We start from the raw sequence: 121,896 nt of genomic DNA on the forward strand, positions 1-121,896 counted from the left end.
AGTAGCATTTTCCAAATCACTAGTTGAATAAGAATCCCCCAGCTGACTCTGCAGTGGGAATATTTTGTCATTTCCTGCCACAGTTAGAGGTTCTGTGTGTACATTTGTGGTTTGTACTGCATTGTTTTCAGTCTCTTTTCCACACTTTGGTTTCGAAATAACACCATTCAGCCTGAGAGACTCTCTCCTGTGGAATGAATACCAAAGCACAACATCTATTCATAGCTCATTAAAGCCAATGTAATAGTATCGTAACCAGCTCAGCCAGACACAGATTTCAATGTGCATTAGAAGAATGTAATCAAAACAGTCAGTTAATTGGCTTGACTACTGTATTAGCATCAGTTTCATATTGCGAATCAGCTATTGCGTGACACTAAAAATACAATAAACAGAATGTGTGTGGCTGTTTGCTGTAATGTGTATGTGTGAGTGTGTGTGCACTGATCCCAAAAAATACAGTATACACAATAGTGTGTGTGTGTGTGTGTGTGTGTGTGTGTGTGTGTGTGTGTGTGTGTGTGTGTGTGTGTGTGTGTGTGCTTGAATGGGCTTGCTTTCTGCCAGCTCATTTAAATATCTGAGTTGAGTACTTGGATCCAGACACAGAACTGAAAGGTAAAATCCTGAGCCAGCCCGCTTTGAAGTCTGATTTCCTGCTGTACTGATGTTTAAGCCTCGTTTTTAGGCACCTGTTCAATACATGTAGCACAAATAGAAACATCTAAAAAACTAAAATTACATGATAAATCAGAGCACCAATAAATGCAAAGTAAATCCTCTGTTCATCTGTATACCAAAGTTAATAGGATAGTGGAATTATTGTTGATTAGTAGGTGGTCACAAGCCAAGGAATTTGCATTCAAATTGTTTTTACTTACCGGTTTAGTCTTGGAAGACGCACATGATGCTTTATTAATTTTGTTTTGCTCTTCAGTTGGTAAACAGCTCCAGGCCATTAAACAAGACAGTAATGGCAGTTTGTTTATTGTTGCCCTCAACTGTTGCTTTTTCTAAAGACTTTTGATATAAGTTCTGTCTATTATTAAAGGAAAAACCCTGTTATATTCTCTGTGTTTTCCAAAGATAAGTGCCTTGAGCGTTACATATTTGTTTGGAAATAATGTTCATAAAAATATGTTGTCCTGTAGGATTTTTGTGAGTGTGAATAGAAATGTAATTGATTTATCCAGGTGTTAAAAACACATTCAAAAGTTTTTATCAAAAGATTCATGGACTCATTTTCTTGTTCCTTATACTATGCCCGTCTTAACGCTGGGCTTTGAAGCCAATTTGACATAGTGGTGAAACCGTGGAATTACAACTTGCGGGTCCATCATGTGATGCCATTGGATGACAAAATTACTTTTTACTTACATTGTGAAAGAGAAGTTAGCAAATCCTTATATATTTTTCTTTTTGGGGTTGAATCAACTTCCCTGTATGAACTCTTAAATATGTTTGCTATTGCGCCAACATGCCGTAGACAATTTGTGAAAAGCTATTAGTGTTGGGATTGACATGACATTTTGTGTGGCTATCCATGGAGGATGAATTTAAATTACTTTGGTGATCCCCTGACTTTTCATAAAGCACCAAAATGGGGTCAAAACATTTTCCTTTAGTTTATGATACCAGCAAATGATTAGTTTGGTTTGTATAACCTACAAAACCAATGGCATTCCCATAAGCCACTACACTTTTTTCGATCGCGCCATCAGTTCTGTCTCATGGATGTTGTACTACGTTGTTTATTCTGTACACACATCATGTATTGCACATCGGTCCGTCCTGGGAGAGGGATCCCTCCTCAGTTGCTCTCCCGGAGGTTTCTTTCATGTTACCCCTTTAATTGTGGGGTTTCTTTTAGGAAGTTTTTCCTTAGGGTTAGGGTTAGGGTCTAAGGACAGAGGGTGTCGTATCCTGTACAGTCTGTAAAGCCCACTGAGACCAATGTATAATTTGTGATATTGGGCTATATAAATAAATTTGATTTGATTTGATACCCTTAATGCTAATAAGCAAATGTTAGCATGCTAAGATGGTTTACATGGTAAACATATACCTACTAAACACAAGGATGATAGCATTGTACGCATGTTAGTAAGCTTATGTTAGCGTCTAGCTCAAAACACTTGTGCAGTACAGCCTCAAAAAGCAGCTAACATGTCTGTAGAATCTCCGACTTTGTTCTTCTCCAGCTTGTGTTGGTTAAATTATTTTAGGTGTTGCATTAAGGCCGCTGCTGTTCATACTTATTCTTGAGCAATTCACCAGGCGTAATTGGTTGTTGAGAAACAGTCACTTCCTAGAGTAAACTATGAATCATCTGTAGGACAATCAGAGTGGAGAGCATTGAGTGAAAAGAGAAAAGCACCAACAGGCTAACTCCAACCTGACAATGGAACTTAATAAAATCCTGGTTGTCATTGTGTTCCTCATACATTTCACTTGTAAGGCAGCATAAAGTTAATTTGCGCGGCTGACGCTGTCACAGTTTAGACACAACACAATCATTCCATCAGTCTCAGTTTGATGTATGAGAAGCAGAAAGTGAAGCTGGCAGCGAGAGAAAGGCAGACTCATGAGATTAGATGTTTTTGTAGCTCTTCTCCGCACACACTTGGATGGAGCAGGACTTTTTTTTTATTTAATCTGTTCTTATCAGACTAGACTCGCTGCAGACCCACAAGGTGACTCTTCCACCGCGAAAACTGCAGTCGGTCCAGATGGTTGGTCTACCACACAGTGTGAAAAATGGAGTAGTGTAAGATTGTGAAGTGAATGTTTATGGGAGAGTGACTGGAAGGTATGAGCAAATTTGCATGGAAATGTGTTGAATATTTGAAGACACAGAAATTATGATTATGTCTTCAGGTGAAATGTGTTTTGAAAACCTTTGAATCTTTCTTATTTGGTGAGCAAAATCTGAAATTCCTTACAGCACATAACATTACTTACAGTGCAAATGTTATTGTACAGTGTATAAACAGGGACACATGGATTTTGTGAATTGTGGATTCACCACTATGAAATAAAAATCCTCCCAAACCCCCAAATGAAATTCTGCTGGAAGCCCCCATTCAGCCTTGGGCTGCACTGTTGTCCTTATCATTTATCAGAGGTGACACGTGTGTGGTAAGGGTTCAATGAAGTACAACTCCTCACAGATTTTTAAGCATCAACACTGCCACCAACAGGTCTTAACACAAACATTTCCTGCCCTCTTCATCCACTAAACCTCGATCCTGCAAACGATCTGCTTTAAGCTCTCATATCATGTGCTTCTTCTCCACAATCTCTCTCTCTCTCTCTCTCTCTCTCTCTCTCTCTCTCTCTCTCTCTCTCTCTCTCAAAAAAAGGCTAAATGAAGAGAAACTGAAGATGTAATTGTTTTGATCTGCACAGCTGAGAGCAAAACGAATGCAAGATGAGCAACCAGAGATGAAAATAAGAAACGATCGGAGAAAAAAATGATAAAGGTTGCAGAAATGAGATATGACAGCGTGAAGTGAACATTATCAGTAGGCTATGATGACCCTGACACCTGAGGGGAAGAAGACTACATGGCAGGTAGAGACGTCAAGCAGTGTAAATCCCATGTGAATTATTTATATACGCTTGTTACTCCTACTGCATCAAATATTATCGCTCAGCCTTAGTATTACTGAGATCCTCTTATGGGTATTAGCATGTGTATTGCTCTGAGGGCATCTTATTTCAGAATGTATTTCTCTTAGTAAGTTGTTGCCTTTTCTAAAAAAGAAAAATAGGCAGCTGGAGTAGTCAAGAATCAAAGGTATGTAGTTATATAACACTTACACAGCATCTGCTTTTTTCAAAAAGTTTCATCTAAATATCTGCAACACGGAGAGGAAATGCCAAGGACAAGAAGAACACAGAGAAGAATCAGTTAACCGAACAGCAGTGGACAGAAATAAAAAGGGCACTGACGCCATATGCACAAGATGTTGACCCAATTAAAAAGAAAGGGAACAGAAAGGAAAGTATAAAACAGTCTGTATCAAAAATTGGACACTTTAAGGTATCCCTAATTCCTAATTAAAGGTACAGACAATATCTGCAATAATCTGCATCATGATCTCCATAATAATGGTTTCTCTTCACTATACTGATTATTGGCACAAATGAGATTTAATATCTGGACTTGTTGCCTTGAACAAGGGCAAATCCTCTGCCCACACTGTCAATTCTGTAAAGGCCTAAAACTAATAATATTTTGAATTGTAAGCAATTTCCCTACTAATGAAATACACCCACACGAGTGCTGATAGACTAAGGCCAATCAATTCTTTGTTATGTTCTTCAGGCACCGCTGTCCCTCCAGGGTTTCCATCCTGATGTGCCATTACAGTTTCCATTATCAAACCTTTTAGAGTTTACAAAGAGGGTATATTAAAAAAGTATTTTTAATGTTCAGTTTCCAGCTCCAGCCCAAAGGCCTCGCACTGTTGCTTTGTCACCATTATTTTTGAAAGGTCTGTTGGATAAATGTGCCAGTGCTTTAGAGACTATTGAACATGTTCTGCATTCAGGGCTGGTTACAGCCAGAAAAGCATGTGTGACAGATTCTCATTATGTCTGCAGGTAAAAAAATAAATAACACATTTTTTTCCCCTTTGTACCAAATGTGTTTGTGAAGCACATTGTGTCCTATGAAAGTATCCCATCCCTAAGGCTGGATTACCAACGCTTCGGGGCTTCCAGGTTCACTATGTCATTTGGTTTGTAGATATTTGTCTAATTGCACAATTGTTTGAATTAGTTTTACCATCTAAGAACAACAACAAATGAGGTAACCCTGTCTTTTTGCTAATTTTACATAGTCTGATGATCCTGTGGGTTTTCAGCCTTTTTTTATTGTGCACAAATGGAGCATTTTCCTTGAGCACTGGTTTGTTTCTAAGGAAATCTACAAAAAAATTGAATAAAGCTGCCACTTTTGATGTGCTGTGTGCACTGGATTTATTGAAAACTTAACCGGGTGCCTACACAATGCACATAGGGAAAGAGGTGGGTGGGTCAACAGCAGCCCAGAAGTACATATTTACAGTGGACTCCATGACAGATTAATCCACTCGTGGCTCATTTCTGACTGATTTATTTTCATATGAAACCTTAAACCTTATCACAACCTTTGAAGTTGTCCAGATTCCTACTTACAGTGACGAAAACAAAATATGAACTAAGTTTATTATTGAGTAAAATGAGTCTTGGGACGATCGAAAGCGGATAAGAATCTGAAGGGAAGTAAACACGGATTCAATCAACATCACCAAACAACATCAATTACAGTGATTGTTACAAAATAAATGTCAGCTTTCGCCCAAAGCTTTCAGAAAACAATACTTCTGTGTCAAACCGCCATCTAGTGTTCAAATATCTCAACTGGTAAACAGTCTTTGTTGAGAGCTTTTTCCTTTGACTTCTTCTCTGTCATGGATAACTGTAGGCTTCTATCTTCCAAGTCATCATCAATTCTGGAGAGAAGTGGCCATACCTTTTTCATGTATCCGCTCTGACATGCACTACCATATCTCCTATTCTGGTGTCAGTCTTCTTCATCCCTCTCCGGCGCTTTCACGGCTGTGATCAGTGATGCTTCCAGGAGTCGATGAGGTTCATCTGCTCCAGCTTTTCCCTGTCAGTGTCAGTTATCTGAGCCTCACTCCTGAATACCAGAGGAGCCCTGAGCTGCAGCAAGCTGCTCAATCATCTGTCTCGCCCTGCAAGCAAAACCAGCTCTAATAAAGGATCAATCCAGTCATGTGGGTAAGCCTGGATATGCAGCAAATTATTAAATTATTAAAAATTACTCCTTTTGATTGATTGGATTATCGTTGGCTCTTTTTTTGAAGTTATAAGCTGAACATGAGCTGAATATTACATAGTTGATACAGAGTTGCTTTTCTAATGAGATTTTCAGGTCAAAGCAGCCCCAGACGTGTTATTCCCCATCCTCAGTCTGTCGAGGAGAGGGCTCACATAATTCATCCATTGTCAAGTGAACAGAAAATAAAGCTTTATCCATAAATCCATTACATGAGTCTCTCATTTTGTGCACTTCAAACCTTTTTTGATGGTGTAAATGATGTACTGCTAATACAATTAGTTTCCCATAATAGAACATTAACCTTGTAAGTCTTGTCATTATACAACCAATGAATTCCTCTGGAGTTGGCAGAAAAATATCTCTTTCTTTGTATAAATATATTTGATTTCTGGCTAGGATCTTCACATGAAATAATACTTTCATAGTTTTCAGCAGCCTTGGAAGGCAAACCGGTCTGAGAGAGGTCACGTTTCTCTGTTTCACTATTTGCGATTCTCCTCTGGGTTTGTGTTGGCACTTTTTTGTCAGTTGGGACTTTTAAATTGCCACGCATGCATTTAGATGAAAATTTCCCTCAACATGATAGTTGGATTTCCATGAAAACATGATGAGATCTATTCATGGTAAGCCCGGGCAGACAAAAGAGCTGTACTTGGAGTGTGTCCCTTTCCTGTCCTTCTAAAAACCAAGTTTAAAGCGTAGAGAAACAATGTTCTTTTGTTTCGAATGAACGCGTGACTCGGCAATGCAAGATGCAATCATTACCTATTTACATGGAGAGGTAAAGGCAGCTTATTAAAAGTGGTAACAAAACAGTGGCACCTTGGTTCGATGAGAGCCCGAACACTCATTGTAACAGAGAAGCTTTTAGTTGAAATCAGTGTGAATAACTGAGGCGGGAGAGTGGTTGAGGAGGACTGCAAAAACATGCATTTATAAATCTCAAAAGTTACTTCAATTATGGCACTCTTCAGTCGCATATGGTCGACTTTTGAGACCTGAAACACACTTCAGCATGTAGCTTCTCGCATTCATCTCACACACATTCACAACAATATAAAATGAGTAGTAAAAAGCAGGGCATTTTAATTAAATGTCTGCCTAACTTGCACTGAAAGCACTAGGAGAGAAAAGGAAGCAGAAATGAAAGGAAAAGTGCTGTCACAACAGGCCATTGTTGGACACGACGGGTAAACATCAAGTATATTGATGTGTTCTCAAGCACTTTTCTGGAGGCTCAGGCCAATGCATTATTTTGCTGGTCTTTTCGTTTATACACGTTCAAAATAGGAATTTAGAGATCTTGTTAACATACCTTATCCAGCAGAAGGTAAGTTATGTAATGCTCAACACAGAAAACTAATTTACTGACTTGGTAAAGCTTTGTAAATGTATCCCATTCTATAAGACTTTTCAAGAGGAAGCCCCTATATTTGCAGGTGTTTCGGTGATGGGGAGTTTCATTTCAGAGAATTTTACACTACATTTTTTTACAGCCTCCGACTTGAAATGGATCTAAGCAGGGCTGAGGAGCCGGTCCCGGGTGCTTTGTATTCAATAATGTTATCTCCAGTTGTTCGGAAAAGAACTTGAGGTGAGGAGACAGGGAACCTGGAGAGGCTTCACACTAACATTTGAGAGGTGGAAAGTATGTTTAGGAATTTTCAGAGGGGGCACTGCCATCCGACACAGCCTGAAGGTAAGAGCTGAGAAGTCTCGAGAAAGATTAGACGCTGAGATTTTGATACTTGTGCAATCCGAGTCACAAAAGCATGCAGTTAACTGGAGTAACGGACAATTTAATAAACAGTGTTGTGTTCAGATGAAGGACTATAAACTCTGGAAAACATTAACTTGAGATAAGGCACTTTGTTTAATGTATCCCATCAAATTGTAATACTTGGTGAAATGTAGCGTGCTTAATGATATATATTTACGATATATCATTTTATATATATATATATTTATATATAATGGTATTTTTACAAGAAGTCGAAAGCCTGTCTGGAATTTGAATGAATGCACTTTATCCAAACGATTATTCTAATTATTTGAGTATGTTTTAGTTTTTTTATTTCATTATAGTGAGTTGGTGGTTTTTCCAAAACTGTCATCTACACAGTGTTCAACAGAAAATAATGGTTTTCCCAAACAATACATTTCAATGTATTTGCAGAAATTGGCTGAAAAAATGATGAATGAAACTGATACATTTTCCGTGCTGTCTGCTCAGCAATTTGGGGATCACAAAAATGTTTTACTTTTACTGTCGTACAACATTTACCCCGACGTTTATCATGTCAGTTTACGAGATATATAACATGCCGACAGATGGCTGCTGCACAATGATGTTAGCTGAGCTCCACAAGTTATATTAGTGTGTGCACATGCATAAAACCTCAGTGGGATACGTGCTGGATGCAAAAAAATAAATAATCTATGAAATTCCAATACATAGAGTACACTGGAATCACTGCTTTGGTTTTATTTTATTTCATTATTGATGTTTTAACCAACTACAGGCAAATACCCATGCAAACAAAATGAGGGATATACACAGTATTTTTATATATATATATATATATATATATATATATATATATACTGTATATAGTAGTAAAATGACCATTGACCACATAATCATCTAATCCCATTCATATTTAGCAAGATATCTTTGTTACAAGGAAAGTTCAAAACGATAATATGAATATACATACAATACAATATATCTAGTGTATTGCACACACTTCCAATCAATAGTTTTGCAAAATATACATTATCACTCATTTAATTTAATTAATCCACTGGGTTAACAAGACACTAGGGGACAAGTCTTCAAAATGCAAAATTATGAATATTTATAACTATCAAAATCTGTTATATATTAATAGACCAAGTGTATTATCACACATATTCTTTATATACAGATGATTTTTCACACCTTGAGTATATCCTAGGGGGAATCAGAATTTTTTTTTTTTTATATATATAATACACATATAATATACCTTGGCTAGGATTAGTTAGGATTATATGTGTCAGAGGCACTAGAAATGTATATGGAATAATAACAGGATATGTCAAGAAGGGCTTAATATTAAAATCCTCATTTAAACCACAAGGGGACGAGGTGCGGGAGCTTCTCATTGTAATCACGCGCTGTAGGCGGCGTATTAACCTTTTCAATACCCGGATATTTCAAAGTGCATACAATAACCTGCCAATTTCACAGCTGTAGAAATGAAAGAAAATGTTCCAATGAGATGTGATGAATGTATGATCCTCTCCTGCCCCACACACAGGAGGAGGGGGTAGTATCAGACCTTTTCTTTTCTTCACTGCTCTAAAGATGCTGATCAATCCCTGATGTTAATAATCCCTTCCACAATTCTTCAAGTTTAAGGACTAGGTATGTGTCTTATGTCTAATTAAAAGTCTTAATTGAACAGTAATGGTAAAAAAGGGAAAAACGGATCACCCTATTGTATTTTTTTTGTTGTTGGTCCTTTTCTGGAGTTTTAAGCAAAAGGCAGCTGCTCTGCAGAGATCAAAAAAGGTCACTAATGGAAGAGTGCAGGTGTGAATTGGAAAAGAGTTAGTTATGTCAGCTTAGACACTATTAGGATGAGCAAGTCCTCAATCCCTGCCCGTGCTTCAGGGCCGTATATATCCCCTAGGTAAATGAGGTATTCCATGTATGGAAACCTATATTCACTCTCCAATACACTCCTGCCAGGGATAACATCACTCCCCATTTCTTATAATGGCATTTTAATAGATAGTAATTTAAAAAAACAGGACTGCAGATTCAGTTTCAGTGCAATTCCCTTTGCCTATAGTATGCAGCGTGTTTATCTGAATCCACCTGGAAACAGGGATAATATGGAAGTATTTACGCTACAGTTGTGTGAACATTTCTCCTCCTCATCAATTCCACTCAGGGCACCAAAGAAGGCACTGTGCATAATATAAAGAATGTGTGGGGCTTACAGTCAGTATGTGTAGTCTTCATGTATAAAAAACTATTTGGTCTTATGAGTTCTAAATCAAAAATAAGCCTATTTGCTGAAGGCCTCAATTTGTTAGGATAAATCTAGTCCCCCAGTCCAGCCATTTCCTTGAAATCTGTACGTGATTACTCACCCTCTAAAGGACTACACTCAATACTAAAATGTATGTTAGCTCATATGAAATGTCTTCCACGACCTCTTAAACGAAAGATGAACATGTAATGCTTTCTCTGGAGAAATTCAATACAGAAGCAGAAAATAGCTACAGGTAAAACATAAATAAAACAAACACACACCTAAGATAAGTCAAACGAATATAAAACACACTTCTATCTGCGCTGGTTCCATTCAAAGCTGTATTGATGACTTTGCTGGCAAGGCAAACAAATTGATTGAGAATTCAGAATCACTACATAAAAAGGTTTCATTGTATATAGTCCCATATGGTGGCCCGGGTTCAACTCCTGGTATGGGAAAATATATATTAAATTTATGTAAAGAAGTCATAGTAAAATATGTTGAAAAAGGTAATGGTATAGTATGCCATAGAAAAGTGTCATAAAAAAGTCATAGTAAAGAAATTCATTTGAAAAATCATATTATGTTATGAAAAAAATCATAGACATAGTATGTCATAACACAATGGCTTAAAAGGTTGTTGTCGAAAAAAATGTATTGTGTAGTAAATCATTAAAAATAGGTAAATATATTTGGGTCGACCAAGCTGTGCACATGAAAAAAAATCATGCCTTTTATTTTAAGAAAGTGTATATGTATGTATGGAATGTCAAAAAAAGTCATAGTGTAGTATTTTGAAAAAATGTACGGTATGTGGATAAGAAGTCGTAGCATAGTATGCCATAAAAAAATGTCCTAATATATTATGTCATAAAAAAGTCATAGTGTGTCGGACAATGGTCATTCATAATAATGGAAATGAAAAAAAAGTCAAAGTATAGTTCATATTATCTCATGTAGTCCCATATGGTCTAGCGTTTAGGATTCCTGGTTTTCACCCAGGTGGGCCGGATTCCCTGTATGGGAATAGATATATTAAGATGTTGTTAAATAAATAATGTAGTATATAAAAAAAGTAATTTTCCCTGTCATAAAAATGTCATACCTATCATGTGTCATAAAAAGATTTCATAGTATAATATTCCATAAAAGATTTCATAATATATAATTTTGTAAAAAGGAAATATCAAGTATGACATATGTATTTCATAAAAAAATCATTGTATAGCATGCCATAAATCCATTTAAAAAAGTTATATTATAGTAGGCCTATGCCATAAAAGAAATCCTAGTAAACTTTACAAGTACATGCGATGAATTAGTGGCATGAAAGCTATGAATAGCCACATCTGTGCGTAGCAGTCTCACCTAATGACAGCGGTTCTGGTGCGGTTGGAGAACCTCCACGAGTCACAGTCAGTGGAATTGTTTGCTGTTCTTCTCATTAACAGGTCTATGGCACAACTATAGATATGCAGTCAGTCATTGTGTCAGTGAGCTTGTTAATGGTTTCATTTTCAGATGAGGTCAAATCTTGCAGGATTCAATAAACAAACTACACATAATCCCAGTGCTATTGCATTGATAGCAGCACACTTGATGCAGAAATATGCAGTGCACAGTAGGGCCAAACAGCATGCATAATATATATAAAATGAATAATGCATGTACAGAGGGTCATAGATGTGTCTCCAGTTTGCAGTTTCTAGTTTTATAGACCCTAAAGGCCACATAATCTGTTGAATATCACGCTGGTGTATCTAGTTATTTGTCTCGGTAATAAGGGCTGATTTTCCCTGAGCCATCAGCTGGCATAAATCCACCTACTAGTTACTAAAATAGATGCGTCCAGAGTGAGCGCTTATTAACTACTGTATAAGCAAACCTGCTAAACTATACTTGCTTTCTTTACCATGCAGACATGGCTTTACATGGCCTGAAATACATCTACAATATGTGGGATAATAGGTAGGATTCATACTATCAATTGTGTTATATGTTTATAAATGTGTAAACTCATTTTGTGTATATGAGACAAGTTACTCAAGTCTCTTTCTAAGAAGTTGTACACTCGGGTGTTTCAAACTGACCTTTAACTGTAAAAAAAAAAGTTCACTAGAGTTCAGCAAAGCAGTCTGTCTGTTTGAATGGCAGGCACGTAGGGAAGAAAGCCAATGTAGTGTTGCTGACACCCTTTGTCCATCACTCAAACTCAAAATTCCAGTTGATACCCTCTGGTTGTTTTTAACAACAATCACTTTTGTCTCTGTGCTACAGGATAACTCTTCTCAGTTCCGAGGAGTTTTGACCTCTTGGTGTCGACTTTTTCCTTCCAAGTCAGTGAATCTATTGTTAACTCTCAACTAGTGATGGCGAGATGAAGCTTCATGAAGCATTGAAGCTTTCCATCCAATTGGTTTGCACATGTGCCGAAGCTTCATGGTGCTTCATTTGCTCTACTGTACCATCAAGTAGACAATAAATGTAAACCCGCAAACCTGTTCCTGAATCAGTCACGTGGTACGGCAGGTTCGCGAGGCTTCGAACGGCTTCACAAAAATCTTCCACGATTACTCGACACACGCTTCGAAGCCTCGACACGAAAGGACACATCACTACTCTCAACTAGTGACAGATTCGCGGGTTTGGCGTGCGATTCTAAATATACGGGGGAGCGAACCGCAATTGTGCCCCCTCATAATCAACACTTTATATAACCGCGAATTTGTGGGTTGTTGTTGTCGTAGTATGCATTGTTGCTGTTGAGTTGTTGGTATTGCGTTGTATTGGATCATTATGGAGCCAGCCAACTAGAGAAACAATTGTTATGCACGCCAGCATCATCTGTTCCTTGTGAGCAAGTAAAGATACCAAATCTAAATCTGTTAAAAAGATAATGTACATCCAACGTGAACATTACACATCCCTGGTAGAGCAGGCGACCCACATTCAAATGCTTGCCGTAGCGGCTCGGGTTTCGAAACAGACCTGCTGCTATTTGCTGCATGTCATTCCCCTTCTCTCTGTCCAATCTTAAACTGTACTATCATTTAAGGCGTAAAAAGCCCACATTTTTTTCCAGGTACTCTCTTCTCAATAACACATAAGAACATCAATCTTTATTTTTAAATAGAACATTATATTCAGTCTTATATGTGTGCGTCAAAGATACTTCATCCACTGCAGCCTTGCAGTTTGCCGGTTTTACATTTATTGTCCACTTGATGGCGCAGTAGAGCAAATGAAGCACCATGAAGCTTCGGCACATCCATCCATCCATCCATCGTCTACCGCTTATCCGGGATCGGGTCGCGGGGGCAGCAGCTCCAGTAAGGAACCCTAATCTTCCCTTCTCCGGGCCACATCCTCCAGCTCCGACTGGGGGATCCTGAGGCGTTCCCAGGCCAGTGAGGAGATATAATCTCTCCACCGAGTCCTGGGTTTTCCCCAGGGTCTCCTCCCAGCTGGACGTGCCTGGAACAGCTCCCTAGGGAGACGCCCAAGTGGCATCCTTACTAGATGCCCGAACCACCTCAACTGGCTCCTTTCAACGTAAAGGAGCAGCGGCTCTACTCCGAGTCTCTCACAGATGGCTGAGCTTCTCACCCTATCTCTAAGGGAGACACCAGCCACCCGTCTGAGAAAACCCATTTCGGCCGCTTGTACCCGTGATCTCGTTCTTTCGGTCATGACCCAGCCTTCATGACCATAGGTGAAGGGTAGGAATGAAGATCGACTAGTATATTGAGAGCTTTGCCTTCTGGCTCAGCTCTCTTTTCGTCACAACGGTGCAGTAAAGTGACTGTAATACCGCCCCCGCTGCTCCGATTCTCCGGCCAATCTCTCGCTCCATTGTCCCCTCACTCGCGAACAAGACCCCGAGGTACTTGAACTCCTTCACTTAGGGTAATGGCTCATTCCCTACCCGGAGTAGGCAATCCACCGGTTTCCTGCTGAGAGCCATGGCCTCAGATTTGGAGGTGCTGATCCTCATCCCAACCGCTGCACACTCGGCTGTGAACCGATCCAGTGACTGTTGAAGGTCACAGACTGATGATGCCATAAGGACCACATCATCTGCAAAGAGCAGCGATGAGATCCTCAGGTCGCCGAACTGCAACCCCTCTCCTCCACGACTACGCCTCGATATCCTATCCATGAAAATCACGAACAGGATTGGTGATAAAGCGCAGCCCTGGCGGAGGCCAACATTCACGGGAAACGAGTCCGACTTACTGCTGAGTATCCGGACACAACTCTCGCTTTGGGCGTACAGGGATTGGATGGCCCTCAAAAGTGACCCCCTCACCCCATACTCCCGCAGCACCTCCCACAGCATCACCCAGGGGACCCGGTCATACGCCTTCTCCAGATCCACCTCCTAGGCACTGTCCCAGACTTCCACGCAATGTTGACGAGGTGTGTCAACCAAGACAGCCCCTCAACACCCAAAGCCTTCAGCATTTCTGGACGGATCTCATCAACCCCTGCGGCTTTGGCACTGTTGAGTTGTTTGACTACCTCAGTGACTTCCATCAGGGAAATTGACGATGATCCCCCATCAGCCCCCCTCTGCCTCAACCATAGAGGGCGTGTTAGTCGGATTCAGGAGTTCCTCAAAGTGCTCCTTCCAGCGGCCGATAACCTTCTCAGTTGAAGTCAGCAGGGTCCCACCCTTGCTGTACACAGCTTGGATGGTTCCTCGCTTCCCCCTCCTAAGGTGCCAGGATGGTTTTCCAGAAGCACCTTGGTGCCGACCGAAAGTCCTTCTCCATAGCTTCTCCGAACTTCTCCCACACGCGCCGCTTTGCCTCTGACACGGCAGAAGCTGCCGCCCTTCTAGTCCTTCGATACCCTGCAACTGTTTCCGGAGTCCTCCCGGATAACATAACCCGGAAGGACTCCTTCTTCAGTCGGACGGCTTCCCTGACCAGGCACCTAAGACCTTGAGACCACAGCTCATCACCACAGCTTCAGCAATAGAGGTTTTGAACATCGCCCACTCAGGTTCAATGCCCCCAACCTCCACAGGGATGGCTGAAAAGCTCCGCCGGAGGTGTGAGTTAAAGATCCCCAGGACAGGGGCTTCCTCCAGACGTTCCCAGTTCACCCGCACTACCCGTTTGGGTTTACCAGGTCTGTCCAGAGTCTTCCCCCACCCCTTGATCCAACTCACCACCAGATGGTGATCAGTCGACAGCTCCGCCCCTCTCTTCACCCGAGTGTCCAAAACATGAGGCCTCAGATCAGATGATACGATTACGAAATCGATCATTGACCTTTGGCCTAGGGTGCTCTGGTACCACGTGCACTTATGAGCACCCTTATGTTCGAACATGGTGTTTGTTATGGCCATTCCATGACTAGCACAGAAGTCCAACAACAAACGACCGTTCGGGTTTAGATCAGGGAGGCCCTTCCTCCCAATCACGCCTCTCCAGGTGTCTCCATCGTTTCCCACGTGTGCGTTGAAGTCTCCCAGCAAGACTACGGAGTCCCCTACTGGAGCCCCCTGCAGGGCTCCATTCAGGGTCTCCAAGAAGCGGTTTGGGGCATAGGCACAAACAACAGTCAGAGTTTTGCCCCCCATAACCCGAAGGCGTAGGGAGGCAACCCTCTCGTCCACCGGGATAAACTCCAACGTAGCGGCGCTCAGCCGGGGGCTAGTGAGTATCCCCACCCCGGCCCGACACCTCACACCTTGGGCAACTCCGGAGAAGAATAGAGTCCAACCCCTATCCAGGAGTACGGTTCCAGAGCCAAGACTGTGCGTGGAGGTAAGCCCCACCAGATCCAACTGGTAGCGATCCACCTCCCGCACTAGTTCCGGCTCCTTCCCCCACAGAGAGGTGACGTTCCACGTCCCCAGAGCCAGCCTCTGCTGCCCGGGTCTGGTCCGTCGAGGTCCCTGACCATCACTGCCACCCGTGTGACAGCGCACCCGACCCCAGCGGTTTTTCCCATGAGTGGTGGGCCCACAGGATGGATGGATGGGAGGCACCACGTAGCTTCTTCGGGCTGACCAATTGGATGGAAAGCTTCAATGCTTCATGAAGCTTCATCTCGCCATCACTACTCTCAACTGTTCTTAGTCAGATCCTAGCCTTTATCTGGTAATACTGCTTACAGTGTTTTAATACATTCAATGTGCAATAAACTATTTTTATATACACACTCTTTCAAGTGATATTCTTTTTTATTTTCATCATCATATTTTTTTTATATAACATTTGCTGTAAAACTATTAGCCACTCAATATAGAAGAAACTCATCGCAAAATGAACAATTTAATGGGGTGTGAATACAAGATAACTTTAGATTTAGCACTACAATAACAAGGCTTTGCGGGTTTCCAAATTTACTGACCAATTTAATGTAATAATTCTGTCACCATTATTCTTCAATATGTAGGAAGTCTTAGTCCTAATACTCAATAATATCATTATGATTTTATATTAATTCTAATTACTTTCATAGTTTCATTTGGTCAAAAAATATATTTTCTCTCTTCCTCCATCTCTCCACTGGTCATGATGTAATCTGAACTCAGGTGTGGTCCTGGCTGTCCAGGATTTGTTCAAATGTGTGCTCCACAGCTGTCAAAAGATGTACAACAAATCTCAGACATGAGACCTGTCATTAGGACTGTATCCTGAGGTTATGACTTGTTACCTAACTCAGGATGTGGAGGGAGCGAAATCCATATGTGCTGAGAAAGCTGATGGAGAGGTGTCAATCAACTGGAATACAGTTCCTCAGATAACAGCCAGAGGGCAGCATTGCACTTAATTTTAATTCAGAGTGATTAACATAAAGCTCCGAAGAGATGTTAGCTTTAATCAGTCCCTTTCTAATTTATTTGGCACATCATTATGATTGGTATAATTTGCAATTTTCGTTTGTGAGTGGAAAAAAAACGTCTTCATCATTAAACTGACTTTACAGATTATACTATAATATTACTGATTAACATACAAAATCTCATACAGCTATTACCATATTTTTCATTAAACATATTTTGGCCTGTATTTTGTCATCAGTAGTGAGGCTGTTTATACTGTATATTGTAATCTCAGGCCAGAAGAAAAGCATTCATTTTAAAGTTACTCATTGAGTCATTTTCACTATATTTCTACATTGAAATGTTCATATTTAAATACCCAGTTTTAGAGTCTAATTCAACATTAGTGACACACTGATGCATTTTTGTTGTGCTGAACTGTTTGTGGAGTTGCAATGTAACTATTTGAAGAGCCATAATTCCAATAACAATATTTAACTAGCATTAGCCATCATAAGCTACTGATCATACTAGACTATGTAAGGATGTCTCCACCCACAACTGCCACACTTTGTAGAATATGTAATATAATGCAAAGCAGTTAAATTTACTATTAACATGCATCCCAAAATATGAGTGAGTGAGTACTGTATGACTTAAAGAGACACAGGTATGGTGAGAGGAAAGTGGCTAACTCCACTCATTGTAGTCAGCATGACCTTTTAGCTCCAGCTCTCTCCTCCCAGTGACTGCGAGACCCTTAGCACACATTCCTGAAGCTGAATCTGAGAACCTCTGAGGGGGGTAACTTTTAGGTGAGTTGGATATGAACCATATCGACTCAGAACCTGTATGGGTCCAGTTGGACTGTGTTAACATTTAGGCTACGTGTGTGTTAGCCTATAACGTGTACAATGCTGGTATGACGTGAGAGTGTGTGTGTGTGCGTGTGTGTGTGTGTGTGTGTGTGCGTTTGTGTGCGCGTGTGTGTGTGTGTGTGTGTGTTCTGACTCCAAGTTCGAGCTCCCAGTGTGGGCTTCCTTCTATCAATAACACACCCCAAAAAATGTTTTCCCGTGAATGGGATCCATTGACCCTGGCTGTAACTGAGTGACACCCTGTGGTGTAGCGCCAGCTCTCAAATGGTTCATTTGTTTATAAGCTGACAATCACAGGCAGACCAACCCTGAGAGGCACTGACAGACATAAACAATGTTTTGCTCTAAAACTCCTACTGAACAGAAAATGTGATTTTAAATGTACAAGGATTACATAGCCGCTTTGATAATTCATTTGAGACTGCGTTATCTTAGATTTTGCTATGGGAAAATATGTGTTTCATAATGTAACTTGAAAAATTATTCATATTCAGATTAGCTGCGATTACAAAGCATCTAACATCTGTGGTAACATTAAGAAAGAACACAGCAGCATGACACACCAACAGCCTTTTTGAACTTCACTTCCTTACTAAACAAAAGTATTATTATTAGCTTGTCATAATGCAAGCTTGACTTTTGCATGATACAGACTTTACCACTCTCGTCCGAATAGAAAACGTACTAATAATCATAAATATTGCAGGAGTTGGTGAAAAATATTTATTTTCAAGTAACATAGCCAACTCTTTTTCCAGAAAAATATTTAGGAAAGGTTTTTCACATCCTTGTAAAAATAAACCGTTTTTAAAGTAGACTTTTTGACTTGTCATTGTAGGAAAAGCACAGGTGTTACTAATAACACTAACGATGGCTCTGTTCTATCCAGGTGTCCCAATAAGCCGTTTCTATGGGACAGTGTGCCAGCATGCATTGCACAATAGGACCCTGAAACTGAAGCAACAAAATGGAATTCAGCCATCATTCACTTTATTATTTACACCTGTGCTTTTCCTACTGCGATATGTCAAAACATCTGCTGTGAAAGAGACCTGTTAATTAGATTAGGCCTCTTTTTATATGAGTGTTTACTGTACACAAAATGACTCAGATACAAGAGACACAAATGCAGTTTAGTATAATATCATTTTCTGGGGAACTATGTGTTGTCATTATTTGTCTATTTGGTTATTTATCCATCTGCTCTTCAGAATGAGGAGTTGGTATGTAAATGAGCAATAAAGTGATTCCTAGTCCTTGGCCTTCATTGCTGCAAATATGGTAAAAACTAATAATAATTCCAAGTGTAATACTTCATGGAAAAGTACAAATCACAGCGGGAGACAAAGGAGGAGAAGCAGATGATCAGACTTCTGCAATCAACAGAATCAAGGCCCTGAATATTTCCAATATCAGCATCTTCCATTGTCCTTACAACTGCTTTGGATTCACTGAGACTAATGGGTTCCTTAAGTTTTGAGTTTTTCTGTGAGCAGTTTCACACAGAGGAGGCAAGCGTTTTGAAAACTTTTCAATCCGCCAAGCCTTTGGGAAACCCAGCAGATGTAGCATTCACATTTAAAGGTAATGGTGTCTAAAACTCCATTCCTCAGGGGCCAGTATAAGGCAGAAAAGTAATTACTTCTAGTTGGGGGCTGGAGAAAACCATCTGTGGAAATATGTACTTTTAAGTATTTCCATAAAACTGCCTCCTTATTGAAATGAAATCAGTTTAAATTCAAGTGTATAAGTATCTATATCTTACTTGGATTTGTATTTGACTTTAGCGAAATTGGTAGTATGCATATTATCAACATTTTTTTATAATCAATTAATTGTGAGGATTTGCTTATCTTCTCTGTTTCATATTATTGCAAGTATTATTGGAATTTTGTGTTGGCTGGACAAAAGCAATGTAGTTTAAAGATGTCTCTAGGAATTTTTTATTGACTCTTTCACTGTTGAGAGTGAGAAAGGCAGTTAGAAACTGTACGAAAGATAGAATAAGAGACAGAGTGGTGACAAAACATACATTATTTATAATTCTTCTTCTCCACTGTGTTAAAATAGACAATCCAAGAAAAGTGTTTTTTAATAGAGAGAAATTCAGATTTTTTTACTTACAAGCTCACATTGGTGAAAGCTTTAACATTAAATATAACCCCAAGGAGATTTACTATATAAATACACAGAGGACTCAACAGAGCACTTATTACCATGGGTCTCAGTCAACAAGCTGCTATGACTCTTAGACTGATGCAGTAATAATAGTCACAGTGAGACCTCCTCTACACACATGGGCTTATTTGTGCAAGACTTTGAGGGATCGATAAACAATAACACGCTGGGCTTGTTTTAACAATGGGAGAGTGATTTGACCTCGTGGCTAAAAATGTACAGAGGAACTGGCTGTAGATATGGCTGGACCAAAGCATGGAACAATGTTTCAATGGATTTGTAATAATGGGTGAAATTAGTATCCATATCCTCGCGATAAAAACGAGAAATGTACTGATTAATCTAGATCAATGGTCATGAAGTGAACAGATTTATAGAAAGTATTTCTATTTTCTGAAATACGTATTTTCCTACATTAATTTTTAAAATGGTAAATCATCAAAGGGAACTACATTCATTCTACAGTCCACGAGTCTTTCATTAAATGCAGTTCGGCATCGTAAGGTGTGATATTCAGATTTTCCACAAGGGACCTCACCTGATATTTTTAATGAGGTCTTTAGCTATACCAAACGCCAATAAATAGCGGACAATTCCAGTTTTTCCAGGACATAAACTAACTACGATTTTCAATGGCATGTCTTTATTTTTACCTAGTTTTGAGCTCCACAGGAAACAGACGTCTGCATGGACATCTGCTTTCAATTCCTACAGGTTTACTTTGTCCAATCTGGCAACCCCACCTCAAATCTAGTGTGGTGTGTTTTCACAAGACCCATTTTCTTATTTGATTGTATTTTAAGGAGTAGATGTCTGTCAAGAGCATAGTTATTTCATATGAATGTGATGAATGAGGGGATAATGATCCTTAAAACGGTTCTGTGTTATGTGCTGGAACAGATTTGAATGTCTAATCTAAGACAATTTATATAGATAATTACAATGTTGTGCGTAAGCATGTTTTCATGTGCATGTAATGCAAAGGGGATCCAATTGATTCTGGTGGTTGAAATACAATCCTCCAGCTAATTTATGTCAATCATGTTTGCAGGCAATGGACTCTTGGGTTAAAGTCTGGCATCAGACTCACCTGTTATCAACATACAGGCGTTACAAGCTTAAATTACACGTGGAACACAGTTAGGATAGGGGAAGGTTAAAGACCGCCACAAGAAAAGATAATATACACTCAAATTAGAGTCAAAGTAACTGATCAGAGGTTAACCTTGTGTCCTGATCTTGGTTGCATGCCTTGAAACTGTTTTGTCTTGTCTGCGGTTAGCTCTTATGGTACTAAGTTTGACTTATGGAATTCACACCATTCTTTGTGCAATTTTTCTGATGGTAAATGAGCCGAAACATCAGTCAGTAAAAGCACTCAACAGGAGGCAATTAGAAGAATGACCTGCACCTTTGTTTGTTTATTATTTTATAGAATGACTGAGTGACTTACATGGTCTGTTGTTTTGAAAGTTTTGTGTTACACGGAGCAGAGGAAAGATCTCGTTTAGAGTTACATACCGTTTTTAACATTTTTGTGCAGTTTGCATTGGCTACGTTCAGCTTATGACTTCAGTTCTGAAATCTGGTTCTTCTCTGGACAGTTTCTCTCGAGCACACCATCACACAATGACAGTTACAGATGTACCACATGTTCAGCTGTGCGTTCACACATAGGAGCGAGGGAAAAAAGTCAGAGGTATAATTTGTTGGAGAGACCGAGTACAAATGCTACCTGATTAATCAAAGTGTCAGAGGTAAAGGCCTTAATTATTCATTTAGGGAAAAACCAGATGCTGTTTGTGTTAAATATAATCAGTCTGTGATGGCCTTACCCTTGTGTCAGGTCAACTTTCACCATCAAACTCAATTAGGGATTTTACTTCAAGTCCTTTCACTAAAATAATTGCCAAGACTCTGCAATCAGGAAAAACAATAGAAAAACAAAACAAAATGAAAAACACTTAATGCATTGAGGAATTTAAGCTAGTGTTGTTCAGTTTTCAATGTTTGTAATGCAAGAAATCAATCAAAGCAGACAGAGAAAAAGCTCAGTTACATCTTAGTAAGTACTTGGTGGATTGAATAACTTACCTCTCATAGCTATGACGGCGTATTAGGGCCATTGTAGGTTAAAAAAACCCTCATCAGACCACAGAGGAGTTTTTTCTTGGAATAATATTCACCTCCCCCAGCTCCATATATATTTTTTTTTACCTACCATTACCCTAATATGCTGTCATACATACCTCCCACACCTCATTTATACCCGTAGATCTTGTGTTTCCTGTCTTAACATTGTTCATGCTATACACAGACCTCTCTGACCTCCTCTAGCACACAGCCACTCCTAAATCAAAGCACAAACTAACAAGTCAATTAGCTTACCTTTCCTGTTGATATAACAAATCAATTAACTCTCATTTCCTGTACATCTAAGGAGTCCGTTAGCTCTGGTTTCCTGTTTGTTTCCCGCAGGATCGACATGCGCTGGCAGAGCAGCTGCCTTGTTTGTGTCGGACCACATACTCACATCAAACAGCTTCTAATAGCAGCCTTATCACAGCACATTAACCTCACATAAACATGCCATGAACCCTGGGTCAGGACAGGAGGGCAGCATGTGTGTGTGTGTACGTCCGCATACCAACCCATAAATTTTTCCAGGACAGCCAGAACACACGATCAGTGTCATGCTGTTACCAGACTACTGACTTGTATCAACACTTAGTAATCTGTTCCTTGAGACATATTATATATTTATGTGATTTGTCTATTTAATCTCCAGGATTCAGAGATAAAAGGTATGCCTCAGTATACAAGCAATGAGGAAGTCCAATTCACAGTCGTTCGTCCGCCTGTTACACGGTACTCGGAGATCCACTACCCTTACATACCTAAGAGCAAAGTCCAAACACTTCGATGCATGCAGGATGATGATGGAGGATGATTTGCTGGATGGAGGATGAGGAATATCTTTTTTATGTTCTGTATTCATTTTTGTGTCCAACTGATGAATACAGAGTCAAATATTTACTCTCCTTTCAGCTCTGTTTTGTACATCGTTAAATTGTCGTTTACATTTTTTAAATGACGAAGCCGGGGGAGGAGGGTAGTATTCCAAGAAAAAACATTCAGAGATTAAAAAGGTAAATTTATGAGAAACAAAGTTTGTCTCTCGTAAACTTGTGAGTTGGTGATTTTTTTTCTTGCAAATTTGTGATTTTATCATTTCATAAACAATATTCAAGTTTTTTTCTCCTAAACGTACCCCCCTGCCCAGGTCTGTCATCTTTATTTTTTACCTACAATGGCCCTAATACGCTGACGTAGTTGTGGTCTCCACCAGTTTCTGAAAGAAATGACTGACCCTTTAGCAGCTAAATGCTCCACTATGTTCACCAGCTAGTTGCTAACTCTGTCAGTGTACTCTTTGGTGTTGGGACGGAGTGTACAGTCGGTTTAACAAAGCTTTTATGTTGAAAACAAATGTGTCTGAAAAAAACATTGACGAGGTTGGTGGGAGTGAACCAAAACAAAAAAGCTACGGGATGTAAAAACTAAACAATGAGTTAAAAGATGCTAAAATGCCTTGTAGTGCTTGAGGGAAACTGCAGAATCTGGTGCTAGTTATTTGCGGGTTGATCCTTTTCATATTGCACAGTCTTTTGATCCATTGTTAAGAAATTGATTATAGCCTCTATATGGCAACTAGATATACTTTGGCGACTCCCAGTGGCAGCATCAAAAGAGTGAATGAATTTTCTCAATGATTTGCTTGCGAATCGTGAGCAATAAAATTAGATTTTAATCTAGATAAATATTTTATTGTTGTCATGGTAATACTATTACAATCATCTCATGCCATAAGTGAAATGTGAAAGACCTAAAGCACTAAGCTGTATATGGTTTATCTGCGTAGACAGCTCCATGTATTTAAAACAGAATTATTATTATTATCATCATATGCATTTGAAATCATACTTAAAAACATTTGAAATAACACATTTGGACATTATAGTGACTGCAAAAAAATAAAAATAACATTGGGAATGTTTCATATGGCCTAAAGCAAAAACTATAGAAGTTAAATAAATTAAACAAATCATCTCTATGTGAAGAAAACACACTCGCATAACGTGAATCCTTTCAGCAGACACATAGTGGAAAGGAAGTGATAACACTGATACACAAAGTACAATACAATCATATGTCCCTTCCAAAAATGTAATTTCAGTGAGACACATGACACGGGCTATGGTGGTTAGTTCCTGATTTTCTTTTCAAAAAATATACTGCATATCTATTTATATATTTATATAAACAACGACAAAACCTTTGATAATTTCCTTTTTTTTCATAATTCTAAAATACATCTATAATATTTAGAAACAATATGTACAATTTCCCCCCCACACAAATAGTATGTAGGCTTTTATGCAACATTAAACAAATTCTTCTAAAATGGAAGAATAAATTAAGGTCTGAAGAGGAAAACCTCTGTTTGTAAGGCCAGGGGGTTTAAGAGCTGATAGACTTAGTTTGTCTGACACACGCTCTCTCATTCACACACACGCACACACACGCACACACGCACACAAAAAATTACATATGGTTCCAGTTGTACTTATTGAAGGTATTTGATATTGAGTGTCTCGTGTTCATTCACTGAACAGTTGCTTGAGTGAGATCTCATATTCCCAGAGGTTTGAGTGTTGAATAATGAGCAACACTAAAGGAACTGACATGTTGTGTAATGTCAGTGAGATGTCCGTTAACACTTCATGTTTGTGTAGCTTTCGCTTTTCTTTCCCGTGTACTCACTCCTGCTGTGTGTGTGTGTAAAAAAAACCTGAAACCTTTATGTTCCAAGAAGAAACCCTAATGTTGTATGAACGTACATGCTCATCAAGGCCTCGTGCTCTATTGACATGATTTACCATTCAACACAAACGTTATCTAACCTAACATCCATGGAGTTACTGTTTACCTGACAGCTCGAGCTGACACATTCTTTCTCCATGTATTTGTTTTTTTCTGAGGGTCACCGAGCTCTTTCGCAGCCTCCTCTAGGTCACATGACGCACCATCAGACCTGGCTGAGCCGATACGTGAAACCACCACATGTGAGAGTTTATACTCATGAAGCCTGGCTGTTTTTATAGAGTCCCCACCAGTGCTCTACTAGAGGAGCGCAGTCCACGTCTGTGGGATCACTGTGAGCAATGTGCAGAGGAAGCCGAGTAAAGATGGTGAGGACGAGGGGGCGGTCGATGCCGAAGATATGTGATGGTAGTTGTAGTGGCTGTGGACTTTGTCAGGCGGCTGCACTGTGATGTAACCATTGATGATGCGAACCAGCGGGGGAGCCGGAGACTGGACCATAGTGCTGAAGAGAGAGGACAAGACAGTAGAAAAAACAAATTAGGTTTAAAAATATATATATTTATTAATCTTTTAAAGACCCCTAGAAATTTTTTTCTAAATCAGCTTCTTACTATGAATGATGGGGTTCTATATGAACAATTGTTTTGTTCAAAGTTAAATTAGTTTTCGGTTTTTTTCACGAGAAATTTCCCAATTTGTGTTTTTGTGTTTTCATTAATGGCTTGAGGTGGGTAATAATGTGATGTCACATACTTCCATGCACCTATCAGGATTTAGCAACATTTAGCAAAAGCAACGATGCTCTATAACTAAAGATGGCGCTTTACAAGCAGCGCCGATGGTATGAAATGATATTCACTTCCTGTCTCCTAAATAGGCTAAAGTATTTATATTAAATTTTTCTAGCATAACATATTTACACAGCTAACAAACATATTTAGCATTATAAAAATCAGTTGGCTCAGGCTTTCGAGAACGTTAGTTGACGTTAGCTTAAACCTTTGACACGTTAACGTTCTGTGTTGCCAGATCTCGCAAGACTTTGATACTGAGACAGACATTTCGGCCTTGAACAATGTTCATTTTCTGAATTTTCTATGTCAGAATGTATGGAACATATAAGGCTTGTGAGAAATGGATACAATATTCACATTGGTGACTATTGGGCGAAAGAATTGGTTATAATCTGTGCTCACGTTCACTTCTCCCGTTGGAGTTAATAGACTAGTCTTCTAAAGAGGTTGGGCAGTGGCAGAAACCCATGTGACACGGATACAGGAAATTGACTCTCAGTGTGCAGTCGCCAGCAAAAGTTGTGGGGTTGTTTGTGAAGTTGTCTGGGAACTGTCAATCAAATGTGACACACACACAATAGCTCAGTTTTTGATTTTGAAACTGATATCTAAGGATGTTTTTCTTAGCTTTAAATTTGATCATTGCTTATTTACATACGCCTATTTAATATTAAAGACAAATACTTTGAATATGCAAACCAAGTTTTCAAGGGTAACTATTGTGATTTGTATTGCAAACACGGGTGTCCAGTTCGTATTAACATGTTTCATATTGAGACTTTCCAACAACAAGCTGTGTGTAATCACTTTTTTTGGCTCGACTCAAAAACCTCCTACAAATATGCTGGAGTTACAGCAGTCCTTAATATTTCCAGATTAATTTCCAAATTATAATTATTTTTTAAAACATGCAGCATTCTGTTCTATCTTTGCTCTGCTAAGCCACTGCACTGTTCTTTGGTATTGAAAGGAAAATCATGGTGTAATCTGCAAAAGAACAGGATTCTCTCTATATCCCCATATCATCCACAATTGGCAGAGAAAATATGCAGAACGCAGGAAAAAAACAAACAATGGAAATATTAATGATGGGTAAAGCTACAAAGGAACATTTCTCAACAAAGGAATCCACTGCTGCAGCACTGACCAATCAGCAGAGAATTTACTTCGAGGCGCACAACTCATTGATCTGCTCATGGCTATAAACCAACAGCCAATCAGCCGGCCTGCTCCTACTCTCTTTTTCTTCCTCTCCTAATATTATACATCCTGCCTGTCTCTCTTTATCTGCCCTTTTCTAAACAAGTCTGGCAATTAAATCATTTCACTCTCCTGTTTGATGCTGAGACTGCAGTGCATGTGGTGTGGTTTTGACTGGGATGTGGCCAGGCAAAACAAACACACAGGTTTTTGAAGTCGGCACAGCGTGATAGCATACAATATCAAAAGAAAGTGATTGCGAGATATTATTTAAATTTGACTGGATTTACTGTAGGCCTATGTCTTATTGGGAAATATATATTTTTGACAAGCATCAAAATAAAGATAAATGAGTCTATCACCATATATAAAAAAAAAATGTCCCAGCCCTAAATCTTTATCATCAGTCCTCATCCTGACTTTGTCAGCAGAAACATTAGAGTATGCTTCAAAGGGATTGCTGCGGACAAATGAGCTTCAGTTTTGGATGGCCGACTGCAATCTCTTTGGCTGAAGAAGTGACACAGTTGGAAAAGTTTGGAAAGTTAAGCGCCAGTCAAAATATGCTGTGTTAAGAGTCAGTAATAGATGAGAGAACAACCACATAAATAGGCAACAGCATATAGATCCCAGTGGCAAGTCCTCTCCAGAATCACAAAGAAGCCTGTTAGCAGATTAAACTCCTTTTTGAACTGTTAAGAAAATTCCATTACAAATGAACCTCTGCTGATAGATAGTGTTTCCAATTCTCACAGATACTTAGGAGTTAATAACATTTGCTTTGCATTGACTTGTGTTGGCTTGAGGCTGTACTACCTGCACATACAGAACATAATTTCACACCAAGCAGGGAGCACAACACTTAACTGGGGCCTTTTCAGCTACATTCATTTATTTAAAGTGTCTGTAAATTATTGAAGCAGATGTTTCAATATCCAGAGAAAATATTAGGCTTTTTTTTTCTTCTATTTTTTTTAAAGTTACAAAGTTTATTTAGGTTTTAGGGCCAGAAGAGGTGTGAAAGAAAACCAGGTGTGACACATCGCTCTGTGGCCGAGCATCAAACACAACAGAGAGCTGTAGTTGTAGCTGCTTCTGTTTTTTTGGATTCCCTTCAATCGGCCACCTTTTCAGACATTCAAATATACAAAGATGCGCACCGTGTACACTTTGTAACACGTGTACACAAACAGTCTGTTTCCTTTCCATTAAAAATATTCTCAGGAGGAGAGAAAACATTTCTGCAGACATAATGTACACAAACGTTCACAAACCCCCTCTGTTCCTGTGAAGAACAGGCGCTGCATGGTTTCTTTCCGTCACTAATTTGGAATAGAGTATACTGTACATTGGAAAAATGCTACATGCTGAAGAGCAGAATCCTGCACGGGTGTAATTTAGCTTAGGTGCTGGTTAGCTGCAATTATTGATAATCATGATTTGGAAATCACCGGCATAATTGTAGGCTAAAGACTCCAACATCAGAATGTAATTCCTTTTTTTCTCTCATTTCTCCTATTTCTTTCACGCTGTGGTCCGCCCACACCCAGTGCAGGACTCAGTACACTGCACTGTTCCTATCCACATGCTCACACCAATGGATAGTTGAGATTCACCTGACCTGCATGTCATGTCTTTGGACTGTGGGAGCAAACTTTAGCACCCAGGAGAAAATGTAATTAAAAGAAAATTTGAAACTAAATGTATTAACAGAGGAAGAGTTTGGAAAAGGTAACATCGTCATGAACAGACATCTTAGAAATCGGCATAATGTTAATACTAGCCATAGAAAACAAGCTCTATTTTTACCTAGTTGAATTAGATTTTTCCCAAGTAATTCTAAAAGAGATCAGATTTGCATGTTGACCTTTAGGCAGATGATTGTGCAGTTAATTATATTTCCCTCATGGGACAATAAGACAATGGGATATACATTTAATTGAACTTAGCATGGGACAGTATGAAAATGTCATGTCTCAATTATCCTGGCCAGAGTATTTGCGTTTCATGATATTATGGTGATAATCATCAAAGTATGCTTAAATCTCGTACAATGGCACTGAAACATACTGGATCACTTTACCGAAGAAAGAAAACATTTTTATTTGTATCACATATGGGACACATCTTTGTTTATTGAACATCCCTTTTAGAGAAAAACAAACCATCTTCAATAAGTTAAAATCATAAATCATAAGGCGCCCCTGCATATAAAAAAAGTAAACATTGTTGTGAGTATAATATGATAATTCCTGTTTTGTTTTTGTTTTTATCAGGCTGTATTTTATACTTCTCTACCATGGTTGCGAGCTCGACAGCTTTACCAAGTCACTCATGTGAGGATATTCACAATCATCCCGACAATGGAAATTCACCACGATCAACTTATTGTGTTGCTTATTGCTTGAAAATGTTCATAAAAAATCATTAGTCAGCGAGGAGTTGGTAAGATGGCTCAGTGGTTTGCTGTCTAGGACCTTTTTGTATGACGTTTGTTTGAGCGGGTTTCACTCAGGCGCTCCGGTTTCCTCCCGCAGTCCAAAGATCAGGTGAACTGGAAACTCTAAATTGCCCGTAGGTGTGAATGAATGTAGTTGTCTGCCTATATGTGTTGGCTAGATAGACTAAACCCTTTCACCAATGCATCCTGAGATAGCCTCCAACTCTGAGCAGGATAAGTGAGTGTAGAAAATGGATTGTCGGGTAACATTAACCTTTTTTGCTTCCTGCCCACACGCACAATCATGCAACAGAAAGGTTTGCCCTTACAACAAACAAAAAATAAGTTTCAACACGCTGGACCACACCTTGAGCAGAGGTCTCCTTTTTGTCTGAAAGGTGAGCTTGTTTTGGTGTCCGGTTAGTCCCTGCCTGGAGCTACTGTGAGACCAAAACCGGATACTTAGTAGAAATTCCCAGGCTGCTTTTTTCATATCCAAGACACTTATACCAGCAAGGAACTAGTCTGGACTCACAGCACACTGCAGGGTGTGTGTGTAGATGTGGTGAAGTGTGTGCAGACTGCATGAAGAGTATGGTGATGTGATATGGTGGCTGTTTGAGCCTGCGGCATCACACCAGGAAGTGTCAGGTCTATTCTATAGACATGTGGAAAGACTGCATTACACATTTCCAATTTCCCCTCTCACCTCTATCCTCTCACATGCTGTGTCTTTCTTCTCTCAGCTTTTCCAGTTATACTCTTTTCTATTCTTTTGTCCCCACCTGTGACCCTTTGTCTCGAAAGAGACAGACAAGTCATTGATGACAGATGTATATCAGAAACAAGATCCCATGCACACTCATCTTGTCACCCCTCTTACCTCTCCTCGATGCGAACCCAGAGGTCGTTAAAATGCCGGTGCCGCTGTTTCTTCTGCTTGTTCCTCCTCTTTTTCTTCAGCATTTTCCTCTCCGCTTTCTCCAGCAGCTCCAGGCTATCCGCTGGCAGAAGCATGTGGGGTAACAGATCATCCTCCAGGGGACGCCCCTGATCGTCCTCTTTGTGGGGGAGCTCATGGAAAAAAGGCTCCAGAAGAGGGGACTCATCGTGGTGGTGTCCTGACTCTGGTGAGTCAAGTCTGGATGATGATCTCCTAGAGGGGGCACATCACAGGAATATAAGATACCTTTGAAAGAAAGAGCTAGAAGGAGATTTTTGACACAGCGTGTGGCATTTTGCGTTAGGGTTATCTTTCCCACACAATATTATCTGGATGTAAATGGTATAAGGGCAAGAAAATCTTTTTTGATGTTTTTCTTCAATAGAACTTGGATCTGCAGGAGCAAAAATATTTAGGATTTGTGTTGTTTGCATGCAAATTACTCAGACAAATGTGAGTCTCCGCCATACTTGTGGGGTGCATGGTAAGTCAAAGTTTTCCAAATTCCTTCATTGGCCGAATTCATGCTAATACATAATTGAGTTTGGTTTGGAAAGACCACCTCAGGTCCACCAAAAGCCAAACATCTTTTAAATATCAACTGCCTGTGAGTGACCAGATCCTGAACAAATGGATTCATGGCGGAGAAATTGATTATGCTGGTTTCTATGGACGTTGTGATACATTTTGGCATTTTCTTTATTTTTTACTGTGACTCTCCTCTGGAATCCACTGTAACTGTTTTGAATCCAGCTCTAGAGGCCAGCTTTTTTAGAGCTACAGTATATTGAAAGTCTATAGTCAGTGAGTATTTAATATTCAAATGATAGATTTCTTGTGGAGTAGGCCCTGGTGGACGTGCCATTGAAAAGGACTAGAACATTCAGCCTAGAAAAGACAGGTGCATCACATTAAACAATGAAATAATACACACATTTAAATAAAAAAGAAAACATGAATACAATTAAATTAAAGGAAGAGAGGAGGGTAGTGGAGGAGACAGTGGACCTGCCAACAACAAATGTCTAATATAAAACATATACAAGACTTTCTGGAAAAACAAGTACTGGAATGGGAAGAATGAGAGCAAAACCATAACTCATCTTTTTGATTAAAAACAATCTTGCTTCTGATGAGCTTCTAGTCATCTCTAATAAGGTCAGTAACTATCTTCCACAAGCACCATGCATGCTGACACACACACACACACACACACACACACACACACACACACACACACACACACACACACACACACACACACACACACACACACATACACACCCACACACACACACCCTTTCAGACCATACAATGACCTGGGATAAACTCATAATTAATCATTAATGGAGCAAATGCACTTCTCCTACGCCTGAGCAACTTTGCATATATTGAGACAAAATCTGGTATAATTCTACAGTTAATCAGAGATATCCAGTGATATATGCAGACCCAGGTCTTGTGTGAATGGTGAATTGCAGAGATTAACCCATGACAGCGGTTTAGTGTGATTGGGTCAAATGCAGGTTCATCCCAGGCTTATAATCCTGCATCAAACACAGAGTTTGTGTGTGAAAGTACATTCACTCATTCATACAGTCACACACACAAGAACACAGATCTGCAGTGAGATAGCCACCCGCACAGTGCGCTATGGTAGACTGCACTACATGATTCACAGCAGGAGGTATGAGCTCTGCCTTTTCAACAACACTTCTTCACTGGTGGCCGGTCGGGATTTTTTTGTCAAATGTATCTGCGCTCAAATCTACATAGTGGGGAAAATAGAAAACCCGAGTGAATGAGGAACAGCATGTTTTCTTTTATAAAACTAAAAATTCCAAATATGAGATCCCTGCAGCTAGCCCGACATCACACCGGACTCCTTGACTCCACATACAGGACTGCAGCTCCGTCTACCAGACTTTCTTTTACAAAAAGCTTAAACTTGGCTCATGATAAATGATTGAGTTCTGCAGTTCAGTCACAAATCATATATCTGGTAACATCTAATCATTTGTTTAAATAAAAGGTTATTTGATTCAACACTTTAGACGACACAAAAGTGAGAGTTCTATTTTTTTTTACTAATTACTGCTTGCAGAAGATCTATTAAAGGTATTTTACTGTAATGCATAATTTATGTGCTTCACACCTTATTTATATTTTGAAGCAGCAGCAGTATGAAAAGTTTGAGCTGTATTCCCAATAACTCAATGCGGCTCTGATACAGCGCTCAGACAGTTAACAGTAAACTGTGAGGCTGATATTGCTGACATTAAATTACAAACAGCAATGCTAGATTACATGCATGCATTGTTTCTTGTGAATCCCATGTGCATGCAAGGGTAATTTAACTTGGACTCCACCACTAACAATAGAAATGAATATATAGAGAAGAAAATACATTCAATTGCTGAAAGAAATGCTGACTGTATAAAAAATGGTGTTTGATTTCAGAATTTCTTTTAAAGTGAACAGCTTCCCTGTTTCAGAGTAAAATGACACAATAGTTCAAACTCATTCAAATTAATAAAAAATGAGTGTTGATATCTAAAGTTCATTTTATAAAAGTTACATTGATAATTGTAGTGCCTTAAATGTAAAGTCAATGAAGTTCCTTTTTTTTTTATCTCTGGTTAATAACAACAGTGCTCTAAATTTGGTTGTTTATTTAATTTTCTGTGATCACTAGTGAGTGCAGTTTTTCATTATTTGCAGACAACAACATTTCTCACAAGGGCAAAGCAGAACTGGAACATCTGTTTCGGGTCTGCAAATGAACACAGACCAACTATGGAGTTGTGCTTACTTGGAAAATGATTTCCCATTCGAAATCCAGTCGGTGAAAAAGTTGAAAGAAATGCATATTGCTGTCAGGGCCATGAGGCAGCGGTTGCCCTGTAAAATGTGGCCGGGACATGAAACCTTACACCCGTTTAAGTGATAAAATATGGGCTTTGGAGTTTGACAGACTCGTGTTTTCAGAAGAAATCATAGTGTGCAACAACTATGGCGAAACGTAATATTTTCTGCATAGTTATCTGTCATTTCTGTCTCACTTTCCACAGTATTTTCTTTGTCAGTCTCTTCTGTCTTGTTTCTCAGGCATTTCTTTTGCTTTTATGGAAGATTATTATTAAAAAAAAACTTTCTTGAACAGAAAAGGTCCTGAGCAAATTATTCATTTATTTTTGTCTCCCTGAATTACTCCACTTATATGTCCCCAATAAATTGATTTTCATGTTTTTAATGCTTGTGTGTAAAATTCAAGTTATGTCGGATTTGCACCTAAATCAGGCTCACCAGCAATTTACCACTTCCTGTCATTAGTGAAACTAAAGCGTTTTCCTTTTTGTGGCATGTTTAGCACACACGACTCGGCAATTTGAAGTGTTTAAAGGATCTTTAGCGGTTTAACTCACAAACAGAAAAAAATGTTTAGTGTTGCATAAAAGTAAAACAAAATCATTGTTTTGATTTCAGGAGAATAAATTGCAGTATTTTTGTAGAGTTAGAAGTTCATATTATATTAGGGGGGTCGGTTCTAAATGCACATGTATTGTCATGATAAATCACTAAATGCAGTGTGTTAAGATTATGTGTGTGTGCGTGTGTGTGTGTGTGTGTGTGCGCGCGCGCGCGCGTGTGTGTGTGTGTGCGTGTGTGTAAGGGCATTTGAGCAGTAAACGTACCTGTTTACTGGCTGCCCAGCAGGGGTGTGCTCCACCTCGTATCCCTGGCGACGAAGCACATCAATGACTGTATTGTTGCCGAGAAAGTGACCTGCGACCAAAAAGAAAAAGAAAAGTGATGACCTCCACTTCTGAACGCTAACGATGAGGTACTGCGAGCAAATTGAAACAAGACATTTACTGCCCTTCTAACTGAACTGTTTCAGAAGATCATAGGAAACCATATTCAGGATTTTATTACAGAAACTAGAAAGAACGCCACGAACAATCTGCTCCAAAATGTAATGGATTCTTCCTTGACCCATGCTACTCTCTACCACCTCTACCACCAAGGTTAATGAAAAGTGGGAAAAGTAATCCTGCTATAAATAAATAAACCGAATCGAAAATGTAACTGCCTTGGAGGGGGTGATGACGGTGATGGCTCTCATGTGTTAAATGTGGAGCTGGAACTGGGAGGCAGCTAGCCTGGTTTAGCTTAAGCATTAGCTTAACTAGTTGTTTCAGTCTTTATGAAAAGCTAAGCTAATCGCCTTGTGGCTTCAGTTCTATATTTAACACACAGACATGACAGTGGTAAGTCTTGGCCATGAAAATGTAGTTATTTTCCTGAAATGTTGAACTATTTCTTTCTCCTCACGTCCTTTCATATTTCTGCTACATCCTCAACGCTTTAGTGTTCAGCTTTCCTTTGCATCCCTTTTCCTACTCCCACTTACTTACTCAACTCTTACTGTTTCACATCCTTTCCATTCCTCATCATCTCTCCTCACCTTTTTTCCTCTGCTCCCATATTTTCATGGACTATCCTTTGTTTAATTTCTCTTCACCTCTTTATCTCTCTTCCTCTTTCTTTGATCATTCTTCATCTGACCTTTTCTTCTCCCTCCATTTTCATCTCTCCATTCTCCTCCTACCTTATCTCTAACTTCCCCCCTCTTCTTCTCGTTCTCGCTCTGACCCTCTCAGCTACGTGAAGTGGGGGCATTGAGGCTTCAGGTTGCCATGTCAAGAGGTCTCCATTCTTCCCCTCACTCTGACAAGGGGGAGCAGGGGCCCATTGTTTGGACCTGCTCAGCCGTGGCACCACAGAGCTGTGTAAACAATGAGCCCCGGCACTTTAATCTGGCCCAGAGCCATCGATTGAGAAAGGTTGGCCTCGATGCACTATGGGTCCCATGATGCTGCCCCATCTCTAGAAGTAATATGTGTTGGCTAAAACTATGTCCCAGTGTGTAATAGCTATGGACGAGGACTGAGGGGGTACGACTGAAAAGTGCAATGTCAACATTTGATCTGGTGACAGAATTGAATAACCCGGTTTTTTTTTTACTTCTAGGTAAATGCGACTGCTTAGCAACTCTGAGAGGAACAATGTCCCACAAGATTAAAGCTTGATGGACCTTTTAAAGACTGACAAGCTTTGTTCATGCTTTTACTTTGTATTTGGTCTGTTTCTGAAGTTATGTTTTAACTTTTTTTTTTTTTAGGAGTGAGGGTGCCTTTGTTTAATTCGGGCACCTCTCTAAATCATCTAAGAGCTCCTGTGGGAGAAGAACCAATGGCTACCAAGCAAAAGAGACATGCATTTATGTTCTGCTTTAAGCTTAACTCATTATCAATACAGGTGGTCAGTTAAATGAATACCCAGCAGCTCTTAAACTCTCCATGGGAGTTGGAAAGCAGACAGAGAGACAGAGTTTCCCAGCCTGCCCACGTTTAGAAACAACTCAGTGTGATTTATGTGAGTTTACGTCAGAGGATTAAGGTGGGACAAATGGAGCTGTTCGGCACAATGTAAGGCTTCAGAAGGGTGGGCGGACTTCAAATCTTCAAAGGGACACACACACACACACATACACACACACACACACAAACACACACATACAAATACGTATACACACGCACATTCTTATAGGAGGTAAACCGTCAATTCTAACATGTCCCCAAAGGATTCAATGTGTTTTTTGGGGACCGAGTTTGAAGAGTTTGAGAGAAAAAAACTAGTGCTTTCATATGCTTGAGACTGGAGTAGATATGACCATAACCATGTGGCACAAGACAACAACAAAAAACATTATTTGAAGTAACAGGTCCAAACCGCAAATCAAAAAATTAGAAGAACCTTTTTTTATTAGAACAAGCTAACACACAAATTCTCCTTTATGCAGTACATTTTCTCAAAATGTGCTTTCCGTTTTGGAAGTGTCCTTAAGCACTACTAGAGGAAATCATAGATGGAACTTACTACACTAGTCTCACTGTATGGACCAATTGTACCATTACACACACTCTTTTAAGAGAACCTATTTTTGTGACAAAACGTATTGAAATTTGTCATATAAAAGGATGGCTTTGAAGCAACCACCATGTTGCAAACCTTTCACATGAAGACCATTTTGTTAAAACCAGCAGTCCACCTTAACAAGAACATGTTTCATACTTTAAAAATACCTGCAGCCTGTCGGTGTGCCGAAGTCATGGAATTATAAACAAAAACGAAATTCAGACACCTTTGATTAAAAATGATTGATGCCCCGGAAAAGGGTGGAAAGTAGGAACAGAAATTTATATTTTAGAAGGTCTGCATTTTCCTTAAATTGGGCCTCGTGTATGATGTAGCCTGAGGCAACTGACAAGAACTTTGGGGCCTAAATATGCCAGTTGATTTGTGACAACTGCCTCTCTTTGTTTCTCTCTCATACTGCTAATACATGGTACTAAGCAATACATGAGTCTGTGTTTCTGCCAAAAAGAAAGAAAGACAAACTATTTTGATTTGTACGCTACATCCCAATGTCACAAAGTCGGAATTTCATAATTAACAAGAACGTGTTTTCCCCCCTTTTTTGTTTGAATTGACCAACCTCATACATTCCTGGATGAATATCCTTTCTCGGACCATGGAGGTGAATAAATCTAACAAACTGAAAAGCAATCCTGGTCAGAAAACACTGAAAACACTTTGTGGTGAGAACACCTGTGCTTCCTTTGCCAAAGGAAGATTCCTACTGCGACACAGCGAGCATCAACGTCCAGGTCAGAGAGGACATTTTTAGAGCTTAGGGACTCACACAAAAGCAAAACTACTTCCATATTTACTTTTCTACTTCAGTGTTTAAGCCTTTCCTTCAAAACAAAGCACAGCATGATAATTGTAAAAATGCTGATGTTGTGGAGCTAACTCGTAAACATTGTAGCATTGTTCTGCGCTGTATTAAGTTTGGTTCCGCCACTCTTGTTTCACAGATGTTTTCATTGCATGGCTTTGTTAAACATGTTGACTAGCAGCATCACAATCAGCTTTTCTGGTTATTGGTTATCTCGTGACAAATCTAAATAAAAATGTTTCTTTATACTCCAGCTTCACATTTCTGACGTTTTTATAGAATAATAATTTCTCAAAATGTGTCACTTTAGTGTTGCTGTAGTTCCCTGCATAAGAAATAGTCATATCCATTCAAGCTCCTACTAGGAACAGGCCTCCAGCCCATGTTAGGAAACAACCAACAATTTAAGAAGCACACTTCTAGGGGTGACATCTGTGACATCTGACATATATTTCCACAGATTATTTATTTAGGCCAATTTCATACATTTTAAATCTATGAAATGGGCCAAAAATATGTACTTCAATGCACAATATGTAGACTGTATGTCTTTCCAGCAGCCCTGAGAGAGGGGAGATGGTAGAGATAAAGACAAGGGACAGACCTGAAAGCTCTCATTCACAGCAAACTCACTACATGCAGCGATATTCATGCATGGCACCGCTGAGTTGGAGGGGTCACAGATTAGCTCATGTCACGGTTATAGACATTTACAGAGTTTTTATTATGTTGACTGAACTTTTCTATGAAGTGACAGCTTCTATAACGTCTAAGTGTCTAACATTTGGAGGAAACACAATTGCTGCCTCGATCCAGGAAGTGAGACGTTCTCATGCTGCAGAGAAATTGGATTTGGTTAACATTTTAAAAAGTGAAAATCTTGTGCTTCAAGTCAATGCTGACTTTTTCAGTATGTAAGACCACTTTCGACCGTGAACATTTTGTAGATATATTGTCGATTTAATTTCTCTTTGTTTTGCTGTCAAAAAAACATAATCTAGCTTCGGTTTGTTTGTGTGTTTGTCAGCAGGAAACAGAAAAAACTATTGGCCCGATTTTCATGAAACTTGGTGGAAGGGTAAAACATGGGCCAAGGAAGAACCCAATCACAGGACGTCTACACAAATTATGTTTCACTTTCAATATCAACATATAACACACTTTGTAGCGTCCATGTTGTTTCCACATTACGACTTTAATCTCATGAACACACCGAAGTTGAAAGAATGACTTCCAAACTCTAGAAATAAACCCAACAAAGAAGCATGTGAATGCACCAATGGCCTTGGCGGAGGCTGGGACTCGCTTAGTGTAATTTTACCTGTATTATTGTTTCCAATTAACAACATAAGTACTAAATTGAGTTGTCAGTTAGAAAACAGATTGGTATTTAGCTTTCTGCACACCTGTACCCAGTCGGAGGAACATGAGAACCACGGCGGTATCCGTCCTTAGAAAGACATCCAGTCTCCATAATCAGCGGCTCAAATTATTAGAACATATGGTAAGCCTTAAATAGCGTTCCTTTTCCATACACATCAATATTTACATTACAACTTGTAACCAGGTCCCAAGCAGCAGTTCTCATAACATTACAGCATGTTGAATAAACAAAGGCTACAGTCAGAACTGAGGCCATTCTGCCCCGTATAGCCATTGCTAGCTGTTTATGTACACGTGTTCCCTGCTAGTCAGCCGGCGCAACAGCCCATTATCATTACTACTAAGCCCTGAATGAAGTCTTTTATTAAAGAATATGACAGTGAGGTGTCTGGTACTTTCTTTAGTCTGCACTATGTAGTGTTTTAGTTTGTAACTTCCTGGAAGTAACTTTTATTGCAAATGACATAAAGCCACAAACCTTTGGCTTGAATATACATTGCAACTGATTGAGGGAATTATTTTCTTGTGTAGATATTTGACACTACAGCGGTTTTAGACACATCAATTGTGCATAAATCGAACGGGCAGTAAGAGAGATGTTAAAAAAGAGAGCGGTAAAGCTATTCAAACTATTGTCAAACTAAATAATAGACTGACGTTTAGGATTTGACATTTCTAGGACATCTGAAGTACTAAGCAGCCAATGATTTGGGAAAAACACAGTTTTGGCTAACCGAGGTGCTGACAGGCGAGTAAAACTTCAGTGTCTTCAACAGTCAAGGAGACGCAGCCATCCATAAAAATGACATGTCAAAGACAAATAACAGAAAAATTATTGGTTATCCACTGGCATAACGATCACACAGTCATCCTGGAGTTTTGCAAACAATGCCAGCTCGATTTTAACACACATATCAAGTGTCTGGAAAAAAACATCCATGCTTACATAGCACTTCTTGTTATCCCTGGTTAAATCATACTGTTTTATGTCTTTGATGGACAGTCAATTCCTCCCTGTATTCAATTTAAACATCGTCTATTAGCAGTCAAGTGCAATTTGTTTGAAAAGAACAGGACACCGTTGGTCTTAGAAGAGAGGCAATATCCATAAATACTGTCAAGCTAGTCGAGAGTAATTACATGTGGTAGCATTGTGATGGAGCCTATCAGTCCTTACGTCATCATTCTTCAATAATTTGTGGTAAGATTTATTTAAATTCCCTTAGCATGCAGTTCAAATTGTGTATTTTTAGACATTTTAAGAGACCACATGGCAGCACAATAAGAAAGGTCAGTCCTCTCGGGACCATGAACGGACAAAAATGGCAATCCATCAAATAGTTGTTTAGATATTTCTGTCTCGACCAAAGTAGTGAACCTACCGACCAACTGACACTGGCAGCCCCCAGAACCACATTGCTAAAAAGGCGACAGGAAGACAGGAAGAATGCAGCAGAGAAGCACTTAGTGCTTTACGTAAAGAGTTCTTAACCACAATTCAATTACTGGATAACAGCAGTTAATGTTGTTTTTTTTAAGTCAAACTTTGATAATGTATGTAACGCAGCCAACTTGTGGTGTTGAGACCTAAGAGGTTCTTAATGTTAATATAATATTCATCCTAGCAGGCACCAAGATTCTTTACCACTAGATGGGCCGTGGAAAAATAGTTTCAAAAATGGATGTTTTCGACTGGAATCAATTTAGTATGATGTTACTTGCAGCTATACGTTGTCATTTTTGATCCAAACTCCCTGCAGGATAAGGATACTCTTAATATAATAGCATAGGAGAGAAAGTCTGTAGCCAAAAGATATGTTTGGTAAATGTGTCTGCATACAAACCCACAAATGTATCTTGGAAGAAAAAGAATCTTGCACCGTCATTGGTTCGAACCAGTCCAAAACCTAAATCATATTAAATGTTAGCTCTCAAGCTTCCCTACTCTGCACTTTATCTCATAAACATAAATGGTACACTTTAAAAACAAAACTACGTGATTCAGCCCACTTATGTGTATAGGGATTAAAAAGAAAACACAGATTGACGTAGGACACGAGAAGTCCAGTTCTAGGTTGAAACTGACTGAGCCAAGCTAAACCTCCACATGTTGTTTTAGTGCTTTTGCTGCTCAGTCATTAACCATCTACTGTATGGGCCTTCTTTCTGGAGATGATGTCATCATTTCCTTCAGTCAATCAAAAATTTCAAATCTACATTTTTGAGCACATGCTTAGACAATACATTTCATTTCAATACATCATTGGCAGTATCTAGCAAGCGTAGCTACTGTGCTAGCACGGCTAAATAAATCATCTATAGATTTGTTTTAACCTTCAGTTCAGGTTGATTTTGGATCATTTTTGACGACTTTCTGTGCATTAATTGTTGTCTTTGTTTAGCACCTTTTATACTGTCTTTACCCAACAGGTATGGTATCAGCACAACCTCAGCTGTAAGTCTGACTCAATTAATCAATGAATGTAATAAAAATTGTGTTCACTGTGCATTCACATACATTTTTTTATGATCTACAGACATAATTAAGATACTTTTTGAAAGCCTATCTACAACTAAACAAAATATGCTCAGTGTATTTACAGATGAGTCCTAAAGGTTAGATCATATCTTTGTGGGATTTGTTCAGGTCATATCTATCTTTATTTGAGAAACTGAAAGTGTGATGGTTTCTATGTTGTCTGTCTTCTTTTTATTGAAGACTTGAACAAAAGGAAAATGAATTAAATGTTATTTCTCAGAAATTGCCAAAAGAAACATTTGGGAGACATACTGTATGCTTTTGAGATCAAAATCACTGGTGAGGAATAATCATGTGTGAAGTGATTTCAAACAATAGAAAGCATTTCCCCATATGTTATGACGTCAATAGCCATAAACTTTAAAAATCGCCGTTATAGTTATTGGCACCTCTTTAAACACACCATCAATAGTGAAGATATGTGACAACATATCCTAAGAATCGGACAGCTCTTCAATTCAAATTCTTACAGGAGATGATTCTGAATGTAAGATACCAGTGATATGAGAAAGCTGTGATACGGTTGTGTGAATTTGAAAGACACGAAACAGCAAGCCGAATGCACAACACACCTCTCTGTTCCCTGAAAAAAGCCTTTCTTAAGTCAAGCCAAAGAATGCTAACATCCCAACCACCACCCAAACATTTCTCTTTCTATTTCTCTCAGCCGCAGTGAGACGCACAGTTCAGAAACAGGCCAAATTCAATAATTCCTTTATACTCAAACTGATACGATCACTATTTTCGTAAACAGGCTGTTGAAGGAGAGATGGCAGGAAGAAGAGAGACAAGCAGATGCAAAAACAAAACAAAAGCCGTGAAGTAGACGCGGACAAAAAACAAGACAATTCAAGACAGACAGAAGCAGAGACGACGGCGACGATGTCAATTGCTGAATTTAACATGGATAGAAACTCAGGAATAGAGACAAAGGGAAGGGGCATGCAAAACAACACAGGAATGTTAAGTTGTCAGATGCCAGACTGTGATAGCTGAGGATAAGAGAATCCTGTAAGGCCTTCAGTTTGGGGCTAAAACACTTCTCTATTGAGACTATGTAGACTGTATCTTGACATGGTGCCCATGTAAAGTCTGCTATACAAAATAGGAGCGGAGCCAGGGCTGCTTGAAGTGGTATCTCAATTTGGCATTCAGGTTTTCCAACCATTTCCAAAGCTAAACCGAGGAGACCGGGTCGAGAACATGCAAATCTTTGGAGAGAGAAAGAAAAGGCAGGAACATCTCACCTCTAAATATCCTATATCAGAAAACTTTAAACATTCAGTAGTTGTTACTGTAGAAGAGGAAATTTGAGTCTTTCTTCACTTCATCTGTCATTTTCACATATCAGGACACCCATGTTGTTCATCTGAGCTAATCATCTCAAAGTAGAATCATCTCAAGGTTTCTAGGACTAATGTCACAGCCCGAGACAAATGTCGAAGACCGGGGGAAATGTATCTCGCTTATCTCGTTCTTTGTAATGTCGCTTACAAAGAACACTTCATGAGTTGAATTTCATGCAAAATGTAAAATGATTCCGCGTCTTTATGATCGCCGATGGAAATTGTCTTTTCTTTTACATGAATTATGTTTATCGTAAGAGTAAAAAAGCAAAATTGTCTGCACAAGTTCTCTTGAGATCGTGCTGAGTAACTTGAATTTATACTGAGAATAAATGAGAAACAGAGCACATAAGAGGCCTGTGGTGTGAGGTTGTTTTTTAAATAAACCCTCTCTCAAAATGTGTGGTGGCACATAGCACTTTGGAGCCGTGTTAGGGATTACATCTGTCAGGCTGCAATAGTCTCTACACTCTCTCTAAGTTTTGCTCTTTCTGCCAAGAAATTATGGCGCTTGAGCACACACCAGCTCATTCACTGTGGTCGTATGAAACAGTGATCAAAGTTAGAATATTCTGTAAAAGTGAGCACTTTTTGACAAAGTAAACCGGAGCTCTGCCAGCTCTGAATGTCCCGCCACTGAATGTCTCATTTTTCTTAGAAATACTTTCTCAGAGAATATTATTACTATAAAAGCAAGTGAAAGGAGATATTCTAAGCAGTTAAAGAGGGGTGGGTGGATACCTGAGCTTTTCATGTTGACCGTAAAAGTCCCATACGCATCATATCATGTGTGTGTAAAATCTTCATTTGCATAGTAACTGTAGCTGTCAAACAAAAGTACAATATTACACTGAAATTATGGAGTAGAATTTTAAAGTAGTATAAAAGTAAAGCTTACGTTGAGTACTTGAATAAATGTAATGTACAATTCAGATAGAGCCACTTTACAAAGTGTTTGAATTCTCCTCACTTCTAGTCAATTTTCCAAGTCGAAGTCTATTTTTTTCTGTGTGTGCCAGTAAAGCATGGTAGATAGACTTTTATGACAAATAAAAGTTATATTAATATCCATGCACAATGACCAAACATACGCAGCACAGTTGTTAATTTGCTACTACCACATAGAAATCCACTATTGGAAGACAACAGGTAAACTACTGTAAACTCAGTACAGGAGACAAACTGTAATGCAATTTGAGATAAGGTGCTGCAAGTAGACAAGACTTTGTTTTTAAGGGGTTACAAGCCAAAAAGGTTGTGAATCTCTTTGATGAACCGTACCGACTGAATGAGGCTACACACACACTGCAGAGTTGAAAGATGCATTGTGGGTTTAAACGGACTAGATTGGCAGCAGTAAAATCATTATTCAGAATTAAACAGCACCACATAGAAGACAAATCAGTCTAAAGTGAACTTAAGTAAGAAATTGAAATTGCTTTCTCCCAAACAACGCGACGACACGTTCTACTTAAATAAACTGTACTGGAGGTTCTTTTCTCCAAACGTGCGCTTATGCCCGTCCGAACCTTCCCAAATACATTCCTGCAGTTTTGCATACAGCGGCCTTGAGACTGCTTCCTCTAAAAACACATGGCAGCCTCGCATCCTGCTGCGAGTCTCTGCTCAGCCTTTCAACTGTCTCAGTCCAGAAAAAGGATACAGAGGGGAAGTCGGAAGACCGCTCACTTTTTAAAAAGCATTCCACGTCGTAGTTTTTTCTCAGATGTTCACTCACAGAGCTTCCATCTAAAACATGTGGCTTAGAGGGAAATTTTGTGCCTATTTAGTTTGAGTAATCTGCAAGAGATCTTGTAGATATCAAACGAGGCCTGCAGATCATCTGTGATTTAAGACTTAGAATAACTGAGAGCAGATCCACAGGATGGAGGCATGAACATTCACACAGGATCTGTTTATCTAACCATACGTCAATTTTTCTCTTTTAATCTCCCTTTTCTGCGAGATTCTGTTACTATAATACTTTCTCTCTTTGTCAATTACCAAACATCTGTTCATCCCATTTCATCCCTAATCATTCCCTCACTGACTAGTTAACCAGAGTCTGTTCTGGATAGTGGGCTTAGTTTTTCCAAAGAAGTCTCCTGCCTCCCTGCAAATACTCCACAAGGAAGCATGGCCAACTTTTACATCTGCACCGACTAAAGCATCTGAAACAGCCTCAACAAAAACAGAAAATGGTGTATTTATGATGAAAATCTCTTATTTGCTCCAGACCGTAATAATGTAAAACATACTAGTTATTTCAACATGAGTTCATTAAAATTGTGCCTGTTTTTGTTGAATGCAGAAGATTATTTTCAATTCAAAAACGTTATTTTGATAAATATCTTTTGAGATTTAGGGACTCTTTAAAAACTACACTGTTTAAGATATGTGGATAAAGACATTGATTGATTGACAGATTCTTACAGTTCCATAATTAATTTAAGGATATTTCCAAGATATAAATAGCAATAACTATGAAAAAGAATGTCATCGCAAAGATAATTTGTTAGTGTATTTTATGCCTCGTATCCTTTATAACAACATTTTGGGTTGTGTTTAAGGTTTGGATATATAAATATAACAAAGCTAATTTGAGTACAACAACTCAAACTGTTGCTCTGTGGAACCCCAGAATCCTACACGTACTCACGACTTGTGTGACGATGCACATGTGCCCGTGCACGGCCAACAACACAGGCTCATTCATACAGCGAACTAGAGAATGTCCCACTCCAGCGAAACAAAAAAGTATTCAATAACTCCACAGAGAGAGAGAGGGGAGGGGGAGTGGAAGCCACAAATCAAGGAAGTCATGTTTTCCTCTGTCTCTTCATATCTTCACCCCCCCCCCCCCCCTGGGCAGTGTGTTGCCCTTTATGTTTTTGCACCGAAATGAAAAGGGACAGCTCATCCATAACAATTCAGAATCATCAATAGATGCACTGCTGCTCGCTGGCTACATATATAATTTTCTTTTCCCCTTTCCCTTTCATATAGAAGGACGGTATTTCTGGTCCAAATGAAAGTTTAGCCCCTGGGCAGGCATGTTAAGAGCCCGTTCCAGGTGCATAAGGAAATACTGCTGGGTTTGAATGGGGTCAGGGGTGAGGAGTTCAACTCTTTCAATAAATCAAAACAAGGTGTTGTGACAAGCGTTCACTGCTATGACTGGGAGAGAAGTGTGGGCTATATGAAATATGTCTTTCAAGTGCATAGACTGAGGCCTTTGACCCGATGAGTGCAACAAAATGTATATGTTTAGGTGCCTTTCACTCGGCAGCTCAACAGCCAGTTAGTTCTTCGGAGTGGCTGACAGGTTTATCCTCCCATTTAAGAAGAGACAGAGATGTACCAGATGATACATTACAGACGCTCCTGACATGTTAACATCCCTCTGGTTAAAGGCTTTTCATGGTTGTCTGGGTTGTATTTAGGATCGTAAATATGTAAGCTAACATTACACTTCTGAAGAGGAAGAAGATCAAGAGGAAGCACCTCGCAGACGGACTGGGAAACAGTGACTGGGGGTCAGTAAGTCAGTGTGTCACACCCCATAAAAGTATGACTAACGTTGTCATCACGACTTTCCATCTGTTGCAAATAGATGTATTTTAAAGCAGTCAAATCAAAAATAAAGAATTATACTGTCACTGATAAGACATCAACACAAGTGAACTAACTGGGCTATAGGGCTACATTTAATATCAGGATATTGATGAGAATATTGTTTTAAATATAAATATACATATGGGCCTGTATACAATTCCAGCAATAGCTATTCAATGTATATACCGTTCTATAAAGCTGTGTTCTGCCATATTCACGTGCAGGAGAGCACGCAGCCATATCAAGTGAAGTTACAGCTAATGCAACCTCAACATGTTCTACTAGTTTACATTAAAAGCTTTCAACTGGAAAAAGACAGGGCTTTTATTGTGAAACAGCCACAGGAAGTGTATACGTGTGTTGATTGACTTCTTTATTAAAAACAATGCAGGTTTCTTTGGCTGCACTTTAAACAGGAACACCAGTTCTTCCTCTGTTGTATTTCTGACAAAGCAGATGCTCAAGGAGTTTTTTCTGCCCCCGAAATTCTACAATCTGTAGTATTAAACTACGCGTGTTACCACCAGTAACCACGAGTGTGGCCAAATCAACCAGGAGTAAAATCTTAATGCTATATTCTGACTACGAGCAACAAAAGCAACGAAACAGCCGAGCACGGTCCGCTACATTGTTGCTAAATTGTCAAGATTTACTATAAATACCGTATGTTGTTGGGCATCGCTTCACCCATATGAACATTTTATGTGCAGAAACACCCATTGGTAGGACATTATTTGTCAGTGCATTTAAAAAAATTTGAAAATAATTCCCATGTTTTCTGATCTGTCACTTCAGTGGTTGATGTTTGGTAACAAAACCTACTTGGTTAATGTTACTGTTGTTGTCGGTGGTTAGGATGAAATATCTCAAAGTTGTGGGGAAGCTCGAGTAAGAACGGATCTGGTAATATAAAATGGCAAGACATTCTCCAATCCAGTAAAACATTATAATCCTACAAGATGGAATTTAAAAGCTTTTACAAAGAAGAAAAAAAAGTTGCCGCATTAAGGTGTCATTCAAACTTAAAAGCAGGACGTAACCCAGGTTTGGCAGACGTTTCTCCCCTGTCTGCCCGCTTCCCTACCAAGTGTGTGGTAGGTCTGGTCTGGATTTTAATGGTGCTGTATGACATGTGTGTACTCATGTCAGCGACTGCCCCAAACAGTTGTAAACTGGCTGTTTATGAGGGTGAGGTGGTTGTGAAAAAAGCACCACGTTTTTGACTTTCACACCATCTGGGGAAGAAAAAAGCTAAAGAGGGCAGCGACCGCAGTGATGTAGTGCTCAATGTGAAAACACACTGCGAGGATTTGGGCCAGGTCTGTGTAAGGTTTGGCCTGGGGATATGAATAGGAATGTCAATCGGCTATAACTCTGAGCCTAAAATATTGCTCACACAGGGCTAGTTAAAGCATGGTTTATATAGAAAATGCATTAAAAAGAAATCTATATATTTGTTTTGTTTTTAATTCCCTGAATTCTCTTAAGACTGGTTGCTAAATAAGTTTAAATTATCTTATTCCACACTGTCTGACAGTAAAATATGTTTATTCAGCATTTTCGGTTTGTTCCCATTCTTTATTGAAGATATAAGATGTTTACACTGAAGGATATACTCCAAGTGTGTTATGGCTGCACCATTCAGTCCAATGGAAATATTACGTGTACATAATTTCCCACACATTTGGTATCTTTAGAAATGTTGCGATCTACACTAGACTTCAAAATAAAGGTCTGTGGATTTGAAGTTTGAGTTTGTAACGATGACATAATGTATACTGTATTTTGTGTTATTTTACTATTAGCACAGGATACCGTGGTCACTTTAAAAATGACATTTATTGTATTTGTTTTTACTTATTTCACTGTTAATGTATCTAAGGCAGTGAAGAATATGTAAGCATAAGGCTCAAAGCTCCTGTGGTTCCTGGGATTTTGTCTCATTTATATGTTCTTGCTTGCAGATCAAATATAGGATCAAATGCTAAAGTTGACTCAGCACAAAAAGCACTAAAAAATACCACCTTTAACACTCATGTCATATTCTTTCTTTACTATAATAAATATACATTTCAGTCAATACACAGGGCTGACTCACACTGCAGTGTAGTTTGCTGTATCACGTGACTATTTCCCCACTCTAGTACCCACAGCTACCCACACACTGACAAGTCAAGGTGCTCCGTGTGAGTTATGAGTTCATGTCAACCTCTGTCATGAGCCACAGCTCACGGGCCAAGCTATCCATTTATTACAGCCTACCCACCGCACTAAACAGCTCACTAACCGAGGGGCATTCACTTTAGTGTGGCCCTACCAACCTAAATAGAAAAAGATCCAAAGGCGAACCTTAATTGTCTGTGAAAAGAGTCAAACATATCAAAGTACAGTAACCGTCAGAGCCTGTCAACCACACTGGCAATTACACCACCGCAAATATTTAAATTTGTGGTTTTGGAGCGGAGTTTGAGGGGAATCATGATGTGCTAAGCAGCTTGGGGTTGAGACTGAAACATGGCTGCATTAAAGTTCAGCCTGGAGAAGAAGAAGAAGAAGAAGAAGAAGAAGAAGAAGAAGAAGAAGAACAAGAACAAGAAGAACAAGAAGAACAAGAACAAGAACAAGAACAAGAACAAGAACAAGAACAAGAACAAGAAGCAGAAGAAGAAGGAGAAGAAGAAGAAGAAGAAGAAGGAGCAGGAGGAGGAGAAGGAGAACAAGAAGAAATAGGAGAACAAGAAAGAGCAGAAGAAGGAGGAGAAGAAGAAGGAGAAGGAGAAGGAGCAGGAGGAGGAGAAGGAGAAGAAGAAGAAGAAGAGACGAAGAGCAGATTAAGAAGACGGAGGAGGAGGAGGAGGAGGGGGGAGGAGGGCGGGGGATGAGAAGAAGGAGAAGAAGGAGAGGAGAAGAAGACATAGGAAGAAGAAAGAGGAGCAGAAGAAGGAGAAGAAGAAGAGGAGCAGAAGAAGGAGACAGAAGAAGGAGGAGAAGGAGAAGGAGAAAGCAGAAGAAGGGAAGAAGGAGAAGAAGAAGAAGAAGGAAGAAGACGAAGCAAGAAGAGAGAAGGAGGAAGAAGAAGCAGAAGCAGGAGTTTCATAGTTTTCAAGTTTTATGTGTCATATACAGATAACATAGGGTCAACAGTACAATGAAATGTGTGCAAGAGGACAGCATGTCAGCTCAGCAAAATCAGCCTACATTAAATTATATTATATATGAAATATTATAAAATAAGTACTATACACTCTATATAACTTCAAAGGAGAGAAGGAGAAGAAGAAGGAGGAGGAGAAGAAGAAGAAGAAGAAGAAGAAGAAGAAGAAGGAAGAAAGAACGAAGAAGAAGAAGAAGGAGAAGAAGAAGGCGGAAGAAGAAGAAGAAGAAGAAGAAGAAGAAGAAGAAGAAGAAGAAGAAGAAGAAGAAGAAAAAGGAATTAGTAAGAGCCCTCGGCCTTCGGTGATATGTAAACACATCATTGTATTAAAGTCAAGAGTGCCAGGGTATGGCAGAGATTATAAAGGGAACACGGGTTCAGATTGTATACATAGATTGGGTTACTGTACCTATGGAGCGCAGCAATAACAGCTTCCATATGCCTGTCTGAACATATGGCACTTTTTAAACATCATTATTCATGTTGAGTGATGGCCGTGGTATTTCAGACAAACAAATGAGGGGAAAAGACAAATTTCCAGGAGGTATTTACTTACAGTACAGTAAAGTATAGCGAGGCATGAAAATAACCTAAACTCAAAGCAGAGGCTTAGTTATACATTGGAAAACTGGAAAAACCTTCATATTTCTGCCCTTATGGATCCTACTCGAGCACTTTATGATAAGTTCCATCTAAGATACTCTTGATTACTGCCGGCCTGCTGAGACTCAAACGCTTCCTGACAGAGTGTAAGAACTGGCAAACCATATCTGTCAAAAATACTATTCCAGCCAATAAGCAAGGTTTGTTGCTTAACAAAAATAAGCGTCATTGAAAGCTCGCCAAAATTCCAAAACTGCTGTCAGAGCATTTTTATTCACAAATTGTTGGATGTGGATGTCAGTAAAGGTTGAAGCATCGGTTGTGTTACCCTACTGACCCCGTTCTTGTTTAATGAAGCACAGAGAGGCTGAAAGCTATTCAGAAAAACTTTAAAAAAACTGTAACTTTGTGTTACATGCTTTTACAAGTTGCTTTTATCATAAATCATCTCACGAAAGCCCCCATAATATTAAACAACCTTGTGTGTGGTCATCGTGGGTGTGCGCTACATAAACACAACATTGTTGTACGCGGCTCTTATCGTCTCCCGGCCTCTCTCTCTTTCTCTTTGTTCACGTCTCTCTGCTCTGTGTAATGACGATATAAAGTGGGGCGATGAAGACAGGTCTCAGACAGACACGCCAAAATGTGTATAGTGGGGGCGAAGAAAGAGAGCATGTGTGCAGAGGGAGAAGGAGCGAGGCAGAGAAAGATGTGTGTGTTCCTCTGGGCTGACCAGCGACCACTTGTGTTTGTTTGACTTTTGCCTTTCTGACCACTAACCTGACCAGACCGCTGCAAAAACAACGTTTCTCCAACGGCGAGGGCTGGGATTCAAAGATTGGTCACAAAACTCATTTTGGGGAGTGTGGACACAACCGAAGAATCAATATCTTAGAATTGGTATGAAGTAGTTTCGTATGGGGGGACTGCTATGACTAGTTATAAGATTTCGCTGAATAATTGAATACACAATTTAACAAGAACATTTCTCAAAAGCAAACTGCTTCTTGTAACATGCTTGTAAGGTGTAAACAGAACTTCACAATGGGCAGAGGGCATTCTGTCCAAGCCATTACTTTCTTGGTGACAAATATCGTAAGAAACCCTGATAATTGTATGTATGAGGGGAAAAAAAATAGATATAGAAAACAAAGATTCTTATCTTTTTCTTCCTTATCTAATGATGGCTCGAGGCTTGTGAGTGCAGACACTCATAGAAAACAAGACCGAGAGAGAATGAGTGCATGGATATGTGCATGTGTGTGTCTGTGTGCGTGTGCATGTGCGTGGGCGTGTGTGTGTGTGTGTGTGTGTGTGTGTGTGTGTGTGTGTGTGTGTGTGTGTGTGTGTGTGTTTTATGCTGTAAGCACATGAAAAATCATTTAGGGTTAGAAAACGTAAGCTCTGGTTTGGCAGTGTGTGACTGTCGACCATTAATGCTCTCTCCATAAACAATTTCCAAAACCCCCAAAAAAATCACTAAATATTTCTTCCCCATAGACACGGAGGTGAATGAAAAACGGCCCGTTTATCCAATTTTCTTCACTACCGTTTCACTTTTAATGCTACGTGATCTTATTGTTGTGGAGTTCAGCTTCTTTCAATTAAGATTTAGTAGTAGTTATTCAAACACAGATCAAGATTGATGATATACGAGCGTGTTGTTTTAATAGCAAAAGATATTTCATTAAAGAAATCATGAATGATGCAAGATCATCATTGTGCTAATATGATGGTCTTTGGGCTTTACAGCGTTTTCCTTATCAGATTTAAAGTTGTCGTATGTGTACTTTTTCAGATGCTCACTGTCATCAATCCTGACAAACACACTTACGCTCAACTCTTATGATATCTTAAGTTTCCTCTGGCAGAGCACAATCTGCATCCAACCAGGCAATTTGACAGGAAATATATAAACTGTTCTGTTAACTTGTTGTGGCAATAAAGTTTCTTATGGGGGGAAATTAAAACCCTCAACAATTTTCCACAAAAAGGTTTGTCAGGAATCTGCAGGCCAATCCCTGCAGGGTAATGGGATCATTGCTGGGGGAAGAGAAGTATGCTAGATATGTGGCTAATTCCTCTCGATCCGATTTAGTTTGAAGTCTGGATGAATTTCAAGTAATCATAATTTACCTAAAGCTTGCAGCAACACAATTTAAGTTCTTTCCAAGTCTCTGGTCACTGCAACACATCACACTGACAGAGAGATAACTGGTTGGACATAACTGGATAAACAGGAAGGCGGGCACTCCTAAAAACACGAAACAACGAGGACGGAAATAATAAAAAGTCGTTATTATAGTGGGTAAATCAACAGCCAACATATTCCAACCTGTGTAGGTCCTCGCATCACACTGACAGTTCAGGAAATGATTAGCTAAAAAAACTACAAAATGCAGAGTACAACTACAATAATCATATCCTGAATCTGTCGAGACGTCGTTTTGCGCAGATACAGAGAGACATGAGATGGTCACTGATAAGACTCCCACAGCTGATGGTAACAGGGAAGTTGAGTACGCCGACATAATGGGCTCCATTGTAGTGTGTGAATGTGTATGTGTATGTGTATGTGTATGTGTATGTGTATGTGTGTGTGCGTGTGCGTGTGTGTGTGTGTGTGTGTCCTCTGACCCCTCACGGGATAATTAAGGACACATTTTACCCAGGTCTGTCCTGGGGCTTTGGAGTCTGTGTGCGTACATTTGTGTGTGTGTGTGCGTGCGTGTGTGTGTGTGTGTGTGTGTGTGTGTGTGTGTGTGTGTCTGTGTGTCCGTCCGTGCACATGCACATGTGCGTGCACCCTAATGTGCCCCATCCCGTTCCTTGTACAGGCCGACCCAACCTGCCCTCCGTATGTCGAAGACTAGTGCTTCTGGGCTGATTGCCCGTATCACTTTCACTCACCGGCTCATACACACACACACACACGAATACACACAGAGTCACACACCTTTTTAGACCAAGCCGTTGTAAAAGCACCTCCTCTGGGACGGGCCGTGAAATGTACTCCTTGTTAGGGCTTGAGTGTGTGTGTGTGTGCATGTGTGTGTCTGCTTTTCCTCAGCTGTTTCCTGCCAGCTTGGAGACCAACAGACTGTGAAGGCCTCTCTCTCTCTCTCTGCTCAAACTTTGCTGCTTCTCTGCTTTAAAACAACCAAAGAAACGTTGGATGAGGACGTTTCTGACGATGTCATCGCAAGGAAAATCTGACTGTGAAATTGATGGCACTAAAATTTGATCCTCTCTCCTTCATACACGTCCCATAATGAACTAAATCAAATTTTAGGAGAACAGATTCTTTCCAAAGTATATGTGCCCTTTGCTGTAAAAATATTTTCTTAAGGCTTTTATGGTTTCAATGATGGTAATTCGACTAAAAGTCCATATTGTGCCATTTATGTGTGAGCGTGATGAACTACAAATTTATGACACGCAAAATGTACCTTCTAATTCAAGCATTAAGCTGCAGCATGCTTTCATAAAATTATAATGTTGACACCATTCTGGATCTGTTTCATTTTCCATTTCTTTAGTATGCTGTATAATGTGAAGAAATGTGTTCATTAGCTAATTATTTCAATGTTGCATTGACAGTGTTATAAATAAAGTTTGAATTATGATCGTTACCTTGCGTGGAAATCATTTTAAGAAATGATTTACAAAACAGGCATAAATACAAATCAATAAAGGAAAAACAATTAGAGCTGCAAATATTAATTGACTGGTGGGTCGACACCAGCAACTATTTTGATAATGAATCGTTAAAAGTTATTAGTTTAATTGCTTGTATTCCGTGTTTGATGCTTTTCTGTGTCATATTTGATAGTTTTGGAGTTTTTGTCAAATTAAATATGCAATTTGAATACATCCCTTTGGGCTGTGGGACATTTTTAACACTTTTCTAATATTTAATAGAAAAAAGTATTCATTGATTAATTGAGAAAATAATGCTAAAATGATCTGATAATGAAACTAAATGTAAATTGCAGCTCTATCTTGCTGAATGCCTTCGTGGTGAAGGTACCCTGCTAGAAAGAAAGAAAGAAAAAGTTTGGAGAAATTTGGCAACCATAACTACAAATTTGTATTATTTAATTTAATTTGCAGTTACGTATGTATATCTTTAGGCTGTTAGCATTTGTATTATTTATTTTGCTATTCAGTGCATTTATTTATGTATTTTAATATATTTGAACTTTTGCACTTAAAGACATGTTATGTGAAAGTTTATACAGTAAATATAGTGTTACGGTTGATGTTTTATTTTGGTTTTGTATGTGTGTTTGAAGGATATTATACTGTATGATTGATGTTACATACAGTACAGCACTGACTTGTGTGGGAAGGGTTCAAAAGGTTTAGCACGACATACAAACTTGCTAAATAACTAATCTATACTGAAAACCCGCCTGAGCAAATGAATGCCGACTAGCTTTGTCTTCTCTTTCTTGTCTGTTATGTGGGAGAAATGCTTTGATTAAGCAACCACAGGCCAAACAAACCAATAAGACTCAGGACATGGAGTATCTGCCTTAGATACACATTCTCCAACCAAGAAACATGAATACACACACACACACACACACACACACACACACACACACACACACACACACACACACACACACACACACACACACACGCACGCAGGAATCTGCACTTAAGTAGATAACTCTGTGGAATCTTCTTCGCTGTTATCTGCTCTCTTTATCCTCCCTGTTTTAAGTTAAGTCTCTTATCAGGCTCTTATGAGGTTGCTGAATAGTTATAAAGGAATTCAAAGAATTGAACTGACATTTCTGAAACAGTGTGAAGGAACTCAAACAGACCAGATGTCTGTGTCTGTTCAGTCCTGAACTGATAAAAAGGATGTTTTATTGAGCCTCTGCTTTAGAGAAACATCCGTTTCTGTTTTATTTGGATGCTGAGCAGCTGATAAAGCTGTAAATCAACGCTTTCGTCTAGTCTAGTTAAATTTAGTCAGCTAAGCCGCTGATCAATTAAAGGGCTGCTTATCAACAGAATCAACAAACAATGAGATGGGAAATAGAAAATTGTGAATTTGTTATAAAAGTAAGAAAGTGACCTGGGGAAAGAATGTGAAACCTTTGAAAACAGAACACTGGATTTGTCCCGTCAAATGAAGAAAAGAGTGATTGTGGAAATGTATTTTTGTATGTACATTTATGTTATATACTATATGAATAGTATGGTCTTGCAGATTAGAGAGAGAAAAGTAATCAGCGAGTTCCAACTCTCAAGCTGGCATTTCTGTCCCCGCGTTCTTAAGTTGTCTTTGTTTTTCTCTTTCTCTACATGAGGTTGTTAAGCTGCTCAGTTGTTAAGCTCTCCTTTGCAGAAGTGCTCTCCTAACAAAAAGAGGAATTCAAGACTTCAACAATTCATTTTGTTGTTGTAATCTTATTGAGTGCTTTGATGAACGGAGACTAATAAAGACCTGCAGGTTATCTTTCTGTCTGACATATTCTACTTTGTTTCTTTACCCCATTTTATTCCTTTTTATAGTATGTATTTAACACCAACCTGCTCCAAAGGCAAAGAAGAAGCTCTTGTCCGGGTGTTCTTCTAGCAAAGCCCTGACCCTCTTCCCCATCCTCTCATTCCTCTTGTAGATGAGTTCCTGTCGAAAGTAGCTGTCTATTTCCTGGGCGGTCACCTGCTCGCTGGGTGGCAGTGTCACATTATTGAAGTTCGGGACCTAGAGGGTGCAGAGGTGACGGTTTAGTCAAGCCACGAACGTTAAAAAGGAGAAGAGGGAGAAAATATTTCCTTTGTTTTGTCTTTCATTCAAACTTTCACAAAGAAAAAGAAATTCTAAAAAAACCACATTACTCAAAAATGTGTATTTGGACTGACCAAGGTGCACTGGGATTGTTTAGGAGGGAGAATAGCAAATAATAGAGAGAAAGACACGGCAAGGATGATGGAAGGAAGAACACAAGAACTAAATTGGCGGTGGTATAGAGAAGTTGGTAGAAGAGAGGGTGTAGGAGGAGGTGTGGGGGATGAAAGGTCGGTCAGAGGGTTAGGGGTGAAGGTAAAGGGTCAAGGGTCGTGTCACTGGGACACTCGGAAGGGTCAGGGGGTCAAAATGACTCTTAGCTTATTAATTAGAGGGAAAAGTAGTTAAAATCCACTGCTCCATTAGATAAGATAAGATAAGACCGACCTGTGAGGTGTCATGATTGAAGATGATGGAGTTGAGATCTCCACAGTTGTAGTGTCTGATGAGATCTTCGGTGGTGTACGGGACCTGTAGGCTTCCTGCCCTTAAAGACTCCTGCTGTAATAACGTCTGGTTCAGGGCAAAGATCACCTAGAATACAACAACATACAAACAACAAGTTATTTATCAATTTATTGATGATAAAAGATCTGATTGAAGACCCAAAGGCTCTCTGGCCTTGCAAACGTCACAGTGCTGATTGAGCAAGTAAACGTAGAAGAACTTGACAAATGTATTAGGCAGAATGATGAGGAAATAAATTAATATACAGGTTTAATAATGCACAACTTTGCTCATACCTGTTTCACCTCTAAGAAGTATAAAATATGAATATGTTCATGTTAAGGAACTTCCTTAACCACTCAAGAAAGTTATTTTGCTGATGCGTCCAGCTCTGAAGGGGGATTATAGATGGAAGCTGTGACAATATATGTGAGTAGCTCAGTTTGTAAGCACAGTGATACTTTGAGCCAGATGCACATCATATGCCACATTTCCACTGCATGGTACCACACGGCTCTACTCAACTCTACTCTCTTTTGTTTTCCATTAGCAAAGGTTGTGGATAGTACCTGGGACTTTGTTTAGTACCACCTCGGTCGACGTTCCAAGCAAGAGGCTGAGAAGCTGGAGGCAAAACATTGCAGACCCCTGATTGGTCAGAGAGAATATTCACTAGCATATGCTGCACAAAGGCACAAACCTGCAGCCAAGCGTCAATAGCAACCACATTTTTTCTATCCACTCAACCCAGATTAGCAGCCCGCAAAACTACGCCGTACAATTGACAAAGTCTTGATTTTAGGGTTAGTCATCTGGGGACCAGGAATGTGTGCACAAAATATCATCTCGCTCCGTCCGATTGTTATTGAGATATTTCAGTGTGGAGCAAAGTGGTGGGCCGACCAAGAAACTGACATTCCCATCCCTACAGTCACGCTGCTAGCATACAACACATACATCTACTGAACTAACTATTATAGCGGAGACAGTTTGAGTTTTCCTGCCAAAACCCCTCTGCACTCTGCTGTAGAGAGATTCAGCTATTGTGTAAGCGTGAAATCAGCCAGTGTTTGGTGAGAGAGCCCTGGTGAGCCTGCCTCCTATGATCAGTACCGCGAGGACACACATATGCATACATGCACACAAACACACTCACTGAAGGTCTACACATAAAGAAGGCTGAGACGGACACACACAGAAACCACCGTCACTCACCTCATCACATGCTCTCCCTCTGATCTCTTCACCATACACACACACACACACACACACACACACACACACACACATGCACATGCACACACGCACGCGCAAGCCATTGATCTCGAGTCCCATAAAAGAGGAAAGTTTGTATGGCTTATTTGTTTCTCAATGGGAGCAATCAGTCAAAGTGAAGATGTGTTTTGTCAGCTGTGGAACTATGTAAATGTCTCTACAGTATGTCTGCATGTTTATACAATTCAGTGTCCATCTGTGTACGTATTCATCTGTGTGTGTGTGTTTGTGTTTGTGTTTGTGTGTGTGTGTGTGTGTGTGTGTGTGCGTGTACTCTCAGATCTTTGTCAAATGAATTCTGTATTGATATGCATACCCGTACGCCAACCCAAGCGGCTGTGTTTTTTTTCCATGTTCTGCTTTCTAAGGTGCTCTGATGACACTTTTCTCTCTCGACTTGCCCATTGTGGGAGCTTCGGTGTAGCAGAGGAGAGGAGGAGAGGAGGGCAGCCTGGAGCAGATGCCTTCTTGTCAGGGGACAAAGAACCCCTCCGTCACCCTCTCTTCTGCGCTCCCCTGCGCTCCTTCCAGCTTTCATCGGCCGCGCATCAAAGTAGCGCTCTGCATATGAAAAGGGCTCCGTCTTTATTCCACGCAAATTAGCCTATCGCCGCCCCTCCCCGACTCATTTCACAAAAACACCCTCACATCTGTGCCACGTCCGTGAAGGAAGGCCCTCATCTGCAGGGTCTCCCCTTTTTTTCTCAGCTCTCTCTTCTCCTCTTTCTCTGCTCGCCGTGCCTTTCAGCCCCTTAAATTATGGCTGTGAAGGGAGGAGGAGGAGGGGGGAGAGAGAGGGGCAGGATCAGTCATAGACAGATAAAAAGAAATAAAGCAAGAAAGAAAAAAGGGGGGAAGGTTACGGGATGGAAAGAGATAGAAAGGAGGAAAACACAAGCGAGAAAGTGAGGAAGGTTACAAAAAACAAGGGCGAGGAGGAGGAGTGAAAGAAAGAAAACCTTAATGAATTATTTCTTTCTTTACGCTGTGATCCTCCTCTTCTGTTAGTGCACTGTGGGTCAGCGGGTGCATTTTCCCACTCGGCCCCTTTCATCAGGTGCCCCTGTTTCTTCTTCTTCTCCTCCACCGCTGCCCCCTAAACCGCCCCCTCCAGCACGCACACACAGACACACAGACACACCCCTTGCTGATATCAAAGCAAGCGGAGCCAATGAAAGTCAATAATTGTCCTTTGTTATGGAAATGTCCCCCCTTGTTGAGATGGAGTGGGGTGGGTGTGTGCATCCAGAGCAAACATCATCACAGTCGGATTCCCACATGTGGAGATTTGAAGTGTTCGGCGGCTCGGCTGAAAAAACTCTCGCTGCTCGCATTCTGAAGTGTGTTGGCTTAGTTTAGGATTTGCAAGAAAAGTAGCAAGCATGCTTAGCAGAGTAGCTCTGAGGAGAGGTTACATTAATTGTATTTGTGAAATGGTGGATTCACTTTCCAAAAATCATTAGTCTGTTGAGAACTGTAATATCTACTTATCAACCGCACGCACTCGAGCCAAATATCAATTTGCCAGCAGAGGAATCATTAGATGGGAGACACGTCAACGTGTTACACACAGTTGCACAAAGGCAGAATACACACACTGAAATAGTGTCTATTTTGTCAGCTATTTTTCTATTTAGTCTTGATCCTTTGTCAAATGTCTTGTTGGTATTGATCATATTAAGTCAACCCAAGTTTTAGTTGAATAAATTCTTCATGGACTTTATTTTAATTTAGTTTTAGTCAATGAAAAGTGTTGACTTTGAGTCTTTTTAGGTCATATATTGAATATATTGAACATTTCAGTCAATCTAGTCCAGCCAAAATATATCATCTTGTTTCTTTCTCCTATGCCCTGTCGCCATTGTTAAAAATGAACTACTTAATAGACTTTAACTTAAGTAAATAAGTTGCTCCGAGTCACTCTGACTGTGCTCATTGTATGCTGTAGTCCTGATATGGCGCGCACATCACAGGAAACAAAACTGTTGCATTAAAAGAAAAAAGAACTGCCTGCAATACTTTGTCTTACTTAATAAATACTTTGATTGTGGTAAAAGTTTTTTTTCTTTAAACTACATTTTAGTCTCTTTTTTCATCAAGTTGATATAGTGCCGTCTAGTCATCGTCTCGTCTAAGTCATGACAAATACGGAAGTTGAAGAACACATTTAGTCATAGTTTTAATTTTTTTAAATGAGCACTGCACTGAACACAAGCACATAGTGTAATGGGGCTGTCACTTTTTATTTGTAATTCAGATCATTTGAACATTGAAAAAAAGAAAATACTCAATCTGTAATGATCTATTCCAATTCAAAATGTGTAATCTATAAAGGCAATGGACAATTTTAAATCATTTTCTTATTCCACTGAGGTCTCAAATGTTCCCTTAATTGGGCCATTATCAAGCTGATATCATCTGAACAATGTCATTGTAACGACAACAAATCTGTTCATATAGTCTCGTTTTCTTTCAAATTGACACTCCTACTGAGTGGAAAGGCCACTTTTAACTGCAGGACAGGATGACGGCACAACAGCCTGCAGCGTTCACACGCAGCATCAGCAGTTCAACATTCTGTCTTTTAAAAAAATATTTCTGTATGCGGCACATGAATTAGTTTGGCTTATTGAAACTATTGTACTGCACTTACAATGCCTTCACCTATTTGAAGCTAATGTAGCAAGATTCCCGCTGTTCAGAGTTGTATCCTCACGATTGTTTGCACTTATTGTAAGTCGCTTTGGACAAAAGTGGCAGCTAAATGTCATGTAGTGTAACATCAGACTGCTGTCTTCAGTTTCATCTCCAATACATTTAAACTTCAACACTGCCGTCTCATTCAGCATAGACATAACAAGCAAAGATAACTCGAGGTCTTTAATCTCAATGTGTCAGCAACACATTGTGTCTGTATATAAATGCATAGTGTACGTAAACTGTATGTGAGGTCTTGTCACCGAATGAATCTGGTGCAATATGAGCAGCTTGTAAACACCTAGATGAACTCCTTGTATGGTAAAAGCCTCTGGCTAATTGATGTTATTCTGATTGTAAATGAGAAATGTGAGTGCTGGCACTGGAGTTGAGAGGGAAAGTTTCAGTAACTTCATTTCCAATTTTCATTTTTAAAAGAGATGAAAAAGAGGAGCATGTGTGTGCCTGCAGGCAACTGTCTCTTTCCTGGTGAGTGTGTTTTCAATGATTATTTCAAGTCTCTGGGTTGAAATAAGTAAGTTTCAAAAGTGGCCTATCCTCACTGTGTTGACAAACTATGCACGCACGCACGCACGCACGCACGCACGCACGCACACACGCGCACACACACACACACACACACACACACACACACACACACACACACACACACACAGCCAACTCAATGAGCCTTGGCCATCTTCCAAGTATAAATGAAGACTTCCAACAGATCCCATTTCCTCCTGACTCCCTGATGTTATCAGAGTAATACAACAGACACACAAATAAAGAGGTAAGAGAGATGAGGGAGAACAGCAATTTCTACCAAGAATCAGCAAAGGAAAGAAACATAAAAGCTGAACCAATAACAGAGAGGGAAAGACAGAAATAAAGAGAGAGACAATGACAGAACTTGACTCTCAGTTCAGAGGAGACTATACAGAAATAGACTGAGATAGTTACTTATGAGCGACCTATCAGGAGTACAGCAGCACTGCCAGTTTTACAGAGACTCTGAAGTATAGGTAGTCTCACATTTACACACCAACACCTAGTTATTTTTCTTTGAACGGCAGGAAGTATATTTTCCTTATTTCATCTTCCAGGCAAGGTGGGGTTACGGGACTGTTTTAGCAGCAGATTTCAGGGCTGATTATAACAAATCGCATAGGACCAAATAAATCATGAGTTTAGAGGTTAACATTTTACATGTTAACAGGTTTTCTAGTTTCTTCAAATTTGCAACCGTAACCTTCAAATGGATAAAGTTGTCTAAACACGAAGAGTTTTGACTAAATGAAATGCTTCACACACATTTCGGTCACCACCACATAAGTATTGAGATTCAATACCACCCATCTCTTCTTCTTTCTCCTCGTTCTTATGGCAACTGCCAAACAACAAAATTAGGTATTGCTGCTACTGTTTTGGGAAGAACGGTGAACTTCAATTTGTCAGATAACTACACACAAACTACACAATTAACACCATTTTAACACTACACCTGCTAAGAATGATAGCAGTTCCTGGTTTCAACATGCATTAATAAGTGGATTATGATGCACTTGTAAGAAGTTTCTATTGACCTTTTTATACATTTTGACCATTCTAACTCCCGTGAATCTAAGCTGATCTTTTTGATGACAAGGGGCCAAAAATGTGGGGCGGATATTTTCAAATGTACCCACATTTATAAAAATAAAAAATGGCTGTCAAGAGCAGATAATGTGTCCTACAGCTGCAACAAATGGTCCCAGCTTTGTTCAGCAGGTATTCACTGACATTCCCCATTCCCCATTCAAACACACACACACACACACACACACACACACACACACACATAAATCTTTCACCACCGCACAAGTGAGCTTTCACTTTCTGGCTAAAAAGCCACCATTTAAACACACACACACACACACACACACCTGTCAGTTTGAGTTATCTCTATTGTTTTTACACTTTGTCCCTCTATCCTTCCTCGTCTAAATCTTTTTTTCTCCCCTATCTCCCCTTTTTCTCTCCTTCCATCTCCCCCCTGAGCACATTTTCTGTTACTTTTCTCCCCCCTTGCCTACACCTTCGCTCCCACTCCTCCATTCATCCTCCCATCATTTCACTCCCTTCCTCTCCCCTTTGATCCTGTACATTCCCTCGCTCCCTCTCCTCCTATGCCTCCTTCCATCCATCTCTCCCTCTCTTTCTCTCTCCTTTGATCCTATACATCCCCTCTATCAGCCAGGTCTTTAAAGATTTGACCCCTGCATTCCTCGGGTCACTCACGACCTCCTCGCTGCTTTTGTGTGTTTTCTTGCATGTAAATGTGTATACACCTGTACAAGATTAGGGCTGTTCTCTGTGTGTTTGTATGGACATGTATGCATCTGTGTACGTATTCATCTGTGTGTGTGTGTGTGTGTGTGTGTGTGTGTGTGTGTGTGTGTGTGTGTGTGTGTGTGTGTGTGTGTGTGTGTGAACGCTTCATCATCGTGGATTACCGCAGCCTCTGCAAAGCTCAAAGCAGACCTTTGAAGATAGCTTAATTAATTTTCAAATATGAGACAAAAGAAAGGAAATATGGGACCTAGATTTCCTACACAGGAGAGAGGATGGAGCGAAAAAAACAAAAAGTAAGATGATGATTTCATCGCCAAGCCAATCCCCAGGCCTTTGACAATAATGATGACCGAAAATTGTTTCCCCCCCCTCTTTTTGAAAGGAAAATCCCTCCTCCGGTATAATTGATATATCCTGTTCCTTTTGATCTTGAACAGTTCAATCAATGAATGTTGACATGAACGGCTCTCTCACCGAGCCAGACAGCTGAGGTCTGTGTGCACTGAACAGGAGCAGAGTTTATGCTTAAATGGACGATGCTTTTTCACAATTGATAACTCAATCAATTCAATTCAGATAATACAATTAATCTTTTAATCTATTGAATGTCAGAAAACGGCGTCAACATATCCCAGAGCAGACGATAACGTCTTCACATTACTTGTTTCAGCTGATCAACAGTCCAGAGATAATCAATTAGCAATAATAAAAAAGTAACAAGGTCTCATTGCACATTGTCATTATTTACTGACAGGTCGAACAGTGTAGGAGATGATTGTGAACCTCATTCCATCAACTTGTCAGATAATGTTTTTTATTATTTTAAGTATCCAATGTTCAAGTCTGTGTGCATGCCATATTCCAACATGTCTGCAAGGCACAATTCCCTTTGAAGACAGTAAAGGTAATGGAAAAGATTAATTGATTATCAGAAGTTTCATTTTCTGTCAGTCAACCAATGAGGTAACACATTATTAAGTACTATATAACATTTAATAAACAGGTATTATTTATTGTATTCATGATGTTAAATAATATGGTTGTAAGCATCTATGGAGAAAATGTTAATGTTTATTAATGTACAATATTTATCAACAACATGAAGGGATATTATATATATTACAACTGTATTTTATGATATTCTCATTTGTCATCTGTTTATACATCAGCCTAAACAACTATTACAGTGTATATTGCATGTAAATGTACAATTCTCTCTCTCTCTCTCTCTCTCTCTCTCTCTCTCTCTCTCTCTCTCTCTCTCTCTCTCTCTCTCTCTCTCTCTCTCCTTATAAAAACATTCTTGTGGGGTGCATTTACCTTGGTGCCCGGACGCAGCCAAATATTTAGGCTGTCATAGGGAGTCAGCCTCAAACGCAATGGCTGGAGGTCTGTGTGTGTGTGTGTGTGTGTGTGTGTGTGTGTGTGTGTGTGTGTGTGTGTGTGTGTGTGTGTGTGTGTGTGTGTGCGTGTGAGTGGGTGTAGTGGGGATTGTGCTGATTGAAATGTCAACTTCTCAAACCCCCCAACTCTATCCTGCTGCACTACACCGTGAACAAGCTGTACATGAGTCGCAACCATCACACCTTAAGACACACACATGCCAACACTACATGCGTACACATCTATCATGGTAAAACATTGAATGACAATTGAAAATGACAAAAAATGAAGGGTCACTCATAGTCAGTGGTTAGTCAACTGACAGTAAATTAATTAACAACTCTGATAATCAATAGCTAAGCAAATATGCCAACTTACATGGTGGTTCCAGCTTCTTGAATGTGCAGATGTGCTGTTTTACGTGATTGTAAATAAGTGTTGCATTACACGTTCATGTGCTAACCTCTTGGTTTGACTAAACATCCAAGGATGTTTTTTATGTCTGTTATTTTCATACCCAAAATAAAAATCAATCAACCAATCAATAAATTAGCAGTTTCAATATGTATGTACTGTCAGATTCACACACACATACACACACACACACACACACACACACACACACACACACACACACACACACACACACACACGGCCAGCCACTCAGCCCATCAGTACACTAAGAAACAGCACGAGGGTCTTGAAAACACAGCGAGCCACAAGGAAAACAGCCATCAATCTCTATGACTTGTCTGTCGACTGAAGGAGCGCTGTTAATCTTCAGGACGGCACGAGTCAAGAACAACACTGCTTCATGCCCAGACTCAAGCCAATGCAGCTGCGAGCACTTAGTGTGGATACACAGTGGCCATCCGAGTTCTCACAATGTGTGTTTGTGTGTGTTATCACTCAAACAGGGAAAGAGGGGTAAATGGTATTAAAAGCATTCATGCAGGAAAAAGTAGCCACATTGCAACAAAGATTGATCATAACCTGGAAACTGTTCTTCAGTATCACTATTAGTTATGTTGAGTGCATGTGTCTTTAGAGCAGCACAACAATATATATACCAATATCATCTTACTGTATGTTGTTAACGCGTCAGTTTTTTTTTTTGTATCACACACAAAATATATAGTTTGAGGCTCCCTTTCATACCTCAGCTGTCAATCTCAGACAATATTACTTTTGGGAATACTTTTGGCATGCTTCATATTTCAGGAAAAAGTACAAATACACACATCTGCTGAGGTCAGACAGTTTGACCTCTTCAAGGCTCTAAAGGTCCCTAATGGACTTCCTACACTGAATGCTCTATTACTATGGTCACATGAATAACACTGCTTCAACCTCAAACTCAATCGCAAGAAATAGTTCATTCATACTTTATTTATTCTATCATGCGTGTGAATGTACAGTGCAGAAGCTGAGTATATTATTTAGAATCTTTCTGATGTGATCATTAAGCAACCAGCAGCGTGGGCTAAGGCAGTGAGGTAAGAGTAACTTAAAGCATTGCATTTTTCATTTTATTATTTTATTATTTTCCATAAAATAATATTAAGGGCACTGTTAGAAAAATAATCTGAGATTTCAAGAATAAAGTATTATTATTTAATTATTATTTGATATCTCAATTAAGTATCTTTTGACACATAAAAGCTTATTTCACCTGTTGAATATGACAGAGTACGTTTTAGTTTTTTTGTCAAACTTTTAAATAAAGGAATCTTTACTTGAATTGTACGGCATTAAGATTGACACTGTAGTCTACTAGTGTTGTAAATAAAGTTGCTAAACAAAACAAAAAAACATCTACAGTTGTGTAAGTGCAGTGGGATTCTCTCAGCAGCATAAAGTCCTTATGAATTCTCCTCCACATCTTTCGTTGACCTCATGATGTTTTCCATCGAGGTTAAGGAAAAGTGGTTAGGAAAAGACACGGGAGTATTTGACCGCAGCCCGAATCTCCTACTGCACAGGATCATGGGTAAAATGTTGTTAAGACAGCATGTTCTCAGCAACTGGACAACAAAAACAGCAGACAGCAGTCTCAACTCTTCAGAAGTCAGATAGAGAGAGACAGCCGGAATCAAAAACCCACACAGCGCTATTTACGAGTATCTGCAATTCCCTTTAACCACTGGCCCGGACTCAGAACCAAAGAAACGCTGGCAAACCAAACCAAACACGCCACGCACACACACCAGCACACAGCCATGCACATTCACATTAACATGCATGTAAACACTTTCCGTCAGCTTGCATCAATTCCCTTGTCCTAAACAAAAACACGGACTCAAAGCACAATAGTACAAATCCTGAACCTCACACATACAAAATGAGTCTGTGTCATGGAAAATAGGACCTAGCATCCAAACCATCTAAAAATGCATATGTTTATTGTGGTGAAAGACTGATCAATAAAGGAGACAAAAGCATCGAGAGGGATAAACAGAAGGAGAACATATTTATAGACAGACAGGCGGAGGAAAGAGAGAAAATGCCAGTAGGCAAAAGAGAAAAAATTGTCATAGGTGGAAAGATGAAAACAGAGAGCGAGCGAGATCGAGGGAAGAGCGAGATGGTTGTTGTTGTGCAGACGTCTGCCACGACCCACAGCCTCACAACCACAGACTTATAAACAGAAAACAAAATATGAAGAGCATCCAAACATCCTAAATGTGTTGGGAGTTCAGTTTTCAGAAAAGTGTCCATTTGCATTCACTGAGGACGGTCCGCTCATAAACAAGCTCCTGTCATGTGAGGTTACGACCAAAATAACAACTTTCAAAGCTACACAAATGGTACTAGACACACTAATTTTAGATCAGGGGAACAAGTGCTGTAGGAAGAGAAAGACACACTGAGAGATACAGGGACAGAGCGTGGTTGGCGTCTGATTTTAGATCACGATTTGGGGATTCAGCTGCAAAGTAGGCTATTCTTGGAAGTAAACCGAGCTTCATATCTGTAGAGTCTATATAGTGGCAATGCTTAGTAACACTGACATCCTTTAGTCTGTTAAATGTGAAAATGGAGAAAATTGCACATTACAACTCCCTACAGCCTGTGGTGACTTGAATTGCGTGTCCAACCAACAGGCCCCCAAAACCCAAAGATATTTCATTCACAATGATACAAAAGCAGCAAACCCCCCATCAATTGAGAAACTCGAACAAGAGAATGCTTTGCTCTTTTTTTTGTCTTGCTTTTTTTTTTTTACAAAATACTTTATAATTAAGTTTATTGTTTACGCACTAGATTAAAGTTGCATAGTCTCTGTTTTGTTTTATGGAGTTTTAAGGACCGTGCTGCTTTTATGCGGTCGTGCAGCTGCAGTTGAGGTCAGCAGATGATTCTGCTTCTTTCAACTTTGTTAGTTGTCTAAAGTTGCATTGAAAAGTTCTGACTGTCCTGAGTTCTTTATAAGCTGAAAATTCCTGTTGATTAGCATTACACCTGATGTGATGGAATTTCATGGCTGTAAATATAAATGTATTTATGGGAAAATCTACATTTAAGTATGTCATAAGTGACACTAGACTTATCATCTTATCATCCCATGCAATCCATTGTAAAACTGAGTGAAGTAAAGTGTGATCTTGTATCTGTTAAACATTAACATTAAGAGTCTAAAGTCATGCTACCAGCTCTGTGAGGATGTGGATGTACGTTAGGCTGTAGGCAGGGCTGCCTGAAGTGGCCCCATAATGTTCGATTTTGCTCGCCCGATGTTTCTAGCAGAATTCTTTAGAATTAAAAAACGAGATATAAATATAAATATATATAATATAAATTGATTTAAAATATGTATGATCTCTAATCATTTATTGTTTTTCATAATATGCACGGCCAGCAGAGTGACACTAAGGAAGGAAAAGAATGAAGAGGCTGAAGTCTGAGACAGTGGCACACAGAAAAAAGATATTTCATTCATGGGAACTTGGGATATTGGTACCATTTTGAATCTTAACAATACAAAACAAAACAATACAAAACAATACAATACAATACTTGTTTGCTTATTGCCCATGGCCCACCATTAAGTTTCAGTTTTAGACCTAGAGGGGAAAAAAAGATTGGGCACCCCGAACCTAAGTCATTGGTTTTCATCCTCTGGGGACTATGAATGTCTGTACCAAATGTCATGCCAATCTATCAAAAAGTTGAGATGTCTGGACGAAAGCGATGAAGCAACCAGCAGACCGACAGTGGTGTCCCTCGAACCATGCTGCAGGACGGTGTCCAAAGCTATGAAAATAACACCAACGTTGTAAAAACCTTTGTAAAGGGACCGAAAAATAGAGAAGACAGACCATCAGAGAGAGTGAAACAGAGTGGTGAAATGAGCTGGGAGGCCAAACAGTGGTGTTGCTGTTAAGCTCTCATAGGTTTTATGATCTCAGCTACCAAACCCCCAAAACACAAACAGTCTTTGGGTAGAAACAACCCTGAAAACCTTCATCCACAGCGTGGAACTCACTCTGGGCGGTGGGAGGAATCTGATACATTTGTTTATGCATGTGTTGGTCTGACGCTTGCGCTAAAAAGCATATGTGCATATAATAGCTTGCATACACTTCTGTATATCAGGTAGCAACACTGTCCTTGATACCAGCAACAATGGTATTAGTTTGTTTTTGACCACTATTTATATATGAATTAATTTAAAAACAACATACAAAGAGAAATAGAAGTGTCTCCATTAGAAGTGAGAAACATTATCTGCTACTTGCTTCACAGATTCTTTTTCACAGATAAAAAAAAAAAAAACCCTACCACACACCGGAGGTTGATACAACATGTCTCCCTTTCTCTCCTTTACGGATGCAAAACAAGTCGGAGCAGCGGACCATCACATCAGCAGTTGTGTTCAGAGCAATATCTGTCAGTCATCCAAGAAGCAACAGCTATTAATCAAAATGAAACATGTTCCACCGAAAAGATCTTATCTTGAAGCTACAACTACAGGCTGTTAGACATAGCAACACTGTTCTTACCAGTTTTGTACATGCTGGAGGGAAACAGTTTGTAGACTAGTCAATCACAGAGGTTCTTTCTATTTTCTCTCCACTGTTCTTCCCTGTGGCATTTTGTTCACCATTGCACACCATTTCATTCAATTAAAAGTCATCGGGAGGGAAAATACAGCTCTCCAAGCTAACGAACATGCTAACAGTGAGTTAGCAAACTCGTTAGCTTGTTAGCTGTTGTGGAACAGTTTTTACTTTTCTTATATTTTGGACTATTCAGCTCTCCGTCACCTTAAAGGCCAGCACTGGTTGGTCAAAGGCAGAACATTTGTGCTGAATAATGTCAGCTCCTCGTGTGGATCCCCTGTTTGTGGCGATGCCTAACACACTGTCTCAAAATGATTCCCAATCTGCCACACCAGTACATTACATTTGACTGTATAGCCAATGTGTAGAAACTGCTATCCAGTGAAATACCTTACAAGCACTACTGATGATTTAAGCAACCTGTCGTTTTTAAGAAAATGAACACTACCTTGACAATCACATGAATGTCAGAGAGCAACTTTGCATTTTTTGGCGGAAAAATTCCCCTAAGTGAAAGAAACTCCTTCATTTTACTCCCGGTTTGTGTGAAGATATGTGACAGCATCCAGATATTTGCTAGTCTGGGTCTATGTCTGGTCAAGACATCTGTGGAGAACAGCAAAGTCTCACAAACCCTCCTGTGTCGTGTTCACCTGTGAAATTCCACTAAAGCCACCAAGAATGTGGACTGGAGCCAGAAAGACACAAGTGGATTTATAGTCAGGTTAGCTCAGAAACTATGTGGTCCCTCTGACTGTAGTTCAACTTTTTATAGGCTTAAATATGTTTTATCAGCATCTGTATATTCATGTAAAATCACCCTATTTATCTCTTAACACTTGATTACTCAATATTACATTACTACTTGGTTTTAGCTTTAGTTAGTAGATGCAAATTATTAATTCTAAGAGTCTCAGGTTTTAACATTTATATGCAAATGTGAGGTTACCTCACAGCAAATAGAAAATGAATCCTTTCTCTTATTTTCAGTTACAAATAACACATTAGTTTAATCCCAAATCACAAAGTTGCTGCTGCACAAAACCTTTCCACAAGTTCCAGGTGACACTCTGCATGGAAGCAGAAACTATTAATCCTCTGTGTTGGACCTTGTGGACAGCTTTGGCCTCGTATTGGTCGGCTGAAGTCCAGCCAGGTTTGGCTCATTTCTACTGGCTTGATTTAATGCAGAGCAGCCACAAACCTGGCCAGCGCAGAGAAAGCAAAAGTATACCAGTGGCAATTTATAAGAATTTATGTCAAACTGTGAGAGGTTAATGCTCATTTGAAAACTAAACCCCCATCTTAAAAAGCATCTTTGTCTTTCAATTATTTGCATTTAATTGTTTAGGTAGAAACAACAAAGATCATTTTTACTTAAGTTTGACAACATTTAGAATATAACAAGTTAATCCAGTTTCAGGTGTGTCATTTTCAATTTATGGAATTAAAAGTTGTCTATACTTAAGTTAGTTTAGGTGGCCTACTGCAAGGCTGCTCAGAGGTCACTGTACTTCAGCTGAGATGATAACATCACAGTCGTCAGATTCATTTAACATTAGACTGCGAACAGCAGCATTAAGCTTTTCACTGATGATGTGTATCCGCATGTAAGGAAGATCATTATTCCCATCTTATCTGATAGCTATCAAGTCCACAACCACCTTTTCCTGTTAGCATGTAACCACATAGGCAACACTTTAACATTGTTTAAATGCAATGTAACCAATCCCGAAGCACAAACATTACAGACCATGTCCATGGTTATAGGAAAAGAGAAGTTTGAAGTTGAAGATGTGGGTACCCTTAAAACTTTCACAAAATGTGGCAGTAAGGAAATGTTGTAATGCTTCTACGAGTAAGAGAAATTACTACAACTGAATATTAGTTAGTGTCTCCTTGATGGCAAAAGTAAATAAGTGTCAATAGCTAATGCTGCATGTGTGAAAGGAACTACCAACAGCTACTAGTCAAGTCAAATTAAATTAACAAGTGAAAAAGAAAAGAAAGTGATGCAATAATGTTACAGCCTGCAAAACAAATGATGGATTCTGTATAATTTATGGGGGAAAGTAATTATCAACTAAGTGTTTTATGATTGCTTTGAATTAAGGATTAAGTAACATGTAACAGGGACACTACAGGGAAACTACCGTATTTTAATAATATAGCTTACTATATTTCAGAAAATGTAAGTTATATATAGTAATACACATGAATTAATATCCTTATTTTGCCCCCAAAGAGAGCACGTATGAAATTCCTTATTTTTTTATCAGTCACATGCTAATTCAGTGCTGATTGGTCAACAAGGACCCTCGGCTCCTGGCCACATTCAGGCCTGCAAAAATCTTAACTTACACAACAACAGAAGGAATGATGGCACCAAACAAATTTAAATTAGCATCGTAATGACTGTAATTGCTCTTACGTATAATTTACATTAGCTTTAAATATGGGAAAGGCGCTGTTAGTGAGTGTTAAGTACATTTGTAGATGCTGAGCTTTTCTTACTTAAATTACGGTGGAGGCACACTGCGAGATAGCAGAATCACAAATGTGTTTCATTGTTTCTCCGCGGGCTGTTTGCCCTCTGAGAGGTTTCACAATCAGATGTTGGAACAGTGAATGGGAAACTGCCTGCTAAAACAAAGCAGTCGCAGAGATATCTGTTATTTCATCGATAATTACATTCAAAGTTATCTTTTTCTTATTTCATTTATGTTATTTTAAATTAATCTTTGGAGTAGAGCAAGTCATTGATTAATTATTTGTAATGAACTGTGTTCAACTTCAGCGTTACCTTGGACCCATTTGGCCAATTATCATGGTATATCATGTACTGCCAGTTGGCTGTAAAGGCCGCAATATGCCGGTTTTTTTGTGTTGTTTCAAAAGTGCAGATAAATCATGTCAATAAGTGTCAAGTAACAGCCACTGGTTTATTTTCAAGTATCTAACATTAGCATGGCTGAAGAGCAATGATCGCGCTTACGAGGCTCCTCAGCCTGCACAGGTTTTCATGACCCCAGTGTTAAGTCAGAGAGACAAGCTATTAAATCCCCATTTGAGCTGCAGAAGCCTACGTTACACAACCAGGAAAAGCCTGCAGCAGTCTCCAGAAGTCAGCCTCTCCTCCACTGGAGTGTATTACTGTATATACTTTCAAGGATCTAAGCTCTTTTTCTTGGCACACAGTTGGCACCATCCAGCTGCATCTGATCCACTCTCAATCAAATGAACTTGAAAAACAAAATGTTGCAAATGGGTGGACTTGCACAGGAATGGAAAATAAAATATCTCAAATTATTCTACCTTGATATGACAGCAGCAACGAGGGGGGATTTGCTCATGATGATAAAAAAAAGTGTTTAATGGAAACGAATAAAAAATGAAGTAAGGTTGGTGCAAATCATCTTGTAATCAATACAAACTCACTGGCAGTAATCTCTATCAATAGTCCACACAGCAAACAAATCACACTGATGACTTCTGGGGCTTTTGAATTCAGTTGCTTTTCTTTAGGATCACTTGTTGACAGACATTGCGCTTCAATTTTTGGCTATAACACTTTTTTTTTAAAAAGGGGTTTCGGAAGTGAGAGAGCTCAGCATCTTTGTCTCTGGTGTCGTGTAACCAGACAGATGGACAGATAATGTTTGAGGACATGCCAGACATGTAATATGGGACTGTTTGGTCAACAGTGGGGAAGAAATCAAGCACCTCAGCGCTACATGAAACCAGGGACTGCTGGAAGCTGTGAGGACATGTTGGAAATTCAACCATAGAAGTGTATACACACACACATATACAAATGCTCATTCATACACGTATATGAACTCTTGCAAACATGCACATAATTACACATGTGCACACAAACATTCATGCACACACAGACGAAACAATAATAAACGGATACGGGCAATTATATGAACAAATGCACAGCGGACAAACACACACCACACAAACACGGAAGTAGAGTGAAGTACAATTATAAATTGCAAACTATTTGAGGACAAAGAATAAATAAACAAATTGTGAAACAAATCGCAAAGAGTAAGAATAAATGTGCAGCTTTACTGCTAAAAGTGAGCTTCTTAGCAGGTGTATTTATCTTCTAGAAAAGACCATTCAAGCGGATGTTAACATATTTGCACTTTAATCTATTTTACTGTTTAAAAATCTACTTTTTCTGGTTTTGAGAAATGACATTGCATGTTTCCTGTTAATATCTCATATGATGACATTTACTTGGAATCATTGTATCATTGGCTATTTAAAAATGTCCACATGGTTCATAATTTGTCTAAATAACAAATGAATATTCTTTTAGCCAGACAATCATCTGGCAGGGCATTAAAGTCCCTCTTGAAATACCTTAATGAGCTTAATTCATTCACGTACAGGTTAAGATGTATTGCTGTTCTTGTCATTATTTTGGCTGTGTCTACCCATGTGAGCACATGTATACGTTTCCTCACTGCAGGCCATTCTGCTCTGGTGATCACTGAATCAATTTGTTCTTTCCAGTGGGACAAATGAGATTTAATCAGCTTTGCTGCGAGGGTATTGCTGTCTTATACCATCACCGTGACTGCATGTGTTCTCTCTCTCTCTCTCTCCCTTACACACACAAAAACACACATTAGCGTTCATGCCAACAATGAGATAAGACACTTGCAAAGCTCACCTATTAACACTTTATATCTTGATTTGTGAAAGTAAAAAATAACAACATTCTCATTCAACACACGTGCACACGCCCTCATCGCTTTCTTACCCTCCGTGATTCGGATTTAATTCACAAAAGCCAAAAGTCTATTTTTGTACATTGTAAATAAAGTTGTGTTGACTGAACGAAATAAAGCGTAACTCAACCGCAAGAGCACAGTGCAGCACCCGGACAATATAAAGCGTGTGCATGCTAGAGTTATCCTGTAGTTCATGTTTAGAAAGGGCAGGTGTTGGAGCACAATTTGATTTAATAACTTAGATGATTTAATTAGCTTTGCATGATGAAAGTGAAGTTTAATTTCTGTAGAGTAAGAGTGTAAAAACTAGTGTGCCCCTTTTTATGTATTCTATCAAGAATTAGGTTTTGAATCAAGAATCAATTTCGAAGACACCAAGAATCAGAATCAAATGGAATTGTAAGATTCCGAAGGTTTTCCACCCCATCATCATCATCATCATCATCATCATCATCATCATCATCATCATTCTCATTTTGCCGTCTAATCTCATTACCGGGGGGATCGAGAGAGATTTTCCTCTGTGGGCAAACTCTGGAAATCAGTGGCAGCTCGCCCAAAGCACTGCCCATGCCGGGCTGGAAAATAAGGACAGCCTTTGTACGGTCCAAGATGTCAAACTTGTGTGGGAACTTTGGGATGCTCACACTCTGTGACAGCGTCTGTCCTGTCCAATGAGTTTTGGTTTATGTTACTACACATTTTCCCACAAATCTGCTGATTCATGAACAAACTATACTGTGATCTATTCAATGTTAGACTTCAAACCCACTAGCCAAGAGAGCTCAACATTTTTTTTTTTTTTGCTGTAATTGAGAACAGACTCCACTCCCTGTGGGCAGAGAATATTTCTTGACCAAGGGATCAAGATGATTTGTTAAAAAAACTTTTCCCCAAATCTTGAAAGTGCTAAAACTGCAGCAGGACAAGGCAATATCAGATGTAAAAGTTTGATATTGGCATGATATGCTTGTTACAGCTACATTTAAGGAGCACTTTTTCTGAAATTGGGTATTGGGTAGAAATGTCTAAATTACAGACCGGCAGGAATATATGATAATTAGGTTAAAATCAGGTTATAGAAGTGGGTTTTGGTGGTTTACATCAGACCTTGTCTTGTGAAGCCCAACAGATCCAGAGGCCTGTAGCCCGTCAGTCCAAGTGAAAAGAAAACACCACAACTGAAGTTACAAGGTTGTCAAACAGAGGTAACGTCATGGTACCTTTAATGGAGACGGAGTCACGCCTTCCTCCCTTAATGGCTCCTCTACTGATCTCAGTCTGCATCTCAACTCTCCCTGTTCCAGTCCCTCCTCATCATGAATGAACCAAATAGGCTTCAAACATTCCTTCCCTGTTCTCATAGACGTACACTGAGACCTGCATTCATCACCTCTCCATGCACCATTACTCCCAGTGATGGGAGGAAAGAAACAACACTTTCATTAGCAGGTCTGCTCCACTGAGGTGTGGAATGTCCCGCGGGTTTCCAACAACAGTGACAGAGAAAGCCAGCCTTCATACGGCCATTGTTGTCCTCAACAAGCTCACTTAGTGTAATGGGCAAGGCTGAGCCTGCTCTTCAAAAGACGAGGGGCACCGTGCAAGAATAAGAGCAGTCATGCTTAGCCAGATTAGGGATCTGAGTATAGAAAGTATAATTCATTGTGGTTTGAAAATAATGAGCTCAATGGGCTTAATTTATAGTGGCAGGCAAAAATGGACACATCACTTGTAAAATGAGATTTTAAAAAAGCACCCTATTTTTTAATGCATTAAGCTATCTTATAGCCTATAAGTATAATGCTGCATTCATATGGATTCAGCCAGGCAGTATATGGACAAAACCTTTTGGACAGCACGGGAAAACCAAACAGTCCGAAGGAATGGCAGGACGTCAAAACAAAAGATGTATATATGTTGCTATGGTTATGAAGTATTGTTTACAAAGAATGGAATAAAAAATATTGAATTCAATTATTTTGTCTCAATTTTTTATGTAATAATTCTAGTTATGTTTGGAGATTCTTGTAATATCTCGGTAGGACTCTGAACATATAAATCTGAGTCTTGTTGCACCAAAATTATTAGCTTCTAATTCCAGATCGCACATGTTTTCTCCTTGTGTGAGGGAGCTACGTAACACCCAGTTATTATATCAATCATGGAGGACAACTAAAAGTTAACATATTTTAACTTTGGATGGCAATGCCGTTGATGGTATTCTCTGCCGGCATCACCTAATTTTATCGTCATGCTCTCGTCCGCTGGAATGATACCCAGTTTGCCGTCCACCATCTGCCTAAATCATTGTGAATGCAGCGTCACAGATGTTAAGCACTTTGACAAAGTTATAAAAAGACAGAATTCAAGCACCAACATATAACAGGAATCAGTTTTGCCGGTCTTATTTTAACTGCATGTGATGAATCACTGTGAAGATGTGCCTAATGCATATTTTAAGAGTTTAAAAATAATTTATAGTGGAGACGCCCTACCTTTAGTAAAATAAAGAACAGAATGATTACATATTCATGAAACATATTAGGTTTATTAAGCTAATATGCATTACATCTTACACCAAAGGCCGCGTGTTAAATGAGTGGGCCGATGGTTTTAAAACCACCACATAGATAAGATGATTCAGCTCAGCAGGTAATTGATTGATCAGCACGTTGTGTGTTTGCTTTGCAGTAATTCATCAGAGCAGCATGTCACAAAGTTGAAAGGAAAGAAAACAAGTTAGGATCAGGGCCGTATTGACAAACTGGAGGCTCAACTCTGCTGAGCAATTTCTCAAATGCCTCAGTGAGATTAAAAATGTTCTGGCAAAGAGCCAGGAGAGCAGATGATGCTTTGATTTACCACCTCTTGAAAACTCCCTCACCAACAACTATTTGGAATATGAAGCCTATTCTCACCTCAAACTTCTTCAGAACGATATTTATTCCATATGACTCCAGAAGAGCCACCATGATTCTCCACTGTCAGCAACAAATACCAGTGACAGCCCGACAAACGGTGCGTTCATCCAATCAGCTGCACACAGGCTTCAACAAAGGCATGAGGAGAGCAAGTTTCACTACTTCTATACATGCAATATTTTATTTTCCATTTGCCTTTCCCTTTCCTCTAAAGTCTGCTTCGTGCCAAATGTAAATGGCCAGTGAAAACATTACAGAGACTAACACAGACTATAAATATGGTTCTCCAGTTGTAGCCTCATTAAACAGTACTTTCAGTCAAGATTGGCGTCTGAGGCGGCAGTATTGTATCTCACTCATCACACTATCTAGACATCTTACACTTGAGTTGAGCTAAAAGACTGTAAATGGCACTGCCCTTTTCAACAACACTGCAAAAACTGCAAAAGAAAATGTTTATTGAAATATCAAGCAGGCTGCTTCAAGCCAGCCCGGTTGAGGCGTCCATCAAGCTGCTGTTGATTAGATTGAAACCGAGTGTGGAAATTATGGAGTGCCAAGCTGTGTGCTGTGCTGATGCAGTGTCAGGGTAGGGGTTGTTTCAGGGACACTAGAATTCATTGTTGAGCCCTCTGAAGGCTTTGTGGACCTAATTCAATGAAAGCTGTGATGATGGGAGGTTTTTCTCTCTTTATAGCCGTGTTGACAAACCCAATTTCAGCCACCCACTTTCTTTCTGTGATATCCAAAATAACAAGTCCCCACGTTTAAACCAAAAAATTGTTTGTGAGTGTCTTCCAAAAGAGACGAATATGACCATTAAGAAAATAATTCATGATGGTCTGCCACATCCTTTAGGTTAGTGGTCACGCTGTTCCCAAGTAGCAACGTCCAGGTCTGAAAAGTGAAGCCAAACAAACAAAACAAAACATTCTTTCAAATGGCCAGCAGGGGGCTACACTGGTTGCAAAAAGAAGTCCAATTGTATAGAAGTCTATGAGAAAATGACCCTACTTCTCACTTGGTCTATTACCTCATTAAACATTTTCCTTACGAGTTTATGGTCTCCTTCACTAGTTTCAAGTCTTCTTCAATACAACATGATGTTCATTTTGTAAATTATGGTCCCATTTAGAATAAAATGCTTTAGGGCGAGGTTACCTTGTGATTGACAGGTCGCTGGCGTTGTCCATTTTGGGTGTTGTCCGTGTTTTCGTCTTAGAACTTAAACCCTTTCACAGTGTGTTTTCAGTTCATGAAAGGTAATGGTAACATTCCAGTCGCCTAAAAATGTCTTGTTCTGTGGTCAATTGTACATCACCTTCTCGTGTCACTTCTGGTTCCAAAAAACCAAGATGGCGACGGACAAAATGCCAAACCCGTATTCCACAAACTAATGGGTGACATCAAACCTTCTTCTTAACACAAACTGCTCTGTATCACAGTTAATGAAAGGTTACAAGGTTAATTTATTTTTACAACACAGGGTTGCACAAGGAAATGTAAGTAGTAGTCCTTTCATGCTAAACACACCTTGAATATATATCCAAATATTTAAATCAGTTTATATAAACATCCATCCATCCATCCATCGTCTACCACTTATCCGGGATCGGGTCACGGGGGCAGCAGCTCCAGTAAGGAACCCCAATCTTCCCTTTTATATAAACATAAACACTACAATTGCATGGGGAGTAGTCTCCAATCCAGTAACCAGGCAAGCAAAATATAAGTTACCAGGATGTAATTTTTGCGTACATCATGTGTAGTGCACCATAACTCTATATCACAAAGTGAAGTCAAACAGATACTGTGGGGAATATATCATTGGGTGGAATTTGACACTGGACTACAAATGACAACCTATGCCATAGGTACCTATGCTGGGACTACCATTAGCATAAATCCAGCTTTCAAAGAAACCAACTAAGCAAACGTGATGCAAACCTTGGTATCAAATGTCAAAGTCAGACACTTTGTATAACATCACCTGCCTTTGCCTCTGAGAAAGAACAGTCATTATTTGCACAACTGCAGAAAAGGGTCAACCAACTGCTGTAGTATTTCTGGCGATGACAGACGTCTCATCAAGAACACTTCTACTGATTTAAAATAACACAAGAAATGTGTGATCTGCCAAAAATGAGACAAGTGTGAGAGGATCTTAGAAATAACGACTTCACTGTTCATCCTGTGAAAATGCTTCCTCAGCAGGAGTGTTAATAACACAAGGTAAATCATCTCTTCTCAGCCAGAGAATAAAATCTTAACGCCTTGCAATTCTTTACTCTTACTCCTACTTCATGTGTTCATCAAGACATAAAATATTGCCCCATTCTTAATCTACGACTCAAGAGAATGCTCATAAAAGTGCTGCTGGGTGGTTTGGGCAGAGACTTATCTGGAGAGCCAACAAGTCCTGCCTTAAAATAACAACACTTTTAGCTTCTGGGTGTTAGGGTAAATGGTCAAGTGTAATCCTCTTAGCTCCTGACCAGCATTAGCAGAAATTCTTCAATAATACGCAACATGATTTCATAGTGACTGCTGCCTCTGAGATATGTTTGTAATACTCAAAGGGTCACCGAAGGGCACAGACAGACAGGCAGACAAGGGGACATAAGTGGGCTGCTTTGGGGAACAAGGTTCCTTTTTTTCTGACGATTTTAGACTTCAGTCATTAGGATCCATTTTTCTTTAATAACAAAGAACGTGGTGGAGCACTGCTGAATGTTTGTACAGCTGATTATTAACCCCACACCGTTTTCCACTCGACTAAGCTATGGGAAAAGACAAAACTAAAGGTCCCTGTTGTAATAAAAAAAAAAAATGGATCTGAAATTATACAGCTGGCCTTTGTCATTTGTATTACACAGCTTAGTGGTGTATTTTATGAGACGTGAAGCCTCTTCAGCAGAGTAGATTTGACATTTAGTTTATTGAAACAAACCTAAAAAGTGTGAACAGTAAACTCACCAGCTGTGTCACCATTTGACACAACACACACAAGATGTGCCATAGGTAGGGTTGCACCAAACCAGCTGTTTCTCTCGAATTACGGTATAGGGTTACTAAACTCAGTCAATACTGAGCACCAATCCGATATCACAGCTCTTTTTTTTCCCAAATGAAAAATCTCTTAACCTCTGCGTGTGGAAGTGATTATTAAGATATGTGTAAGCTAACGTAAAGCTGCAGCTACACGTAAATGCTTAAGCATGGATACGGATATACCAAAATCCTTTTCAGGCTTGTGTTGATTTTAATTATAGCCTGAGGTTATATGACAACAACATAATGAATTCAAAGCAGCACTTTTGAGCTTGAAGTATCCTTTCCTCTGCCAAAAAAATGAGAGGGCACAAACATCTTGAAGACAACATTGAAGAACACTTTTTTTTTTGTTTTTTATCTATTTAGTTTTTAGTCTTTTGGGACTGCCAAAATGTTGGCAGACTCTGGCAGAACGAAGGACAAAAGTAGATTTTCCTTCAGAAAATTCACTAAAATTAATGAATGAATCTCACATAGATGTTACTTTAGTTATTGCTGTTTTGGAACCTTTTTTCCCCAATAATGGAAAATTGACCCTATCAACTTCTTAATCATCCAATAAAGAATATAGGATAAGGTCTAGAAAATTGCATCATTTCAATGCATCAACCTCATAAACACCCATCATGTGAAACTTGCCTTTCGAAAACATGAAACACACCTTTCACTGTCAAAACTTATGGTTTCACAGTAAAGATTTACCACTGCATTTACGTTAAAATGTATTTAAAGTGAAGCCCATGCAGTAAGTAGCATCGTAAAAAAAACAGTAGCTTTACTAGAGGTGTTCAGTTCATGTACGAACAAATCTTTGCCAACAAATCTTGACACTGACTACACTGAATTACCATTGTCAGTGAACAAATCTGTCGCTTTTAGCAGCTGATCCCCTCACTGATGACTGAGCTCAGCCATAATACACATAATGTGCAAAAGTGCAAATCCATTAGTGCAAATCTTGACTGGTGTGAAAAAACAAATGTCTCAAAATACCATTCTGAGTTAAGCATTTTGGTACTGCAGAGATGTCCTGTCCTACAATCGTATGCTACAGACAGAAGAAAGAGTTGAGTAATGATGCATAAATGATAATTCCCTCCAATACCGTGAATCTGAGAAGGTGAAATGGAAAAACAGGCCTGAGCCCCAAACAGTAGTTTCACACTCACCTGGGAGAAGTTGAGCCCATTGAGTGGATGGCACTGCTCCTCCACCTTCTCCACAGCCCCAGTCCTCTTCCTCATCCTCTCCGCCTCCTGGGCAAGGTACAAGTCCAGCACCGGCACTCCTCGTGTCTTAATATCTGCCTCAGTTAACGAATTCACCATCAGCATCACCCAGACGGGCCGCTTCCTCTCCCAGTTCCCAGCGATGGCGTTGAAGAGGTAGTCCGCGTAGAGTCCCTTACCTCTCTGATCCGGGGTCATCCACGAAGGCATCATGAGTTTTACATACTCAAGGTGTCTCTTAAGTCTCCGATAGATGTCTCTGGGCAGGACATCCTGCAGGTTCTCGCCCTGAGGGAGCAGCTGGCAGCTGGTCAGGGCTGAGATGGTGTAAGGGTCCGTCAGGTCCAGCTCAAAGTAGACGATGTTGCTCTCCTGGAAGGCCTGCTTGGAGTTTTCGGGGATGAAGTCCCAAACGCGCGTATAGGGAACGTGGATTGTACCATAGAAATATGAGGGAGGATCCCGTTTGATCGTCCACAGGAAGGAGTTTAGGTCAGTTTGCTGGGGGGAGATAAGAAGCAACAATTATTTTCAGTATTGATTAATCTGTTTTACTATTTTCTTGATTGATGGATTCATAGATTTAAAAGAAAATTGTAAATCTCCTCCAAGGAATTGTCTCTAAATTGCTGGGGTATTTTTTTTTTTTATTCCATTTGCAGGGATGTAAAACACTGAAAAGCAGGAAATCTTCACATTTGAGAAGCTGGAACTAGTGAATGGTTGCCATGTTTGATTATCTAAATTGTTGTTGCTTGGTTTTAGAAAGTCAGAAACAAACGATTGGCATTTAGGAGAGACACATCAAGAAACAGACCAAAGTGGTGAGAGACAGGAGAATGACGGCCAAGCTGTCCTCTCTATTGGACAACATGTCCCACCCCCTCCAGAACACTTTGTCCGCACTGTGCAGCTCCTTCAGTGACAGGCAGCTTCACCCACGGTGTCTCAAGGAGAGATACCGTAGGTCCTTTCTTCCTGCAGCGGTCAGACTGTACAATCACCACGGCCCCTGGTAGACCACCACACCAAGAACACACTATTCCACCACTGTTGTGCAATTATCACTGTCATGTGCAATATTCACTCTTACAACTTCTTATCAACGACTCTGTACTTTTACTATTATTACTGTATTTTATTCTATTTAATTGTGTACTCACCACTTTACTTTCTTGTTCTTTTGCTGTAACAAGATACATTTCCCCGTCGTGGGACTAATAAAGGATTTCTGCTTCTGATTCTGATTCTGAATTCACAAAATCAGCGAGACAACATTTTTTAATTAAAAGTTGCTTCATGACCCAACACTGGGTCTGTCTGACACCAAACAGGAAAGCCACCACTTTGTCTGCGTGAGGCTGTTTATTAGACAGACTGCTAACGGACTGATAATGACTTATTAACAGGCCACTTAGGACCCAAGTGTCAAACAAACAATACACATGTCAGTGATTGTCAGACTGTGAGCTCAGCATGTTTTACCTTCCCGTTTCTGCTGGATCTGACTGAAATGCTCTGGGTGAGTTTAAAGAACACGACTGATTGAGATTGAAGGTAATCAATTAAAGGAGGTTCTCAGACAGTCTTAAAATACAATACAGAAGGACAAAGTAAGTCTTGAATGAACGCAATTTTACCAAATACACAAACCTAGAATGTGTAAAGTCCTGCATGTTACTAAAAGCCAATACACAAAACGAGTGCTGGAACGATTTAGTCAATTGACAGAATACGAATATTAATAATTTTGATAACTGATTAATGCTGTGTTATTTATCAAGGAAAAAATAATAATTCTCTGCTTCCAGCTTTTTATATCATTACTTATTATCATTGTATGATTATTAGTGGAAATTCTCTGGGTTTTGGACTGTTGGTCAGAATAAAAAAATATTTGAAGACACCACCATGGGGACTGGGGCAATGTAAACTGGAGTAAAGAGATAACGGATTAATTGGAAAGAAATATGATGTAAATAATAAGTCAATAATGAAAAAAATCATTAGTTAAAGTCCTATACAAAACATTCAATAGACAAGGCTGATTTGACCAGTTTACATTTCAAAACAAAGTGGGAACCAGGTTCACAAATTACACAAGTAAACCACAAGAGGTGCAACTTAACATTTAGAAGTTGCACGAAATATTTTGTCCCTGATGTAGAAAAGATGAACGGGGAAAAAGAGGGTAAAAGTGGCACTTTAGGGCTCCTTTACTGACACCCTTACAATGCAAAATACAATACAATGTGGTAGTTCTGAGAGGTCCAGAAAATAACTTACATTATAACTACTTTTGAAACACTTAAGCAGTGCAATTACTCATTTATTTTTGCTCCATAATGACTTACTTTCTTGTTAAGCTCGCAGTTGGCGGAGTCCTTCAACCTCCACTGGTCTGCTCGGACCAGCAGTATCACACAGGACTGAATGAATGCGCCCAAAGTGCCCCGCATCGTAGCTCTCTCCAAAGTGTGCACGGTGGCTTGTGTTCGCTTCACAACGTGTTGCAGCAACTATTCCCCAGAAAGCATGGATGAAGTAGCCTACTACTTCCACAGCTCCGGCTCCATGCGGTCGCGTAAAATGAGCTGACAAGTATCCGACAAACCGCCGGACAGAGTCATTCTGGCTTGAGCCCTGGACATGGACGCGCTGCTGCTGTTTCACGTGTGTTTGAGGGAGAGCGAGAGAGAGGTGGTCATTGGCGTTTACGCAGGGTCACATCACCCTCTCTCACTGCCGGCCACACTGCGCTCTGCACACCTCCTCCTCTGCATTGCCCTCTTACAATAGTTTGCGCGAGTTTATCCAAATGTTTCTAACCAACAGGTCCACGCACCTGTCAACTCACCTGGAGCCTAAATATAGCTTTAAAATAAAAATAAAATTCAGGATTATTTTAGTTGCCTAGTAGTAGTAGTAGTGAAGATGAGCCAGCATGTTGTGAATGAGCAAACTGCGCCGCAGAGTTGCACTTTAAAACCCCAAAGTCCTCTGCACACTGCTCTGTCTGTCTGCCAAGCTCTCTCTCTCTCTCTCTCTGAATCGCGCTCTCCCTCCCTCTCACTGTCTGTCTGTCTCCCTGCCTGTCTATCTCTCTCTGTCTCTCTCTGTCTCTCGTCTCTCTCTCTCTCTCTCTCTCTCTCTCTCTCTCTCTCTCTCTCTCTCTCTCTCTCTCTCTCTCTCTCGTTCTCTGACTCGCGCTCTCTCTCTCTCACTGTCTGTCTGTCTCCCTGTCTGTCTATCTCCCTCACACTCTCTCTCTCTCTCTCTCTCTCTTTCTCTCTCTCTCTCTCCTCTCTCTCTCTCTCTCTCTCTCTGACTCGCGCTCTCTCTCTCTCTCACTGCCTCTCTGTCTGTCTCTCTCCCTCACTCTATCTCTCTCTTTCTTTCTCTCTCTCTCTCTCTCTCTCTCTCTCTCTCTCTCTCTCTCTCTCTCTCTCTCTCCTCTCTCTCCTTCTTGTGCATCTCTGTCGGGCTACATCACTCTACCTACCCCCTCACTCTACTCTACCTACCCCCCCCCCCCCCCCCCCCCCATCTCTCTCTCAGCACTAATCTGATTAAACATCATCCCGCCCGCGACACGTGAAGTCTCCTCCATTCACTACATCGATGTCAATAAACAAGGTGTGGAGGCCTGCAGATCATTAGCTTTCACAATAACTAAAAGCCATAACTTTATTGTATCAATATACTGCCTAATAGCACGATTAATAATAGCTCCTTTTTTATCTTCAGTTTCAGACTGACGAGGTCTCTTGTTGTCACCCTATTGGAGGCCTGCGGGCAATCAAGGGTGCCAGTGGAGATCCCGGGGATAGATTAGTGTTAATGCCTGACAAACTGAAGGCATTAACATGAGAAAACCCGCAATAACAGCGCTTTACTCTGCGTTACATCACAGCACAGACATGGAGACCACAGAACTTCACCATTTTATGGAGATCAGCAGACTTCATGGGGCAGCCGGGACAAGGCCACTCATGCATATGTTAACAAAACCTATTCCATAACCTGATAATCTCGTAATTTATAAGGAAGCACATAAGGCTACCTTTGGTGACCGTCAGGGGAACAAATTACAAGAACTGCTCGTAGCCGATAAATACTGATATTGTATATTATATTAGAAAATATATTATATTTGATATATTTATTATAAAACTCACTGATGCTATTTTGTTCATCAAAAATCTTGCTAAAAATAACTTTTTGTCGGGGGTTTCTTTTAACAGCTACTCTTTAATAGAAGATGTCAGACTAACTCTAACTCTGGCTGGTTTGCGGTTGGGGGCCGATCTGTGCGCTCTGGTTCTATGCTCCGCACCATCAAACTCCTGGTTCACACGGGGGCAGCTGTTGGTGTTGTCAGACGTCTGAGTAAATACAACACGTTTTGTTGACGCGAAGAATCTCTTCGGGGCTTCATTTTCATGCCTGGCAAGACACAAATAACCAGACCCAGACGATCTCACGGCTGGAAAATGATTAATTAATAGTTTTATCAATGTTACCCTGTTTAACATTCAAATGAAAATAATAAAGGGGAATGTCATACACCTATCTATACATATTTAAACTGTATTCAAATATAGCCAATAGTATATGCAGTTATCCTAATTCCCATGATTGTGATGGGGCCCTGTTAAAGCTCCTCCTAGTGGACAACATTATTTTATACCAGCTGTGCTCTACTCAGTCTTCTTTGTTGTGGCCAACTTTAAAGCTACTCTGCACTTTGTCAACATTGCACCCCTTCAGTCATGTCATTTGAAGCCATGTTAGAATTTGAAACACTAAAAAGGAAAAAGAGGAGGCAGAAAGATGAAAGTGAGGATGGAGGGTGTGAAGACAAAACACAGACAAGAGAAGAAAGCAAAGCAGAAAAGAAAAGAAAAGAAAAGAAGCAGACACAGTAACAGATACAGACCGTGTGAGCGATGTCTCTCCAGCATCCACTGATCTGATGACTTCAGGATGCGGCGGCTTCTCTTAAAATATACGTCTCATTCAATTTAAACTTCTTCACTTTTCTTATAAAATCATTCCTGGACTGGAAAAAAATAAAGAAAACTATAAAGAAAAAAAGAAGCTTATAGTATCAGGCTCTATTCTTACTACTCTTCTCTTTAAATTGGCTGCAGATATAAAATTAAAGCATGATACTGCAAATGCATGGCCCGTTCCTTACTTTACATGTATTCAGATTCAGACGCCACTTTATTTTTGATGGATAGTTCAGAGTAACTTTGTGAAAATCAGACCAGTGAATTTGTCCAATCCTGTTGTTGTCTGAGCAATAGAGAAAATGTTAGTCATTCATATAAAGCCAACTTGAAATGACTTATGTCTCAAGGTCATTTATCCAAGCTGTTTCCAGATCGCAATGAAAGAGACATAAATAGTGTAACTGCTCTGTGTGTGTTTTTGCTCATCTTTGTTGTACATCTGTAGAAAGGTAAAAAGAACACCTGCAGCTGCTTTCTCTTTAATGTCAGTGTGCAGCCACACACACACACACACACACACACACACACACACACACACACACACACACACACACACACACACACACACACACACACACACACACACCTGTTCTGTATTTCCATTATCTCCCCTCTTAGCCCACAGAGGTTATTTTATATAAATACTCCAACATACCTCATCCTCTCTCTGTGTAGCATTACTCGTGTCTGAGGTAAGACCTGTAAACTGAAACTGCATATTTCAGCTCTTCACTAAAACTAAATGTGGGATCAAGATGAAGTCTGGGGTTCACAACTCTTCCCACAGTCAGGAAGCCACTGAGCACGGCATCACAATGTCACACAGCAGAGCAAAATGTGTGTGTCACACTGTGTCAAATCATATGCTTTTCATATTATTTGGTTTTAACGGAAGGTTGATTTAAGCTTTTATTTTGGACAAATAAAGGACACATTTTTCAAATAGCTGAAACAGGCTGTTATAAAAAGTCCTTCTTCTTTTGGATGTTTTAGTATTCATTTCCTTATTTGTCTCACTTATTTTTGACTGAACTGTGTATTGGCACGATGCTTCGCATGCTGTGTGGTGATAAATAATCTTAATAGTAAATAGTAGAAAGTAATAGTGATCCATGACCAATTTCCCTCCAACATTTGAATGCGGTTCTATTATTCTATGAAAGGGGAAGCCTGTTTGAAGCCTGTTATGAACTTCAGTGACCCCTGTCAATACTGATACTACAGTACATCTGTACATTTCCACTTTAAAGTGGCTCTGTTTGTGAGGATCAAACAGCGCCGGGGTCTTGTGAGGGCTCCTGAGCAAACATCTGATTCTGCCTCTTTAGAAAGATCTTCAAAAGGATTTCACAATATGGAAATGACCACATACGTTTCATTTTACAAAGACTGCGAGGTGGATTGTATTTGATCCTGTCAGGTGACCCACTCTGTCAGTCTCTTTGGAATAGCAAAACGACAAATTTGTGACGAATATCTATATTATTCTCTTATTATTATTATTATTATTATTATTCTTCACACGAGCCTGATCTCTGATTGATTAAGCTTTAAGTAAAGTTGGAAAAACATAAATAGCAATAAACAAAAAGAGGAAACGTTTATGTATGCAAACCGGCAAGTGCTTCCAGATTGCTGTCTATAGTTTACAGTATTTGTATGTGTTCATTCACATTGTGTTTACACATTCCTGAAGTTTTTATAATCCTGAAAATGGACCACAGAAGACACAACTGTCAGTAAGCAGACTGCTCTGCAGATGTATCCGTTCATCTCACACATGAGAAAAGAATAGAAGCGTACAGAAAACAGTGTAAGCCTTCCAGGAAGAGCTCCTCTGACTCAGTCCATTTACAGATGGTCAGTCATATTGACCATCTACTTCCTTCACACCCCATTAAACTCTGATTGAAAAGCACTGGCATTAGTATCTGCAATTCTGTGTGCATGTATTTGTGTGTACACATTCTGTGTGACTCACAGGAATATGACTGTCCGCACGCTTGCATTGTCGGTCTATGTGTATTGGTGGGGGGTTCAAGATTGGTCAGAAGTGAAGCCAAGCCACGAAAACTGCTCTTGTGAAATAAAGGGATAAAAAGTTGCACAAAAATGTTCGTCTGTCACATTTATACAATCATTCCTCTTATTTGTTATTGTTATTGCTAGACTTCTTTTGCTTAGCAGTAGCTAGCTTAAATAGATGGTTTGGATGTTTTGAAGTGGGGTTGCCACCAGACTCCTTTAACCAAAACAGTAATTTCACCTTGCAGAACACGGAAATTGCTGGTGTTCCCTGATCAGTTAGTTTGTTTGTGTTTTCGTGTGGCTTTGGTGAATCCGAACTAAACCTTTAAAACACCAAAGTCCCACAATAACACTAACTAACTAACCGATGGAGGAAAACCAGCAACGTCCGTGTTCTGCAAGGTAAAATTATTGTTTTTGTCAAAGGACTCTGGTGGCTTTGAAGAGAACGCATATAAGCACCTTCAATTCTCCGTCTGAAATGGCCCCAGGCTTTATGCTAGCTAAGCTAACGGTCTACTACTTGCAGATTTATATTTGACATACAGATATGAGAGTGGTATTAATGTTCTTATGTCTCTGCAAAAAGTGTAATTTAGGAATTTTAACAACATATTCTATCTTTATTCATTATTCATACAGTAGCAACAACATTTGGGTTTCTCTTGTGTTTCTGGCTAAATTTGTGTAGCCCAATAATTGTTCCCCGCTCCGTAAAGTCATAAAAGGTACCCGCCTCACTTTCATAACCTCAATGATCGCACCACAGGATTGTTTCTATAGGTTCAAAGAAAACTGAGGATCTCTCAGGTGTCTTCAGACATCTTCTGACTGCCTTAATGTCCATGTACGCAGAGTTCAGACAATCTCCCCCTTAATGGTTCATGCAGAATGCACCTCCACCTGGAAAACACTCACAACTTTGTCAGTGTATTCAATCTGACATCATGACCTGCTGATTTCAGCATCATATTGAGTGCTTCGATACAGATTCAAATATTCTATTTACCCTTTGGACATTTCTTGCATATTCCTTTTAAACATAGGACTTTAGAAAAAAGCTCACAAACAAAAAAAGACACTCAGGACAGAAATAAAGCTACCTTGTATGGGATGTGTTGTACAGACTAATCTTGATCTACGTAATCTCAGTAAACAGTGACTTTCTTCAATTTCCCCTTTCTGAGTGAAGTGTGGCATCAGATACTTTGTGGCGGTTATGAAACACTGATGAAAGTTATTTTAACAGCTTGACTACCAGAGTCTTTCACTAACAAAAAAAGGAGACGTGACCTTTGAAAAGATAATCTGACTTGACTCCAGTAGTAATCTTTTGAGCTGTTTACAGTAATTCCAGCTATTCTAATCTGCGACTTCCCAACACAAACACATAAACCTTCCAGATAACTCACCATCACTAAAGGTTTTATACACTGGACTTTTTAGTTTCAGCGGGGACACAAACCACATGATTGCTGTTTTTGATATTCACAACACATTCACTTGTCCGGTTCTCGTAAACAAATATAGTTTCCGATTTCAAAAACAAACATGACATTAACTCCAAACGACACATGGATCAGAAAAAGGCATGACTGCACGGTTAGTCGTGATGGAAGTGGTTTGTGTGAGTGAGCCTTTAGTCACAGCATCAAAGCAAAAACGGTGTTCATGGTAAAAAAAAACAACCATTTACTGGAATCCAGTGTCCTGGCGGCTCTGTGGGCAGACACACATACCACCACGTATACAGGATCCAAAGGTCTGCCCCCAGCTCATGTACTTAATTACCAACCCCCACCACCACGCTCATGTTTCCCCTGTCTTTATTAGGAAACGTCTTTCTCAGGTGTCATTGATTTGTCTCTCAGGAAATTCCACATCATAATCATTTAAAAAAAATTGGGGGGTGAATCTACTTTCAAACTTCTAATAAGAAAACCAATTTAAACTTCAACTACTGTAAATGTTAATCTTTGGGAAATGTTTTTAAACGCTTGGCCATTTAAGTTAATATGCTGTGGTATAGTTGTGTAAAGCTTTTTGTCTGTTTGTTTGCCCTTAATTCCTTTTGCATCTAAGATAGGGATCTGAGGTTTGTTAATTGACCTTATTTAGAGGAAAATCTGTATTCATTCAGACTTATATTTTCAACATGAAGCCATAAAAATACAACTATTTTTTCCCCCTTTTTTCCCCATGTAAGATTCATACTCAGATGGACTTAATCAGAGGACAATGCCAAAAGTTGTAACAACTGGCAGCCAGTGCGTGATGATTACAGCCCAATAAATCAACGGAGCCAATATATCGGTCAGCATGAGTTTATGGTAGATCGGTATCAGCATGTGTGTCGGTAGAGAAATAAAAAAATATATGTTTGAGGTCCTTCAGAAACAGCGTCTCCATTACGTAGTTTGTAGAGCAGGGAGCATGGAGGGGTTTATTTTTACACTGTAAAATGTACTGCTCAGTGACAACTCTTTAATAACCACATTTGAGCAATCCTTATGTAAAAGGTTTGGTCTGCCAATATAACATTATCAGACTCAAATATCGATATCAGCATCGGCTTCAATGATCCAATAACAGTCAGTATGCAAAAAGTGAGATGTAGTGGCGAATATTTGCTAAGTGTGTTAAAATTAAAATTAAATTGTGCGTCTAAGAAAAAAAAACGCTTTTGCAACGGTATTTATGATCGTAATGACTGTTTGCAAAAAGCGTGACATTCAGTAGGATAAATGCTAAGCTAACCCTTTTCAATGACCAATTTGAAGTTTAAATTCCCCATTTAAAATAAATTGTATTGTAATTCCTTTAGTTTCAAAATTCTGTCCTGATGTGAAATTGCATTGAATTGAGAGGAAATATGAACAACATCTTGATGATTTATGATTCACATGCTTGATGCCAAAGTTATTTGTGCAGATTCTGTTCCAATGTGGCTCAGATTTCTTTGCTTATTGGTTTGTTTGGCATCATGTAACACACAGACATGACATGTTCAGTTTTGTTCATTTAATTTGCAGAAAACAAAATGCAGCTGAAATCTATCCTGTTGCTTTTCCAAAGAGTGTCTCCAGTTGAGGTCAAAAGTTTATCTTGAGTTGTTTATTGCTCCCAGCCAGTGTTAGGTAAAAAAAAAAAAAAAAGATCTTTCCTACTATTATCATTCCAACTCCACCCTCGACTTCTAGTCTGTTGTAAGTCTCTGACGTGAAGCGTGCCTGTGTTCAGATCGTTAGGTTTCATGATGCTTAAATAGATGTCTCAGTTATCCGTCACTGCCAGAAGCATAAACAAGCTCAAGTTTATTAAAGTAGAAGTCTGGTCGAAGTTCTGATATTGATCCTGACTCTGACCTTTATCGCTACAAGTGTGTTTCAAAGCTCGTCTTATTGATAATCAGATAAAACATACAAACACCAATATCAATGCTTTTTTATTGTTATTATTTTTAAATCATCCACTGACTGTATTTATACAATGGTTACAGAAGTGAACCGAATCAATGGTGGTAGTTAAAGGACCTCATCATGCATTTATCGTCTGTTCTACATTAGTACTGTAGCAGATACCATGGATACCGAGTGGATTATAAAACATAAGGGCCTCTGGGCACAGACACACAAACGGCCACCACCTCTCCCAGGAGCAAAACAAACAGATGTTACTGTTGTTTAGCCTGTTTGTTGTTTTGTGTTTCTTTGTGGTCGTTGTATGTCTCTCTGTGGTGGTTTTGTGTATAAAGGTGGTCGTTTTGTGTCTCTTTGTGGTCGTTTTGTGTCTCTCTGCTGTCGTTTTATGTCTCTCTGTGGTGGTTTTGTGTTTCAAATTGGTCATTTTGTGTCTCTGCTGTCATTTTGTGTCTCTTTGTAGTTGTTTTGTGCCCCTTCATGGTCATGAAGGTCTTTCTGTCATCATTTTGTAGTTGTTTTTGCTTCTCTTTGTAGTCATTTTAAGTCTCTTTGTAGTTTTGTGTCTTGTTGTAGTCATTTTGCCTCTCTTTGTGGTTGTTTTGCATCTCTTAGTGGTCATTTTGAGTCTCTTCCTGGTGTGTCTTTGATTGACATTTTGTAGGTGAAGGCCGGGTGGGCCCCCCACACTTTGGGCCCGTAGACCTGTGCCAGTAAGCCAGTTCAGCAATCCATGGCACACACTACAGAGTATTCCTTTAAGTTGTTGACCATTACATTCTTATTCTAAGACTAAATATTAAGCAATGTACAGTGACTTCTATTCTTAGCTGTCTTTTTAAATTCAGCGCTGGGTTATTCCATACAAATGCAATTATCGTGCCTGCCACTGAAAACTAATGGCCCAACAGTATGTGACTCTGGAGGAGGGCAGCTGTATGTATGAAAAGAAATGGAAGCTACATAAAGACTCACTCATGGCCGTCATGGGTCCATAAATCAGCTGCAGTAGCTGCTGTGAAGCCTCACTGAGTTTCTCTGTCTCATCTTTACACTCCACCTCCAACAGACACCTGTCCACAGTCAAAGGATGACTTACCTCACTCCTGCACTCTGATGAAGCTTCTTCTCCATCACACCAGAACATTACTTGGGAGGGGGAGCGGGGTAAGCAAGCAAAACCAGTATTAGTATCACTGCACAGCGAGAGAGAGAGAGAGAGAGAGAGAGAGAGAGAGAGAGAGAGAGAGAGAGAGAGAGAGAGAGAGAGAGAGATGATGGAGTGTGAAGGAATGCAGCTGTTCAAACAGCTCTTTGATTTAGTGGTCAGGGCGCCTGGCGTGACTCACTCTGGCTCAAACACCGTGGAGATCACTCAGACGTTCATCCCTCTGGATCGGTGGTTTTCTGCTCTGCCCTGTGGACATAAACACATTTTCTGTTTAAAGTTGCAATCTAGAAGATTTTTAATTTTAATAGATGGCCGTTATGTCACTATCTACTGCGTTATAAGGTAATACAATGGTGATGAGCCTATGACCCACCGATAAAAGTATTGCAATACTTATATATGTGCAGTATTACAAACTAGCTGTCTGTGGCGACATTCCCCGGGGGGAAAAATTGTTTTATTAGTGACTGCTAAAACAAGTCGAACATATCCTACTACTGCAGCTTCACACTGAAAGCTTTTATATTCTCATAAAACAAAGCTGATGAATTTGAAAGCCGCATTGTTTAAACTCACACTTACCTGCCAGTAGTTGTCTTCTTCTTCACTTTGCTGGAGCGTTGCAGCGTTTCAGGGCACATTACCACCACCTGTAGATCAGTAGTGTATGAAGCCATTGGCAGTATTTCTATAGTATCACCTCCATAGCATTACCAGTGGTCCACAAATCCACAGGGTAACTTTTAAACTAATGCATCGTTGTAGTGACGTGACGCAACCTTGATTTATTGAGTCCACTGTGTTTTTTATGTGTAAAGCCCATTGCAGTCAGTTGTTGTTTTGACTTCACTTTGATGGTGTCAAGTACCTGTTGAATTTCCCACTTGAGTTAAACTTCATCAGTCATTTGCATACATGTTAAGTCTTTTCATGAGCAAAAAAAAATCAAGTGGTTTATATAACAAGTATAGTCTCCGTTTGTCTCGAGGACAGTAGGGTCAAAAGGGAGAAAGAAAATCTGTCAGGCTAAACAATTGAACCCAGAAATTGTGAAAAAAGGAAACACTCATGATTAATGTCATCATTTTTAAATCCCTGATTCTGATGGTTAACCTGTCAGTATATTAGAGACTCAACATGGCGGCAAGCCTGAGAATCTGGCTGAAAATGTACGCCTTCAAGTAGGAAAGAAGAATCCGATCCGTTCTTCTTCTGTAACCTATCGCTCGATGAGAGGCGTTTTAACAGCATAACAAGCCTGAGAGGAGACCAGAAACTGCCAGGAATAAATAAATCATGTCAGGCTTCATGTCAGATGAAAGAGATTTGTGTCCCACAAAAATATCACATCCCTGCTTCGCCTGCATGTTTGCCTTTTTACAAACGCGGCTGTCAGTCAAACTGCTCTCCTCGAACTGTGCTTGGTTCTCCTCGCTCGCCGGGGTCAATACAATCCAAAGAGCCACTCTGCTTTCCTTTTACTCTCTGACTGTGTCAACAGGCTGAGCATGAGGTTTCAGTTTCGCTGGTGCACTTCTCACCTGTGTCTCATTGAAGTCGTGCCAAAAATGATCATGTAAAAGTGAAGAGGTTGCCTGTGTTGTTGGCTGACGGTGAAAGTGCTCTGTGTGTATGCGTCGGAGAGTGTGTGTCCGTGCCTTTTTGTGTGAACGTGCGTGTTAAAACCTCAGGTCAGGTATCCGCCGGGCTCCGAACCAAAGTGCTGAAACATCACCTGATCTGTGTGTCTGATTGTGTGTGCGCGTTGGAGTGTGTGCATCAATGAGAGGCCTTGTGTTATCAGGCCTCCTCCTCCGGTGTGATTGAAATGGAAATTGAAAGTGTCATGAAGCCCATATTGTCAGCCAGACGTTAAGTTATGAAGAAATAATAACAGGCTCTTTCATTAGGGAAATGACAGCTCTCGTTTGCTCTGATTTTCCTCCCGGTGGAATGTTTCCGTAATTACTTCAATATTGAGTCAAAGAAAAAAACATCTGGGATCAATGACAACATTTTCTTTGGATATTAAAAACAATGTTCTGACTCTGGCAGCCTTTGCTGTTCAGAGCAACAATGTTCTGTAAAATGAGTGTACTGTATATTTCCATTTAGCTGACTTAAGCATTAAAAGGTGTCAAACTTTTGTCCAATGAAAACACATCCAAGCCAATTAAAGTGAATTCTCATAAATATGGATGTTGTACAATTAAATGCATCTCAAAGGTTCTATCTATACAGAGGTTGGTTGTTTAGGATTAATTCATGTTTACGTCAGTTTTATTTGATCGAACGTGGAACCGTACTGGAATGATAATGAATAAGGCACGGTGGTGTTTCGAATAACAGTAGAAGAATTGGGGGCTCTTGTCTGGACCACACGAGTGGAATCGTGTCAGTGCTGCTGGTTGTCAACCTTATGTTCATCATGACTCATCGTTTGCCTGTGGCGGTGTTATTTTATTTTCTCGTTGATTTTCCCTGACTAATTTCTTCTCCTCTTTGAAATCCTGATGACAAATTGGAGCAAACTGGAGCTAGAACATACAGTTAGTATTTGTTAAAGCGTGAGGTTGGACTGTGTCATTTTGAGGTTATACGGACACTTAAAAATATCCTGGAGATGTTCCTTCAAACTACAACATGTAAAATACAAGACAGACAAGTGTCATTTATTAAGCCAATGGCTTGAAACTCAGTAAACAACTTCCAGTATCCGTCTATTTAAAATTTTAATAACATATTGAAAACGATGCGCTATTAATGTAAGAAAGAGGAATGCAGTAGGGCTGCAACTAACACATTATTAGATTATTTTCTAGATTTTTCTTCCAATTATTTTTCTGACGATCGTCTAATTGAGTAGTCTATTAATTGTTGCAGTTCTACTATGTAGGTATATTATACACAGGCTAACAAGACTACGAGTCTACAGCCAAGCTAGTGTATCTGTGAGACTGTGTTAGAGCAACATGCTAACATGCTGACATTTTGCAGGTATTGTTTACCCTCTTAGTTTAGCATATTAGCATGCTAACATTCCATCAGGCTAGAATACAGCATAGGCTGGATGTCACTAGTTTTATAATACGTATTTGGTCATAAACTAAAGTGTTGGACAGATTTACATTTTGACCTGATGATGACGCTTTATGAAGGCATCACCAAAGTGATTACAATTCATTCTTATCCAGAAGGTATCGAGACATTTCACTCAAAACCACAAATGTCCATCTCACGGTGGCGCTGTAGGAAGTCTGTACAAAATGTTATGGTCATCCAATAGTTGTTGAGATATTTCAGTCTATCCAAAGTGGTGGACCAACACCGACAGTCAAGAGCATGGAATCTGCAAAAACTAAATAAATTCTGAATACTTTATGGCCAGAACACTGCTGTACTATCTTTACATTACCTTCCATCTCTTCAGAATTGCCATGATGTACCATAATCTAAGCATCTCTCAAAGTCCTGCAGCAGGATAAACAGATTTGCAATGAATAATTGTCATCCGGAAAATGGTCCTTTGTAAAATAGCACACCGATGTGCAAACATCACAAAATAGACAATGTAAAATGACAATTTACTGTTATTGTCTAACCTTTTAGTCATTTGTTTTTGGAACCTAACTGGGATGAAATGTATTAATTATCAGCACACATGAGGTATAGAAAGTGATATCAACACACTAGACTGTAACCGCCCGACCCCCAAACCCATCGTGATGGAAGTGAGTGAGAAACTAGAGAAGTGTATTTTTATTGTCTCTGGACCTCTGCCTGTGACACGTCAGGAGGAAGCACCCAGCGGCTGAGGTTAGAGAGGGAAAAAGAAGCTCTCAGGAATGAAGAATGGGACACTGATACAGGGAAGTTCCTGTGTCCATGGCCTCGAGGGGCATCCGGCCTTCATTCCCAGGCAGGGGATGTGCTTGTGTGCACAGATCCAATTCACAAGAGAAGCAGATACTGGAAATCAGAATTCACCACATATAGCTCAAACAGAACTATGACAGACAGTCTGTATTAACAAGAGTGGTAATAGCAAAAGATAGGACGGTGGGTAAGGCAAGCTATTATTAGGGAGAACCAGTCTCATCGGCATTGACCCGATACTGAAACTTAAAAGCCGTGTAGCTCTACATTATAAACAATAGAATATCTGACTTGGACAGTCTCACGTGGCTAATGAATGAAAGCAAAGAAGCACTGCTGGACGGTGTATAATCAAGCTGAAGAAAATGTTCTAATTTACTACAGGCCTTTACTTGACTTTGCTTTTTGTTTTATTTGCAACCTAAGGATTGTGTGTGCGTGTGCGTGTGTGATACCTACCTGCTCCCACATACCTGTTCTTGTCCTGATCCCTTCCTGGATGTGTGAATGAATCTCCAGCACTAGGCCAGATCAGTGACACTTTATACCTGCATTAAATTATTTTATTTTTTTGCCTACTTGGGGGCAGAGGAAAGCTGTGCGTTTACACATCCAGTAGTTACTTAGCAACATTATCCTTTATTTGGAGTCGTGTTTCTAGCCATCCAGCGAACGTGAATCCAAGATTCCTTCTCTATTAGCTATGTTTTTAGTCTCTGCCAACTCCAGAGGTAAATGTCAGGAATGTGTTACTTGCTGAATGCTTCACTATTTTCACCAGCTAGTTGCTAACTGTGTCGGTCTGCAGTTTGGCGTTGAGCAGGTAGCCTAGTGTATAGTATCTTTATAGAGCTTTCAATGAAAAGCTGCTGAAAACAAAGATATGAGAGCAGTGAATGAACTAAAAACAGTAAACTGTGCTTTACTTTGCTAAAGTGTCCATTTCCTCTTTTTTAAATTGTCAATTGGATACATGCATATCAATTTTGTTTGCAAAACAAATTGAATTTGACATCATAGATTATTTTACGCCCGCAGTCAGATTTTGGTTCATGCGTGTCCATCTTAAATAAAGTTAACCTATGAAACCAGATGCATAAGAAACAATTCCAAATTTGTGCTATCTGATCATCAAGATTGGTAAAAATGTAAATAAAAAAAACAGACAAGCAGCGTGTTTTATACAAGCTTTATTTACAATAACATTTCCAAGTTTTGCAGTGTAGGAAGCACATTTTCATCAATAGGTCCTCATCGGACAAATGCTATATTAAATCCATCTCACCTAACTTGAGTTGCATTTTTCTCATTCTCAAAAGGGCCAGACACCTCCTCCAACACCGTCACATTTAGTATGTACATAGTGTAGTTTGTATACAAGCAATATAAAACTTGGCAAATGGAAGGTTATTTGCTACTTCAATATGTAAAGAAACGTTTTCCAATGAGTAAAAAAATACAGCAAACACTGCACGCGTGGTGATAAAATGCTGAGCTGTTAACAGCCTCATGTTTGTTCCATCTCTAATACAAGTCAAGTAACACTAGGGAATACTGGGTACTCATTATATCTTAAGCATGTAAGTAACACACCACATTATGACCGGGTTTTGTAAAGATTACTGCAATCTTCATTCAGTATTTTTGTTCTCAATAATTAATACTAAAAAAGGAAATATTTGGGGTTATAGCTCAAACAGTACATCAAGAAGTCACCTTTCCTTCTTTATTCAGAAAGAATTGGAATTAATACGTCTTAAAAGTGGTGAAAACTAGCAGGCTTCTGAAGCAAGTTCCACCACCCATAATCTCATTATTTGCCAGAAATATTAAGCATATACACGAGATGCATATACGCAAAATACAGTGGCCGACTTGATGTGGGATAAAAGGGTACAACATATAATATGCTTTCTCTTAGGGAGATATTAAATAATGGAAAAATGTTTCCCCAACATCCCTGATATAAATTTAAACAGGTCTCCCACAATGTGGATGTGTTCCATTATATACAGATTTCTTACCAAACCAATGACTCACGGGGGTGGACGGTTAAAAGAGTTCTGTGTAATATAACTTACAGCTGGATGTTAATGGCAAATGGTTTACAAAACACACATTTGGACAGAAACACAGTCGAGAACTGGACAAAACAAAAACGTCACGTCTTTACCTAGCAAATGATATTTCACGGCTTACTTTGGAAAAACTAAATTTGTTTGAAGCCCAAATGTAATTAAAAGGTTGGTTAACCAAACATCAGAGCAAGCTTTATTTGTAATGAATTACACATGCACGCTTAACAGCTAATGAGCCTTTTTTGCTAAAACACTGGAAATTATGATCATTTGTAGGGTCACAGTAAATTCACCCAAAAAATGTTGTGAATTTAAAAGTGTAAAAATGTGCTTTTTTTGTTAACGAGAAAACATGTTTCAAGCGTTAGAAACTCCCGAAGAGGGAAATGGAAACTTTGCACCGTTTTCTCCTTTTCACACCGAGTCTGAGATGGCGGTTAATAAAAATAACCTTGTGTCATTTTCATTGGATGGAGACGAACACGACGCCATTTCAAACCATCTCCTCCTTTTGTTGCATAAGACAATTTTTAACAGTATCTTGATGTCGTATGGAAACTTTACATCCATTGTAACAGTGTAAGTGGTGATATAATATTTGTACTGATGATTAAAATAAAATAAAAAGTAACAACACTGCTGTACAAGCGGCAAAATAATAAATAAGCCATTAAGATAAAAATGCACGGCATGAATTAAACCAAGATTACACAATATAACATTTATGAGTAAAAAATAGGTTAAAATACAAAGAAGAAAAGCCCTCGTTAAGACTGCTTAGTTTGAATACAAGTCAAGAAATGTATCATGTAGATAACTTTTTTTTTTTTAATGAATACATATTTTAAAAGGATAATATAATTTAAGGATTCAACCATCTCTCTCATTTGAAATATGTTGTTGTAAATAAATATGCACTTATGCCTGTAATATGCATATATCCGTAGGTCCAGTCTCCCTTTTTTGTCAACATACTTTTAATGTGGAAATAAAATTTAAATAAGATATATATTTAAAAGAAGCTACACACAATGTAGAGTACAACTTACACCAAGCTTCTCCATTATTATATTATTGCTAATACTATCATTTGTGTCTTTTAGAATTCTTTCGGTTAACGCTGCATGTGTTCGCAGTCGACTTTTTACAGCTAATGCAAAAAAAAAAAATTTTTCCTCACAAAACTGTTGCGTCGAGTTTCATTGATGAAACAGAAGGAATGCAGGGTCACTAGGAACTGCACCTCAAATGTATTAAATGCAAAAGGCTTGATCTGCTTTCAACAGGATCCTTGGAGATTTTCGCAATGATTTCCCTTTCTACTTTTTTAAAATAGTTCGCCGTGTCAAGCCAACAAAATGAAAGTAGTGCACATTAGCCTGAGTGAGCTAATGTGCACTTTCACATCCTTATTTTCCTTCAATTTAGCATTGGTATTAAATGGTAAAAAGTATTAAAAGTCAGCAGAGCCACTTGCTTTAGGCTCCATCAGACCGCAGGTTATTTGCTACTTAGACAAATAACAACGACAACATAGTCAGCTATAATATAGCCACTATATAAATGTGTATTAAATGTGCTTCATCATGACGTAGATGCTATGCTGACATTAAATTAAATCTAAAGTAAAAGTGTAAGCAGGCTTAATGGGGGCTTTCATTCTGTATAAAAGCATATCTGTAACAATGTTATTCATTTTAAAAACACTTATTTTGCCATCCTATGCACCTACCGCAAACTGTCCAACAGCGCGACACATAATGCCCCGAACGCGCTCCTTACTCTAACACTTGAGGTAAAACCACTTCTAAGATGCCATCTAGCAACATGGTGAGGAGAGGCTGGGCAGAACCATTGCAGGAGATTCACGCTTAGAAGTTTAAAAAGGGAGCTTTTCTTTTTTGTGTGTAATGCATTTGCAGGCTACACATCGCAAATATTTCTCTCGCGCTGATTCAGACTCTCTTCCAACCATGTAAATAAAATAAAACAGATATGTGGAAATATGTCATGGAGGTATCCTGAAGCCGCGAGCCAACGTCAAGTCGCACGCTACAGAAGAAAAGTGCCTATTAGTGGATCAACTGCCTGATTGACTACACGGCGATATTCTGCCCGCTGTCCTTAGTGTCTGTAACATAAGTTGAATCGTGACAGACTTGATGCAGTGTGGAAGCACAAGCATCCATCAGGCATGTCCATCACGAGTGGGGGGGGGGGGGGGGGTGTGTGGAGGAGAGGACAGGAGAGGGAGAACGGAGAGGGTAATAAAGAGCGTGGGGAGCTGGAGAGGAGTTACATTTGTGGCCTCCTCGGGCTTGTCTGAAGGTTACAATGCGTGACACTGCAGAGGGTTGTTAGTGCTCATGCCGCTGCTGGAGTGCTGGTTATTCGCAGACACGAGTCAATGCAAAGTCATGCAAACAGTAGACAGGCGGGTAGTTCATGCATCGCGTGCCTCGGCCCGGCCCAGCCCGGGACCAGCGTAGGCCAAAGACGGGCCGGGGCCAGGCCACAAGCAAGGCTCGAGCCAGCTCACGGGTGTGCCAGTCATGCAGTGACATTGCTGTTGAGGGAGGAGAAAGAAAGAGAGATAACAATCAGACGGCAGGGTTTGTTAAGAGTAGGAGTAGGAACACACGAACACACACCACACACACACACACGCACACACACGTCACACATTTCAAGGCTACTGAAAAAGGTCCATCGCGTTAATAAGGGATCATTCATGACGATGATGATAATGTAGAGGAGCAATAAATGGGTTAAGAGAGGGGACAGCAACAGCTGAAACAAGATTCCTATGTAAAATAACATGTGCAATACTGTGTAGTGCTTTACAAAACACCTTTTCACACAAAGGTTTTTCACTATGACCGCAATCAATTGATTCTGAAATGACGTGGAAAGTAAGTCCTCTTCAGCGAGATACATTAAATCAACTCTCTTTGTTAAATGATTGGCATAAGGACGACATCTACAACAGCATCTAAAGCTCAGTAACTACCTCACAGCTAGATATTTCCTTCAACACAGTTCTGTCTGTGTTGTGTGAGGATGGACGCCTGCAGTGTTCCAAGGATATTATTGACCAAATACGTGTGGTACATACATTTCAATGTAACACTATGGCACATAAGTTGTTGTCTGAGACAACCCGGTAAATGCTGGTAAAGTTAAAACCATGTGAACCGATGACTTTCCCAGTTTGCTCGACGGTGGCTCCTTAAGAAAGATGATGAAAACCAGTCTACGCAGTTACTGTATGTAGCACGTTGAGCTTTGCCCCCATCTACCTGTCTGTGTATTGACACTTCTGAAACAACTTCACAAACTGAAGCAGTTCCTTTACTTTTTTTTTTATCTCAGGGGAAATTACTATTCAATTATTGCAGCACCGTAACCGGCTTTTTCCAAATCACATATTCCCATTAGAGATCATTCAGACCAGTTCGCAAGCAAATGGAACATTTACATGCGATGACTATACATCTTCTTATGCCTCAATGTATGTTACAAAAAAGCCAAAACATACTGACACGGCAGGAGAGCAACTTATCTCCTTTCGAAAAACACAATTTAAAACATCGACACGTGTAAATTAAGATTGCTGTCGCCTGCTTGAAAGCTACATTGAGATACAAAAAAACTGATAACGCAGGAGAGAAACTCTGTCATCTCCAGGATGAGAAACAAGATGAAGCTCAAATGCTTTGACAGGTAAGAGATGTGCGTAAATACTGCATGAACAGGCAGATCGGTTCCTCAAAACAAAAACTAAAAATGACAATAAGTTGTCAAGGAGATGCAATGTTTCTCTGCACAGGTAGAGGAAGGTGGGAGAGAGGGAGGAGGAGAGGGTGTTTGGGGGTGATTAGTCCGACCTGATCAAATATACTGGGGTGTTAAAAAGGGCAGGAGCTGTGGCATTACAGGAGTCAGTAAAATATGCTTAGCCAGGGAAAAAAAAGAAGTGGTGCGAGATTTTGGGCAGCCTTTGCCGGCATCTCTACCTCATGGATCTGATCAAGAAGGAACAAAAAAAAATAAAAAAATCAATTGGCAGAATGCAGGAAAACAAGAACGTCCATTAGAAATGAATGGAAATAGTGTGCCTCAAAAAAAAAAAGTCACATCTACTGTATGCAAGTTCAGGGGATTTGTAAGGTAGTTTGTCGCAGTAATTTTTCTGCCCCCTGCTGCCATCTACCTTGCGGTAGCTGGCTGGACGTGGCCTGAGCGGCGCGTGCTGGTGGCTTGTCTCTGCCGCGCCAGGAAGGACTGACCAGAGCCGGTGTTGGCGAGTCTGTCTTCAGCCGCCTTCTTCTGCAAAGACATGCCCTGGGAAAAGACACAGAGGAAGTTTGTTAAAGGTATAACAACACAGTGAGTACAAGGAGACTCGATGGCACAGTATGAGCATTATGCAGGAGCACAACACAGAGTTAAGCAAGTCACCAGAAAACATCAGTGCAACTTATCTTGATGTATGAGAACGCAAATGAGCTCAAATACAAATATTAGTAGTGATTTAACAACTCAAGAACATTAACAGCTGTTGATCAAATGTGTAATGGAGCAAACGTTAAGCTTATAGAAAAGCATATGCTGCCCTCTAGTGGTTAATATGTCTTCCTGCATGACTTGTGAATGATGATGTTTTATTCTAAGAAACACTGGCCCTACACTAAAAAAAGGGGCGTTACAAAAACCTCTACAGTATTCAAATGTACACATAATATGTAGAACGCCATGCCTAACAAAAAAGTCTCATGTATAGTCTATCATGGAAGAACTTACCGCAATTGTTTCCTCGACAATTATTTTTGAAACAATGTGGAGGTAAGTTATTAATAACCGTCTTTGAGTCAGCGATCTATAACTTTAGGGCTGCAACTAAATGATTATTTTCATTATCAAGTAATCATTTTGTAAATAAAACATCAGAATACATGGAATCCATCCCAGTATCCTAGAGCACAATGTGACATCATTAATTCCCCAAGATACTCAATGTAAGACTAAGAAAACTGGGGAATCCTCACTTTTGAGAAGCTGGAAACAACAACGATTTTGTGTGCATTATAACAAGAAGTCATTAGTGTGAGCCACAATTAAAAAGGGACACTGGTCACAAACTGTGTCACAGTTCCAGGCTGTGAAGAAGGTTCCTTCTTACCATATTGTACCAGGCGGACACGATCAGTTTCTCCTCGTAATCTCTCTGACTTTTTGTCTTGTCCATCTCTTTCTGTTTGGAGGAAACAGAAAGACACACCATGAGAGTGCTTTCTTAAGTTACAAACACACTGACACTGTTGATCCTGCTTTCTTCTCCAGTCACTGGTCATCTATGGAGGTGACTGGTTGTTAACCCTAATTGATCTCCAAGCTGCCGAGTCCACACCCCCCCCGCCCCTTTTTTCACTGCCAGACTATCCAACTCTTCTAACATCTGGATTACCTCCAATGAGTGCAACATCCTGTCCTTCTCCTGCAGCTGGTTCTTCAGGGCCTGCACCTCTGGACCTGAACCCTGGTTCTGTTTGGGGTCCAGGGTCCGGATCACCTGAAGAGGACACGTTCAAAATCACATCACATACATTTTCTCGGGAGCCAGTCCTACAGTACGCATCACTGGTTACAATGCACCCTGCAAAAGATCATCCACCTGTTAAAAAGTATATACTCACGCTCTTGGCTTTTTCCAGGTATTTCTTATATCTCTCCTCCATCTGTTTCATGTCATCATCTTTCTTCTTCAAGGCTTCTTCCAGCTCCTCCACTCGTTGGGCTGAGAGGCAACATAAACAGTTTATTTTAAGATTAGTTCATTGCTATTGCTACTATTTGTATGTCTCAGGTTTGTAGCTTTACCGCAACATCCCACATTAAATCTATTTCAAATGTAAAAAAAATGATAAGAACAGATGGTAAGAAAGGATCCACAGGCTTCTACTGCACGTCACACGTTCAGAATATAAACTCACAGCTGGTGTTGTATTTAGGCTCAATTTCGTCGATGAAGGAATTCTTCTTCAGTAACTCATTGTTCAGCTCTCGTAGCTTCTCCCTGATGAAGAGTACAAAGCACACAGAGTCAAAAAATACATTTTAGGCTTAGTTTTGTCTAATATTTCATATTTAGCTGCTCAGGACTGAATGGACATTTTTAATCCATTCGAAATCAAGTTTTTTTGTAATAATAAGACGATAACTTACATGTGCTCCTCATATTTCTTCTTCAGAATGGAAGACTGGTAAAAAAAAAAAAAAAAAGACAAATAAAAGGATATGTTTTATAACATTATATTCAAACCTATTCAGCCCACAGATGCAACTCTTTGGAAAGACTAGAAACATTCAACTCTATGAATAAATTATTTTATGAATTATTATAAAAATCATCAGGAGTTGCAGCAAACTTCAATCTTTTCTTTTACCTGCAGCCACATCTGAGTGCCATGTTAGTTCTCTCGCCTGGTTACAAAAGGACCTTTTAACGTTCTAATTAAAAATGGACCACAATTTAACAAAGACCTGCACATTTCTGGTTCATTCGATTGTGTTTTTGATTATTTATTTTTTATCGTTTGTGTGCAGCAAAATCACGTGAGAGCAGAAATCTCGAAAGCGGTAATCAAACAGCATTAAGGAAAGTTAGGTTTCTATAGAGAGGAAACAATCTACAAGTAGAGGATAGCAAAGACTGAAGACTAAAGACGCCTCTCTATATCTAACAGGAAAAAGAAAACAGCAGAATCTCGACACCTCGCTGGGGAAAAACTAACTATTACATGTGTGCAACAGCTCAGTGTAACAAATGCATGAAGTTGTAATTACATGCAAAGAAACTACACTATATTTTGGAGTTCTTATTTTATTCTCTAAAAATATATGCATAGAGATATATATATATATAGATCTTACACACAATTATTACATTCTGAGTTGTTACACCTTGAAAGAACAACGTCCAGTAGAGGGAACGTGTCAGGGATCACAAAGTTATACTTACTATAGTCTGACAGTGGGAGCATTATTTGAAAAGAAAATGCACAAGTATTTTACTGATTGGTAAGAACCACAGACCTGCCAAATGTGAATGCTTTTACATCCGTGTGATAATCTGTCAAGGAGTCTTTCCCATCTTTGCGCCTGACGTTTGACACACCAGCTCCTTACCCGACTGAAACTGTACTGATAAAAGTCTTCCTAGGCAATTCCTCCAGAACTGTGATAATGCATTAAAGGAATACATAACTCCCAGAATGCTCATTTGTATACGAATGACTCGCCCCGCGTCACCTTGAATTCTTACTCGCATGCCTCCACGATAAACAAGGAAATTCAAAGACAGAAAAAAGTCTTGATGAATTGAAGTAAATGGGGGGGGGGGCGTGTTTGACAACAGTAAAACTATATCCTCCCATTTACTTAAATTCATCAACACTTGAAGGCATGAATGTTTCCTCATGAATTTAAGGTATTGCAAAGTGAGTAATTGATAAACAAATAGTCACTTTGGGGGGGAAATATTCAGTAAAGGAAATCAGTTTTGTGTACTTGTTTTTATAAAAGCACTGGAAGTAAATGATCAAAAAATACTGACAATAAGTGTTTCATTCATATTGAGTGAAGACAGATGGTTAAAGCAAGACTGACAACTTTGGTGATGGAATGCAAAATCTACACAGGCTGGCAGGAAAGGAATCGGAAACCCACGAAAGAAAAGATTTTTAGTATTTAAAAAAATCAAAAAAAATCAGGGTTAATTGTGTAGTAAAGAAAGACATGCATGTAAGCTCTTTCTCACACATAAACCTTCTTGGGACGGGCTTGAAACCATCCTAAATACCAGTCCCCTACTCGGAACTGGTTTGAAGGAGACAAGGAAAAAAAGAAAAGAAATCTCAGCATCACAAATGAAACACAAGTTAAATATGTTAATACGAATTAGAACAGTTATGTTACTTGTTAAGGTCTAATCAAATTAATTAATTCACTAATCTTATCAAGGCTATCTATGGCTAGAACATAGAAAAGCACAAAGTAAAAGCACACGCACACACAAACGGAAACATTAGATAATGGATACAAGTTAATGGCTGTTAGGAATAGTTAATATTATAAAGAGTTAGTTGCAACAAAAGGAATTCAAAAGCTGTTTTTTTTATGCACTGGGTCAAGCGTGTACACACACAAACAAATGTGTAAAGAAATGTAAATATCAAAACTGCGAGCCTTCAGGAGGAGCGGTGTACTGCAGTCTTGTGGACCGTCTTTGTTTCGGTGTGGTATGATGGGAATCTGACTCTCTGTTTGTTGCCAACACTTGAACTGATATCAGAGTTATGCACCCACAACGCACAACAAACATCTCATTACTTACATCGTCTGCTTTGGAGCCCTGTTCTTGAAGATTCTTCTGTAACTCCTCTACCTGGCTCTGTTCCTCCATCAGGCGCTGATTGATTAACCTAGATAAAAAAAAAAGCAGAAATGATAAGATAGTTTTTTTAACACAGCAGTGAGCAAACATCACAGAGGAGAGGCAGGCTGCTGGCTAAAAAAAAAGCTCATTGACTGAAATTCCAGTACAGACAAAGAAAATCTTTGTGGGGATTTGATCCGCTGAAAGTGTGGCTCTCAAAACTACAGCAACAGACCAAAAGATTTTCTTTGTTGCTCCATTTCCATTTAATTTCAACAACATATTGAGCACATATAAAGTGTTAGTGTTTTTCCTAAGCATCTGCAATAAAACAAATGCTGCTAATGCTAGGCTGCATGTTTCTGTGCTCTTTGCTGACCTGTTCTCCGTCTCCAGTTCATTTTTTCTTCTGCTGGCATCCTCCAGTAAACTCTGCAACAGTGCAATATTCTCATTGTCTGATCCCTCCTGGGCCAGCTTCAACATCTTGTTCTCATGCTGAAGACGAATCAAATGTTCTCTGTAGAAAAACACATTGAACAGAAACAAGTGTTGATTTATAAAAAAAATAAAAGTACTGATAACTGATCACATATAGTTGAAGCAACCAGTATTGGTTGTTCACCAACTAATATTTACCTCAATAAAAATGTAATCTGCATGCGTTGTTCTCTGTGCATTTATTATATCTGTTGCAGGTTCCACTTTTGGCACAAACTGTGCAGCATCAGTCAATATAACGAACACATTGTAATTTTATTAGCAGCGGGGAAACTCAATACATTCTACACACAAGTCTTATGCAAACATATGCAACACTTGTGCTGGTTAAGTCTAGCCATTACTAAAACATTTGCAGCAACACAACTGTTATAATGCTGCTGTAATACTACAAGTGTTGGACAGACGTTGCCACCATTGTTGATGACTGACGACGAACTTTGTAAACGTCAGGTGAAAAGGGGGAGAAATACTTCAAGATACTCGATTGAAGATACAAGATTTTTTGATAGTGTTGAGAGGTCTCTCTCAGTCCTTCTATGTGTTTTTTAGGGTGTGGCTGCCAACTCATTTCTAACTGGAAGACTGACTTAATGTTTCCAGATGAACTCACAGCTGCTAGCAAATGTTAGGCCAGATCTAATATATGTGTTTAGGGGAAATATTAAAGGGAACATGACTGGATTTCTTCTGGTGGAGTCCTGATTCCTACTCTGCAGTAGATTGAGAGAATAACTTTATTTCCAGCTGTTGTTCTGGCTGTTTTATAGTTTAGAGTAAAATGACAGGCAGAAATCAATCCCAGACGCTGCTTATAAAAGCAACGGGTTGAATCTGTCAAAAACAAGGCACAGCCTACTTTAGTTTTTCACACTCACTGTCGGATGCTGAACCGACAACAGACAGACAAAAATGAGCATTTTTTTTTACTTCCACCTTCGATAGTTTGCAGAATATGACATCATCTCCGGGCACAACAGCTACTAAAGTTACTCTACCTCTAGAGGGATAAGATTAGCCTGGACTGGGATCATTTAGGTAATGTTAGAGGATTTCAATGTAAATCCATATTTACTTTGATTTCATGCCAGCTGAAAACCCAGCCCTCTAGGAAAGCAGCAGCCAGGCTGATGTAACTCACACCACTATTACACAACTCGCTACAGAGACTCACACAACTGTTACACAAGAGACGCCTCTTTTTAGGCCAAACTCGTTTGCCTTCAAAGCAGCAGTGAGAGCAAGATGAGAACCGCACAAATATAGTGCAACGTCGGCAAACTGTCTGCCCCCGCCATCGTAAAGCACCTCTTAAATCTCATCTTCTATCTTGACAACTTACACTAAGTGTTTTTTAAATATATTTCCATTGTATGAAAACATACAGTATTTCTTAAACAGAAAATGCAGATGTGACACTTTTTACGTGACATTTCTTCCTCTGTAAAGAATGATATTCACATTTATTTACCTAACTAAACTACAGAATATAAAACACATTAGAGGATCTGATATTTGTACTCCATCAACAACTCTATATCCCTACTTTAAAAATCACCAAAGTGAAACAAAACTGAATGAATACCGAATCTCTGGCGTGGTGATCTCAGCAGCCAGCGAATCAGAGCCGTCGTTGCTGACCATCGGGAACAAGCCTGAAAAACACAAGACCGTGACGATTATACTTTAAAAAGACTCAGCTACTCATAGTTTGCCACGCTTGACAGTTGTTCAGTGTACCTGATGTGAGCTGTCCCTCCTGGGCTTGGACACAATGGAGCTCCTCGATAGTCTCCTTCAGGGAGTCTCTCTCCGTACGCATACGCTACAGGTGGAGAGCAAAACGTGTGAAGCAGTTATACAGACAAAGTATGACGGAGAGAAATAGTGTCTGCAATGCAAATCCCCAATGTTCCAGCATAGTTCATCTGGCAATCAAGTAATCACAGCTCCCACTCCCGTAGTAACCTTTTGAAACTGAAGCATTTCAAAGTTATTACAGCCTTTGGTCTTACTTGTTGAACATAATTATAAAATGACCAAAGTTAGGCACACGCCTCTGGTTTTTATAAATATGATTCCATCTATAAAACAGATTTGGGAATAGTATGGTGAGAAATTATTTTTTGCAGAGTAAAAATACCACTAGTGGGTGATTATTTTATAGTGCATAGTGTAAAGTCGACATACATCTTTTTCTTTTTGTAGAGAGTCCACTTTCTCTTTGACCCGTTTATACTCAAACTCCATCTTGTCGGCCTTTTTAGACTCTTCGGACAGTCTGTTCTGAAGTTCAACCACCTGTGCAGAGAAAGGGCAGTTAGCGAAAAGACGTACGTGTGTCTGAGTATCATATAGGAACAGAGTTACAGGTTGGCTGTTGGTTGGGTACCTGTCTCTTGTACGTCTCCAGCTGGCCCTTGGTAGCGTTCGCCTTTCGTAGCTCCTCTTCCAAACTGACGTTGCCCTGCATTAACACGGTGTTCTTCTCCTCCATTAGTTTGTTCTGGAAAATAGCAACAGAAATATAAACTTTATTTGCGCCGACTAACTTGCACACACAAACAGTAGGTGATTACTTTAAAAAAAAAAAAGGCTTGAAACTAAATCTTAACAGAAAGGAGAAGTCGTCACAATAAAATGCATTAGCGTATCGCTGCCGTCTGCATACCTGTCTCCTGAGAAGTCCCATGTCCTCTAGTTTCTTCTTGTAGTGTTCCACTGTTCCCTCCAGCTTCGACACTTTGTCTGATGAATGTCTGGGGAGGGAGACAACAGGCACTGTTATTCTGGGATGTTACATTTAGAAAGTGTAGAAACCCCTTCTCTTGCGACCCCGGCTTACCTGAGGACGTCCATCTCGTCCTTGAGAGACTGGGCTTCATCCGCCAATGACGAAAGCTCTTCATTCTGAGATTTTACATCCAGGAGTTCTTTTTCCAGCTCTTCACAGCGGATCCGGTAATCATCTTTTGAGGCCTCCAACCTAGAAAGAATAATCCTCTTTTAAAAATCAGGTTTAGACATCAGCGGTCAGTCAAACTCAACTTTTTATTTGACGAGAACATCTCTCTCCTTCTAGCAGCTTCGCACCTGAACGTTTCTTCCTGAAGTTGCTCCAGTTGTGTCTGCAGCTGGAGGTGTCTGCGTCCAGCAGGGCTGTTTATATCCTCTATGGAGTCAGACTGGTTGAGTCTCTCCATTAGGACCTGGTTTTCTGCTAACAAACTGCTCTTCTCCTCTTGCAGGGCTGCCACCTGTGGGAGGGAAGAGAGCGAAAAAGAATGGAAATGCAAAAAGAAAGGAGAAAGGAGAAAGGAATCGATTGGGAAGGGAGAAGAAAGAGATTTGGATAACAGGAAATGTGAAAAATTGAAGAAAAAGCAACAACAAAAAAGGAGGGTAAAAGAGAGCACGAGAGAAGGATAGAGGAAAAGAATGATAAAGATAGAGAGAAGAGAGGCAGAGAAGGGAAATAAGTTACGTTCTCAAACTGCATCTATTCACACGTAATATTTTCGGTACAGAATTCAATCCATTAGGGTATTATATCACGGCAGCATTGATTCTGGTAAAAAAAAAAAAAAGCAAGCACAAACCAAACACACTTCAACAGGGCAGACCAACAAACTACAACATAGCAAAGAGGGCTACATCGGGTTTGATGTTGCGCCTTCTCAATGTGATAGACAGGGTATCAAACTCCACACAAAGCAAAGCGGAGGCAACTTTCTTTTTGTTACTTTTAAATGTGCCGCTAATGAAACTAATTAATTACGAAGTCTGCTGCACAAAATATAACTGATCTTAATATTTTTGCTAAGAGAAAATACTAACATATCTGTAGGATGAATAAACAGGGTTATTTTCAAAATGTGTAATTACTGAAATGTAAAGCTATTACCACATTCCATCATTTCTAAATCCTTTATGAATTTGCCAGGATCAAGTCTATAACCCTTCCTCAAAATAGTGTGACTTTTCTTCTGGCATTATACTACTTTTCTTTATGCTGTTCCATGTGTAAAATGAATGCCACTTTAATGTCACTAACACTGTTATGTGGAAGCGTTCAGGGAGAACTTGCACCAATGTGAAAATTCACTCACTGCAACAAGCATATATTCTATAAAAGCTGTGATCCAAAAAGCTCAAAAAGAAGGAAATATATATATAAAACCATGTTTCCAAGAAATGACTCCTTCCTAGGTTTCCCCTTAGTGTCTACTATTTCTGTGGGAAAGCAATGAAACACACCAGGGTAAAAAGACAGAGGATAATTAGTGAAGGGGTGACAACTGACACACCCACACAAAACTGCAAGAGTGGCTGGTGTCCCTTGAGAGGACCACATGTGTACCAACACTTGTGCACAAACGTGTACACACACACACACACACACACACGCACACATAGTTAGAAGGGGGGGTGGTCTGGATTCCATGGGGATGCTGGTGCAAGCAGACTGAAAAAAAATCCAGGACTATTAGACACACCACACACCATGAAAAATGGAAAAAAACAGAGAGAAAAGAAAGTTTGGATTTACCCTCTCTTCTAGCTCATTAAAGTCTAACCTCAGTCTATCACGCTCCTCTTGGACATGGAGGGCCTTTAAAGCAAGGCACAGTGTTGAAATAGTCAGGAAATAAGTAAACAGGAGAGCAGGTAACCCTTTAAAGTATAGCTCCATTTTTCTGCAAAAAAATTGTCATTAGCAGAAAATAAAGGAAATAAATGTGTCCATTAAGATGTTTGCTATGAAGATAAAGTATTTTACTCTCTTTCTGCGGCAGCTTATCACTGTTAAGGTTACAATTTTATTTGGAAAAGGCCAATTTTAAGCAAGTAGCAGAAAAGTCCATCATTAGCAACAAAATTATGTAATTATGGAAAAAAGGGAGCTGCTTTCAAAGTGGAACCAAACCTAGCTAAAAGAAGTACATGAAACAATCAGTTAGATCAGGGGTTCTCAACGGGGGCGGCAGCGCCCCCCAGGGGGGGGGGAACGTGGTCACGTCATGTCAAAAACTTCAATATTAAACGAGAGGGTCATTGACATCAGCGAACGCAGCGTGGCGAGTGTGACAAAGAGAAAGGTGGATGCGGAATGTTCCAGGAGAAATGGACGAACGATTATTTCTTTGTGGAAGTAAAAGGCCAGTGTTTGTGCTTGCGGTCATGGAAAAGGCTCTCGAGCTGCATTACAGCACGAAACATGCCAAGCTGCACGAGCTGAAAGGACGAGTCGAGTGCATTTGAATAAAGTTAACATTGTGTGTTTTTAGACTTTTATTTTTATTTTGCTGAGATAAAGTGCCGCTTGAAAAACAAAAACAAGCAACGTCCCCTCAGCCACCACTGCTCGAAAGCATTAATGTTATTCCAAAGATACACCATGAATAAAACTGCACTCTAGGGGAGCGCTGGCCCAAAAAAGGTTGAGAACCACTGCGTTAGATAGTAAAAGAGTTACAAAATAAATGCCATGTTATTGTGTGTATACTTTGAATGTGTTTAACCTCATTGACTATTAACTACGTACCTGAAACTATACAATATCTAAATTGGAAATCCTATGATGGAACTCCTACTATATTCATTTCAACACCATTAATACATATCAGTGCTCTCATAATAACCGGACTAAAATAATAATGTCAGATATTCACATCTTTTAAATAGTGTGCCCCTGTGATAACTAACTGACCTCTACAACGGTGCCGGACCCACTGGTGGTGTTATGTCTGTCAGGTTAGGTCACTCAGACATGTGATGGGAGTACCTGCACACTCTGCTACGATGTACAAAACCAGCGTGTCAAAGGGCATTAAAACAAACTGCATAAAAACCAACCTGCATGTCAAGCTCACGACACCTCTGGGAGATCTCTTCCTTGGTAGACAAAGCATCATTCAGTTCCTCTGCTGTCTTCTTCAGCTGAGAACAGAAAGAAACAACAAATAAAAACACTGCAGATTTGAATTCATTTCCACACAACTTATTGTCCACTTGGATGAGACACATTTACATCTCAATGACATGTTGGATTAGGGGTTAAACAAATATATTCACCCTTAAAAAAAACATTGTTCACAGTAATGGCGGCACATTTAGCGCGGTGCTTCTGCTGATGTTAACTTTTCCACACATCTCATAATGTTTTACCGGTCTGTGTGTGTGTGCACTTTCAAAGAGTTTGGCGTGTGAATGTAGCGTAAAAGTCAAGTCTTTTTTTAATACAGGAAGTTACATTTAAACTTTGAATCTTTTTCTTAAAACTGTCTTCTAAAATTTGAGAACCTATTGATGGCCCTGTTGGAAAACATGCGTTAAAAAAAGGCACCACAGTGAGGTTCAACACATACCTGCCTGTCTAGATCCACGTATGAGTCATTTCCTCCCAACACTGGAGTCTCTTTACTCATCAGCTGCAGGAACACACACAAATAGGTTAATAGTTAGAAGTTAAGTGGACACAGCAGGGGTGGAATCTTTCTTTCGTTTTATCAAAAAGATTGCAATAATGTAAATACACAAGGCAAAGCTATGACACACATTATCATGCTAAACTTACTTTTTGCTAAAAATAAATAAATATGTTTTAGTATTTCTCAGTGATTTCAAGAATAACAAATTCAAGTTGTACAAAATAATTAAAATGCTGCTGTTAAAGAAAATAAAGCTGGTGGGCTGAGGCTAGCTGCTTTGTATTTATCAGAAACTTGCCAATTTAAAAATAATAATAATTGTACACAAAATAACTTTTTCAACAAATCACACAATAATGCTTGACACAACTTTGACTTGGTTTGTATGATTACTGTCCATCAGTAGCAATATCTAATTATTTTGTAGTCGATTTTTGGAAGTTGTGAATAGATTATGAAACTTAATAAATACATTTTTCAACCTGTTAAAAATCTGACCAATCCCACCTTATTCTCATCATTAATTAATTATTATAATAATAATAAGCATGATAGTTTACCTCTTGGATGGCTGTCATGACAACATGCTGCACTGACTCCTCCATCATCATTATGGTCTGGATGTATTCTAGAAAACACAGAGAAATGGACAAAAATGATGGTGGTTAATACAATGTGATATTACAGAACATTGTTTACCAATATCAAGTTACATATCGCACACACAGAATATGGGATATGCACCTTGTTTCTGTTCACAGTTGACAGCACAGCCCAGTATAAGTTGCAGCATCCTCCCAAGTTCTGCTGGGTCAGAGTGTTCTCCAATGAGGTTGACATCTGGTAGTGTGAAGTCGTTAATGTGCTGGCCTAGGATCTAGACGGGCACAAAAGGCGTTATATTAATCGAAATATATCATTATATGAAAACTGGTAGTGTCGGCAGTCAAAATGTGTCCCTACTAGCAACACATCTGCTTATGTAACTTGGATGCTGGACACTGATCAAGACGAAATGAGTGCTGTACATTCTTCTTACCTCCTGGTTATAGTCTAGGATGCCTTTCAGAACTTTCTTTAGATTGCTGATCTGAAATTAAAGAGAACAGGTATCCCAAGAATATTAGAAATACCAATACAACCAACAAAGAATAGATTGAACCAAACAGGTGACTCCCAACCTCCGTTAAGACACAAAAAATAATCTATATTTTAAACTGTGACAAAGTAGTAGTAGGATCACCTAAGTCATTAGGAACATGCAGTACCAACAAATGAGAACAAAAAAACAAAAAAACAAAAAAACAAGCCTCACACATACCAAGAAAACAAAGACTAACTGATGCTTACCTTCAACCTCCAGTTGTCCCCAACCTCGGGCTTGATTCTAGTAAGCCAAGCGTCATTGAAATACACTACATCTCTGGAAAATCAGACAGACAAGAGAATAGGGATTAAAAGCGCTTTTTTCAGAATCTATAGGTTTGGGAAATTGAATAACAGTGATGGAGTCCCACTGAATTTTTTAACATGTTTACTTATTAACGAACATTATGTTCACAGTACATTTTGGTATATTATTTTAACATATAATACTGTCTGAATGGCAAAACACGACCCCAACAATAAAAAAAACAACAAAGAAAAAAAGGTTTTTTTTTTGTAAATAAAAACTGATAAAACAAATAATGCATTTTCGAATATGCCAAACTTAAGGATGAAAACTTACATTTTCTGTAGAGCTTGGGCCATGACGACACCACCCGTCAAGTCTTCTACTGTCTTGCATGTAGCCTCCACTCCAAATGTCTGGATCTAAACAAACAAACAAACACATGCATGTTGAGTTCTGGGTATAACGTGTACTAGTGACTAGTTTATTAAATCCCCTCAAACATTTCACATGACAAGCTACAAAAATGGTATTTTGATGTCATCTTTCCACAGTAGGTCCCTGAAGGCCAGAGTAAATACAGTGACATGTAGGCAGCTCACACTTACTGCTCCTGAAATCTCTCTCTCAACTTTGCTTGTCATCATTGCTCAGTTTTGTCTTGCATCACCTTTATCAGGTTTCCCCCCCCCCCCCCTCACTTGGCATGTCATTGTTCCCTTTCCATCCTTCATATTCTGCTATACCTCTATTTCTCCAGGCTAAAAGTCTGTTGCCCAGACAGAAGTGAACGTTTTTCAGTCTACATGCCAACAGTCCACGTGCCAAAGGAGAGGAAATTGAGAGCAGGAATGTTGGAATTCTGACAGGAAGAAAATGACGGGGTTGAAATTCTGCCTGCACGTCTTTCAGACTTTTCATTACGTGGCTAAACATGCAGCTTTCAGGCCCCTTAGTGGCAGATTTACAAAGAGGAGAAGGCAACAAACAAGTTATTCAGCTGATTGGACAAATAGCTTAAGAGACCGGGGACACAGGTTAAATCCCTTATGAAGCATATGAAGTAACCGGGTTGAAATGAACGTAGCAAAGTGCTTTAAGTCAGACTCGAGCTTGTCATTTTTTGCAACATAAAACTCATTCAAAGTTCTTATGACTGGAAATATTGCAAGTGTTGGATTGGCAATACTATGTCATGTTGCTTGGTGCTGTCTCCAATGCTATGTAACGACTGGCTGTAGAACACATCTTCTTAAAATAAACATGACGTAAAAACAACACCATCTCTGACTACTGTGTTGCCATAATGCGAGTCTGTTTTGAACAAATCTAAAAAAAGGGAGAGGTGGATTCATTGTGCTTGATCAATTTTTTTACAACGTTTCCATAGGTGTGGGACAGGGAGCAGCACTTCATTAGTACACAGAAAACTATTTAAGAGCCCTATTATCATTTATATTATGAGACAGAGGTCAGTAAACAAGAAGACATTTGACACTGTACACAGGAAAGGACACACTTCATGTGGCATGAGGGGACCATAACACTCAAAATAACTTCCTCACAATCACTTGATAAATTCAGACGACCTAAATGTTTCGAAAATGTTTTGGACGTGAACTGTACGACCTCTGCTTAAATGTGATCCATGAAACTTTTTGCCTTCCCACTTAAATAGCTTTTGTCAAACTTGTCCAATAAAAAAAAAAAAGCAAGAGCCAAAACAAAACAATAACCCTGATTACATAACACCGGTTACAAGACTGAGAAAACCTTACCCTGCCAAATTTAAGAACTACAACCTAAAATGCATACTACACACCACAATCAAGATTATATCGTTTCCGGTGATGCTACATTATTTTGTAGACTTGGTTACACGCTGACTTCCTGTATTTACATTAGAACACCGTACTGGCAAGTGGGGTGGCACTGTATTTGAATACATATTAGAATGGATGGAGTAGTGATGAAACTGTTGGTGTCAAAAATGTTGCATTGACTTGCCATTTTAGATCTGGTCAAAAAGAGCTGTATTTAACATGTGAGCAGCACTCTGGAACACAGAATTATATATTACACTGGGTGGGACACTGCATCCAGAAATGGCTAAATGACTTTTTTCCTGGAGTGGCACAGTTCTAAAATTAGGTGAAACGAGACAAGCGAACAGTTAGAAATTGCGGTAGAAAACGCGTTGGTGGCTCTCCACCACAGCAACATTTGGTTTGCATCATTTTCCCTTTGCAGGAAAGAGGTGGAAGGAAAGAAAATATAAACCCTCACAAACACGGAGGAGACCCACAAAGGCGTTGACAGACACATTGTACCAAACGTGGCAGCATAATAAGAGCTCTCTACTCGACTGTTATAAAGCCTATCCGAGGATGAAATGGATCAACGGCCCTTGACATGCAATATGCCTGGTGCGTGATTTCATGTTGGGATATCGACAGACATCTATTTTGGCTGGTGCTTAAGAGTTGAGGTATGAGTCATCTTTCAATCTACCTGCTACTTGAAGTCGACACATCCAAACCTGTTGCATTATGTATACTGACTGACAAACAGTATTTTATCCCGTTTTAGCAGGGCTCTGTAGCTTTTCAAACTATTGTTCCCAAGCAGAAATAGGTTCTCATGGCCACATGAGCTCCACATGCTCAGCTGTATGTTGTTAGGTCAACAAACCTGGGGTATACATACCACTGGATTACAAAGCCTTTAAACAGAACATATGCCCATGTGACGTTTCTCGAAAAGCCACAGTGGAGCAGTGCTGGTGAGTGGCTTTATGCTGTGTAGGACATTGTGCAGGCACTGGCTTTCTGTGAAAGAAGCCCCGTTTTGCCAGCGGTTTCACATATGGCACATAAAGTGTGCTTTTAGAGGTTCATTATTCCGTGTCACACTTGATGCCTTGAATGCTGATCAGGAATCAGATATATAGAAGACATGGCCATAACAGTCAATTTGCTAGAGATTAAATCTACCGGCAAACGGCTGATTGAATTAGTTCCTAACTAGGGTTGGAATATTTTTGCTGAAATCAACATCATTATGGAAATAAGAATATTTTTGGAACATCCATCTCCAGTGTAGAAAAAAAAATGAATAAATGTTCAAACTTCATGGATAGTAAGAGTTGTCTATTTACAATCTGCTGGCTGAATCAAGCAGGAATATTATGAGTAAATACGTCTGGAGTAAAGTTCTTTAGCGCTTGTGCTAAACCTCTGAGCTGCTTTTCCTGGGCAAAGGGTCATTGGCCTGTGGCCCACAGTGTAAAATGATGAATAGGGGCTAGCACAGACATCTCTGGGCTAAGCCATGTCCGGTATATCACCATGATCACCTCCCAAATCAGATTATTATGACTATATTATTAGCCAAACCTTGAAGCATTTACATTTAAATTTAGCAAAAGGAGGCCAACAAAACCTTCTGCGTCTATTGGACTAATGTTTTCTGTATTCTCTCTTCATTATTGTACATACAGCTACCCCATTGTGCTGCTCAAAGCTACAAGGCTTAAGTATTTCCTTAAAGTTCATCAATATCCATCTGAACCATTGGTCACTGAAACTGCACAATAGTGGTTAAGCAGCATATACATAGTTTCTGAGTACAGGAGGTCTACCACAGAATATCTTGTGCCATTTTATCTAGGTCCTATTAGTGCGCAATCTGTGTGTGTGAGCTGCAATGTGACAATTGAAAACCAATTAATCTGGAAACAAAGCATCATGTGATCTGAGGGATTTTCAGGTTCTAGTTCAGCAAGATTTGCTCATGTTCCACAGTCAGGCCAGATTACATTCAGTCTGCTTTGATCACAGCATCCACAGCAATCTGCTAAAAGGGCAGATAAGAGAGCTCAACAGAATTGAACTCAAAAGACGTTCTATGAGAGACTGCCTGGTTCACAATGGGGAATTGTGCACTATAGTGACACCCTAGTGACAGGAAATGCTTCGTCAAAAGGTGCATTTCCCATGATACATTCAGCTTTCTGTGTCACATTCACGCCAATAACTGATATAATGACAACTACTTTGTGGCAGCTAAGCACACAAAGGGCCACAAAATAGAAAATAAACACTAGCAATGTACCATAACCTGAATTTCTTATCTATTAGAAATGAGTATGTGTTTATTTATTTTTTTAAACCACAGACCTCAACTATAAAAAAAATAACCATATCCTTGAAAATATTGGCTTTACACTATGGACATACACAACTCAGAGAGGGCAGAGTGAGTTTGAAAACGGAAACCCACACCTACCAGTTTGTGGAAACAGTTGCAAAAGGAGACAGTTTACACACACCACGTGTTTTGATAATTGAAATTAGAAGACAGTTTATGGGCCATATAAAGAGCTCTGCTCAATTAAAATTGATAAATTCTTCTAAATCAAATATACTCATTCAGGCACAAAGATGTTTATGTGGGGAAAAAATAAAACATTTGTCCAATGACTACAATATCATGAGACATTATTGTATCACTTGCATCTCATTATCTTATTAGAGAAATCATATAACAGGAAAGACTCAGCCACCAGATGAAAAAAACACATTGGCTGAAAGCAGATAAACACAAAAGTCACATCAAAGATTAATTGGCAGCTATTCGGTTGACATCTGGTCGTATTTTCCACACTAGTATTATGGAATACTTCATGCCTTGTATGGTACCTTGACTGCAATGCCTACGAAATCCTAAATACCGTTAATTGTTTATCTTTACTGAGAATAGTAGATTAATAAACAAGCTAGTCGTGGGGGGGGGGGGGGGGGGGGGGGGGGGGTGTAAATGGGGGATTATCAGTATGTGGATGTGGCAGCCAGTACTTTGGCATTCTGACCAAACAGACCATCATCATAAATGCATTGATTTAGCACCGTGGTTTAGGAGTGGACAAAAAATTATATCAAAATCTAATTAACCACAATCTTGATCCATGATCTAAATTGCAATCTTTTCACTCAATTTTCAAGTGCGCCGTAGACTATAGCCAGACTCGAAATAGTCTATGAATTTCTCCATTTGCAAGTTACATATAGTCTATACGAAAAGTAGCATAATGTTGACAGAAAAACTTAGTAAAATGTAAACATTGCACTTTTCAAATTCTGAAAATCTCACACTGGCAAATGAGTCTTAAAAATAACACAATATTTAAATAAAAATAAATAGGTATTCTAATTTCAGACTGTTTCACTTTTATATTGTAACAGCACCACTGGACTACAGTCAGACATTAAAACAGCCTATGGTTAAAAGATGATGAAAACAAACAAAGTTTAATAATAAATGTAGGCCGATAGTTTTTGTCTCCTGGGATGCTGACAAGTGATGCTGTGCCTCAATATAATACAATAAATAACCCATTAGGAGCTTCGTGTTTTTCAGTCTGACCTCTTGTTGCACTGATGTAAAGCAGAAACAGTTGCCTAGATATCTCCACTGCTATTTCGTAAGAGGTACAGTATTCTCACACGCTTTAGTGACAATCGGTCACACGCAGTGCTGTGACTTCACAGTTAACAGATATGTGAGGAATGTTTACCAGCCACAACATTACTAGGAACATGAAGAAAGGCCACGCTGTGTTGCTGAATACATAAGCCGAGCTATGACAACAAGAGGAGGAGGCGACAGTCATGCAAGTAAATGTCATAAATAAAACACACAAGCTCAATTTCAGAAAAAGGAATCCACAAATTGATTTCAAGTATAATTATGGGACATTTAAGGAAGCATATGACAGAAGGAGGGTAGCTTAAATTGTACTAAGCCCTACTAAAATCAGCACCACATGCATGTTTTCACTATACACAACTGACGTTTACGCCAGTAGTGTATAGTGAAAACATGGAGGTACCTATGCAACGTTTCCATCACATGCTATGTCAGCCAACCCAATCACAATTCTGTTTACAAATGTGAGTAACGCTTGTGATAAAAGCTGAGGGATCATGGATATGCAGTCAGTTACCCTTATTGTTGCATTTTCCTTATCTAAAAGTCCATATTACAGTTAAGAGATATTGGACTTTCTGGATTTAGTACACTCTTGAGATGCGTGACATAAACAGTGATGTCATCAGCATTTTTTGTCCTCAGACATCTCTTATTTATGTTGTACTCAACAATGTAAACATGCTACAATTGGTAGCATGTGATCTTACTATCTGATGCCTTGTTTTACACGTGATAGTTTAGATGTTTTGGGCTTTGATTAACGTTAGAAATATTTAGGGTAACGTTGACGTTATAAATCCAAGTGGAGCTAGCCTGTATACAATATTTTTGATCAAGAAGAATGGGGAAGGGAAAGCAGACAACAATGACATGAATTCATCCTCAAAGCAGACATCAAGCTGTAACGTTTTTTATGCTCATTCAAGATGAAAAAGCCTTCACTAAAAAACCGTTGAACCATAACAAGGCCAACGTCTATGCCGTCTGATCCCCCCCCGGCATTAGGAAAGTTGAGCTAGCTAAATGCCCGACTGCACAGCGCTGGAGACAAAATTATGGTCTTGAATGTATAAATGGTTTCCTGGCGGCTAGCAAGCAATACATCAGCAGCTAAAGCAGCAAACAGCTGGCCCGCATACGTAACCAGCGTGAGCCCGTGTCATTTTCCCTCTAGCCTGCTAATGTTACCCCCGCTAGCTTATCGAGCTAGCAGTAGTCTCATATGCTAGCTACTAGCATAGCCGGGGCGCCGGAGAACTGTCTGTCAGTGAAATTAAACCCACACACTTCATATTTGTTCACCTACCCATGTTAAGAGGCTTCCACAGAGCTCCATTCGATCCAAGGACCCTGATGTGGTCATCGTTATCTAACGTAAACCGACTTTGTGTGGTGAACAGAGACTGAAGTTAACAGTCGGCTTCATGTACTCCCGAGATCTCTCGCTTTCTGGCTGTCTCACAACCCGTTGGCCAATAGTCGGGTTCGCTTCTTCGCCAGTCCGGCGTCCGCCAGAGGAGGGCTGGGTGGGCGGAGTCTGTGGTGCATATAAAGGAAAACTCCACTGAAAAAAACAACATCATTAATATTTTTGCTGAGGGAAATGGATGACACACAAAAGCTGTGGAGTACTTTTTGAAGCTCGGTAAAAGGAATA

General features: G+C 39.5%; 2 protein-coding genes across 4 annotated transcripts; both read right to left on the reverse strand.

The window, feature by feature from the left end:
- Positions 1–23,536: 23,536 nt before the first annotated feature.
- trabd2a (TraB domain containing 2A) lies at positions 23,537–83,426 on the reverse strand. The gene is made up of 7 exons (XM_029444805.1): positions 82,752–83,426; positions 80,338–80,898; positions 55,628–55,774; positions 54,982–55,156; positions 33,679–33,769; positions 29,924–30,196; positions 23,537–25,108 (listed from the first exon to the last, which is right to left on the reverse strand). Exons 1-7 carry the CDS (start codon positions 82,854–82,856, stop codon positions 24,904–24,906), a joined length of 1,557 nt encoding a protein of 518 aa, XP_029300665.1. The 5' UTR covers positions 82,857–83,426; the 3' UTR covers positions 23,537–24,903.
- A 13,657-nt stretch (positions 83,427–97,083) lies between these two features.
- hook3 (hook microtubule-tethering protein 3) lies at positions 97,084–121,689 on the reverse strand. Of its 3 annotated transcripts, none has more exons than XM_029444454.1 (24): positions 121,546–121,689; positions 115,086–115,171; positions 114,707–114,779; positions 114,396–114,446; positions 114,101–114,233; positions 113,917–113,984; positions 113,294–113,356; positions 112,782–112,865; positions 110,019–110,182; positions 109,771–109,911; positions 109,597–109,684; positions 109,318–109,431; positions 109,116–109,226; positions 108,666–108,750; positions 108,511–108,580; positions 106,804–106,944; positions 106,383–106,470; positions 104,213–104,247; positions 103,981–104,063; positions 103,684–103,784; positions 103,455–103,559; positions 103,170–103,241; positions 102,201–102,331; positions 97,084–100,553 (listed from the first exon to the last, which is right to left on the reverse strand). In XM_029444454.1, the coding sequence occupies exons 1-24, from the start codon at positions 121,600–121,602 to the stop codon at positions 100,538–100,540; spliced, it is 2,160 nt and encodes a 719-aa protein (XP_029300314.1). In that variant the 5' UTR covers positions 121,603–121,689; the 3' UTR covers positions 97,084–100,537. The 3 variants fall into 3 exon arrangements, with proteins under 3 accessions (XP_029300314.1, XP_029300315.1, XP_029300316.1); XM_029444455.1 differs by having other exon boundaries at positions 97,084–102,012; XM_029444456.1 differs by lacking the exon at positions 97,084–100,553 and having other exon boundaries at positions 102,028–102,331.
- Between the last annotated feature and the right edge of the window lie 207 nt (positions 121,690–121,896).

This window comes from Cottoperca gobio, chromosome 12, assembly GCF_900634415.1.
Source record: "Cottoperca gobio chromosome 12, fCotGob3.1, whole genome shotgun sequence".
In the NCBI taxonomy this organism is placed as follows: domain Eukaryota; kingdom Metazoa; phylum Chordata; class Actinopteri; order Perciformes; family Bovichtidae; genus Cottoperca; species Cottoperca gobio.

Coding starts and splice junctions, on each gene's coding strand:
- hook3 (XM_029444454.1), bottom strand. CDS start 121,602: ATGACCACATCAGGGTCCTTGGATCGAATGGAGCTCTGTGGAAGCCTC. Junction 113,357..113,916: donor TCATGACAGCCATCCAAGAG/GTAAACTATCAT, acceptor GTGTTCCTGCAG/CTGATGAGTAAAGAGACTCC. Junction 109,685..109,770: donor GACGAGATGGACGTCCTCAG/GTAAGCCGGGGT, acceptor CTCCCTCCCCAG/ACATTCATCAGACAAAGTGT.
- trabd2a (XM_029444805.1), bottom strand. CDS start 82,856: ATGCGGGGCACTTTGGGCGCATTCATTCAGTCCTGTGTGATACTGCTG. Junction 80,899..82,751: donor ACTGCGAGCTTAACAAGAAA/GTAAGTCATTAT, acceptor ATCTCCCCCCAG/CAAACTGACCTAAACTCCTT. Junction 55,157..55,627: donor TCAATCATGACACCTCACAG/GTCGGTCTTATC, acceptor TGCACCCTCTAG/GTCCCGAACTTCAATAATGT.